The 121,896-nt window shown below is 44.7% G+C and overlaps 3 protein-coding genes across 10 annotated transcripts in view; 1 reads left to right on the top strand and 2 right to left on the bottom strand.

Annotated features, from left to right (window-relative positions):
- Positions 1-1,066: 1,066 nt before the first annotated feature.
- ZFAND4 (zinc finger AN1-type containing 4) lies at positions 1,067-39,722 on the bottom strand. Of its 5 annotated transcripts, none has more exons than XM_030571026.1 (10): positions 39,549-39,722; positions 38,671-38,970; positions 29,179-29,254; positions 29,011-29,078; positions 25,061-25,247; positions 11,874-12,021; positions 9,906-11,087; positions 9,222-9,276; positions 3,495-3,612; positions 1,067-1,966 (listed from the first exon to the last, which is right to left on the bottom strand). In XM_030571026.1, the coding sequence occupies exons 2-10, from the start codon at positions 38,852-38,854 to the stop codon at positions 1,831-1,833; spliced, it is 2,154 nt and encodes a 717-aa protein (XP_030426886.1). In that variant the 5' UTR covers positions 38,855-38,970; positions 39,549-39,722; the 3' UTR covers positions 1,067-1,830. The 5 variants fall into 5 exon arrangements, with proteins under 5 accessions (XP_030426886.1, XP_030426885.1, XP_030426888.1 ...); XM_030571025.1 differs by lacking the exon at positions 39,549-39,722 and adding an exon at positions 39,211-39,419; XM_030571028.1 differs by lacking the exon at positions 39,549-39,722 and adding an exon at positions 39,211-39,419 and having other exon boundaries at positions 3,495-3,609.
- A 7,526-nt stretch (positions 39,723-47,248) lies between these two features.
- On the bottom strand, positions 47,249-108,607 carry WASHC2C (WASH complex subunit 2C). Of its 4 annotated transcripts, XM_030571021.1 has the most exons (31): positions 108,465-108,607; positions 106,893-107,057; positions 97,424-97,489; positions 96,459-96,632; positions 95,658-95,751; positions 95,186-95,244; positions 94,157-94,210; positions 93,365-93,460; positions 92,423-92,510; positions 91,247-91,315; positions 90,445-90,557; positions 88,357-88,359; positions 87,011-87,083; positions 86,094-86,150; positions 84,406-84,567; positions 83,707-83,825; positions 81,700-81,792; positions 80,592-80,699; positions 78,368-78,484; positions 76,253-76,425; positions 72,566-72,677; positions 71,567-71,746; positions 68,122-68,310; positions 64,718-64,846; positions 64,418-64,513; positions 62,242-62,364; positions 58,855-58,917; positions 57,128-57,340; positions 52,896-53,501; positions 52,114-52,288; positions 47,249-47,751 (listed from the first exon to the last, which is right to left on the bottom strand). In XM_030571021.1, the coding sequence occupies exons 1-31, from the start codon at positions 108,555-108,557 to the stop codon at positions 47,612-47,614; spliced, it is 4,002 nt and encodes a 1,333-aa protein (XP_030426881.1). In that variant the 5' UTR covers positions 108,558-108,607; the 3' UTR covers positions 47,249-47,611. The 4 variants fall into 4 exon arrangements, with proteins under 4 accessions (XP_030426881.1, XP_030426882.1, XP_030426884.1 ...); XM_030571022.1 differs by lacking the exon at positions 88,357-88,359; XM_030571024.1 differs by lacking the exons at positions 78,368-78,484; positions 88,357-88,359 and having other exon boundaries at positions 87,011-87,085; positions 90,444-90,557.
- A 12,110-nt stretch (positions 108,608-120,717) lies between these two features.
- LOC115655458 (beta-microseminoprotein-like) overlaps positions 120,718-121,896 on the top strand; it is a 7,074-nt gene continuing 5,895 nt past the window's right edge. The window contains exon 1 of the mRNA XM_030570916.1: positions 120,718-120,766. Coding sequence (XP_030426776.1) covers positions 120,764-120,766 — 3 coding nt within the window. The 5' untranslated portion in view covers positions 120,718-120,763. The remainder of the gene's footprint in view (positions 120,767-121,896) is intronic.

Here is a 121,896-nt window from a genome sequence, read left to right as displayed (position 1 = left end):
GGGCATAGGAGGAGGTTCAGACACCTGTGCCCTATAAAAGAGGGCCTCGCTAGAGATCTTGTACTTGTTTTTCTTAAAACTTTCCAAGTTCCAAAGGGACTAGGCTAAACTTGGTTTCCCTAAGCTTTTGTTCTTAGTTTTGTTTATAAGGTTTTGATTTTAAATTTAAGGTAGTTTAGTAAACTCTAAGCTAGCTTCGATAGCTCTTGGCGCTAGCTTCTTCTAAGCTTTGCACCTCTCACTGAAGAATTGAGGAACCTGAACAGCCAGAGGCGAGGCTGGTCCTGTGTCTTTCACCACCAGGTTATCAAGGAATGGGGTGAGTATATTAACCAAAGCTTTGCAGCATATAATACCATATGTATCTTTTGAATAGCAGTAATACAAATGTAACTTTGTAACTGATTTTATTCTTTAATTACTACTTCATTTATCTTAATAAAAAGTCTTTAAGGCTATATCTGTCTCAGTATGAACTTCCTGTCCTTTGTCAATTCTGTGGAGCCTGATTCGGGACAAGAACCTTTTTATCTTCTGATCAGACAGACCAGCGAGCCTAAAACCCATACTATCCAAATTAATATTATTAACCTCCTAAAATCAGGCAACATCTAGTAGCATTGTGCCCCTCGGTACCAGACTGGGATGCTTTAATACTTAATGAGTAGAAGAAGAAATGGTTTCAGTAGGTGGTGCTCTAACACTACTTTCTGCAGCGCCTGTGTGTTCCTTGGCGGTCTCCCATACAAATACCAAACTGGCCCAGTGCGATGTTGGCATAAGGTTGTAAAGCCTGCCAACAATATTGCCTGGTGCCTTAAACATCTGCTGAAGTTTGGTAACACCTAGATTTGCTTGGTTTGACTGGCTTGTTTGCAAGAGAGAGACTTTCAATACGTTCAATTTTGGCCTAGCTATTCCCAATAAAGGGGAGTTTTACCACTGATTTCAATGAGAACAGAGTTAGCAATGCTGTAAGCTTCTGAGAACCCTCCCTTCCGTTCCAGCACCCTGTAAAATGTTAAAAATTAGTACTGAGTTTGTGATAAGCGCATGCAAACCAGAATAAAATTTAATATTTATTAGAATTTCTTCTGGTAACAGCACTCAACATCTTAACAAACCAAGTTGTGAAGTTTTAAAAAATCTAGGATTACAAAAAAAGTTAAAATAAGTTGTTCCTTGTATTTAATGGCAACAAAGGGAATTCTCTATTTAAAAAAACTGCCATATAAAGAGTAGTATTTTAAGAAATAGTGTGATTACCATGATATGTTATTTGCCGAATGGATACACAGTATATGAATGCCAAACTGAACGGAACAAAGTACTACACTCTTTGAAGCTCTGGACAGGTGGTTCGAAGTAAGGGGGAGACTTCCTAGTGAAATAACTTAAGATACCACACAATGGACAAAACACAAGGTAGAGTACAGAGACATTACATGACACCCTCATTACAGCACCCCCTCAAGTCTGGTTATACAGTAAATATGAAACTTAGTAAAGTGCATCTTTTAAAGACTTGTCTAGTGAAATAGCATTTTCAGATATAAAACACTTAACACAAGACGTGCAAGAACAGTTAAAATCATAGTGTAAGTTTTTAAAAACTACTTTTTAAACTTTTGATTCACTAAAGAATAAAGGTGTCAGCTACAGTAGTGTTCACATTATTCTTCAATCAGATGCATCCTCATGTGCTTTTGTTACTTGGCAAATCTTTAGATATGGAGCAGGGCAAAATAAATGCAGCCGAAGCAAATACTGCTTCTCTCAATGTAATACAATTCCGCCATGGCAGCACAGCCACATGCAGCACAACCATAGTTAGATTTTGGGAAGCTTTGGTGCACTAACGACGGGATTAGTTTCCTGCAAGAACCTCCGCCCCGTGCTCTTGTAATCGTAGGTGCAGGTGTGAGTCTCTGCATAACGATGAGTTGCACAGAAGTTGTTTCCACATCTGAAGAATGAAGAACACACAAAGTTAGGACTCACCTGCCAAGAGCCTGTTTCTCTAAGACACTCAGAAGGTGCCCTTTCCCTCCCCACCCCCCATTACTGGGTCACCACTGCAGCTCTCTTCCATGGGGAGTGTCATAAACAGATAGTTAAGGGTTAATGTCCCTTTTACATGTAAAGGGTTAAGAAGCTCAGTAAACCCGGCTGACATCTGACCAGAGGACCAATAGGGGGACAAGATACTTTCAAAGTTACAGCAAACAGGTAAAATCCTTCTAGCAAAAAGAAACATATACAAGTTGAGGAAACAAAAATAAGACTAACACGCCTTGCCTGGCTAATTACTTATAAGTTTGAAACACGAGAGACTGATTCAGAAAGATTTGGAGAGCCTGGATTGATGTCCCGTCCCTCTCAGTCCTGAGAGCGAACACCACCACCACAAAGAGCACAAACAAAAGACTTCTCTCCCCCCTCCTCCTTTCTTTTTTTGTGACATGCACCATTATCACCTTGGCCATATCTATTTAGCTTTGATTTACCATTGGATTAATGGTAAAATTTGAAAGGGAATAGTTTTAACACATTTTTCTTTCTTCCTCAGTATGTTTAGATCACACAAAACACAAACAAGGAGAGCCCAACCACCATTTTAAACTTTAGTGGTGCATCTTTCCGCACCTTTAGATTGTCTGACTTCATGAAAGCTAATTAAAAACAGAAGATAAATGGAAGAGTGTTCAGTGGCGACTGCTGTTTTACACAAAATAGAACCCATTTAAAAATAGTACGTTGCTGAATACAAAGTGATAAAAAGGTGTTGCAAGCTAATTGTTTTGGTTTACCCCAGGGTCGAATGTAACCCTAGAAGTCAGAGACACAAGGTGGGGAAGGCAATATCTTTTATTGGACCAACTTCTGATGGTGAGAGAAACAAGCTTTCGAGCTTACACAGAGCTCTTCAAGCGACCTGAAGAAGAACTCTGTGTAAGCTCAAAAGCTCATTCCTCTCCCCAACAGAAGCTGGTCCAATAAAAGATATTACCTCCCCAACTTGTCGCTCTAAATCCTGGAACTGGCACAACCATAACATCTATGCATACAACTTTGAAGTCAATGGCAGATTTACACAGAAGTACCAACCAAAGCAGTGTATTCTCCAAGTTGCTACAAATGTTCTTAAGTTTCTCTCACTGATGATGGAATCTTAGACAAGTTCTTCTCACACTAGTCTGTATTCTCCCTACCATCATGCTCTCTTGGCTACACCTAGTGACCCAAAGTCTTCTGTGAGCCCAGTTCTCTTGACTGCAAGGGCACAGGATGGGTACCCCGAGAACAGAGGATACAGTCTCTATTTGAACCTCATTTCTCATAGTTAAGTCATGAACAACTTTCTCAACTTGTTCTGAACACTAGTTGCCTTGTGGTATACCAAGCTTTAGAATTACTGTACTTTCCAGAACACACATGCCCTTTTGTCTGATCACAGCCACACATTTTAACCACTTGTTATACACTCAGCTTACCTGCATTCATAGCTGGTTGCCAATCCAGTTTTCTTGCCACAGAGAAAGCAGTGCTTTGTAGTTTTCTTTTTTGTTTGCATTGAACCATTCACAGGTGGGAGATGGGTTGCTTCACCTGCTTTCAAAGGTAAAACACGTAATGAACAGATTTTATAGTTACACTTGCTGTTGAACACTTGTATTTCAAGAGATGATATTCGACTAGTCCCACAGCCAGAGAACATATTTTGCCTTTACACAGCACCTTTCAAATGGGGCTCGCAGTCTGTTTTAAAAGCATCCATTAAGCCTCACAGCATCTTAGGAAAGTGGAGGTAGGCTATGGGTCCTGACATACAAGAGAGATTAAGCAACTGGTGTAAGTTCACACTAATGAAGGGCAGAACCAAGCAGTGCAGCTCCAATCCTGTCTCCCTGCTGCACTGTGTATGTTTTTATTTTGTGACTGGAACAGAATGCCTTGACCACTGGTGACTTTCCAGTGGAATCGGTGGACCTTTAGGATGTACCCAGTATATAGCATATGCAGCAGCAAGTAAACTCAGAGATGTTTGCCCTTTAAATATCATAACGTAACAGGTGTCTGGATATGTTAAGTTAACATTTTAAAGTTTTGCAGACATGTTACAAGGTAGCAGGAAAAGTAGGCATGAAATGACAAGATACTCATTTTCCTCTTCACCAGAGAGATCTGAACACTTTAGTCAGTCACCTTGTCCACACACACCTACTGTATGATGCCATGTGGCAAGTGATGGTTAGCAATCAGGAGAGGAAAATACCAGCCTATACAGAGGATTATAAATGCATTTCTACTGCATCCATCACCATCGTATCTGGATGCTCACAGCACAAGCCATCACATAAGTACTTTATGGACGTGACAGCTTAGTTTCTAATAGCCAGTCCTTTTCAGATGCAACCAGCAGTCGACTAAATTCAGTCCTAAACTAAGCTGACATATCTCCCAGTGTGTGAGTGGGCATTCTGCCTGCTTACACAAGGGCTGAGTTTGTCCCACTAAACCAATGGCTGCTTGGCATGGAAGACTTATTTCTAGATCTAGCTAGTTCACACTATCAGTTTTATCCTCTAAAACTGTGCTCAATTTACTGGGCTCCATTTTGGGGAGCCGGTTCTGTCCCCAGACACTTATCAGGGGGATTCGGTTAGCTCAGTTTGGGAATGATGTTGAGAGCAGTATACACCTCTACCCTGATATAATGTGGTCGTGGGGAGCCAAAAATCCCTACCACGTTATATGTGAAACGCTGTTATATCCGGCCACGAGGCGCCCCAGGCCCTTTAAATCTCCAGCGGAGCCCCGCTGCCACAGCCCCAGGGTAGCAGCAGCAGGGCTTCAGTGGTCATTTAAAAGGGCCAGGGGCTTCCCACACCAGCCGGAGCGCCAGACCCTTTAAAGCCCCCTGGAGCCCTGCTGTTACTGCGCTATACGCGAACCTGTGTTATATCTGTTAGAGGTGATAATACTAAGGGTTTATACAACAGGATGAGTTTAAAAATATTTTTCCTACTATGGACCATACAGATTCATAGACCCCAAGGCCAGAAGGGCCACTGTGATCATCTAGTCTGACCCCAATATAGCACGGGCCAGAGAACTGCCCCACAATAACTCTCCAAAAAAGAGACCGCCTCATGGACAAATGCCCTCCCATCTGCAATGAAATTATATCCTTGTTGCTTGTACAGCAGCTGGAAATGAGAGACGCCAACACCACTGACTAGTCAGCCCTCCATGGACCATCAGTTATTTGCGGAGTACAGTTTGGGAACTGCTGTTTTCACTAGTGGTTTGCTCTTTCCAAGGTGATTAACCTGACTGTCAAATTTACTGTAACATCAGCCACTGAAGAGTGAAGTCTGCGGCACAACACGCAGCAGACCATTAGCAATTCGTTTCTTAGGAAATTTCACAAGGCTCTGCACAGTGCAACACCAGCCTCTCCACTTCTCAGAGGTCTGGAACTGTTTGCAAGACATGCTGTTTGTTGGCATAAGAGTGGTTTTCAATTTTTTTTTCCATTTGCAGACCACTACAAAATTTCAAATGGAGGTGTGGATCCCTTTGGAAATCTGAGATAGTCCGTGAACCCCCAGGGCTCCACGGACCACAGGCTGAAAACCACTGGCATACCGTGCACCAGGCTAGACCCTCTGCTGGTATAAACTGGCATAAAATAGCTCTATTTAAGACAGTGTTGCTAGTTTATACCTCTGGAGAACCTGGTTCACCATGCTTTGCCACAAATGCTTGAAAAATAAATGCCTGGTAATAACTTTGACACTGCCAGTCTCTGATAAGACTGCTTAGATCTGATCTTCCAAGTGCATTTTATTTGATTATTCAAATGCTGCCACTTTGAACCACTTAAAATGCTTCAAAGCAGATGAAGGAGAACACTGTGTAGGAGCCTATTAAATATACCCAAGCAGTCTGCAAACAAGATTGTTTGCAGAGTTAAAAAGACAAACATACCAGAAGTCAAGCTATTTGGCAACCAATAATAGCTGGAGATTACAATACAGTACACACAGCTCATATGATGGATGTTCCGAGAGTAACAGAGTCAGCTAGTGTTCTCACAAAGTTATATGACCTACATGTACAAAGTCTACCATGTACTCTCCACTCCCAGCCCCAACTAAAGAAAATCGGATATATTTTATTTGTAAGGCCCTTCCAGTCAAATACATTGTTCTGGCACAGATAACAGCATCAAGAGTGGTGCCATAGAAAAGAACGAACAAGCTCTGACAGTGCAAGCGCCATGGCAAGCATGTATATACAGCCATGTAGTAAGTCCAGATGGAGGAGAAACCTTAATATACCACTTATTCTTATCAGCTGTACACGATCGAAGAGGAGAAGGGAAGAAAATAGTACAAAGTCCTACAAAATACTCAACCCCCAACTCACTTTTTGGAGTGGACTACACAAGCAATAGCTTCCTTGACTCTGGTGAGTACCATAATAGCGCACACGTACCCTCTTTGGGCTGGACACAGCTGGACATTAATGTAGCTTTGGATTAACCAACAACGCCACCAGCAGTGGAAGGAAGTCAGTGTCCACTGCCTCTGCCAATAGATTATCAACAGTTGTAACTGTGAAAGTCTTATGATTCCCTTTTGAGGAACATGATCTTCTAGTTGATTCATAACAAATATATTTTAACATCTTAGATCTTATTGCTCATCACATTTTCCAGCATTATGCTAGGTGGAGGAAAAGACTGTGGGACAACTGTGAAGGGTGTGAAGCAAAGGAGGAGAAGAGTTAATCATGCTCAACTGATTTCTTAACTCCTAAGTAAACAAAAGTCACTGATATTGTGAGTGAGTTCCTTGGACTTGCATGTAGGTTTAAGGATTGCCTGCAGGCTCTAAAAGTTAGAAAAACTAGAAATATTCTAACCAACTCCAACGCAGCAGTCTTAACTGCCTAAGATGTCTTGCCTGCACCAGGAACCTATGCAAGGCTTGAAGCCAGTAGAGGCCTTCCCAGACACCTGCTATTGAAAAATGTTTAAGACTTTTTAAAAGATGAATTTACTGAGCCAACACAAAAATTACTATTAAAGCTAGTCTGAAGATAAAATATCAGTGTGTTCATTTTCCTTGAATAAGGAATTAAATATAGCCAAGAAGCTTATCTCCAGGACTGTAAGAAAGAATAGTATTCATCACTAAAGGGCTTACTCCCCAACACAATCCCTAAGATGCATAAATGACTAAGGAAAAAGGTTCACAGAGACAAAAGATCTGGTGAGGTCTTATCAGGCCGTGTGCTGGAGCAATCACTCCTTAAAGCAACAGTAGCTAGTAGCAGTATCCTTCTACCTCTGTCCCTAACAAATAGCTAGACTTGTTTCAGATGGCAGAGCTACTTACACACACTGAACTAGACCAGGTGCACACTGTTCTTGTTCTCTAACAATGGAACTACACAAATTGTTCAGAGAAACATCTGTTTACATACAGCTGAGTTTTAATCACACACCAATGACCGTTTAACATTCAGATTATCAAAATATACTAATGTTCAAAATGGAACCAAAAAAAGAACATTACTCATGGGAACTTCTCCAGCGATAAATACTCCCCTTAAGGAATATCTAATGCGGTTTGATATCCAAATAAGACACTTGCAAGTTACAGTAACATTCTGAACACTAACGTTTTACTATGATACCTACAACTGTACTTGCATGTAAAAGACAGTATACACATGTAAAAGGTTCTGAATCATTTACAAGTACAGTGCATTAGAATTAGTCCTGCTCACTTGAGATTCTTTTGCAAGTGTTGATGCACACTTCATTTAGTGTTGTACTCTCAACTAAGCTATTGTTAAAACTATCTTTAGGCAAACACACATTATATAAATCACGGGCAGTGTCAAGTAGAAAGTAGGCTACAATTTAAATACAAAATACTGCAATAAACAAATCTTAATGAACGATGGTAAGAGGTTATGTTAAAACAAACAAAAAAAATGAGATAAAAGAAAGCAAACAGGCAATTTTTTTAAGACCAGGTCTAAACTACTAACTTACATTGGTTTAACCAGATCACTCAGGGGTGTGAAAAAGCCATACCCCATAGCAACATAGTTATACCAACCTAACCCCCAGTGTAGTCAGCATTATGCTTCTCCTGTCGACATGGCTACCACCTCTTGGGAAGGTGGATTAACTACGCCGACAGGAGAAGCTCTCCTGTCGGCATAGTACCGTCTTCACTGAAGCGCTTTAGTGGTGCCACTGCAATATTTTAAGTGTAGACCTGCCCTAAGAAAAGCGAGTTTTGGCAAAGAAAACATGGCAGCCAGGCATTAGGAAGCATACAGAAACAAGATGGCAGCAACAGGTAAGAGCTTATTTTATTAAATTAGAAATATAGATCAACATTTTCAAGCTTGGATCCCCAAAGTCAGGCATCTAAATCCATATCTAGGCATTAAACATGTGGCCTGATTTTCAGTAGGTACTGCACATTCATAGCTCCCCACTAACACAAGCAGTGTGATGTGTGCTCCAATGATAAACCAAACTCGAGGCCTTACCTGTAACCCTCAACTCCCACCCTGCACCTTCACCTGCTCCATGTTTCCTATTGCAAGGTCTTTCAGGACCCAGTCTTGTACACATAAGAGTAACTTCACTATGTGAGCAGTCCCACTGACTTTAATAGGCGCATAATTGTTTGCAGGATCAACCCTTTACATGATTAAACTCTTCAGTGCAAGAACGTGTATTTTTGTAGACGATACAGAACACCTGGCACTCAGTGAACAACAAAAATATGCAGCTAAACCACAGCTACAGTACCACCTCCACGTTCTTATATAGCACTGATGGAAAGTGCTTTAAAAAGGAGACCAGCATCATTACCCCCATTTTATAGATGGCGAAACAGACACAGAGAGGGACATGGCTTGCCCAAGGTTATCCAACAGGGCAATGACAGAGCGAGGAATACTCTCCTGGGTCCCAAATTCTACCCAAGGCCAGAATGAGATCCATGTATGAAAGCACAACTCAGAACATTCAGGTTTAATACCATTCTGTAAAAATCTAGTACAGAGAAAGTGTTTCAAAGCTCTATGCCCTACAAAGGTATAATTCTTGCTCTTTGCATGTTTGATAACTGGGAAGAGACCAACAGTCAACTTCAGCTCTTTAAACAAATCACATTACTTACCAACTCTTTTCCCTGTAGCTGCAACATTTCCATTCATTCCAAGCCCATGGCCAGACTAAAAACAAGAATATTTTAAGTGGAGTTACTGACAAATGGTAAACAAATAAAAGACTAAGCAATTTCATATCAGCTTGTCTGAAGCTCATGTTGTATCAGTCAATATATGTTATGAAGAGAGCTATGAGAAGTATTTTGTAATATGAAGTTCAAGTTAGCATGGAACAAACCTTGTTTAAAATACTGCGATTTAATAGTCTTTCCGTACTTTATACAGCATATTAGAAATGTGGTACAGCATATTAAAAGTCTGTGGTTAGGCACATACAGTGTCAGTTACAAAGTAGCCATTAAAATGGCTCACAATTAATGAATAGCTGAAGGAGCCAAATGACATTTCTTCACATACAGTATTTATCCAGCAGAGTTACAAGTAGTAAAGGAGTTTACATTCTGAACCAAAAGTACTTTAACATTACTGTAAATCTGTAGGAAAATTGCCTCTAGAAACCCATTAGCTAAACATGCAATCAAGGTGCCAAAGAAATCTAAAAAACAGTCTGCTTGAACTACTGATGGCGTGAGATGAGATTTATAGTCCCCGAGCTTGAAGAACAGTCATTTTTTGGCAGTCTTTACTAGAGATTATAGGAACACCCCAATTGTTCAGGAAATACTGGTACTTACTAGGAAGTATTCAGCAGCTTCATCTGGGGGAGAGGCTCTCCTAAAGCTTTCTTCCTGAAAATGCAGGAGGTTCGTAGGTAGTACAATACCAGAAGTCCGAAACCTGCCTGTCCCGCAGGAATTCTGTAAACTTTCCCTGCTTGTGCTTCGGGCCAGCGAAGCTAGAAATTCTAAGTTATTTACAGAACCCACAGGTTCTTTGGATGCCTTGTTTGCCACCTCTGTGATGTCCCTAGCCTCCATTTTAGAAATGATATCGGGTCTTTTGCCAGGTGAGTCTACCTTCACACCACGAAATCTTGTAGTCCTTGGAAAAGAGGAGTCTGCTATATTGCGGACCTCCAAAGATTGGAGCAGATTTGGGGAGGCAGCAGGTCTCAAGTTACCAACCTCAAAGCATTTGGGTTGTGTCTGTGGTTTCAGAGAACTGTGATGTGCCACTTGGGCTGAATACCGAAGAGGTGATAAGAGTGTGTTCTTCGGAGGACTTAGTTCACGAGCGTTGAGAAGTCCAGCCTCCATTGTTGTAGTGCTCAGGATTTTTGTAATGGGTTTGCTATGCTGTTCTACAGCCTTAGACTCGTCATCCCCATCAGACAGTCCAAGCTCTGGGTTTACCTTCCCTATTCCATATAATTCACTATACTGTTCAGCAGTGTTTGCTTCTGCTAACAAAGCAAAAGCATCCGTTTCAGGTAGAAACTTGTCTTCTGTTGCACACAGTTCTACGTTTGTTAGATGTGGATACAAGACAGGATCATCCTCATTTGTGGATGTCACATTTTCTAAAGCTTTTCCGGAATTTATAGGCAGCGATGGGACAGGGGGAAGGAAGTTATTTGTAGGTAGTTTTGCATTTTCTAGTTCAACACGAGATATTTTCGGTGGTAGTCGAATGCTATTAACTGACTGAGACCGGGAGGTGCTCTCCCAGTTGTCATCTTCCTTAAGAAAGTCACTAGTAATGGATGGCATTGTTCTACCAGCAGTGGCCAAAGTAGCCAAAGCTGAAAGTGCATTCTGGGAAGACTCCAAGGGATATGAATTCCCAGGAGGAGGTAGGCAGGACTGTCCAATGTGGGGGAGTACTCTTAAAAAACGATGACGAGCAGCTGCTGCCGAACTGCTAGATGGTCGAGGAGCCATAGGTGGACGAGGTTTCACCTTGACAGTCTTCTTAGGCTATTTCAAAGGGGAAAAAAGACATTAATTATGTTACAGTAGCATCTAGAGAATCCAACTGAGACTAGGTCCCCATTGTGCTAGGGGCTGTACATACACATAGCAAGAGATTGACCCTGCACAGAAGATAAAGGGGGCTGGGACACAGAGACTAAAGTGACTTACCTAAGTTCTACTGCAGAGGTGGGAACTGAACCCAGCCTAGTGCCTCAGTCTCTCGTTCATACTTTTTCTAATTAAAAAGACATCAGTACTTTTCAGCAGATAGTTATCTTGCTTACTGATTAAGAAAAGTGGGTGAGGTAATATCTTTTATTGGATCAACTTCTGTTGGTGGAAGGACAAGTTTTTAAGCTACACATTCTGTGTAGCTCAAAAGCTTGTCCAATCCCACCTCACCCACCTTGTGTGTGTCATATCCTGGGACTGACACCACTTGCTTACTGACTGTACTTATGAACACCATAGCATTACTACAAAACAGCAGAATTAAGTATTAAATAGCCTTATGTTAGTGAAGCATTGAAAGGTGAAAGAATCCATGATACAGCACTGAATTCTTTGAATGCTGAGGCAGTGGGTCCAGATTAAACTAATTATTTGCATAATTGAAGACCACTTGTGCCTCAGCCCACCACATAACAAAATGAATACCAAAAGAAATGCCCTTTATGTCTACATTATCCAAGAGCACAACCAGAATGTATTTAATCGGCACTCTAGAAAAACCTGCAATGGGAAGGCATGAACCGTTTTATGGTAGGGGTACCGAGATCACCACCTCACCTTTTTACTGAGATTCATGTTCTCCATCTTTGCCTTGAGCAGCTTCATTTTATTCATAGTAATCGAGTTCTCAATAATCTGTTGGCCAGAAGGAGATGCCTCTGTTTCTTCGTCATCATCTCCGTATAAGTTATAAACTGAACCACCACTGAAAAGAGAAAGAAAATAAAGCTTTTGTGTTTTCACACTCTAAAATCAAGGTACTTATCCAAAAACTATCAATGTAGTTACACACAAAACTAGAAAGACAAAGCCAGTAGTCCATCCATTGACAAAGCATTATATTAACTGTATGGAAGGATATCTCAAAAGTAATTTTCTTAGGTGAAAACAAGAATTCCTTAATGGGATGAAATGATAATTATGAGATTAGAATATAGCCAAGCTACTGGGTAATTATTATACTGTATGCGGTTGTTTTGCACCCACTGTATATTTTCCCCTAAGAGTCAACATCCAGTTCCATTAGTGTCTCCTGCTGGCATGGCTAAAGCTGTTAATTGTATGACTAACAGGCTGATCAGTTTTCCCATTAACCAGACACTGTCATGGATGGGAAGTCCACATTTCTATCCATCCCAAGGGGTGCTTTCACCATAAATGGAAATGGAAGGATCAACCATGTAGATTTGACATTCTGTGTCGTTTTTTTAAAATAAAAAACAAATAGGATCAGTTAGGGTTCTAAAGAATCTCATTTGGAAAAAGGAAACACTAACACCGCTAGACCTAACAAGAAAAAATACATCTAACATAACCTGCCAATCAACAGCACTGATCACTGGAAATAATGTAACATCACACCATCTTCTAAAATACATAGGTTTTAAATCTTATACCTATTTTTTTCATCTAGCAAGCATTTTATTAATACACTTCCAACACTTAACTGTGAAACATTGGGAACATTAAAAAGGTTATAGGGTTTGATTCATACAACTGTCTTCTCAAGTTTAACAGAAGTATTTTCTCTCCAAGAGAGACATGGAAAGAACTAACAGCCAGGAAGTAGTTATCACCAGTCAAACAGGTGTAATTATAACACAGCATGCCAAATTTTATATTTGCGTGAGCCAGATGTGTCTCAATCATATGATCACAAATTAAAGCTGTCATCTTCCATGGTTTACAGAGGCAGTCTGCTCCACTTAAATGAAGAACCAGTGTTTGTGCTGACTCTCTAGGCACAGATCAAGGACAGTTCTTGGAAGACTAGGTAGGCAAATCCTAAATTAGAATATGAGTAACAGTCATGTACTTCCTCACTAGAAACTGAACAGCTGTGCCTAGAGAGAAAGCAAACATTTTATACCTTTACTAGTAAAGATTCTGCATTAAAAAACCCTTCTAGACTCTCAACTTTGCAGATAATTAAAAAAAGTCACTTGTCTGTCTGTTTTTCACCTACAACTGTTCTAAGCAATGCCTATGATAACTATAACAAAAGAACTGAGAGCTCTCCCCCCCACACACTCATTTTACTCTGTGCAATTGACAGCATGTTTCTTTCACTTCTTTTCCTGTAGTAGGTTTTCCTGTTTGAACAGGTCTCACACCACCCACTCAGAAGGGGGGCATTTTTTTAAAAAAGAGAAAAGTGTATGGCAAACCACAAGTTGTGATGGGAATTTGGGGAGAGAAAGTACTTGAAACTACCTGTAAAGTAATTGTTTGAATGAGTGGATTTCAAGCAGACTGGGTCCTTTTAAGTATCAGTCTTCACAAGTTCCATGCTGTAAAACTCATCTTTATCTGAAATAGGAGATGAATAAGCCCCCAGTCCCATGGGCCCCAGGAGTGGAGCACGAGGGCTACACCAAGATTTTAGCAACTTTCCTCTTCAACATAAAGATAATGTAATTGCATTATTTGTTTACTGGTTAGCAGGTGCTATCTCTTACCTTTACTGTAAGATGGGATAAAATGGTCCAGAGGGACAGGCCACATAATCCAAACCAGTCCCAAGTAGCATCAATTGCTCCTGCTCTGTGAGTGAGTGTGACTGAGCTCTGCTCCCACTCTCAGACAAAGCGGGAAAGGCCGATCAAAGGAAGTGGACATGTCTGAGCCACTCACCACCAAGACTCACATGTATGTAACAAATGGAAGGAGGTGGTCCCTAAACTCTCTACCCCACAGTCAAGGGACAAAGAAAAGAAGCTGTCCCCCATGCCTTTCCAAGGCACCTGGCCTTTGTCCCAAAAGACAGCAGCTAAGGGGTAGCTGGAGTGTCTGTAAGGGTGCCATGGCCAAGCAGGAAACATCAATTTCCTGAATCACAAGATGCTCTACTGCTGACACCCAGCTGACAATGAACATTATGTTCTTAAGCATTTACTCGGCTGGCAAGCTGGAAAATGCTAATGTTCTAAGAGTTATTCTGAACCTTTTCACATCAAGCTCAACTGGAAGGAAAGCTTGATTTGTGTCCTCTCTCCCCTCCTCCACTCTCCCATGACCCACACAAAATCTGGCATCATGAACTTCCTGCTTGCTTACAGACTTTTTTTAAGTTGAATAAAGATTGGGCTGTGTTTAGGAAAAATGTCCTTGGCTAGTTTCTCCCAGGAAGTACTGGGGTTAAAACAGAGCAGGAAGAGGAGTATTTAGTTTGGTGCACCTAGCACAAGTAGGCCCTAACCTGGTTAGGTGCTCTGGGTGTTAAACAATAAAAATAAAAAACAAACTCACTTTTTAGGAACAGTGTTCATTTTTACTATTTTGATGCACTAATTTGGACCAATAGCCCTAACAAGGTGTCCTAGGAAAACCCATTCAGCATAATGTATTTCTCTGAAAATAAAGTATTTAGCTACACTCTGGTACATTCATATTTCAAAATCATACATTAGAATACCATGGTCTTAACTGACAGGGAAATTCAGACTGCTAATTTTTAAGAACAAGAATTAGAACACTTGGCAGATACTAGAAAGTATATAAACAGACAAATTTGAAAGACTACGTTCCTTCTTACAATCTCCTACCCTATGACATCTATAGACTTAGCCTTAAAATCTGATTTCCAAACAGAAAGGAAAGCGACAAGGGACTTAGAACCTTTCCCAAGTTAATATGCACCAAACTAGCAAAGGCAAAGTATCTAGAGATCATAGAAGCCAGATTGTTGGGCTCCACCCCTGCCCCAGATTCAATGTCTAGTGCTGCAGGCAGGTTGCAGCAAGCCAATAGATGATCAGTTGTTACTAGTTCTATCTCCTTACCTTCTTGTTTCAAAGTTCCACATGTGCTACTTACTGAAGCAGAGTGGTGTGCATGAAGGGCACAGTGACAGCTTTCTCCCCTTGCCCTCCCCTCATTACACATTTTTATCATCTCCTTCTATACAGCATACAGTAGTTTGGGAAAGCACACACTCAGCACTGCCTTTTGTTAAGTTTATATTCTTTACATTTACTCCTGGAGGAATTGTGCACCAAAAAATTAAAAATTCTGCAAATTTTAATCATGCCAGTTTCAATTATTTTGGTAATTTATTTCAAAATACCTGTCAGCAAGTATGTCTGTAACAACACAGACACAAAAATCCCCCCAGATGTAGAGTTAAAGAAACCACTGACAACCCAGTTCCTGCTTCTCAGCCCCCCCTTGCTCCCCCCCAACCCGGACACTCAAACACTTAAGCCCCCAGAAGCCAGCTCCAGGGCCCCTCTCCCAGCCCAGACACTCATACCAGCTACCCTTCTAGAGCCCAAGGATCCAGAGAAACAGTCTGATGCTGCATCTCAGGATTGTGTGGCGTTTCCTGCACACTGCCTCCTTCCTTAAGGGCGTGCAGGAAACTGCAGATGCTGGGAACTCTCAAGTTCCCTCCCCCTACCCCCAGCCGTATTGTCTATTTGCAAGCTGGGCTCTACCAGGTACAGTGGCCCCTAGTGGCAGCCAACATCTCTGCAGCCAACTTCTGGGGGCTGGGGGGAGAAGTGAGGTTTTTTTACCCATGAAAGCTCATGCCCAAATAAATCTGTTAAGTCTTTAAGGTGCCACCAGACTCCTCATTGTTTTTGTGGACACAGACTAATACGGCTACCCCCTGATACTTGACCCCTACATATTGTAATCATTATTCAATAATACATAGACCTTTAACTAGAGAATCCTAGGGAGTAAGGCCAAAGAATAAGCATATTAGTCATCATCTTTGTTATAGAAATAGAGTTTGGAATGCCTATTTAAAACAGTAACAGTCACAGTGCTGGGAACTTACTGACAAACTTTGTCTATACACAGCATTTGTACTGCTTTAAACTATACCAATACACTTAAATACGTACAGCCTCTCTAGTGCAGAAGCAGTTATACTGGTGTAAAAGTGCCTGTACTGGTATAGCTTACATCCTTACACTTGTACCAGTATAATTATTTTGGTACAATATCATGCCTCTAACCAACATAGTTAGCCTGGTACAAAAACTTGTGTGTGTGGACCAGGCCTTATGCAGATTAGAGTATCTTATAACTTAAGTTTTTAAGTTATACCCAAAACCGAAAATTGGTCTTTAAATTACTGTCAGCAATATTTTCCAGATAGTTTTTAGTGACAGAATCATCAAATGGTGACAAAAGGGTGTCTACGTGCTTGTAAAACTTCAATTCTATAGCAAAACAAGTTATTTTGCTGTAGATGTGTTATATTCTATGGTTCCTTTAAGTCTTCCCATAATATAAGCAAGTCTTGACTAGTAACTGAGCTTTGAGGCAAGAGTGGGGGACATTAAATAATATTCTTATAACAACATGCGTCTGGATACATGAAAATATCTTGGCAGCCAGCCAAGTGGATATATGTGGTATCAGATATACAACTCCCACCCTAGATTCAAAAAGCCATAGAGCTCTTATCTGGTGAGGTATAAACACAAAAGTTAGGATCTGTTTGCCATCATTACTTTTCAAAGCACCACTAAGTTTTAGGAATCTGCTTCTGGAGTCTGTAGCTTCTAGTAAGAAAAGGTCATTTTCATCTTAGTAACTCAAGAGATTCAATTTTTAACTGTTGGCTGAATCAATGGAGACTGATAGATTGGCTGGGGAAAAAAAAAGAAAATAAAGTTTAAACTCATTTAGAAAAAGATGGTTACCTTTGATAACTGTTGTTCTTCGAGATGTGTTGCTCATGTCCATTCCGTTGTAGGTGTGTGCGCTTGCCATGTGCGCCAGTGCTGGAAGTTTTTCCCTCAGCGGTATCCATATGGGACCAGCTCTGGTGCCCTCTAGAGCGGCATGCATACGCGCCAGTATAAGGAGCATTGCTGGCTCCCCCCTCCCTCAGTTCCTTCTTGCCGGGAACAAGGATGGGTCATGGAGGGGAAGGAGGGTGGGTCATGGAATGGACATGAGCAACACATCTCAAAGAGCAACAGTTACGAAAGGTAACCATCTTTTCTTCAAGTGCTTGGCTCATGTCCATTCCATTGTAGGTGACTCCCAAGCAGTGTCATCGAAGGCAGGTTCAGAGTTCAGGGATGTGTTGATTGCAATACAGCTCTGCCAAATCCAGCATCATCTCTGGCTTGCTGGGTGATGGCATAATGTGTCATGAATGTGTGTACTGAAGACCACATTGGGGTCCTGCAGATGTCCTGGATAGGGACGTGCGCCAAGAAGGCAGCGAAAGATGCCCGAGCCCTAGTCGAATGAGCCTTCACTATCAGTGGAGGCCCAACCTGCGCCATCTTTTAACAAGTATGGATGCAGGTGGTGATACAATTCAAAATCCTCTGAGGGGACTTTGGAAGGCCCTTCATCATGTCAGCTATCGTGATAAAGAGCTGAGTCAATCTGCAGAAGGGCTTAGTGCGCCCCAGGTAGACTGCCAGCGTGCGCCTGACATCTAGAGTGTGCAGCTACCTCTCCTCATTGGTCATCTGAGGCTTTGGACAGAACACTAAGAGGAAGATATCCTGGTTGACATAGAAGTGTGACACCACTTTTGGCAGGAAGGCTGGATGATGCCGCAGCTGGACCTTGTCCTTGTAGAATATCATGTATGGGGGCTCCGAAGTGATGGCTTTAATTTCGGAGACACGTCTCCCCAAGGTAACAACTACAAGGAATGCAGTCTTCCAAGATGAGTGGGAAAGGGAACAAGAAGCCACAGGCTTAAAGGGAAGACACGTGAGCCTAGAGAGGATCAGGTTGAAGTCCCATTGGGGAACCAGGTCCTGGACTGGTGAAGAGTCTTTCAAGGCCTTTCAGGAACCTGACTGACACCTCATGCAAGAACACCGATCTACCCTGGATGCAAGGATAGAAGGCCATTATGGCAGCCACATGCACCTTAACTGAAGAGAAGGTGAGACTCTAGTGCTTTAAGTGAAGCAAGTAATCCAGGATGGACTGCAGAGACAACTGGGTTGGGGAGATATTCTGCTCCAAAGCCCAGAAGGAAAAACACTTCCACTTTGCCAGGCAAGTTGCTCCAATGGAGGGCTTTCTGCTCTCCAAGAGAGCCTGCTGTAACTGACTACAGCAGGCTTGTTTCTCTGGATTCAGCCACACACTATCCAAGCTGTGAGGTGAAGAGATTCAGTTTGGGTGCAGGATTCTACCATGATCCTGTCAGAGCAGGGCTGGGAGGCTGGGAAGTGGCCATGGGGCTGCTACGGCCAGGTGACTGAGCATGCCAAACCAATGCTGGTAAGGCCATGCTGGGGCAATCATAATGAACTGTGCCTTGTCCCTTCTTGATCTTTAGGAGGGCTTTGCTGACTGTAACTGGCGGGGTTGTGTAAATCAGGTCTCCTGACTATTACAGAAGAAAGGCATTGGATATGTGAGCCTCTGCCGAGGCCTTGGAGAGAACAAAACTGATGACACTTTCTGTTCTTTCTGGTGGCAACCAGGTCCACTCAGGGAGCTCCCCATTTTTGGAAGAGCATTCTGACAACCTCTAAGTGAAGGGACCACTCGTGATGAGAGAACGACCTGCTGAGGTGATCCACCAGCATGTTCCAGACACCGGGGAGGTGTGAGGCTTCCAAGTGGATTGCATGCCGGATGCAGAAGTCCTACAGATGGAGGGCCTCCTGGCACGAGCTGACAATCAAGCTCCCCTCTGCCTGTTGACACAGAACATGGAGGCTGTGTTGTCCGTCAACACCTGCACCGCCGGGATGGAAGACACTGCAGCCAGGCAGATGGCTCTGAGCTCCCTAATGTTTATATGCAACGCAAGCTCCTTTCAAGACCATAACCTTTGAGTCCGCAGCGTACCAAGGTGCGCTCCCCAACCGAGGTCAGATGCATCTGAAATTAGGGAGACGGTGGTTGCAGGCTTGCGAACAGTACACCTTCCATCACCTGAATCAGATCGTACCACCACTGCAGAGAGGTAAGTATCCACGAAGGGCTCATGATGACCTTGTCTAGGTAATGTCTGGCCAGGGAGTGGACCGATGCCAGCCACATCTGGAGGGGACACACCCTGAGTCTCGCAAGTCAGACAATGAATGTGCATTCTGCCATGTGCCCCAAGAGTCTAAGACAGACCCGGGCCGTGGTGAGAGGGTGTGCATTGACGCTGGCAATCATATCTGACATTGCCTTGAACCTGGCCTCTGGCAGGAACGCTCTGGCTCGGGTAGAATCAAGCACCACTCCGATAAACTCTTATCTGTTGGACCAGGATCAATGCTGATTTTTGTTCATTTATCAACAGGCTCATAGTTTGACAAGTGGCTCACAATGTCTTGACATAGCGCTGGACCTGGACCCTGGTGCAGCCCTTGATGAGCCAGTAATTGATGTATGGATAGATCTGGATACCCCGACATCTGAGGTAGGCCGCCGCCACCGACATGCATTTAGTAAACACCCTTGGCACCGTTGTTGGGCCAAAAAGGAGCACTGCGAATTCATAGTGGGCGGTCCCAACTACGAAATGTAGGAACCATGTGTGTCCGTGAAATATCAATGTGTGAAAGTAAGTGTTTGTCAGATCGAGTCTCCTGGATGCAGGGAAGGAATGCTGGAGGCCAAGAAGACCATGCAGAACGTCAACTTCCTGAGATACTGGTTGTGGCTCCGCAGGTCAAGGATAGGGCGTAAACCCCCCTTGGCTTTTAGGATAAAAAAAAATAGTGGAGTAAAACCCTTTTCCTCTCAAGTGCAGAGGGACTTCCTCCACAGCTCCCACCCGCAAAAGGCCCTGTACCTCCTGAGTGAGCAGATGCTCATGAGAAGGGTCCCTAAAGAGGGACGGGGAGGTAGGGTGGAATAAAAATAAACCAGAGGGTATATCCCCCTGCTGCTGTGCTGAGGATCCACTGGTCCAATGTTACAGAGGCACAGGCAGGGAGGAAAGGGGACAAACTGTTGGAAAACAACAGGGGAGCAGGATCCAGGACACAGGCTGGAATGCTGCCCTCAAGCGCACCCTCAAAATGCCTGCTTGTTACCCGGTTGGTTACGAGTGGAGCTTGAGTGAGCAGAGGATGCTGGCGCTTATAGCCCTTGCCTTTCTTGCAGAAGGGCTCCGAGCGAGGTCGGCTCCTGAACCTGTGGGGCTGTTGCAGCTTAAACTGCTTCCTCACCAGCCCCAGCATGCGAGGGCCCAGGTAGCGCAAGGTAGCCCTAAAGTTTTTCAGGCCATGTAATTTACTGCCTGTCTGTTCCGAAAACAGTGCCAGGCCATCAAATGGGAAGTCCTGGATGAACCTCCATCGACAGACCCGATGACTGCAACCAGAATGCCCGCCTTATAGAAATGGCCAAACCCACAGTCTGGGCTGCAGAGTCTGTCGTAACTGAGGCTGCTTGGAGGGCTGCCCTGGCCACAGCTCTCCCCTCATCGAGGATAGCCAGGAATTCCTTCCTGGGTTCCTCTGACAGCAAATCCATAAACGTGGGCATGGACTGCCAAATATAAAATCGTAACAGCCAAGTAAGGCCTGATGGTTGACTACTCTCAGCTGGAGACTGGACATAGAATAAATTTTGCTACCAAAGTGTAGCAGGGTGGTGCCCTGCTCCTGCCCTGAAGGGGTGAAAACAGCCTAGGAGAGGGCTGTGGCTAGGGCAAGAAGCCTGGGCTGATTGGAGAAAGTAGGCTCAGCTGGGGCCATGCCCCAATCAGGCCCAGCTGGTCCCTATAAGAGGCTGCGAGCCACAAGCCCAAGCAGTCTCCCTCTGCCTGTAGAAGGAGAAGGGCCTGGCTGCAGGGAGCTAGAGACAAAGTACCTCAATGGAGCAGGGCTGGGGACAGGCTGAGGAGCTGGGGAGCTCCAGCCTGGAAAGCCCCAGGCTGCGGCCTAGCATTGGGCTAAAGGTACTGGGGGTTGCAGAGGACAGCCCAGAGGTAGGGCAAGGCAGCAGGTCCAAACCCTCCTTGCCAGTGATAAGTAGGCTGATACTGCAGTCTGCCCCAGGGCATGAGGCTAGATGATGACTGGCAGTAGCCTTATACTGAGGTGAAGTGGGACTAGTGGGTGAGGGTTCCCCAGGGAGGGGAGACCCTAAGATTGAGGGGATTACTGCTAGGGAGCAGCACCCCAGGTACAAGGGCACTGGGGTCCAGAGGACAGGTGGATCACCAGCCTGCAGAGGGTGCTCCAGAGCTGTATTGAGCTAATTCCTGGAAGTCGCCAGCAGGAGGCATCGCAGGGGTGAGTCCGCTCGTCTACACAAAGAGAATTGAGCCTCTTTGCCTCCCTGTTCTTAGGCATCGATCCCAGTTGGCCCTGTCTAGCATGCTCATTGGCTGCTGACACAACCAGTGATCTTGGGGCAGGGTGAATATAAAGATACTCATACCCCTTTGCTGGGATCTAGTATTTTCTTTCTGCCCACTTGGAGACAGGGGGGAACGGGGGAGGCTGTCTGCCACAGGGCCTTAGTAATTTTCACCATACTCTTGTGCACCAGCAACGCCACCTTGGAGAGGGCTGCTGCCCTTAGCACATCAAACAGAGTCCAAGGGTTCTGCCAGTTCCTCAGCTTCCAGCCCCAGGTTTGAGGCAACCCTCTTCAAAAGCTCCTGGTAGGCCCAGTTATCACTTCATTGGGCGAAGATGAGGAGGCAGCAGGTCTGCCAACTGTGCCAATTCTGCTAGGAGAGCCTCGGCCAGGGCTGCCTGTCCCTAGGGAGCCTGCTCTGACTCTGCGTCCGAGTCGGGGTGGGCAGAAGACTTGATGACTGACTTTCAGATGCCCCCGAGACCGACCTATGCCCCTGCAACAAGCAGGGAAACCCCAGGGGTTCCATAGATGCCAGGGGTCGGGCCACTGACCCTGGGGCCATGCTGCCACTGGTGGCCCAGATGGGAATGCCAATGCCCTCGGCGAGTGGCCTTGGCCTACAGGCAGGGTCTCCTCCTTGCTGTCCAAGCCCAAAGAGGGAGAGACTTGTCTGGGGGATGAGTGCAGTACTGAGGCCGCCTACCTGCCCTGATTCCATCAGCTCTGGCCATGGACCTCCATCAAGGACCTGTACAGGGGCGATGGCTCTCGGTGTTGCAACTTTGAGGACCAGCCACAGTGTTTGGTGGATTGGCAACGGTACCCCAATTGACGCCTCATGTTTCTCGGGAGCAAGAAGACCGATGTGTCAGAGACTGTCGACATGCCCACAGTGAACCGTATCGGTGATGGGGCTCCAGGGACCAGAATCTCAACCCTCTGGAACGGTGCCATAAGCTGGGAGAGTGGCTCAGGCACTCCCAGCACCAGGGCTCTGGAGACTGGTGCCATGCGTCTGCGTCAGACCATTCGTGATCAACACCTAGAACCTGAGAAATGGTGCCTAAAGTCTGGGGACCAACGCCGTGAACTCTGGCAGATAAGCCCCTCGGCTTTTTTGCTTTTTAGCTGGGACTAGGGATGGGGATCGGCGCCGGTTGCTGCCAGTGGTGCACTCTGCACTTAGGCTACAGTGCTTGGAGCAGAATCTGATCTCATCAGTTCCGAGGCCGGTGCGAGGGCTGACTCCATAAGGAGCGCTTGGAGACGAATGTTCTACTCCTTTTTGGTCCGCGGCCTTAAGTTCTTGCAAATCCAACCCTTGTCACTCACGTGGGTTTCCCCTAAGCATTTCAAGCAACTTCTATGGGAATCATTGATTGGCATGGGGGTTTTGCAACAGTCACAAGGTTTGAAGCCCAAGGACCGGGGCATGCCTGTCCCTAGGCTGAGTCCCGTACGGGACTAATTAACTGTTTCTAATTTAACAGTAAGGGAACTATTAACTATACAACTTTAAATAACTATATACAACAAATTAGGAAATCTTGCTGAAGCACTGTCACTGGTGGTAAGGAACTTAGGGAATGGGGAGCCGGTGGTATCCCTTATACCGGCGCATATGCCCGCCAGTCCAGAGGGTGCCAGAGTTGGTGCCCTACGGACACCACTGAAGGAAAAAGTCCTGGCACCGGTGCATAGGGCAAGTACACACACCTACAATGGAATGGACGTGAGTAAGCACTCGAAGAGCCACCCTTGATTTTGCCAACCGACATGCAATCACAAATGGAAGCAAGACAGCTGAACTTTTAACTCAGCTACCAGAAGATTTTAAAGAACTGAAAGTGTTTTACTAACAGATTCCTAAATTCTCTGATACTATTAAGTTTGAACAAAAATTATGATTTTGTCATTATGTATTACACTGGCTTAGTGCATGTCATATCTCGAGTTGCTGGCCTCTGCACTGGTAGCAGCCTACTACTGAATGTCAGCTAATAGTTAATTTTCCAGTTAAGGTGATAGGGACCATCAGCACCAAAGCTACAAGTCTCTAAGTTCTATCACAGCTGGCCACCTGTAATGGATCTGATGCATTAACAGCTTTCATCTAAATAAAGCCTATGACTATAGCTGTCAACAGTACTATTTCAATACTGATCATTTCAGCAAAAAGTCCAGCTGTTTGGGAACCGAAGGCAAAACTTGTGTAGAAGTCAGATCCTACCCATGACTATGACTTCACTGCAGGATAGGTAAAGAAGAAAAGTTTGGGCTGTGAGAACAAATGTTTATAAAACTACACATGCAACTTTATATGGGGGGTGGGGGTGGGAAAGTACTGAAGCAATACTTCTTTTGTATGTTTCCAAGTTCACTCTCATCAGAGATGGAAATTCTAGATTGCTCTCAGAGGCCAAGTCAGCTTTGTTTCACTTTGTATTGAGAGAGAGAATATTAGTCAGCATTACTGCATCCTCTGCAGCCTTGCTGCTTAGTTAGGGCATCCAACTTGAACACATTTAAACACTAACCACAGAACCAGAGAGTTAGAAGGGACCACAAGGGTTATCTAGTCTTATCCCCTGCGAAGACGCAGGATTCATTGTGTCTAAACAATGCAAGACAGACAGCTATCCATCATCCTTTTGAAAACCCCCAGTGAAGGAGCTCCAACAACCTCCCTAGGCAGTCTGTTCCATTGTCTTACTGTTCTTACAGTCAGGAAGCTTTTCCTGAAATTTAACCTAAATCTACTTTGTTGTAGTTTGAACCCACTGCCTCTTGTCCTGCCCTCTGTGTCAAGAGAAAACAACTTTTATCCATCTTTTTATGGCAGCCTTTCAAATACCTGAAGACTGCTATCATGTCCCTCCTTAGTCTCCTCTTTTTCAAACTGAACATACCCAGTTCCTTCAATCTTTGCTCATATGGCTTGCATTCCATCCCTTTGATCGTCTTTGTTGCTTGTGTCTGGATCCTTTCCAGTTTCTCCACGTTCTTTCTATACACCGGTGACCAAAATTGGACACAGTACTCCAGCTGAGGCCTAACCAGCACCAAGTAGAGCGGTACTGTCTGCCACAGCATCGCATTGCTGACTCATGTTGAAGTTGTGATCCACCACAACTCCCGGATCCTCTTCTCAGCAGTGCTTCTGTCAAGCCAGTTATCCTCCACTCAGTGTTTTGTGCATTTGGTTTTAATTCCCAAAGTGTAGCACCTTACCTTTGTTTAATTTTAATTTGCTGTCTACAGCTCAGTTCTCCAATTTATCAAGATCCCTTAGAATTTTAGCTTTATCTTTCAAAGTGCCTGCAACTCCACCCCACTCCAGCTTTGTCTCATCTGCAAATTTGATCAGTAATAGTAATGCTTGTGGCAGTCTAATATTCTTTGGACACAAGTTAAGGAATAACAGCTAAAAAGTTGTACAGCTTTCCCCACTCTGAAACCAGACATGGAAATCAAAACCCACTTTTTACCTTAAAGATTCAGATAATGGTGTTAAAGTGCCATCCCCCCTGTCTACAACACGGAAGAAATTCAACTGATCTCCTTCCCGGTACACCAAAAAGGTAACTTGTTTGTTGGATGGCCCCTTCTCCCAGACCTCATCTCGACTGGGGTCCATGTATTCAGCCATTTCCCTAATAGGGTCTTCCACAGGAACTATAGGAGAAAACAGAATGAAAAACAGTCTATTTCAACTTTCAAGTCTACTCCTTCAAAGAGGCTGAGGTAGAACACCTCAACCTGCATACTGTGTTTAAAGAAATCTACAGTGATGGTTTGAAAATGTCACTGATGGAACAGTCTTCAGGAAGAAAACAGTAATCTGCACAACTTGAAATGTTCAACAAAATATTTTTTCAGTCAGCACTCAAACATAAAACACCTTCATAGATGGAACCACAGGGAGTTCAAACTACAAGTCATTTGTGGGAGTGCATTCAAGAGTCTGAAGCACTCTAGTACCTAGCTCAAGTTCCCACATCTCCCCCTGCTAGGTTTATATCTCCACCCTCTAGGGGACTTCAATGACTGCTGGCAGTTAGCCCAGAGGAGCCAATGGAGCCTCCCTGAGTTGACAAGTCTAAATACTGACAGCTATGAGCCTCTAGCTATCTGAGATAGGGTTTTATCACCCAGCTTCACAAGCACCTACATTCCTCCTGTCAGAGACATTAAAATCCACATCACAACTACCTTGCAGACACTCACTGCTCTTTTAAAAGGAAATTATAGTCCCAGGGAGTCCAGTAGCACCTGCTACAACAACATTTAGGAAAGCTATCGCATGAATGCTTTGACCACATCATTGTGTGCATCTGGGGACAGCTTAGAGGTAGGGTTATTTTTAAAGCTCAGGTGCCAGAAACAGTTGACTGGAATGGTACAAAGCACAACCTAAAAATGAAGGTGTTTGATATTATATCCTGTTCATCTGTCTGACTCTCCTGCCCTTTCCATTAGTAGCCCCTCCCTTTGTTGACTCTCTTATTGAAGGAGACCCCACATCACCAGCAGCAGCTCCAAACAGAATTCCACATATGGGAAAGGATGGAATGAGATAAATGAGCAGACTATGAGATCCTGCGTAGTTATTGAAGATCTGGCATCAGACCCTGCCTCTTCCTATCTGCCTACAACAGCAGAAGAGAGAAGTCCCGCACACACCGGTGGCTTTGGACAGAAAGCACACCTCTTCCCCAGCACTGCAGTACATGCATAGGAGATGGGGAGCAGGACACAAAAGGGAAAGGCAGACCAAACACAGAAGGGCCTTTAGATGTCCAAGGACAGGATAGAAAGACAAAGGAGAAACAAAGTTAGCTGATTAAGGGTGGAGAATTCTACTAACTAGATTTATAAGTAAAATAAATTAACTAGAACCAATACCTAGACAGACTGATAGGAAAACTTTACATATAAACTTCCCCCTAAAATACTTAAATCTCATTTGAAAAATGAGCAGAGGAGATACAAAGACCAATGAAATCAGACCCACTTTGGGGTTTTAAACCTTGATTAATTTTACCATTCTAAAATGAGGAAGAGTGAGGTTAGATTTGATTACTCTGAATTAGAGAAAATATGATTAGAGCAAGGAGCACCTTTAGAAATAAAGACTAATGTAATTCTCCTATGACAACAACCTACGAGCACTCAGTGAAAAGACTAGAGCAGAGTTTTGTAAAACAAGGCATTTTTACAGTTATGTATAGTAGATTGTACTTACAGTGACACTGCAATTGAGGTTTCATTATATGAAAGCTCTAAGTGTCAGGCAGATTTTTTTTAAATTGCTTTGAAAGTTGAACTCATTTAATCCTGATTAGATGTGAATCCCCTACATGATGTGTAGAGTTCTCTTCTACAGAGTGCTTTACAAGTGAAAATAGCAAAGGGATTTCCTCACTTTCAGCTTTCATGCCTCTGTGGGTTTTATCACATAACAATGCTTTACCTATCCCAGGCTAGGCTGCGGCCCCATCTGTATGTAGTAAGAAGCAAAACATGCGACAGGATGACATGCTTGGGTAACCACTACTACAGTTTAAGAGCTGCCGTTCACAGGGCACAGAGATTCTGAAGTCATAAGAGAATGTTTGGTGTGCTAATTCTCATGCTCAAACTACATTTCTCTTCGACCTCCAAGCTAATTCAGAATATTGCTGAAGGGGGGCGTTTGCAAAAAGACCTGGGTGTCCTTGTACATATGCTTTGTGAGCATGAACCATTTTTCAACCTTAAAACCCAGCTGTCATCTCTTTGGATGAGAGTCACCTAAAAATTGCATTGTCCAACTATGTTAGGTTCAAAAAGTTTGAAAATTAAAAGCAAAAACAAATCAGTCCAGGGGTCAGCAATGTGTCCGTGGTAAAAATTTTGAGGTCCGTGGTAAATTTTCAAAAATTTGAATGACTGAGTTACATAAAACCCCCTTCCTCATGTCCGTCACTATGTTCAGTAATTTTGTCAAGTGTCCATCGCACAACATAGTGGTGCCAATCCCTGAATCAGTCTATCGCATTTCTAGTTAAGAATCAGTATAGAGGCAGTTCTGTGCATGTATTTTCATCAGCATTCAAAGTGCAGTCCATTCATGAAACTATTTGAAGTCAGTAGCTTTACTGCCCTCCTCAAAACCCATTCTCAGCAACTAAAATTTATATCTGCCTTTTTGCTTCCCTTTTTGCTAGACTATTAAAAATTAAGACTAGTTTACGTGCAAACAGATGATGTGTTGGGTTATGTGAAATGCAGAAGCTGGCAAGGCCATGTGTTGCCAAAATTACTGCCCTCCTCTTTCCTTCATGACTAGGGACGCACTACAGAACTTCAGATTATTAGCCAAAGATGGACCTTATTAGGACGACTCCTCTAGAGTTCTGTGCTAATGTAACTCAGCCTGAAGAGTGGATAATAAAACAAAGGGTTAATTTATGTCAGGCTGAGGAAGAACTGCCACTGAAGTAAGCAACGAAGATAATAGAAACAATCAAATCTCAAAAGCACAATGACATGTTATGGGAGCCTTTGCTTCAATACATCTACACTCCAAATTGCTCTGGATTCCTGATTCTTCTCTTTCCCTTTTTGTTTTATTTTTTTCAAAAGGCATATTGACTTGAAATATAGCCAGTTTTATAAAGTGAGTTCGTAACATGTAGAACCCATGTCCCCAAGTTCAACAGACTATACACAAGTGTGCTAAATGAAAAAAAGTATAAGTAATGATCTTCTAATAACTTTATAAAACTAAGATTATTATTAGCAAACAACACCAGAAGATACAATTTTAGGCAAGCATGTTTTTTAAGATGTGTCCCTTTACCAACGCATAATATATTTTCACATTTCACATTACATAATTAGGACATGCAGAATTTATACATTCCAACAGAATGGTAACTTAGCCATGTTGGAGGAGATTTTTCAATGTTAGTTAGAAATCTGGGGATTTCAGTGGGCATCCAATTCCATAAGTCTCCTTTGGAAATCCCACCATAATGCGTACATATAATCTATGCCAACGTTTCCAGTTAAATTTATAGATTAATACTTTACTGTATCATTAAATTTATCCTGCAAGACATGCAGTTCAGGATATGTGAGGCAGCCACGTCAATAGTTTTACTGCAGTATTCACTTTTCAAAGTCTAATCCAACTTCACATCAAGAGTTTCCTTTAGGCTACTCTTAAAAACACAATGGCTCTTAAAAACACAAAATATGACAAATGAAAGATGAGTGAACACACCCTTACATATTCCTCAAAAATCTTCCAAATCCTTTACAATCAAAGTCCATTCAGCCAAAAAGCTTGACTAAAATACAATGGTCTACAGTTATGAGCATTTGTGTAAGTATCATTATTAAACTGTCTTGATTCTTCACATGAAACTGACACAAATAAACTTGTACCTACCTCTTCTAGTGTTAATAGGCCCACCTCGCATAGCCAGTACCAGCTTCAAAGTGCAACCTTCTGAAATGCTGTGAACAGTCAACAAAAAAAGGAAAAGTTTTGTAGTACTCTGTTTCCAACAGCAATAGTTATATTTGGAACAGCTGGTTTTAGTTTTCTTATACTCACTTGTAATCATTCAAGCAATAGTCATCCTCCAACTCCACATTATTCCAAATTAAGTGCTGCTGAGAGACAGGAATACCTTCAAAAAGACAACATTAAAAGTCAGTCAATTAGTATAACGTCACTGTAGAATCTTCTTCAGAGAGGCTAAAAGCTGTGTGAGTTTTCCAGCCACACCACTTGCCAGACATTAGGCACGCATTTAAATACATTGCAAGGGCTGTAACTTAGACTAAAGAGCTAACACCCAGAGTTAGGGTTTGTCTACACTGTAAGCTGAGGTATATTGCAACTCAGGAAGGCACACTCATACTAGCATAGCTTAAGCTAGAGCAAAGGTGGCCTTACTCAAGGGCTTCCCTAATTCTGCTCCTCAACACTGCTTCTGTGATATTTCAGTCATCCAGTTCCTACCCCCTGAATCTTGTGCACACATTTTGGGTAGATCTATATTTATGGCAGTGTGCAGCGTACAGACACTGAATGCCCTGCTGCTTACACCCTTCCTAGCTATGTAGCCAGTGAGGTATTGCTTAGGTGAGTACAGACATGCCAGAACCCTAGGGTATACACACTACATGGCTTTCTACACATCCAAGCACAGTGCCTCCCTCATCTTCACTTTTAGCAGTGTAGTATCCCGCTACCTCCTTGCCACCAGAGCCTTTCCCCACCACAGTGAAAGGCTCCAGCGCCAGGGAAAAGCAGTGGGGTCCCTGCTGCTCAAGCCTTTCTCAACTGCCTCCTGCCAGAGCCTTTCACTGCCTTGTATAGCAACATGCCATAGTGTGGACACAGCCTGCCCTTCACTGCTGTGTGTAAGAGCACGTATCCTTCATGCTGCCACCAGTGTAGACAAGGTCTTTGAGCCTTGGCAGCAAGTTAGAATAAGGCTTCTGGCTCTGACCAGTTAGGGATACAAAAACTTGTCTGTCAGATCATCCCTTACCTTAGATAATGGCCAATGGCTCAACTTCAGTGTTTTAGATAAAGATGCCCACCCATGGCAGCCCTAGTTAGACCAGGCTTCACCAGTTTATAGTGTTTTTACTTTTGTGTCTGCTAAATCTGAAGTTTCAGATTCCGGTGCAGGATCCACAGCTGTGCAAAATTTGCACTGCAAACGCTCTCAGGTCTGTTTTTTAAATTAAGAAACACTTTACTAGTCTTATGTCTGGTAAAGCTTGTTATTAAACCACACCAACATTTTAGGACAAAATTTGACATGACAGCGTATTATTAAAAGGAAACATGGCTGAAATGCTGAGAAGCAGCAGTGTACATGAAGTCTGTGTTTTGCACTGGAAATTACAGGAAGTCATATGTTTCACTTGCTGGCTAACTTTGTTTTCCCTCCATGTGTCTGGATAACTCACTTATGGCTTGACACTCATTTAAAGCAAACTGTGCAGAGTTCAGTAATGACCCTTTATACCTTCCTAAAAGGTGACAGTTTCCAGTCTTGATTTCTTGGGTAGACTCACAACCAGACGCAAGTTTGAAAGGAAAAATATTTGTAATCGGCAAGTTATTTAAGACTGAGAGGTAGCTAGCCAAAGGCACAAAATCACAGTTAGCATGTCGGTCTGCTGGGTCTTTGAAAATTAACGAAGTGTCAGATGGAAGCAATTCTGTCCAAATGACCCACACAAAGTACAGTACATCTTAAGACTTCGTTAAAAACATTCTACAAATATTTTAAGTGGAATGAAACTAAACTTCTACCCCGCTATAACGCTGTCCCCAGGAGCCAAAGAAATCTTACTGCATTATAGGTGAAACTGTGTTATATCAAACTTGCTTTGATTCGCTGGAGCACAGCCCCGTCCCCCTGGAACACTGCTTTACCGTGTTATATCCGAATTCGTGTTATATCAGGTCGTGTTATATTAGGGTAGTGGCGTATATGGAAACTACATACTGCCTGCCTGCAGGAGAAGTGTAAACACTAACCTTCACGCTGAGGCACAAAGGTCATGGCACTAGACGCAAAAAACTAGTACTCTCTAATGCACGCAAATACCTCCAAAAACCCAACAGTGGAGTATCCTTAGCTTTTGCATCTGTGTTGCTCCTATACATATTCCTTTCCTAGTGGCCTAGTAAGGTGGAAACATAAAAAATTATATCCATTTTATGGTTTGCGCTCCTCCTGGCACTAGTAAGATTCCTCCACAGGACAATTAACACACTGAGAAAGGGTTACTTGGTTTCATGAATACATTCAGATAAGAATTCATGATGTTTCTCTAAATGGCTCTTCCTAGCCAAACACTAAAATTACATGTAGTATGTACACTTCCCTTCATCCTCTGAAATAATGAAAATTGAGTTGTACTGTGACAGAAGAAATATGGAAGAGGATGCTGTTCTTGCATACAGCTGACAGAGTAAAAAGAGAGATGTAATTTACTCCTTGGCAGGATCATCAGGATGAGGCTCTGTTTGAAAATATGTGATACTGCAACTTTAGACTATAATTTAAGTTCATTATAAATTATAAACACTTTTTAAATGCTACTACTGGGAGAGTCTTTTTTAATTTTACAGAACTGCTATAAGCAAACCACAAAACACTGAAAGTTAAGATCCTTATTCTGCAAACACTTAAGCAGGTACTTACTAATTTTAGTCACATGGTCAGTCCGACTTCAGTGGGACCACTAAAAGTTAAGCAACTACATGAATGTTTGCAGGATCAGGGGCTAAAATTGTATTTAATAAAATATTCTCTATGGCATAAAATCTCTTATTCAATTTTGTTTTCTGCTAACAATGTAATGTTACTTAGACCTTAACAGTTATTGTGACTTTTTTGCACACAGACCAAAAAGGTAGCAAAACGGGCCTATGAGTGGAATTTTCAAAAACATCTAAAAATGTAGAAACACAAGGGTCATGGACTTCAAACTGTAAATCCGGATGGAAGACTATATATGGGTTGGTGAAATATTTCAGCTTTCTTCACTTGAGGCAGTTCAATGTACTGTATAGGAAGGTGATACTGATTACCAATACAGCATGGTCTATTTGTTTATCAATTTGGTGTCTCAGTTTATAATGGTCGGGCTGTTAATCAGGACATGGACTTGGTTTCTGTCAGCATACAGCAACATTTTAAGTGTGAAACTTTTTAATAGGAAAGAAATAGTAAAATCTGAAATTCTACTTGCAAGTAGGAAGCTATAAAACATTCAGTTTTAGCAATTTAAGACTACAGAATGGGAAATAAAGAACGAGCAGCATGTAAATGAGTAAAAATAATTTTTTCAATTGATGATTTTAATTCATCCTGCTTAATAGTCAAATTCAGCCCTCAGTTTCAGCCATGGGAACATGATGAGTGTGCGTGTTCATCAATGAAGGTAGATGTGTGTCAGACTCATTATGACCATAAAGAGGAATAATGGAGGGTCACTGTACATAAGCGTCCCCAATCTTTTTAGATCTGGATGGATGAGAAGTTACTAAATGACTAGTAACATGAACTTTCTAATGATTAGCTTTCTTATATATAATAGGGTATTTTGCAATTTAAAACAGATAGAAGCACAATGTTCATAACAAGCTGACAAAAAGTAGCACGTTTGCCAGGTACAGGCAATTTGTGGAAAACAGATCTTTTCCTTGCTATATATTTTTGGCCTACAAAAATATCACCAAACAAAAAACTTTATATTATATTGTCGCTCACATAACGTTTGTTCTTAATTGCTTAATCCTAACATTTCAAATATTTGAAGCAGATCATAAGTTAGTTTCTATTGACCTTTGAATACTTAGTATGAAGGATAACAGAAAAATACAACTCCTGCATTTAACAGTGAAGAGCAATTTTGCTTTGATGGTGATAAAAGCCTCAAATATTTTATAGTTCGTAAGAGCCATTTCTATGCAGCGTCAGTAAAACAACAGATACTAAATACACCAAATTACTCCTGGTAATTCTAATGTCTATATGCTCAATGCTCTATTTACTTGTGTATTCTAATACTCAAAAGTGAGGGTACAGAATAGTGTAATACAATATGAGTTATTTGTAATGTTTGCTTGATAACCTAGAGTAAACTAAGTCAACTGAAAGACACAGTAAGTGACTGAGGAAACAACTGGCATCAAATATGTATGAGATCCAGTTATGACACCACAGGAACCCAAACTCACCACCTCCACAGATCTCGTTATGAAACACTGCACAATGTCTGTGGTAAATTGCAGCAAAATACAACTTCCATAACTTTGTTTTTAAAGTGATCTTGCCCAGGTGTGTGTAATTTTAACACTACATTGTTTAAGAGCAGGAAGAATGCTTATCAACATTAATCAAATGCCTTGTAAGATCTGTCTAGTATTTTGAAAAATATAAGATGCAAAATATTATGATACAGCAGAATGGTTTGGAACAGTAAGGACAGATCAGGGTAAGACAAATACTAGTAAAACTGGGCTGGGCAGAGATGTCACATTTCCATGAGCAGTTATACACTTAAAAAAAAAAGTGACAAAATGACAAAGGGTTCCATATATCATCTGGATAGCAACAAGATGGGTTTTTTCTAGCTGCCACCCCTGTAAACTCACCCAGCAAACTGAAAGTCAAGCTGACTTTACTGGTTTCTGCATCACCAAGATAAACTGTGAGGGAAGAATTTGGCCCATAGATTTACAACCCTTGCACAGTAAGGCTGCACAGTATATCTGAGGAAAGACTCTGGCCCTCAAATTGGAATTTAGTCAACAATTATGTTTGATGCACATATGAAACTAGAATCAAGCTCTCAAAATCATGGCACTGCAGTCAACACACCTAGCAAGAGCTGAGAACACAATAGAGTATGAACAGGACACAGAAGAGCCAGATGGTATGTTCACTGTTGCTACAGGGCCCACTGCATAGTTCTGAAGCAGCACTCACATTTTGAAGCAACTGGCAATTTTTTAAAAATAAATTATCAGCTACAGGAAATGTCTCCATCAGGTTATGAGAGGGGTCACTTTTATCCGTTCAACATTAGAAGCTACCAACACATCTTTCTTTACTTCAGCCACACAAAAAGGCATGAAATGACAGTAGTGCTGTGCACATTTGAAATCTGACAAAGAGTCACATATGAAGGAGAAACCTTCGCATGATACAGCAACAAATGTCTTTTTTCAGCTAACTATTTAATAATTGTCATATTTAAAATCTGCAGCATGAGCAAAAGCAAACGCAAAAGCAAGTTGGCAAAAACCAGTGAGTCTTCTGTAGTAAAATGTTTTCAACTTAACAGTTCTGGTTACACAGTCTTTATTGTCTGAATTTGTCATGGGTTTGTCTGTCTTGAAGGGGGGATTTCCAATTACTTTGATAAACTAATAGATCATTTGTTACAAAATGTTCTTTTGCAACAAATGATCTAACTTAATCCTAGGGAGTCAGACACGTTTCTTCATTCTTCTTAATGGAGAAGGATGCTTCTTGGTGGAGGATGCTGAAAAGAAAATTATACTGTCTGCAATAACAGAAGCACAGACACTCACTTTTATGCTGTTTCCTATAAATCCTACATTTAAAATGCAAATAAATTAGTATCCATTTCTGTAGGTTCATATACAAGGTGTCCTTTTGCAGGATTGTAGTTTATCTTCTATGAGGAGACAAATCTGCATACAGACTCAGAATATAAAACTAGCAATGATCATGAGGATCACACAGAGCCCCCTCATCCTATGAAGCATATGGCCCTGCTACTGGGCAGTTCTAATCAGCACCGAGCAAGTAGGGCTCAGCTATGTCTCAAGGTTGCATCAGCTTAGCTGGCCAACTGGAGCTCGGGGGGGAGGGGTGATAGCAAATTCAGGTCTTTTCTCCTTCCAAATATCTACTGTCATTCCAAGCGACAACCTGCTCTGCAAGAGTTAGGGGAGCAATCCAGGTCCTCTCCCCAACTCTCTGCCCTCAAAAGAAGGGGGCATAATTTACATTTCTATACGGAACACTATCATTTTCTCCCCTCTTGGAGCCAGCCTGTCAGACACAGCCCCTGAAGTTCAATCCCATTCTGTCTCAGTACATCTTCCAGGTTTCCTTAGTGTACCTGCTTTAACATGCCAGAAACATCTCCACCACCACACAACATGTGGATCAGGGAACAGGTTTGTATTTAGTATTGTAACTAAATAGTCTGTTCCTTTTTTTTTCTTTTTTTTTTAATTCCACCTTGCATTTTATCACCCCAAATATTCATCTGACGGTCAATCATATATTTACGAAACCCTCCCCTAGGTAGGACTTCTTCCAGCAGATAGTCATTGTAGGATATTAATTGTCTTTTTAACATTTACTGTTCCTGACTGAAGATGTTGACCCTATCTACCCTGGAGAAATTTTTCCAAAAAATGCAAGCCAATTTTAAACCCTCTTACAGCAAGAGGCGCAGACAAGATTCCAGTAACCAGAACTACTTTCTACAGCTGATATAAACCCCAGCGTAGGCAGTACCACCATTTGCACTGGTGGAACATGCCTCTGCAAGAAACCAGAGTAAGCTGCAGAGTTCAATCCACTCCCACTGCTTGCTTTTCAACTGAAATCAATTCTGTGACATCACAATAGGTTGCTGTTAAAGTAACTACCAGTTGGTTATGACTAAGTGGTAAGGAATAGGACTGATGCTGTTTACATGTAATGCACTTGTGATACAGATTATGAAGGAGAACTGGAGGAAACATATTTCTAAAAAGAATATTCATAAAAGGTAGAAACAAAAAAAAATCGTGATCTCAAATCTAAAAACAGGAAAAATTGTTCTGTATTCTGCCTTAATGAAAGACAACTATGGGCTGAGGGGTGACTTCACAAATGAAAAAGGTTCACTTGCGGGGCCATTAGAGAGACTTGGGTAGGAATCACTCTCAGTCCAACAGCAACAGAAGAGATAACCAATTATTCCAGTCTCCTCAGTGTGTTTTTAGTAAAAATTCATATTTACGATTTCATTGTACTGCAGTCCAAAATCTTACCACTTTATGATCATTTTGCTTACATTAGTCTTGATCTACATCTACAGAGTGATTATCACATTCATGATCAATCAATATGCCGTTTACATACCCTAGCATACTACCTTAATATACAATTCCTGCAGGAAGTGAAACTGATGCAGTGGACGTTGCTGCTGATAGTAGTCCTATTCTGAGGAAGATTGACTAGGACAGCATTTAAAATCTTATGCCACTGCTATCAGAGACAAATGAGGCTCTCTTTCACTACAGCATCTCCAAAGTCTCATTCAATGGAACTGTTCTGGGTGAAGCAAGAATCCAGGTTGCCAACGCCTTGAAGATAATCAAGTGTGTTTTGCTAGGACAAGTTTGAATCTTTGCATATAAGTTTGCTGTGACTTCCATGGGACAGATTGCATGCATGGAAACAGATCTGTGGCTGAAAGGCATGACCACCACATCAGCTCTGGTCGAGCTTCAAGCAGTTACACACACAATAAGGATTTAGATGTGCTACAGGAACTCTGGGCTCTTACCTGTTATCAAAGTTTACCTGTGCTCTTCATACATGGTAAAATCAGCAGAGAAGTGTTGGGGATGTTCTTGGTGAGATATCCAGCTTTCTTAAAGCAGACATCAACTATTTCCACGTCCCTAAACCTGCCCAAGAAGGTCAGACTATGAAATAGGAAGTAGGAAGGTGGCTTTGGCAGTATTTGAAATATTCATATTTACTTGGTCCCCATCTGTCTGTTTTCAGGCCTGGTTACAATGTAGGCAATGCACTGGTGTCTCTTGATAATACAGCAACAGACAATAGAATAGTTTTCTTTGCTAGTTTTTAATTCTGCGAGCAGCATTTGTTATAGCTGACCATTGTTGAGTGCAGATCTTATAAGGGAGCTGTTAACATTCTGTATTCCCCTCACAGAAATCCCAGATTCTGTATTTCCTTCTCAGAGATCCTGACCTACACAATAGTATGGAGTAATTACTTGCCTGTAACTTACATTTACAGTGTAAGATGGAATGTTTCACCATGGCATTCTGTTTATATGTACAAGCTGATCAACTGCAAGTCAGGAAAAATTGCCTATCTGTCCCTACACAGCACAATGGGGAGGATCTTGGGGTCTTTTAGCCACACTATGGAACACCAAGCCATACAAGTGATTTTCAGAGATGAGCATTGGTGGACTTCTGTCTCTTCCACATTTTTGTGGAATGTATTTATCAGTAATTTAAAGCCTGTGCAATCAGACCCATTATTCAGGAATGTCAAGCACTTTACCACTCTGAGAAATGCAACTCATAAATCATAAAGTTCTAGTAAGTGGTACTATTTGTAACTATAACACAACCCTTAGTGATAATCAAATTCTCATTGTGATCTTCCCATAAGTTAGATATGCCTAGCATAATATGCCTATTCACTAGCCTCCCCTTTTCCTCTTGAAGCAGCTCTCCTGTTCCTGTGCATTAAAGCAACTGACTCCTGTCCCCCAAATCCTTTAACTCACTTGATATGGTTAGCATTCTGCCACACATATTTACTCTCCACCACCATACTCAGCCAGGATGGGGGGGAACAAACAACATAAGAACCTCTCCCTCCACTCACCATATCCCCACAGCCTCCACAAGATGTTAAAGAATTTATGAAGTCTAATTAAGGCCCTACCTACATGAAGGAAATTCACATCTGTATAGCTACACTGGTGTAGTTACACTGGTAAAAACTCTTAATGTAGACATGCTACACTGGCACAAAAGGGGGCTCACAGTAGCACAGCTGACTTTAGTACTGGTGCAAATTCTTCTGTATACCATTGCTACGCAGTCTACGTTAGTAGTTACACAGTGCAAAGCCACTGATTTAGTTGCACCAGTGCAAAGTTTCACGGAGGGAGATTTAACCCTTAGAGTTAGGCCTCCTGGGAGCGGGGCCATACTTCACATGATGCTTTAGATCTAATAGTTAACAATTAGTCCCCATTCATTGAATAAAGTTTTTACATACTGTACAATAAGATCAATATAAAAGGCATTTTAAAACTTCAACACATGCAGCAACTTTGTCACTTAAAAAAAAAAAAGCAGAGTCCAACTCCTGACTATATCTAGAAACAGTCAGTGGTTTATAGGCAAGACAAATATGTGAACCAAAAAGTTGTGTCTAAGATAATCCTCTGACACAGTGAATACTATCTCCAAAAAAGGAGAAATTGTCAAAAGTTTTACTAGTGATAAAACTGTGTCCTTATAATACCTTAGCAGGATGTACAAAAACAAGGAGGAATAAATTACAAGAAATGTCAGAAGTCTCTTTAAAGCAGAGGTTACTAAACCATTGGCTACAAACTAATTTATGGATGGACAGCATCACCCAATTACATTAATTCCCTAGCTTGATCTTCAGCACAACTATAATTAAGGGTCATTTGCAAGTTGATTTTTTCTTTAAAATGATATACAATGTGCTGGCTTTATAAAGAAGAGAAACAGTACCTTCCAACCTTTGAATTTTAGCTTTCACAGAAATCACTGTTTCAAAGGGAGCCACTCGCAGCTCAAAGCACGTTCCTGTAAGTGTCTCAATGAAGAGCTCCATAGTTTCATAAAAAGGAAGTTTGTAATGAAACTGTCCCACGTTATCATCATTGAAGAAAGGAGGTTCTTTCTTGTTGGCCATTACAAAGGATTTACAAATTCCTTGTGTAAAGATTAGTTTGGAAACGTCGCAGACAACTGTGTTCCAGCTTTGAAAACTGGTAACGCGTTTTGCTGTTCATGTTTCAAATGCTGAACCTAAGGAGAACACAAGGGCAGTTTTAGCAACGGCAGGATGCGCTCTTTGACAAACAAATCGCTCGCTGTTGACTTTTAAACACAAGGAATCATTAAATAAAACGGTGATTAACCCCACAACGCAGACCGCCAAGCGGTGAGAAAGACGTGTGACAAACACTGCTAATTTAGCAGCAGCACCGGGGATAAAGCTCTAGCTCCAGGAGAGAGACAGGGTCACAGCCCCTCCAAGAGGTGTACCTAGCACGTGCCTAGGAAGCGCCAATCCCCCGGGTGCCAGTGTTGACCCCTGCCCCAGCTGAGGAGGGCGGTGCTCGCTCCGCGCACGCGGAACCCCGAGCAGGCTCCTGGCAGCAGGGCGAGATCCTGCCTTGATGGGCGCCCGGACAGATCGTCTCCTGGGCCCCGTGGGCAGGGCCGGGCAGCGAGAGGCGCCTGCAAACAAAGGAGAGAGCGATCGCTGCCGGGGCAGGGGCGCTGCGCAGGGCCCGGGGCCGCCCGGCAGCGAGCACCCCGCCCCCGGGGCCGCTGTCCTGGCGGGGCGGGCCCCGGTGGGGGAGGGGGACTTGGGGTCTCACCTGCCGCCGCCGCCGCCGGGCCCGCGCAGGAGAGGAGCGTCAGGCCCCGCCCACCGCTCCTCACGGGAACCCGCCGCCGGCCCTGGGCGCCCTCATGGAGGAGCCGCCACCGGGAGAAGGGGAAGACAGGGAGGGGGAACCACCCCCTCCGCCAGCTCCCTAAGCCGCCGCCGCCGCGCCTACCTATCCTTTGTGACATCCCCTCCCTCCTCACTCCCACTGACCAATAAGGCGGCCGTTTTTACAACAGCTGCCCAATCAGCTCGCCGCAGGGGCGGTGCTTCTGTAACCAGCAAGGGCGGATGTCCGCCAGGCCTTAGCGCTTCCTCCTATCTGCTTGTTGTGGTCGTTACGGGGGGAGGGAGGGGAAGGAAGAGTAGGACCCGGATGCAGCCCCTCCATCGCGAAGTTATCACGTGATGCCGTTCTAGTTTGGCAACCCCATGCGGCTGATGGGAAATGTAGTTTCAATGGTGCCAGGCTGCGTCCAGGGGGTCATTATAAGAGAAATTAACCCCTTCCACCTCTCTGCCCCCTCCTACACACACAGTCCTTCTGCACGTAGTAATTAAGCAATGCCCATCGCCAGCTGTTCAGGCAGAGGACCCTTTGTCATCAGCCCCTGCTTCATAGGAGAACAGATACCAGCTGTAACCATGCTACTATAGGCTACTGAACCCTTAGACACAGGCAAACAAAAAATATACGTGATTTACCCAAAAAAAAAAAAAAAAAAAAAAGGTTTGGCTCTTCAGTGTTTCAAGCTCTTCTTCAAAAGCATGAAAGACTGAGATGGGAGGTGCTGGGGATTGTTTTATTTCAGGCCAAAGACATACTCTTTAATCATTAGGAGTAGAAAGGACCTTGAGAAGTCATCTAGTCCAGGCCCCCCTGAACTCATAGCAAAACTAAGTATTAGCTTTCATAGGCCACCCAACACCAGGACCTAGGGCTTTAAGAAAAGCATACAAACATAAATAACAAAGAAAAGGCATGGTGGTGCTATTAGAGCAGCTTTGGGTTGCATTTCATAAATAGAGAGTATGTAGATCTTGGAAACAGCACTGGTCTGTCAAGGGCCTCTCATCCCCTCTGATTGTAGAATCTACTTTCTCCTGTCTTTTAGTAGAGCATTATACTGAGCTATCATCATTAACCACAGAACAGGTGGAGCACAAAACCACTGCCCAAGCTTTCCCAGATTTGGCTTTGCTAATGACGTTTGACTGTGAGCTAGACATATGCCATACAGGATTAAAAGGAAAGTTCTTGCCTGATGACCACCTCCATGCCTTGGCCTCTCTTCTAGTACTACTAAGAGGAATAATTAATGCTCTGGGAGAAGAGTGGGTTTTGTGTTGCATAAGCCTTGCTTCATAGGAACTGGACCGGGACCCTCTCAAATTCACTTCACACATGCTTGAACAGGTAGTAGCAACAACTTTCAACCAGTGGTAAATTGAATTCTACTTAGCCTGGGACAATCTGTAGTCTGTAACCAACTCAGCTGGCTACATCTAGGAGTTCCAGCTCCCTACTGTACACAATGGTAGCTTTTAACTTGTCTAAAGATAAGAACGTGCCATTTATTGCAAAATGGTTAACAGCAAAGTTCAAAAGTTAGTGCTTTTTAGAGAAAGAGATAACATGAGCTTAACTCATACTACACTTCTGTTTGAAAATGTTGATTCATAAGACCAGCACATAAAGCAAGTAAAACCAGATGTAGTTTGGTAGCTGAGGGGTAAAGCAGGGGGTAATACACAACACCAAATATAAAAAGGGGAGGGTAATTTTTCTTTGGGAGGTGGTTGAGGGGGAAAGATAATCCCACTTCTCAGCTCTTGGGTTTCTAAAGGCCAAGATTTTCATGTGACCAGTGAGCTTGGTTACCCAACTGGAGACACTTGACAGGAGCTTGAGTTTTAGAAAGTATGGGCCACCTAAAAAGCTAGAGACTTTTGAAATGTGCCTCAGGATGAATACCCACAGCCCAAGTCACTTCTGAAAAATCAGGGTCCAACTACGCAACAAAACACTGATGTGCTATTGAGGAAAGCATGGGGTGTAAGAGCATTAGCGATTGGAAGAAATAGGTAAGGGGGCTCCATTATATGTTTGGTATATAGGAAACTGAGAGGCAAATAGGAGATGCATTTAGAGAAGGAAGCCCGGTCTGGGCTCTTGCAGACGTGGGTGGCCTCTACATCACAACAGGGGTTTGTCTTGTCTCCATCTCACTCAGAACAGAGAATACCCTTATTTTGACCCCCAATGTTTGTTTGGAGAAGCAGACAAATACCCACTCATGGGGATCTTACCCATGTAGGAAGAATGAAAAATCCCCAAGCAACATGGTCCTGTAACAGGAATCATGGCTGCTCACACCCCCAGGGGAATGAAAACTAGCATAAGCAAGAGGAAAATTGGGTCCCCGAAGTGTGACACAGGTGCTGTCTATTGATATTTTACAAAGCATGTTACATACATGGCTATATAAATGTAGCACACTACATGTACTTAAGTTTTACAAAATATTTATCCACAAGTCACAAACTCTTAGCAAACTATTCAAAGAAGGTGGATCTAGCTTATAATGTCTGTTAAAACCAGACATTTTGGAACTGGAAATTAACAGCCTTAAAATAAATTAAATGCAAGGTCAGCTATAACTCTGAGGCCCCTGATACAGTGGCCTAGGCCTAGCACTGCCGAACCAGGTCGGTTTTCAGTTCATCTCACCCCCAGGAGAGCCTAAAAACAAAGATTGGTTTCTTGGCAGCACAGTTCACCAAAAGAACAAGGCAGGTATAGTTAGCATCTGTTAAGAAGCCAACTGCTTCACTTTTTAAAAGGTGATTAGTTTAGTTTTTAAATTATGCACAAGTCAAAATCACTGTAGCTCTCTGGCTTTACACCCAGTTAATATGCATGCCTGAATTACACATTATTTCTCACCAGCATAGATTGATAAATATCCTCTTATACCCTATTTGGAAGGCTGTAAACTGAGGATTTAAATAGGCCATGGACCCTGGATACTATCCTTCCCAGGATCCGTTTGCAGGCGCTAAATGACTATCAGTTAATGGTATTACAAATTCAAGGTTAATATCAGGAGAGTTAACTTAGGCTGAGCCCAAGAGTAAACCAGAGCTGAGACAAAAGTCTGTAAATGCTACTCTAGCCACTCCACAATCATAGTAATTAAAGTTAAAACAGCACCACACATGCTAGTCAAGACAAACCCTTAAAGGGGGGGATATCCAGGGGCAAGGCAGATTAGCAAAGGAGTGGGGTGGAAACTGCCCCTGTCCCATGGAGCAAGTGAGGCCTTTCATCTGTAGGGCTACCAATCCTTCACTTGCAATTGAATAAGCTCTTGGGGGCAGGGATGTCTTGTTCCGTGCTTGTACACCACCTAGCACAACAGGGCCCTGGCCCATCACTTGCACTATTGTGATGCTGAGAAAATGTTTCTGTAATACCAAAAGATTATGATATGAATAGCTGAGAGGAAGAGGAGGAGGAGGAAAAAAAACACTCTATTTCCTGAAACCCCTTTAAAGCCTTTATAATGCAAGGGAAGGGAATAAAAGGTAGAACTCCAACCATTGTCAGATCTCTCTTTCGGCAGGTCGGATGTGGGCAATTCCCCTGAACCCTATGAGGACACGTTCCATAAGACATTCATACTGTATTATGGCACAGACATCAGAGAGACAGCGCTAGCTCAGTTTTAAAACCTGCTCAATGAGGACGCCCACATTCTGCTCTCTACACATTTCAAGCTGTCACTATTATTCTTGTTAATGGAGCTGTTGTCAAGGTAACAAGCACAACTCTTCAACGTTTGCACTGTAGCTTCCCCCTCAGTCATACCCCTGCTGTTGCTGACTCCTGACCTCTAGCCACATTCTAAGTGTTAGTATCAGCCATGCAAATTCAAGGGCTGGGTGGGATAGAAAGCAGCTATCCCAAAATTAGTGACAGCCACTGTCCAAGTTACAAGCTACAGGAAAGCTGAGCATCTATCACAAGAATCACTCTCGCAGGGATGTTTACTGAGTGATTGCTCAGAGCATTTCTTCCTACGCTGACAGCTAAGGCAGAACAAGAAGTATTTTGAGTCTGAAATGGATGCAAATCAGAAAGCACATTTCATTGTTTCAGAATAAGAGAACAAAAACAGGTTTTTACTAATAGACTGTAGGCAGGATTTGACACTCACCCAGCTCACAAATGAAACCTTCCACATTATATCGACAAACACACACCCCTACCTTGCTCTTCTAGCACACACTAGTGCTTTGGGTTCCGTTGTCAAAGCAGAATACACTATATTGCGCTGCATCATTGGGCATACATAGATCTATTGGCTTCCTTTCTAGAGGCACTATCAACTCGTTTAGGTCCAAAAGCATTGGTTCAGAGGGGAAGGGAATTATTTTACAAACCTAAGGTGATTACAGCTTTTTAACTGTTCCGCCGCAGGCTTGGAAACCCAGATACACCAGTATTGTGTTGGGGCTGGAGAACTGGAAAGAGTGAAATGCCTGGTCATTTTCAATCTGTCTAGGTAGTTCTACGGCACCCACTCCTGTAGTGGGGGAGTGCTTATTAACATTAACGGATTCGTGGTCAACACTTCCATGAGTTAGGGGAGTATTAGAGTGGGAACTGAGCTGGCAAGAGTAAGGGCCTCACCCACAATTCACTGACATCAATGGGAGTCTTTTCATTGAATTCCAGCTTTTGGATCATAAGTCAAATAAAAAATCCAGGGCAGAGCAAGAATCTGAACGATCCTTCAAAAGCAAAAAATGTACCTATTTTAAGTCATGCCAGTGACCATGGAAAATTTTAGTTACATCTGGATGCACATCTCTGGTGCCTCAGAGATAATGGAATCATTTCACACTTGCTCAGCTTTACAGATTATGAATGTTCCCAGACTAGCCTGGGAAGGCTAGAGCACTGATTTACTATTTTATTCATGGGACTGTTTTTATGCCAACAACTCTAGCACAATCCTACTTTCTAGTTAGCGGTAGTGCTCCCTAGGTTCTATTATCCTGTGTGTTGGTAGAAACATGACAGCATTGTGATGCTGTGCCAACTCCACACGAAGGGCTGCACAGCAATGAAGCAAGAACAGCATGCAGCAGAATGCCATTCCATCACTTCCCAATGAACCTAGATAGGCTGAGCCTGTAGCTGCATTCTGCCACAAGAGCTCAGAGGCAAAATGACCCAAGCATTATTATTTAGAGTGCCCTGCATAACTGTGGACCTGTATATGGCACAACAACAGATGTCTGCATTCAGGAGCTCTGAAATTTTAAATGGATCTTAGATTGTCATTCAGCATCCAAGTTTACCATGAATACTGCTAACTATTTCACTGCTGATCATTTAAGCATAAAACTCCAGCCAGACTGGAATCATGGGCGCAGCTGGATCATAACGCCTTTCCCTCCCCCTGCTACCCTGATCTTTAGTGATACTGGAAAGGATAAGTGAGAGAAGTTATCATACCCCTGCTTAAGGGAGTCAGCTGAACTCTGACATAAGCAAGTTGTGACCATTCGAAGTTTTGAGGTGGCATCTGCTTCAGATTTAGAGTGTTCTTCGAGTCCACGTGCTGAAGCAGGCTGTGCTCTAGACTAGATCACTTACAAATTGACAAAAATTTCAGAAGACGTTTTAGAATGTCAAGCTTGGTGAGGAGTGCAAAATTCGCACAAGTTCAGTATCAATTCCCACAGGATAACAAGAGAGCTAACTGGTGGCCTACCCTTTCCAGCTTCAGATCTAAATGAAGCCTTGACTACACTGCATCTCTTTCTCTTAACATCCAGCAGCATCCTGCTGGCAGAAGTGGATTTTTACACCCCTGTGGCACGCAGACTGTAGGAGTGTGATGGAAACTAAGTTACTGACTCATTGACATTGCCATGGGGCTGCTTAGCAGATAGGCATTGAGTCACTCAGGATTAGATGGTTACACGCCTGGGCCCTTCTTAAAGCACAGCAAACCCAGAGACATTTAGGGGAGGAATGCTCAGAAAGCAGAAACATCCCTTGTTTTCCTCTTTCCTCCTTACTTTTGAAATAAGCCACCCCCATTCTCCCCTCCCGATTGCCCCAAGTTCTGCTTTCCAATGGCATTACCTCTACTGTAAGGTTTTCAACTGATGTAGTGCTTTTTGATGCAATAGCTATACATTAAAAGAATCAGAGGTGTAGCCGTGTTAGTCTGAATCTGTAAAAGCAGCAAAGAGTCCTGTGGCACATTATAGACTGACAGACATATTGGAGCATGAGCTTTTGTGGGTGAATACCCACTTCGCTGGATGCAACGAAGTGGGTATTCACCCACGAAAGCTCATGCTCCAATATGTCTGTCAGTCTATAATGTGCCACAGGACTCTCTGCTGCTTTTACATTAAAAGAATACTAAGGTTGCAAAGTCAAGCACTTGAAAGTTGGGAAACAGAGAATGGAATTAGTGCCTCCCTCTTCTCCACAGTGCCCAGGCGCGAGCACAGGGCGCAAGGAGACTCTTTGTTCTCAGTTTTGGTGCCCAGCAGCCTGGCAACTCCACGAGCCAAGAGGAATAATTGCAGGGAAAGTCCTGCTCAATCCCTGCAGCCTGGAGATGGAGCATGCTCAGTCACTGTGGTGATGGCACAGTAATAGGCATGGGGAGCAGGATACTACCTGCACTGCTCTCGCCCGCCACAGGCACTACCCGCTGTTCCCATTGGCTGGGAACCAGCCAATGGAAGTGTGGAGCCAGTGTTCGGGGTGGGGGCAGCATGTGGAGCCCCATGGGCCCCCCGCCTAGGAGCTGGACCTTCCAGGGCACAGCGTGGAGCCAGGACAGATAGGGACTAACCTGCCTTAGCGCCGCAGCACCACAGACCAGATCTTTAACAGTCCAGTCAGCGGTGCTGACCGGAGCTGCCAGTGTCCCTTTTCAACCTGGTCTTCTGGTCGAAAACCAGACCCCCATCAGAGGTTCTAGAGATTCTCAGTGATTCCAAACATTATGCCTGGTAGGTGGGACACAGTTTATACCACTGATTAGGTGTGCTAAGTGACATACAATAAAACACAGTTGTTACCAGGTAATACATTTAGGGCCTGACCCCTGAGAGGTGCTCAGAATCCTAACTTCAGTGGGAACAGCAAGTGCTCAACATCTCTCAGGTTCCTGAATAATTTCTGGGCTCTCCAATTACTTTCATTCTTTGCTAACAGTAAATGGGCTTTAACAGAGGGGGGGGGAAAAACAGTCCCACAAGGTAAGGATACTCTGCACATTGCCACAGCACTAAAGGACCTTGTTCCTCCTCCCACCAATACCAATGGAAACTTTGCCTCAGTCCAATATTTCTCAGCAGCTTGGATAAAGTCCTGGGCAAAAATCTGTTCTCCATTCCTTTAGTTCTCACTTGGAATCCTCTCCTCCGGGAGGATTTATCTATTAAGCACTGACAACATGCTCCAATCTGTGAGAGACAAGAGATAAAGCTGCTCCCTGATGGGAGGAACTGACACGAACTTACAGGATGCACCCAGCAGACAGACTGCTGACCCAATGAGACGTGGCGTTGGTTTTCCCCATTTTGAGATCTGGAGGCAGAGGCTGCTAGCAAACAGCAGAGCAGAAAGCAAGACACGCACAGCTGGACTTGGTTTAGCAGGCACCATTTACTATTTCACAATATCAGTGATTTTTTCTATAGATCTGTTCAAAAAAAGAACTTACACTTTGTATAATAGATTACATTATCACAGGTATTGCACAAGCTATGTCATCTGGGCAGCACTGAAACAGGACTGCAGAAAGTTACGATTGGAGAGTCTTTTTACAGTGTTAGGCATGATTAGACCCAGTGCAGGGAAGAGATACTAACCATGTAAAGTGGGGAGCCAGTCATTCGAACGTCCATGGTCATCAGATTCTCTACTCAAAGAGAGCTGACATAAGAGTACTAGTACTGGTCAGGATAACCTCGCAGAGAGGGCCCTCTCTCTGCAACACCCACCATTGTCTACTGGCCTCCAAAGGCATTCAGTGGGTCATCAAATGTACTTGATGCCTTGCTTTCAGATTTCGATTCAGAGGCTGTCTGAGAGGATCGGCCTTTGGGGGTGGACGTCTTGGTTTGGCTGCTAGAGGAGAAGATATCATCTAGAGAAAGAGAAATACAGTGATTAAAAAGGAGAGAAGCTGCTGCCAGACGCAAGACATTACACAGAAAAATCCTCAGCATGTAGTAGTTATTGCCAAGGACACTTTGCTGATAAACACTTTCCTGCTGCTTGTGACATGAAAACGTATTTGTGAGGACATATGGGGAAGCTTTTAGCTGTGGGTTTTTACCAGGTATAGTCAATGAGAGGGGAACGAAAGAAATTCTGACACTTGGCATTTATGCCAGCCAGAGATCTCAAAGCACTGAACAAGCACCAAGTGAAGCCTCACAATGCTGAGTTACGCGTTATAGCCATTTCACAGATGAATAAATCACTTAACTTCTCTGCAGCTCACCCAGCAGCACCATACAGGAAGCCAGTGGCAGAACTGGGAGCAGACTTAGAGACTCATCCGGTCCTGTGCTTTAGAACCATTAAGTCATACTTCCCGTCTACAGATTTGCCCTTTGGAGAATGTATTATTCATGCATGCACACCCATGAGTTCTACTGATTAACACGTTTCATCGCCTAAGTGCTGTACAAACATTCACATTCCCCTGGCCCACTAAGGCATTCCTGTGGCTGGCAGTCTGGGAATACCCAGGTTCAAAGAATTATGAGATTTTTTGCTAAAACAAACTGCAAAAGTTGCCAGCATTGTTACCCAAGTGAGCTGGGGAAGACGTACATGTGGAGGGAACTTTTACTACTGTCGCTGGCACTGCTGGCTCTGCAAATCAGATACCTTAAAGCAGTAGTGTAAAGCGGAGAGCGTGGCTCACCTGGGATCAGAACAAGGATGGATTTAGAAATGCATTTAGTGGCATATACTGATCACAGGCACAATGGGAAAGTGTTGGGAAACATTCTCAAAGTTAGAAGAGAGAGGTTTAACAAGTCCAGTTTCTTTCACAGATGCTGTTGCGCTCATTCACATGCAAGGCAGTGAAACTCATGGGGCCATTAATACTTTAGTATGAGTTTTAGTTTCTTCTGTTGCAGTGACCTTAAACAATAGACCAGAGCCAGTCCTCTCTGCCCCCCACAGGGTGGGGTGTCCCATTTGGGCAGCGGCAGCAATAGATAACTTCAAAGCTCAGTAGGGTTCACCACAGGTGGTTGCTGATTTGGGAGCTGTACTGAAGGGGTGGGATGGACTTGGCCCAAATGTGTTCGGGGGGAGGGAAGAGAAGAAATGCTGAGAAGTAGCTGGGAGGAAAAAAAAAAAAAAAAAAAAAAAAAAGAATGCTGAATGATGGTGGGCCAGAAAGGTCAATTATGGGTTAATAAAAAGGTTATACACAGCTAGGGCTTGGGAGGTTTCTGTTGGTTTGATGGACGTTTTCTGCATCCTCTCTTATGCATTGGTGTAGTAAGCTAGCATCTGTTTACAAATCTGGCACCAACTCAGTGAGTATATATTAATCCAGTTGCACACAGAGCACCTGTGGAACCACATGACCAAGCCCCTCATCGGGGCTCTGAATGCTGAAGGTTAGGGACACGTGGGCCAGAGATCAGAGGTGGACTCCAACTACGTGCCACTCTGCCTGTGTGAGGAGTCTATTCTCGCTGCCCTCCCCCTCCGCTGCACATGGTCACTGCTGTGATCATAGGGATACACAGCTTTAATCCAGGATAGAATTTCAGTACAAGAGGGCAGTCTAGAAAGGCAGCAGTACGGAGTAAATCCCAAGTGGCAGCCCTCCAAAACAAGCCATGCAAGCGATTAGCTTCATAGTCATTCAGGGTCCTCCTGGCTTCCACGGGAAGTGTAGTGGGTGCTGAGGGGAATGAAGTTATAGCCTTAGCTTACAACACAGGGACTAAAAGAAGGGGAGGAGGGAGCCTGTTCTCTGACAGGGAAAGCAGTATTACTTGCAGAGGAATGCTCAGTTCCCCAGGAGGCAGCATCCTAAACACAGGTGGAGACAATGCCCAGAAGTTTTTGAGCAGTGAGAGAGGCACTATAATAATCAGAAGGATGGCTTTGACACAGTCAGGCTCCAGACACTCACAGGGAAAGACAGGGGTCTGCACCCCAAAGAATAAGCAACTGAATCAACTGGCTGTATATAATGGTATTGTGTGTAAATATAAGTCAAGTAAAATGCTGAACTTGGTGGTCATTGGAAAGGATGTATACAGGTTATGGTTCTGAACGTAAGTGAGTGTGTGTGTGTGTAGAACATGGTCATTGTAACAAAGGTTTAACTCCCCCCTCACTTCGCAGTTGTCGGGAAGCAGGCAGGCAGGCAGGCAGGGAGGGGCACCTCCCACGCTAGTGGCTTACACGAAACTCCCAGCATTGTACAACCCAGAGAGAGAAGGGCAGACCATGAAAGTAACAAAGCCATTGGAATGGAAACGAACAACTCAGTCTTGGAAAACTAAGGAAGGGGGGCGTTTCCCCTGCCCTGTGTAACCATGAATTGGCAGGCAGAAAGAAAAAGCCCCCTGCAAACCCTGTCAGAAGGGAAGGGGTTTGACGTGAAGGCTCTCCATGTAATGCAGAAGGTAAAGCGTGAGGTGGCATCATTATGTTCGTTGTCCATGCAACTTGCCTGCATTGCTTTATCTGACTAGTCCACCTTTGAATCTGTATTTTTTCTATTAAATGAGCTTTTTTTGTTTATTTTGAACCCCTAGCAGTTCTCTGTTGTGCAAACTGTGTGGCCTCAAGTGGACTGATAATTGGGGGCTAGTTTCACTCCTATGGGGGGGATGACAAACAAGAAAGGAAAAGTCTGAGTGGCTGGTAGTTAAGAACTTGGGGGGCAGTTCTGGGGAGCCTTGGGACCAGACAGGCTATTGTGGTCACCCTGCCAAGGAGTATAGGCTGTTGGAAGGCAGAGAGAGAGAGAGAGAGAGAGAGAGAGAGAGAGAGAGAGAGAGAGAGAGAGAGAGAGAGAGAGAGAGAGAGAGAGAGGATTATGCCTGTAGGCTGGCGACTGGTGGCAGGTCTCTGAGCCATAGCAGCCTAGCATGAAAGCAGCTGAAGTTTTAAGGCTGGTGGTGACAGAAGCCCCTTCTGGTCTGGGTAATCCCTAAAACATCACAGGGTTTATGAGGAGAGATTAAAGGAACTAAATATGTACATCTAGGCTAAGCAATGAATGAAAGTAGTGATGGGGCAGGGGATCATAATTAGTTTGCAAATACAATAAACTAGGAGTGATTGGGTGCAGGTGGAAAGAGAGCATTCCCAGCAGGAAAGGCTCAACAGGCAGTGACAGACTCTGGTAAAATACCCAGGTGGGCATTGCTACCAGCCCTTAGCTAAACAGCTAGGGAAGATGCTATGCCAGTCCTGTTCTGGGGCTGCCAGGCTGATCAAAGAAACTCAAGTGTCTTCCCTGGAGTCCTGCTGGTGCATTGAAGGCAGCACTACCTAACTTGGAGCACTGAGCAGCCGCCCCTGAATGAATCCTTCATCTGGAGGTGCTGTGCCCTTAAACCAACTGAGAATGGAAGGGACACAAGATTAGGGAGATGGTACATTAATTTACATGGCTATTTCTGACTTGTGCTCAAGGTGCCTCAGTGCCAGAAATGCCACTGCGAACAGTGAGGTTTAGTGCTGGAAACTGTAGGATAACTAGAGCTTGGTGTCAATTTTCAGACAAAATGATTTTTGGTCAGAAATTGTGAATTCATCTGAACTGAAACTGTTCGCTGGAAAACGCTCAGTTTGAACAAAATTTTCTGTTTGAAAAATGTTTGGAAACAGTTTTGAAATTGTCAAGACATCCTGGAATGAAAGTAGTTTTCCTTATCACATGCTTTCAGATTCATTCTGTCCGAATTTCTATTGACACATTTCATGAAAAGCTCTTGGGAAACCATGCTCAATAGTTAAAAATTAAGACTGGATTTTCAGAAGCACTCAGCACTAAGCTATCTCCACTCTCATTGGAGGCAACTGGAGTTTTACCATTGACATCAAAGGGAAGAGATGGACATCAGGGGTGATTGGTTTGAAAGTCCCACTCCAAGTACTTGCAGCCAGTTTATGCTATCCTCACTCACTGAATAGTACCATACACAGCAGAACTAGACCCCATTAAAATCAGTGGGAAGCATCTGTCAAGTGAGGCACTCCTCTGTGAAAGGAAAGCCAACACAAACTGGCCTCTAGTGTAAAATATTTAAGCCTGCTGAGCAGACACTTATAAAGATGGATATCTCTACACTGTAAATCCAGCATAGAGAGGATCTGTGTGGTGGTAGTGGTGGGAGGGGGACGGGGAGAAGGGGGGCGGGGGGGGTTCTAAAACCCATCCTCTGTCACTCGGAGATTTAACACACGGCCAAATCAAGATAAAGACAATCAAGTAATATCAAGAAGGCCTTACCCATATCATCATCAAATATGGATTTGGATTCCACCTTTTTCTTGGTCTTCTTTTCTTTTGGTTTTATGGTGAGATCCGCAAAAATGTCAGTGTTATCATCAAACAGGTTAGAATCCGGCACACTCTCTTTTGTTCTGTTCAGAGGTTTAATGGCTTCTGTTGCGAATATATCATCCTTGGAGCAAAGCATAAATTGAACCGCATCAGTACAGGACATAACTGAGCATTCGGGTTCAGCTACATGCAGCAGTAGATAGAGTTGGAAGTCCTGTAACTACCCTGGGCACTGCAACTCTATCAGGTTAGGATTAGGTCTCCAATTTGGCACAGAGATCTAGTCATTGCTGATACTGCACAGACCAGGTGCAGGACATGTAAGATCAAGGTTAAGGGGAACAGACAGGCCTAGGCAGGATGGGGGCCTAATTCCTGCATTACCATCAGCATTGTTGTGTAGCTCAGTTACTCCTGTCACATAGCAGCAGTCAGGTCACAGAGAGAGCTAACTATTCCCTTAGCAGGAAGAGAGCCAGGTCCTCAAACACACCCACTGTCTGTCCACATGCCATCCATTTTACCCTCTGCTCTGATAAGGAAGAGTGAGGTTCAGAGGACAGCATTTTCTACAGCTCAGCAGAGGACCAAGCCTTACTTGGCCCACACAGGCCCCATTCCTTCTGTGCTGAAGGCAGAATGATTTTGCCCTGGGCCCTAGTGATATATTTCCTCCCTTTCTATTCAAGGGAAAAAAAAAAAAAAAAAAACAATAAATCAGCCATTACCTCAAAGATATCTTGGGCTTTTGGGTCCAAGTCTTGCTGGGTGGTGGGTTTCAATCCCTTCTTCCTCACAGTTTTCTGACTAGTGAAGAGATCTTCATCCTCCAGGAAAGAGATGGGGCTGCTTTTCTTGGATGCTTTCTGCAGTATGGGCTGAAAGAGATCATTGCTGCCCTGATCATCCAGCACTGACAGAGCAGGTTTCTTCTCACCACCATTAAGGGGCTTGCTGGCCAAGATCTCTGGGGTTTTAGCTTTGGCTGCTGGCTTCGACATTGAATTTTTCACGAAGAGATAGTCGGACCCAAACAAGTCATCCTCTTGGCCTGTGCCTTTCCCAGAAGGGCTTCCGGCCATTCCAGGTGACAGGCTACCACCATCTGTTGGTGATGGCAGCTTAGCCACCAACATGTTTTCTGTGCTTCCCTTCACATTTGGCTCAGCAGTGCAGAGCTCCTTTGCATCCACTAATGCAGAGCCCTGTCTGGGGACCGGCAGCTGCGGCTCCTCTGTGCTGTTCAGCTCCTCGTTCTCGCTGGACTCTTGAGCAGCTAGCCGCCGGGCTGTCCTGGAGGGAGGCCTTCGTTTGCTTGTCACCTTGATCCTGCTCTGTGAGAAGAGGGAGATCAGGTTGTGTTAAGGGCTTGAAGGGGGGCATGCACTTGACAGGGACCCCGCTCTCCTCATGTTCTAGCTTTCCATGTTTTATTCTAGCACATGATGGGGACCCAATGACCTCCCAAAATCTAATCCCAGCTCTGAGAAGGCTTTTGTAGTTTTTTGTTACATGAACATTTAATTAACATTAAGGAAAATTTAATATTAGAGCCACCACACTCTGCAAACTTTCAGATTGCCTCAGCGCCCACTGTAAGGTAGATCGGCAACACAAGAAACCCGAGGCAGGCAGATAAAGCAGGGTGCTCAGATCACAGAGCGAGTCAATGACAGAATACAGAATAAAACTCAGGGCTCCTGACCCTCAACCTTGTGCCATAACAGTATTAACAATCGCAAAAAAAACACCTGCATCGAGATCAATGAACAACTCAAGTCCACTGGCTGCTGTTCAAACTATCAATCCTTTGAGACAGGCTATTTAGTTCAGTGCAGAGAGCTTTCCTTGACAGTTCTTGCTTAATTAGCATTAGTCACATTACACAAGCAAAATTAACACAAGTGAAGTGTTGGTATGAAGGTTCTTTATTGGCTTGGGTTACAATCCTGCAGCAGTCTCGCAGTAGGATTTTGACAGAACCAAGAAAAAAAAAAACAGTATTTTGTTTTTTTTTAAAAGAACATAACGGCCTTACTGGTCAGACAAAAGGCCCATCTAGACCAGTGTCCTGTCTTCTGACAGTAGCCAATGCCAGGTGTCCAGAGGGAATGAACAGACCAGGTAATCATCAAGTGACCCATCCCCTGTCACCCATTCCCAGCTTCTGGTAAACAGAAGCTAGGGACACCATCCCTGCCCATCCTGGCTAATAACCACTGATGGACCTATCCTCCATGAATTTATCTAGTTCTTTTTGAACTCTGCTATAGTCTTGGCCTTCACAACATCCTCTGGCAAGGAGTTCCACAGGTTGACTGTGCGTTGTGTGAAGAAATACTTCCTTTTGTTTTAAACCTGCTGCCTATTAATTTCATTTGGTGACTTCTAGTTCTTGTGTTATGAGGAGTAAATAACACGTCCTTATTTACTTTCTCTACATCAGTCAAGCTTTTATAGACCTCTATCATATCTCCCCTTAGTTGTCTCTTTTCCAAGCTGACAAGTCCCAGTGTTATTAATTTCTCCTTATACGGAAGCTGTTCCAGACTCCTAATTTTTGTTGCCCTTTTCTGAACCTTTTCCAATTCCAATATATCTTTTTTGAGATGGGGCGACCACATCTGCATGCAGTATTCAAGATTTATATAGAGGCAATATGATATTTTCTGTCTTTTTATCTGTCCTTTTCCTAATGATTCCCAACATTCTGTTAGCTTTTTTGACTGCTGCCACACACTGAACACATGTTTTCAGAGAACTATCCACAATGACTCCAAGATCTCTTTCTTGAGTAGTTATAGCTAATTTAGACTATCTTATATGTATAGTTGGGATTATGTTTTCCTATGTGCATTACTTTGCATTTATCAGCACTGACTTTCATCTGCCATTTTGTTGTCCAGTCCCTCCTACTTATTTCAGATTTTATTAGTCATATGATCTAACACCTGAACACAGATTTGTCTATTTTAGCTGATCTTTTGAATTTCGTTTATTTGAAGTACAGCCTCCTGCAGTTCACCCTGCTGCTGCAAAAACCTGAAGGCTTTATTCTAGTCCCTGTAGTACCGTGTACAGGCAGGGAGATTTTGCAGAGCTGGGGGGGAGGTAAGGGTGGGCACCGACATTCTCCATGTTACTGAGCGCTATCCTGAGCGGAAAGCAGAGTCACACAGGTTTGCTGTGCCTTCAGGGTGGGGGGTTCTGTATCTGTGAGAGGAACACAGTAGTTATATGTCTATCATGGGACATAGGTCTGTGTATTAACAAGGGTGTGTTTGGAGAGTAGTGATCCCACGTGGATGGGAGACGCACTTCAAGAGAAACAGCAGAACTAAAATTCATTTGAAAATTTAACACCATTAATTTGGGCTTGAATAGGGACTGGGAGTGGCTGGCTCATTACAGAGGCTTTGCCTCTCCTGGAATTGACACCTCCTCATCTATTATTGGGAGTGGACTGCATCCACCCTGATTGAATTGGCCCTGTCAACACTGGTTCTCCACGGGTGAGGTAACTCCCTTCTCTTCATGTGTCATTATATAATGCCTGAATCTGGAACTTGCACTCCATGCATCTGAAGTAGCAAGGTTTTTTTTACACACACAAGCTTATGCCCAAATAAATCTGTTAGTCTTTAAGGTGCCACCGGGCTCCTTGTTGACTTTAAGACTGATCCCTGGGGAGGGGGGTAGTTTGAAAAGGGAGGGAGAATGCTGGGACAGTTGATTTGATTCAGCCTTTTGGGGCAAAGAACAGGGGTGTATTACTTTAGGACTGTTTTATATCTTAGGGAATTTAAGATTAACCTAGAATTAAAGGCTCCAAGAAGCAACAATACTGGGTAAAATAGCACAAAGGGATAAATGAAGAACATTTCACAGTGTGCTCTCTCGTACATCTATCGCAGATCGGTGTGGGAAGAAATGAGTGTGGAGGTTCCCCATCCTAAAGAGAAGTCTGAGGTTGTGCAGCCCATCCTCTGTGGCTAGACTCAGGTGCTACAACCTTTCCCCTTTACAGATCATGCTGCTTATAGCATTAGAGAAGGGTTTTCACAGCACAGTGCATGTGGCACTGGAAATAAGGATTCCTGCAAGGCAATGGATTAGTGCTAATTCGTAAACTCCACAACCCACCAGTACTAAGGGGTCATATCATCCATTATTATAGCAACATCTGCTGAGTCCTTGTGGCTTCCTCCTGCTTCTTGTCTACTAATGATCAGTCTAATTATGATAGAAAAATCAATGTTACGACCCTCAATTATCTTGTTCAAGTCACTTCTATTGAAAACAAGAGATTTATGATCCATAAACCCCCACACTGAAATTCTAGTTGCTCGGTTCAATTCCATTTAAAGATCCATTAAACCCTTAAGTACAATATGGCATTTACAGTCAATAAAATAACAGCATGAATGGAAAACCAACTACTCAGGAGGGAAAGAGCGGTCATTTCAGAGCAGCAACTTCCCCCTCTCAACCCAGAGTGGATTTATTGCTCAGGCAGGAATCAAGAGTGAATGCCCTGGAGAACGATGTTCTTTATCCACAGAACAGGGACATAAAGAACCAGTTCTTTATGCACTGAAAGCAGCATCACTGGTTTCTTCTGTAGCCCTTAAGGTTTTTCGTGGAGAGATGCCTCTATAAGGATTAGAATGGAGTTGTCTCTCAACTAGATTTGACAGAGGGTTATGCTGAAGTACAGCTGCTATCCTTCTGTGGCCTAAACAGTGTTGTCTTGTTAGAGGAGGAAAATCTTCTACTTCTGTAGACCCCAACTGAGCAAACCACCCCTACATGCAGCAAAGTACTTAAGGCACAGGCCATAAAACCCAGATTTTTAAGATCACATAACCACTGCTCAAAACACACAGTTCTCTACTGAATTTTGATATCAATTTGACTCATTCACTCTGAAAGCACCTTAGAACCTAAGCACAGAGATTACCTTATTAGCATTGTGCAAGATATCCACTTGCATGGGATGATCAAAGCTCACACCAGCCTCCTCACTGTTTCCTGCAGCAGAAAAGGTTTCAGCACTTCTTATACCATCTGGCTTGTGCAAGGGAGTCTCCAAATTTGGCAATGCAGGCTTCACACTGGAGATCTTAGGAACTGCACTGGGTAGTAAGGCTGCTGGGTTAATAGCTAAATTAGCCTAAAAAACCATGAACAAAATTGCATTAGTGTTTCTGTAGAGACAGATGTGTACCAAAGAAACAGCATGGTCTAGTGGGTAGGACACTAGGCTAAGACTCAGGAGTTTGGGTTCTATTCTAGCTCTGTCACTGATCTTGTCCAAGTCACTTCACCCTTCTGTGCCTCCCTTTCTGCACCTTCATTTATCCTTTACCTGTCTCACTCGGTTTTCACAGAGCTTAACGTAATGGGGCTCTGAAAAGATGCTACTGTAATACTGAATTACAAGCAATTCATGGCCAACTGTCCAACAAGTTTCTGTACATGCTTGAGAAAAGCAGTGCTGAAGTTACAGTAAGTTAGGGAACAGTCCCCCTCAATTCAGATGAAAAATTACAGATACCGCTGCCCAGAATCAGCCTCCATACTGAACACAAGAAAAAAAGCATTAAACATGCAGTATATAGAAAGCAACAATTGAAAATCAACTGCGTCTGGAAAGAAGCCTGAGGGCTTGTCTACATCAGAAAGTTGCAGCGCTGGTGAGGGAGTTACAGCGCTGCAACTTAGGAGGTGTACACATCTGCAGGGCACCACCAGCGCTGCAACTCCATGTTTGCAGCGCTGGCCGTACTCCCGTTTTGTCTCAGGTGTAGAGGATCCAGCGCTGGTGATCCAGCGCTGGTAATCAAGTATAGACACTTACCAGCGCTTTTCTTGACCTCCGTGGAATAAGCAGGTATCCCAGCATACCTGAGGAAGCCTCTGGTAATCAAACTGGTCTCCTTCCCCAGCTTGCTCTCGCGTTCCCCGAACCCCGAGCAAGCAGGTCTCCTTCCCTGCGGTTTGCTGGGTGGTTCGGGGAACGCGAGAGCAAACCGCGGCGAAGCTGGTCTCCTTTCCCGGTTTGCTCTCACGTTCCCCGAACAAGCAGGTCTCCTTCCCTGCGGTTTGCAGAGTGGTTCGGGGAACGCGAGAGCAAACCGCGGTGAAGCTGGTCTCCTTTCCCGGTTTGCTCTCTCGTTCCCCGAACCCCCGAGCAAGCAGGTCTCCTTCCCTGCGGTTTGCAGAGGGGTTCGGGGAACGAGAGAGCAAACCGCGGCGAAGCTGGTCTCCTTTCCCGGTTTGCTCTCTCGTTCCCCGAACCCCCGAGCAAGCAGGTCTCCTTCCCTGCGGTTTGCAGGGGGGTTCAGGGAACGCGAGAGCAAACCGCGGCGAAGCTGGTCTCCTTTCCCGGTTTGCTCTCGTGTTCCCCGAACCCCCCTTGAAGCCGCCCAACAGCGCTGCAGTGTGGCCACATCTAACACCACTTGCAGCGCTGGTTGCTGTAAGTGTGGCCACTCTGCAGCGCTGGCCCTATACAGCTGTACTAATACAGCTGTAACAACCAGCGCTGCAAAATTTTAGATGTAGACATGGCCTGAGAAGATGAAGTAAAGAGGAGTTTTTAAAAAAATAAAGTGCCATTAGTGAGGCAGGGAAGATTTTTTTTCTTTGAAAGAGACAGAGTCAAAATGCCAATAAAATAATTACTTGTAGTTTTCCAATCCGAGACGAGGGCTCTTTGGTTTTAATGAGAGCAGGACCTGTGGATTTCTGCACAAAATTACACTGGATTAAAAATCAGCTGGATAAATGAGATAAAAATCTTCACGCTGATTGGAGCCTGCATTTTAACATATCTAGAGGGAAGAAGCTAGTTCTGGTCCCTCCGACTACTCAGCAAGAGCTGGAGAGGTGACCTTGTAATGAATACTTGGTTCTCAGCATAGCGCTTTTCATTCCGAAAGCCCACACAGTTAACCCTTAACTTCATCTCCCTGCGGCCCCCGCAGGCAGGCAGCTATTGCCATGTCTTGTCCTGGTCCCCGAGGCCAAACAGCACCGAACTCCTGCTTACATACCTGATCTGATCTCCTTTCACTTCCTCCCACATGGCATCTTGTCACGCCAGTGCTGCCAACCACGTTACTGTCTTCATCTTCTCTTTGAGCCAAGGGGATCTCTCTTTCCCTGCTGCCCAGTATGCATGGAACACTCAAGTCTGACAGTCTAGGCTTCCCCCTCCTCATTCAATTCCCTCCCCAAAACTCACTGCTGCCAAGCAGCAAAGGAAAGGATGGGTACCCATTTAAAAGGAGCCAGGCCATCAAGGTATGTACATGATGTACACATAACTGCATCAACTTTTTGTCACCACCTTTTCCCTCCTCCCTACATCTGTTGATGACCCACTCATGTACTGTCAAGTCAAGAGGATTGCTCTCTAGGGCAGGGGCTATGTGTTTGATTACAAGGAACCTAGCACAATTGAAGGTGCCTGAAAAAAGACCCCACCGGCTTTCTTCATTGCATTTCCATTGTCACATTGCTGCTGTCAAAGCCTCAAGTCCCTCTTCATCCTCACAACACTCAGTTTTGCCCAGCAATGCAAAGCTGCTTTATAATTTTTAGATTCCATTTTATGCTAGCTCATGCTCAAATCCGTCCGCTGTTTCCTATGCCATCCCCCTTGCAGACAATTAGATCTTTAAACAACTAAAATCAGAATATATCAGTGTACCCAATTTTGACATCGTCAGTAAGCTGAGCCACCAGGAGGCACAAGGAAACTCTAGATCACTAATATTCAAGCTGAAAAACAACAGAGCTAAAAGGACACCCAAAACACTTCAGTTCAAGCCATTTTCTTGTTCCACTTACTTCAACTCTAAAAAGTGAGTTGACAGCTTGAGGATATCTTTGGACCAATATAGCTAGAACAACACTGCATACAGCTTGAGAATAGGCCTGTTCATGTCAAATTGTGAACTTCAAATCGTACACACCGTTCGTGACTGTAACCTCCATTACGAATGCAGGGCAGCGGGCCTTGATGCTCCTTGGACAGACTGTGTTGGAGAAGCTGTGACAGAGCAATTAAGGGCCATCAACACAGAATGGCTCTTGCTCACTAGAACATTGGGTTTTCTCCAGTAGGGACAATGACTCAACAACACTCTCCAAAGGCTGACTAGGGACTAGAGCCTAAACCTACACCCAGCCTGCAGCACATTGAGAAACAGGGGACAGATTTTAATAAAGGGGTGCTTTCTCTATGTAAGGGAGGCCAGACAGCAGCAGAAGCAAGGCCACCAAGAAGAGCTGTCTGGCCCAAGAACTTGGCCGAAACTCACAACTCACAAGAGTGGTGACATCGGACTGAAGGCAATTCCCCTCAGGAGTGTGTTGCTTTCTATAGATCCTTAACATTTGTTTGCTTTTGTAAGAGCGAAAATACCCCTTTGTTAAGCCCATGAGCCCTGCTTTACTGCCATGTGGCCCCTGAAAGGGTAACCAGGTAACTAGAGTTGCCACAGCCAGGGGGACTCTTCGGAATGGAGAAGGGGACATGTTTAAGTAACTGGTGGTTCAGGAGGGCCAGGGCACTGGTTTCGGGGTCTAAAGGGAGCCAGACTGTGCGATGCTACTGCCCAAGAAGGGTGTCAACACGGGATGTGTCCCTAGAGTGCTCCCAAGAGACCCAGAGCTAGAAAACAGCAACCGGTCCGACGGGGCTTAGAAGCATCTGGGATCCAGCAGTTCGGTCTCCTCAGGCTGGCATCTGTCCAGAGACCAGGACGGGCCAGTTTACAGGGCCAGAAAAATGTGCATTTCTCAGGGCTTGTCTACACTACAAAATTAAAATCAAACTTACATCAATATATAGTCACCACAGTAATTAAAGCGGTGATTCACATCCACGCTCATGCCTTCTGTTGGGAGTGAGCATTCTTAATAGCAGCACTTCCAGCGATTGAAGTGTGGCACTGACAGCAGCAGCCCAGCTGCCCCGGTGCTGACAGGTTGGCAGGTTGGGCTATTAGCACTGGGGTCGAGGGGGGCCCCCAGTGTGAGCCCAGTGCCTGGCTGACAGCTTGGGCTGTCAGCACTGGGGCTACTGGGATGGGACTCCAGCTGTCAGCCCCAATCAGGCAATGTAAGTAACTCAGTGTCTACAGGGACACTGCATCACCCTCACTACACCGACAAAAACGTTACACCTCTCATGGGAAGTGATGTCGGCATAGCAGGGGACTTACTCTGGCGGAAGCAGCATTGTAGTCTAGACACTGACATGATTAGGTTGACATAAGGTGCCTTGCATTGGCCTAACCCTGTAGTGTAGACCAGGCCTCGGCGTCTCCACATCAGGGGTGCTCAAATTACAAGTAAAAAGATGGGCTCTCTAACTGCCAGCCCTGCAAACTCAGCCGAGCCTCCTCCATCTAGTTACAAGATGCTACGGCTGGAATCTAATTGATAATTCAGTTGAGGCACAAGCCAGAACACAATCCAGCTGCCTCTCCCAGAGCTGCGTTGGCTCTGCAGGGCCAACAGGAGTAGGAGTCTTATTAGCGAACAATAAAATTCAGGACAGGGTGCTGAACATGGGAGGGGATGTGGGGACAGGGGGAAGGATGCAGGTGTCATTAGGTAAGAAAGTTTCTTCTAACCCTAACCAAATATTAAAGCTCATGTCCATGAGAGAAACAGATTTTTTTTAAGAGGATGCAAGCAGGAGGGGAAGGTCAATAAATCTTCATTTTTCACTAAATCATTGTCAGTGGGCCCAATTCTCCATTGCCCTGCGCCTGGTGTATTCATATAGCCCAGGGCTAAGCGGGTGTAATACGCTACTGTTCTGATTCAACAGCTTTTTAAACCCAGTGAAAGAGAATGCCTCAATGTTTTAGGAAAGGAAACTGCTGTTCTAGTTTTCCCAACTACAATATTAAATGTAATCTTATGAGTTACAGCAAGTCATGCTGCTATGCCACGGATGAGGCAAAGAGTTAGTCTCCATGATCAGTTTTCACAACAAAACCAACAAACCCTCTTCTGCTTGCTTTGTTTAAACCATTGAACTTAGATGCTTACCTCAGTGGTTTCTGGTTTAGGTACCTCATCTTGTTTGGCACTCGGTATATTCTCCAGACCCTTAATGCTCTCCAGAGAAGGGCCAGAGCTGTCCTTTTTCACTACTGTTTTCTTTTCTGCTTTCTGAAATTAGAAAAAATTTTTAAAATGAGTCTGCAAAAATATTTTACGTCATAATTTTCTTTTATGGGCAGGTAAAAGACTATAGTCTTGTGCACACTGTATGCCTTCCTGTACCTTCTGAATTCTAATCAATCAATCTCTTCTAGCTTGACAAAAAGTTAACTCCTAACATGACATAAATCCCTCACATAAGGCAACAGAAGGAAGGGCTTTAAATACGCACACCCTCGCTGAAGACTGGCTCTTCGCTTGATTTTAAAAAGAGTTAATTATGTGCCAAATGCTCATAATTTTGGTAAACCCGATCCTAGGTGTGATTATTAGTTCAGTGTACCCTTTTCCAAATTAGTCTGCCAACATTATATCACTTGAAAATGGATCGAGATGTAAAGTAAGATTAAAGTTAAAGAAAAATAGGTTCAGTATATTTTAAAGCCTAAGAATTCTTAAAGTTAGCAAATGCACTCAGAACTGCTAAGAGTTTAACAGAGACCATCCAGAACCCTGCTTGTCTGCTCTTGCTCATGCTGTAGACCATACCATCCCTGACTGGTCCCTAAATGTTGTGCCTGGAGTTTGTCATTAAAACTAACTTAAGGCCTTATATTAAGCCAATCTGCAAAAGGTTTCCAAGGATATTATTTGTGGGTGAGGAGAGTTCTTCTGAGTCATGCACAAAGGGAACTACTGGCAAGTTATACTAGCAAGTGCATCTCTAAGGTCCAAGCAGGTAACAAGGATTGGATCTCTGGACTGAGGGAACTAAGGTCTGGAACAGAGAAGTCCTACAGGGAAAATCCGAGACACAGTAATGATTGCGGAGGAAGCTTGGGGAAGGTTTATAATTGACTGTTAATGGAGTTGTCCATAAATCAACCAGGTAAATAAGAGCTCTACACAGTGTGGATTCTTCAGAGAAAGGGGCGGGGGGAGAATGGAAACTCACCCACTAACACACAATTAATTTGCTAGTTGAATATACAGAAGTCAAAGAGTGTGAAGGGTAATCATAGAACTGTAGGACTGAAAGAGCTCATATAGCTCATTCCCTCCTCTTCCCTCAAAGTCATCTTATCATTAAAGATTGTTAGCTCAACCATAACATCTCCTTGTGCATGTTTTATATAACTACAGATTCTCTGTGTATACACACACACACAAACACACACACACACACACACCTGTAGAACAATAGTGTTAGTATTTTTAAATACACCATAATTAATTGTGAGGAAGATGGGAAGGGAGGGATTGTTAGACTCCTTGTTCTTCTGAATTTCTAGGTCAAAGAAGTCTAGTCAGTTCCAGATTTGATTTTTATTAGTTTCCCCAACAAAAGTCAGTTGCTTTAGGAAAAAAAATAAGTTCTAACCATAGCACAGTAATTCAAAATAGTTCACAGGCTGTTTTATGGCAAGTGCGGTTCTAGGATGAAAAGTGACTAAGTGGCGGCATTGTGGGCGTCCATGTTTATGAACTCTACTTTTCATATCAAGTGGGCTCGGCTTATTAAACCACCTTGTGAACGGTCACCTGTGCAAACTCGCCCGGGAATCAAGAAGCAAGACTGGAGTTCTTGCCATCTCACACAGTGTCACCTTTGTAAAGGTTCTACAGAACAAGTCAGGACCTTAGTGAACCAAGGGCAACTCTACTGCCCCAATGATTTTGCACAACTCTGACCAGTTGAAACAGCCAGTTTCATTGATGATGCACAAGGAGAAACAGAGTGCAACTCATTCTCCTGTAGCTTTGCTGACTCAGCAGAAGTAAAACAGAAAACAAAACCAAAAAACCATACCCTCCAAAAAAAACCCAAGCAATAAAAAAAACATACATTTGTCACTAAAATCAGCTGATGTGAACCTGAATACACACAGGGAACAGGTCTGTTGACCAAGCTTCCACTAACTGAAGAGAGTCACTTTAACAAGTTTCTATTCTAAACACAACTGATTTCACTTAGAAATCTATGTCCCTTCCCCCCCCCCCCCCCCGCACACCTTTTTTCTACATCTTTTAAAGAAGTCATTTACAATAAAAAGGCAAGTACCGGAGGCTTTGCTTTAGCAATACTGAAGAGATCATCCTCATCATCATCTCCAAAGAGCCCCCCTGCAGATGACAGCTTCACACGGAGTTTTGCAGACTGAAATAAATACAGAATGCCACCTAGGTCAAAGCCACATTTCTAGCTGCTGATTACTGCATCCACATTTACTCTGTTCTCTCTTGTGGTCAGCGACCTTATCCAGAACACTGGAGTAAGGGACATCAGAGCAACATTACAATTTGTACATTTCAAAACAATCCATTTTTAAATAACAGGTTGAGAACAGGGCTTTGAACTCACCCCTGATTTCTTGGACCTGGCAAAGAGATCAACATCAGGATCATTGTCTTTCTGTAACTTATGACTGAAGAGAAGTTCCTCATCCTGAAACACTCCAGTGCTTTTGGAATGAGAGCTCTTCTCAGCAGGCTGAGGGAAGGGGAGAAAAACCCCCACACACAGTTACAAAATCCACTAACAGTTTGTTCCCCATGTCACACTCATACACTAATGAAGTGGGATTGCAAGCCAGGCTGGTCTTTATACACACAGGCACAGTTGTACAGTTTAACTAATCAAATCAAATTAACTGAACTAAGCCCCCTGCAGCACACAATTCAACAAAAAGATTTAACCCTGGCTTAGATATAAGTGTTCACACAGAGGTTTGTATTAGTTTAATTAAACTGATTTAAGCACCAGTTTAACAATACAACTCACCTATTTAACACAAGCCCTCAGCAACGGGAAGTCTAACAGATGTCAATTCTGGTAGTCACTTATTGATGTAAAACAGACCTGGAGACTGGGCTCCAGAAGGCAGATTCAGACACCAACATGAACACACCCACTGCAAATTACTGCAGCGACACTGAGCGTAAAGCATGGAGCAATTCATAGTTGGAAAAACTGTCTAACTCTAGGGGAAGTTAAGCTCTGGAACAGGCTTCCAAGGAGGCTGTGGAAGCCCCAATCACTGGAGGTTGTTAAGAATGGGCTGGACAAACGCCTGTCAGGGATGTTCTAGGTTTACTTGGTTCTGGCTCAGCGCAGGGGGCTGGACTCGATGACTCCGCAACGTTCCTCCAGCCCTACAATTCTACAGTCATTGGGCCAGAGAAACCCAGTGTAAATTCCTCTGTAGTCCAGTGGTTAGGGCACTCACCTATGATATGGGAGACCCAAGGTTAAATCCCCGCTCCAGTGACTATTCAGTAATTTATTTATAGTTAGGGTCCTTCATTTTCTGTTATTTTATTTTTCCCCAGGAATTTAATCCATGTTTTATTGCAACAGCAACAAAAGCAAGTGAAAAAAAAAATCAGTGAAAAATTAATTTTTCTGGGTAAATATTGGTTTTATTTTAGTAGACTGAAGGATAGGGGAAAAAACAGATTAATGCTTTGACTAATGTAATTTAATGTGGTTTGCTGCAGAATTAAAACAGAACTCAAAACACAATGCCACCTCTGAGTTTAACACTCTCTCTCTAATCCTCAGATAAAACTTTTCATTTGAACAAACAATTTACTGTTGTAGACTTAGAACTATTAGCCTATACTTACATTTAATAATTGAGCCACACCACGTGCAGCACATACATTCAACTCCATCCTTTTCTCCTGTTTGTTTTTTTTAAACTTTTGAATACTCCATGTTCTAAAATATATACAGATTTTCATTTTCTTTCCATTTTAGTGTGTTAGATCTTTAAACCATCATCTGCTAACAGCTTGAAATGTGTACACGAGATTCATCAGTACATTCAGATGCGCGTGCACTTCAGAGCTTGCATGAACACCTGTTGGTTTCTTGTGTGCATCTTCTAGATTAATACATAGCCTTACTTCAATAGGCAACTTTGCATACACACACACAGACTTATGTATTATCGTAATACATAACTCATGGAATGTATTGTATCTTCCTAATAAAACAAGTTTCTTTTTTTAACATATTTGAATGATTCAAAAGTAGGGTGAACACTGGAAAAACATGAATACTTTTTGTAAAACCAGGGATTTTTCGGTAAAAATCAGTTTAAACTGAAAATGAAGGGCCTTATTTACAGTTGAGTTTGTTTATTTATATAAGTTTCTCTATAGGAGAGATGCAAGATCCCCACATCAGAATATCCCATAGTTTACGGCATTCTCCTGCCCGGGGAGAGACCCAAATTCAAATTCCTTCTTCACATCAGAAAGAGGAGAATTAAAATTAAAAATTAAATTAAATAATTGGAGATATACCAATCTCCTAGAACTGGAAGGGAACTTGAAAGGTCATTGAGTCCAGCTCCCTGCCTTCACTAGCAGGACCAAGTACTGATTTTTGCCCCAGATCCTTAAGTGGCCCCCTCAAGGACTGAACTCAAAACCCTGGGTTTAGCAGGCCAATGCTCAAACCACTGAGCTATCCCTCCCGCCCAATTGAACCTGGGCCTCCCACATGCTAGCTCGCAACCCTAACCACTGCGCTATAGCTCATAACCAAGACCTGCCACCACACCTTGTTTCTTGAATCCTTTGCTTGCTTTTCTCAAGCTGCCTGAAAGCCTAAACATTTTTAGTGTTAAAACAAAACCAAATTTCCACCCAACTTTTCAAAACTGCCAGTGAACTGAAAAAAAAAATCTATTATGTGTCTCAGTCTACTGGAGAGTACATCAAGTACCTCACAATATATCTGGTGTACTTGGGATGCCCCACAGCAGGAATCCTCAGGCCCTCAGCCACCTGGTTTCAACAGGTGGGGGCTGGAGGCAGAGTTTTTTCCATCAGTTCTGCCCATCCCATCCAACTCAGACTTTTTAGCATGTTGGGGCCCACTGCATTCAAATGAATGAAGTTGTTCACAAGTTCTCCTAATTGTAGTTCTGTATTAAAAAACTATTAGTACATGCACACACAGTGCACCGGGTCCAGCCTTGCAGACCCTGGCAATGTAACGTGAGGAATGCTGCAGTGTCTGCTTGAAAGCGGCAGCGGTAAGATGGGCTGATTCAGGGTATCAGCAGGCCAGCCTTGCCTTGGCAGAGCTCCTATAGTGCCCCGGCAGAAAAGAACTCTGTGCTCTCCTGCCCCTCGGTGCAACACCCGTCAGAGTGTAGTGGTGGAGATACCAGGTCGGGCTCACTGGCACAGAGGTGTGAGTTACAGTACTTTGTCCTGGGAAGGCATAACGGGTTCTCAGGGTTCACATACCACTTATATACGGGTTGCTCGGAGCTAAGCTCCCCTTTCAGAATGGGAAATGGCTCCTGTTAGATCCACCTGCTCAGATGTGAGGAGGGGAGGGAGTGGTGAAGGGAGATATCAGAAGCACCTCTGCATTCCCAGCCCCTCCCACCACAGCAATCTCAGGATCTGAGCTCTGGTCCTATGTGCCAGGCCAACCCCAGGCAGCCTTGTTTAAAGTAACTGTTTAAATTTCAGGTAGCACACACGCACGCACACACACCCCATCCCCTAGAAACACACTGCAGAGTTAGAGCTAGATACAGTGAGCTTGATTACAGAAGAGAGCTCCAGAGGAACAGGCAGCCAAGTAAAGCTGGTTTCAGACAGGATCGGGAAGCGCTGATGAAGCAGAAACACAGAACGGCTGTTCTAGACAGCAGGTGAGACAAAGGAGCAGGAACACTGCAAGGAGAGGGGGTTAGAGGGAGACAGGCAAGCCAGGGAGCCAGTTTGCTCTTTGCTCACCTTCCTTACTTCTTTCTGCTCAATCTTACTGATGTCTTGAACTTCCATTTTCTCCTCTTCCTCCTCTTCAAACAAGCTCAGCACATTCTTAGCCCTGATTTTGGCTTCTTTCTCCAGCAATGGTGGAGAGGCCGTGAACAGATCCAAATTACTGATAGGCCCCAAAGACGATGCCACGAAAGGATCCAACTGTAAAAACAAAAAACAGAGACTGGAATTTGGTGCTAGTTTGCTGGATTATCTTGGTTTGGATGTTTGACGTGTCCAGAACTCTGGGATCCAGTAACATGGCAAACAGCTAAATGCACCCACCCTTCCCAGGCAGATAAAAAGGAGTGCCATATGCATTACTTGAGGGCCTCACAGATCTGATGGCCCTCCTGCAGAAGAGCACAGGTTTGCGTCAGTACCCTGCACCCTAGTCCTGTTGTTCAGCATGTTGTGCATCAGGGTTTGTTTGGAGTTTTTTTAGGCTGGCTGCTTCTGCTCCCCTACAGAGATGGCTGTTTGTCAATAGCTATGCTGCTACTTTATTAAATCATTTGGGATCCTCCCAAGCGGAAAGCACTATATGATTGTTAGATATGCTCAGAGTAGTTTTCTACGAGCACATAATGTTGCTAACAAACTAAGTACCTAGAAAGTCATTGCCCAATAATTCCCACAACATTAATTGAACTGGGAGTTGGCCTACATTTGGCTGATCCTTTCCAACATTACACTTGAGACAATCTCAGTTAGCAAATATTGCTGCCAAAAGCAGAAACTCATGGTTTTAGCAGGTCTATAGTCCCATGGACACATTAGAGTGATGCATGTAAATAGGATGTTTCAATAGCATCACAACAGTTCCTGGGTTTATTGCAAAGTGTGTGTGCGCGCATGCGCATTCACGCACACACACTAAGGCAGCTCATCCAGTTCACATTTGGAAAGGAATACTGCACCTGTGAGTCTGATGTTTCGCATGCTGAGGCATTTCTCTGCATGACCCATTGGAAACATTTTTAAAAACAGCAATTATTCAGTTTGCCATTTTGGTCCAAGCATGATTTTGGTGGCCAACAAATTTTGAAAGAGGGCGACTACTGCTAAGCATGGAACATCTAGAGCAGGCTGCTTTATGAGTTGTGCGGGCGAGGATCCCCCCCCAAAACACATCCTCCGCCCCAGCGCCGCCCAGCCCCAAGGAAACAACCCCTCCTTCCCCAGCAACACCCTGCCAAACAGCTGTGGGCCGCAAAGGAAGGTTAAGGGGTTGGGTTGGGATGGGGTGGGGGAGAAGAGGGTTTGGGACTTTATTAAGAATTTTTCAATTAAAGCAAATGATCATTTTAATTTTATGAATCATGGAAAAATGAACAATACCTGTTCCGTTGAAAGAAAACATTTGTACTTTTCATAATTACCTTGCAAATTTAATGAGGGATCCCCCCATGAACTAAGGGGAGGGGAAAAGGGAGACAGTCTGAAGGGATTTTCTGGGGCTATGAATTAAGGAGAGGGGAAAGGGGGGCAGTGTGAAGGGATTGGATGTGACTGTCCAACACACAAACACAGGGGCCGCAGGGAGCCTAGGGGCAGGGCAGTTGATGGGGCTGGGGAGGGGCAAGGTCCCTGGACCAAGGAAGAGGGCAGCAGTCGGGGTAGGGCAGGTGCATACACACACAATTTCCTGGCTGCTCACAGACAGTTCAACACCCCCAACCCCTAAATCACTACAGAGGCCACCCTGGGACCAACCAGCGCAGTAGCTGCCCCACCCCCAACCGAAGAGGGGCTGGGGGGGGTCTCAGCCCAGTCCCACCCCCACCTAGGCTGGCGGCTCCTCCTCTCGCTTGGCACTTACCGGCTCTGCCTCATGCTCGGTGCTTTCCACCTCAGCGGGCCCCAGAAACAACGCACTCACTGTACGCCAGGCAAGGGGAGCGGGAGACGGAGACACGTGCAGTTCTGGCTGTTAGGGCGGCGCATGCACATGGGGCTGTGAGGTGGGCCCCCCATGCCCCTCAGCAGCCCCACTCCGCCACTTGCCCGCAGGCTGCACAGTGAGCTCACGTGGGCCACATGTTGTGCAGACCAGAATTAGAGGCTGTTAAACATAAGAATGGCCGTACTGGGTCAGCCCCATCCTGGCTAATAGCCATTAATGGAATTAACCTCCATGAATTTATCCAGTTCTCTTTTAAACCCTGTTATAGTCTTAGCCTTCACAACCTCCTCAGGCAAGGAGTTCCACAAGTTGACTGTGCGCTATGTGAAGAAAAACTTCCTTTTATTTGTTTTAAACCTGATGACTATTAATTTCATTTGGTGGCCCCTAGTTCTTATATTATGGGAACACGTAAATAACTTTTCCTTATTCATTTTTTTCACATTACTCATGATTTTTTATACCTCTATCATATCCCCTCTTGGTCTCTTTTCCAAGCTGAAAAGTCCTAGCCTCTTTAATCTCTCCTCATATGGGACTCGTTCCAAACCCCTTCTCTGAACCTTTTCTAATGCCAGTATATCTTTTTTGAGATGAGGAGACCACATCTATATGCAGTATTCAAGATGTGGACGTCCCATGGATTTATATAAGGATAATAAGGTATTCCCTACCTTATTCTCTATCCCCTTTTTAATGATTCATAACATCCTGTTTGCTTTTTTGACTGCCGCTGCACACTGCGTAGACATCTTCAGAGAACTATCCACAATACTCCAAGATTTTTTCCTGATTAGTTGTAGCTAAATTAGCCCCCTATTATATTGTATGTATAGTTGGGGTTATTTTTTCCAATGTGCATTACTTTATATTATCCACATTAAATTGCATTTGCCATTTTGTTGCCCAATCACTTAGTTTTGAGAGATCTTTTAGAAGTTCTTCACAGTCTGCTTTGGTCTTAACTATCTTGAGCAGTTCAGTATCATCTGCAAATTTTGCCACCTCACTTTTTACCCCTTTCTCCAGATCATGTATGAATAAATTGAATAGGATTGGTCCTAGGACTCACCCTTGGGGAACACCACTACTTACCCCTCTCCATTTTGAAAATTTACCATTTATTCCTACCCTTTGTTCCTTGTCTTTTAATCAGTTCTCAACCCATGAAAGGATCTTCCCTCTTATCCCATGACAGCTTAATTTACATAAGGGCCTTTGGTGAGGGATCTTGTCAAAGGCTTTCTGGAAATCTAAGTACACTATGTCCACTGGATCCCCTTTGTCCACATGTTTGTTGATCCCCTCAAAGAACTCTTAATAGATTAGTAAGACATGATTTCCCTTTACAGAAACCATGTTGACTTTTGCCCAACAATTTATGTTCTTCTATGTGTCTGACAATTTTATTCTTTACGATTGTTTCAACCAACTGGTCAATTCTACAAAATGCACTGTTAAAGAGATTAAAAGAACATTTGCCAAATCTCTAACTAAAAAAGTAGCCCTTACCTTTTCCTTTTTCTGCTGCCCTGCAACCTCTGTTCCTCCAGTCACAGGAACTGCTCTATGCTCCTCTGAATGTCCTGACTTCTCTTCTACCAGTTCAGTCTTTGATGTGTCCAGCAAATCCTCCTTTTTCTTCTCTTCATCAAATAATGAAGGTGGCGCCTGAGGCATTTTTGCTTTTTCCTGGGAAATGAAAGGATGTTACTACTCACACACGGAGATCTGGCACATAAGCGCACAGATGGATACATATAAAAGGTCTATCTATGAGGGAGTGGGGTCTCTGGCCCACATGGGACAGCAGATAGGTAAACAGGGCTTCTCTTGTTCCCAGTGGCTCAACAGATGGGAGAAGCCTGTGGTCCACACATGGCAAGTGGGCTTGTGAAAAGGAGAGGTGTAGGGGCTATTATGTGGCAGGCCACAGTAGATTCTATGGTAGATACTCAGAGCAGTGTTTTGGGGTTGGCACTACAGATATGATGGCATTGGGTGGCAGAGTGTTTATTACTACAATCAGCACACTGGTCTAGGATAAATAGGAACCTGGCTGATATCAGAAACCCTATGGGGGGGGGGGTGAGGGGCGGGAGAATTATAGCCACAAGTGTAGAATCAGAGTTTGGCGGGTCTGACACAGGGGAAAATCCTGCACCTATTGAAGTCAATGGAAACTCTGCCACTGATTTCAATAGGACCAGGATTTCCATTCCTAGGACCATACTCAAAACCCTTCAGTAATACTCAGAGCACAGTCTGAGCAGGCCCAACCCCAGCTCCAGCCAAGGCAGCACTCAGACTCTATTTCAGAGTATCATTTTAACCTAATGAAGCCAAGTAGTTTTAAGCCCAAAATTCCAACCACCTTAATCCTACTATAAATTTGTTGGAACTCATCTAACCTAAAGGCCCTAGTTAATGTGTTATGAGAAAGCCTGCCTTGCTACAACAATGCCATTCAGTAAATCATCTGTATTGAAGTTAAGCAGGAAAAGGAGGTACCGCTGTGGTTTTAGCTGCTGAAGGAACACGTGTCGGCTGGGAGCTGAAGAACGGTCCTCCGTTAACAGCATCTTCTTCAAACAGAAGAGAAGCCTTCTGGTGCTTCCTCTGACTGCAGAGAGAAATCCATGCACGGCAGACATGTTTAACTGGTCAAATGGTATCGTTTAGACTGTCCTCTTTAAGGACATGGTATAGAAGAACAGAAATTCTGAACAAAGTATGATCAGGGCCAGGTTCTCTCTAAGCTACAGAGGCCCAGGACTGCTGCTCCAGTCTGGCAGGAGACCTTGCCTCCAGCCTCAGTCCATACTAGGATATGAGAGTGCCAGAGCAGGTTGCTTCCATTGCTTACCTCACTAGCACTGGAGTCTCATCTCTCACCTCTTTATGTGAAGGTGACACATACACCCTTTCCCACTCCCTGCATCCATCTTGCCTATTTAGCCTGTAAGCATTTGGGGCAGAGGCTGTCTACTATTCAGTGCACAGCGCCAAGCACAACAGGGCCCCAGTCTTGGTTGGCCCTTAGGCACTACTGTAATAAATGCGATTAACATAACAAGCAAAGCAGCATCACTTCTGGAGTGGAACTCAGGTGGGATTTTGTGGCCTCCAACATGACATCCGCCCCTCACTTGAGTTGAAGTACATGTGGCAGGACTATGTGGGGGAAAGAGGCCCAAGATGCTACGCAGTAGAGGGTGAACTTCAGGAATAAATTTCATATACGCTTCTGAAAAACACTGAACAAAAACCTTAATTCAGCATGATCGCTGGGACTTTGCTTTTGTATTTGCAAAAAGAATAAATCACTTTGAAATATTGAAGAGGGTTCAGAGAAGAGCCACAAGAATTCTTAAAGGATTAGACAACTTCTTACAGTGTTTGAGCTCTTTGAGTCTATATAGCTTAACAAAAAAAAAAGATTAAGGGGGGACTTGATTACAGTCTATAAGTACCTATATGGAGATCAAATATTTAATAATGGGTTCTTCAATCTAGCAGAGGACGGTCTAACATGATCCAACAGCTGGAAGTTGAAGCTAGACAAATTCTGACCAGAAATAAGGGGTACATTTTTGACAGTGAGGATAATTCAGCATGGGCACTACTTACCATGGGTTGTAGTGGATTCTCCATCACTGACAATTTTTAAATCAAGGCTGAATGTTTTTCTATAAAAAGATCTGCTCTAGGAATTATTTTGGGGAAGTTCTAGGACCAGTGCTACCCAGCAAGTCAGACTAGATGATTGCAACAGTACCTTCTGGCCTTGGAATCTATGATTTTGTCTCATAAGAACATGGGGTTCTCTCCACTCGGGCATTACAGCTAGTCTAATAACTCAATATGACCTTAGTCCTGTCCACAAATCCATCCTGGATTCTGCAAATCCATTTGTCACTCCTAAGCATTAGCAGCACAGTTTATACACTATCACGGTGTTCATAAGATGTCACTGACTATGCTATTTCTGCTGTGTAAATTAGTCATCTGGTGTGCAAGTCAGTCACCTGAGTCACTTGATGTCAATTCCGCTTCCTGATTGGATGACTGCAACTTTTGAAACAGGAGGAGAATTATGTACTCACTGTGCATCTCGAACAATGCACTTTTCTTAGACCCTTTCAGATGATTAGATTTTTAGCCTAAAATATGAAGTTTTCAAAATCCAAATACTTTCATAAGTAAAGTGGTAGCAAGCTGGATATTCCTCAAAATAACCACCCTGCCCCATGAAGCAACAGCACGTCTAAGGCTGCACTTCTGTTCATGAAGATATTTACACAAAATTAATAGATCAGTGCAAAAATTAGCAGCAAGAAGATTGACCTCCATCCATTTAACCAAACCCAGAGATCCCACCTGTCCTACTAGACCCAACACTCCATAACAACCTGACATTTCAATGATTTCCCCCCACCATCAATCTCAGCCTGGATCAGTCCACACAAGAGGCCCACTTCCTAGACACTACAGGGCTAATAAGCGATGATCACATAACCACCACCCTATACTGGAAACCTACTGACTGCTATACTTACCTACATGCCTCCTGCTTTCATCCAGACCACAATCACACGATTCGTTGTCTACAGCCAAGCTCTACAATACAACTACATTTGCTCCCATCCCTCAAACAAACACCTACAAATCTCTATCAAGTATTTTTAAAACTGCAATACCCACCTGCTGAAGTAAAGAAACAGATTGACAGAGCCAGAAGAGTACCCAGAAGTCACCTACTACAGGACAGACCCAACGAAGAAAAGTAACAGAACGTCACTAGCCACCACCTACAGCCCCCAACTAAAACCTCTCCAGCGTACCATCAAGGATCTATAATCTATCCTCAAGGACAATCCCTCACTCTCTCAAATCTTAGGATACAGGCCAGTCCTCACTTATAGACAGCCCCGCAACCTGAAGCAAACACTCAACAACTACACACCACACAACAAAAACACCAACCTAGGAACCAAACCCTGCTACAAACTCCGGTGCCAACTCTGTCCACATATCTATTCAAGGGACACCATCACAGGACCTAACCACATCAGCCACACCATCCAGGGCTCGTTCACCTGCACATCTACCAATGTGATATATGCCATCATCATGTGCCAGCAATGCCCCTCTGCCATGTACACTGGCCAAACTGGACAGTCTCTACACAAAAGAATAAATGGACACAAATCTGACACCAGGAATTATAACATTCAAAAACCAGTAGAATACTTCAATCTCCCTGGTCACTCAATAACAGACCAGAATTGGCAATTCTTCAACAAAAAACTTCAAAAACAGACTCCAACATGAAGCTGCAGAACTAGAATTAATTTTCAGACTGGATACCATCAGATTAGGCCTGAATAAAGATGGAGTGTGGTTGGGTCATTACAAAACCTAAACTTAATTTCCCCACTATTAATTTTTTCCTACTGTTACTCACACCTTGCCATCAACTATCTGTAATGGGCTACTTTCTTACCACTTCAAAAAGTTATTTTTCCTCCCTTGGTATCCTGCTATTAATTGATTTGTCTCATCAGACTGACCTCACACTTAGTAAAGCAACCTCCATCCTTTCATGTATTTATACCTGCTCCTGTATTTTTCTCTTCATGCATCCCATGAAGTGGGTTCTAGCCCACAAAAGCGTATACCCAAATAAATTTGTTAGTCTCTAAGATGCCACAAGGACTCCTCGTTGTTTTAATCTGAGAACAGGTGAGCTTTGTTTTGTGCCCTGCAGGCAAACCGATCTCAGCTATTTTGGTCCCAAGGGAGGATGGGGAGCTCCAGAGTCAAGAGTAATGAGAATGCCCTGTCAGCAGCCCTCTACCTTTAAAGAGGTTTCTCCAGCTTAAATGCCTATGGTGATCCCAGCTGTGACAACACCACAGGGTGAAAGGAAACCAGGGTCTAAACCAACACCTTAATCTCCACCTGGAAATCAACATTCAGCTGGTTCAGTAGCATAACAGTGGAATAGCAGAAATGCACAGCAGAAAACAATGATTTTAAGATTACCTGACAGCATCTCAGCTTCCTGGGAAAATGGAGGCCTCGTTGTATTTCAGAAAGGGAATCCCATAATACCCTTGACAAACTATTGGAATGGGTAAGCCTGCTCCAAGAGATTGGAGAGAAATGTGCTGCTCTGCTGTCAAGTTCTCTCACCTGTCTTTAGTGATTGCAAATAAATCCTCCTCCTCCTCCTCTTCACCCTCCTCAAAGAGGCTAGTCTTTTTCACAATGTTAGCCGGACTGACTGCACTGACAGGTTTTGCAGGTTCCCCCTTTCGGCTGTCTTCGGAAATTGGTTTAGTCGGCTTGCTGATGTTCCAGTGGTCCTAAAAAAAAATATAGGAATTATTCTCTTACAAACCTATTTCCTCACCTCTTCTACCTGAGTCAGCATATTAGAATCAGCGCTTGTTCCTGTGAAGAGATGGGCTGTTCTTACATCTGTGCATTAAATACAAACACCAGTGCAACACCAGGCCAGAAAATGATATTATTACCCCCCACACTGTATAAGCTTTCAGGACATAGGCTTGGCTCCTATTTCACAGGTGTTAATGGAGCTGCAGGTGTAAATGAGTACTAGCATCCCTGAGATCTGCCCCGAAGCTGGTTTTGTGAGTGCATGTTATGCAGCCACAGAAGGGAGAAGCTTTCCGTTTTTGATAATTTGGCCCACAACATTTTGATGATTAGACAGTTAGAGGAGTGTGGAAACACACATTACGCAGTGTCCCAAGATAGTATCAATAACAATGCTGCCTCATTTCCTGACTTCTAACTGTAATATTAAGGCAGTTTTTCCTCTTGGGTTAACAAAATAATTGACCATGCTAATACAGTGTTAACTCTTAAATGGCTCAACTAGGGTTATGTTCATGCCTCAGTTGGAGGGGAATGTGCTGAGATGGGAAGAGAATGGTTAAATGTACGCCTTTGCTGTTTAAACTGGTCGGCTGAAGCCAGTTTTCTGAAAGGCTAGGTTAACAGAGCAATGGCATGCCTGTCTCTTTCTGCGACAAAGCTATTTCCATATCAACATTTTATCTAAGCGAGAAGTCAGAATTTGCCTTAATACGGAATACTGCAAATCCCAGAAATATTTTCTCTGTTTTCATGCTTACAGTATCTCTCTTTATCCCTTTATGTTACAAGTGGTCTGCAGATGGAAGATCACCGCATCCCTTTCCTACTTTATAATGTATTAAAAAATGACAGGCATTTTTTTCTTTTAAATTCGGCCTTGTTTTACTTTTACATTAGATATTCATGTCTCATCTACCTTAAAAAAAAAAAAAAAAACACAAACAAAAAAATCTACCACTATAGGTTACCTGGAAAGCCAGTAGTTTTATGATAGCCACTAAAGCAGCAGTGAAATACAACAGGGTTCAAAAAAAGAACTAGGTAAGTTCATGGAGGATAGGTCCATCAATGGCTATTAGCCAGGATGGGCAGGAATGGTGTCCCTAGCCTCTGTTTGCCAGAAGCTGGGAATGGGTGACAGGGGTGGATCACTTGATTATCTGTTCTGTTCATTCCCTCTTGGGCACTTGGCATTGGCCATTGTTGGAAGACAGAATACTGGGCTACATGGACCTTTGGTCTGAGCCAGTTTGACCATTCTTATGATTAATTAAGCAGGAATGTGAGTTTTAGTCACACAGTAAAGTTCCTTTTAAGTGGGTCATGCTGACACTTTGTTAACTCAAGTACCTGGCTGCAAATCTTGATTAAGGATTCAACACCCTCCAACTCGGATTAAGGGTTGAGAGAGCTCCCAAGACCTGTACCCGAGTCATCCAGCTAGCGCTTCCAACAGAGATGGGTCAAATCTTGTTTTCCAATTCCCCCATATTTCTAAATAAACCTTGACTACCCCAAAACTTTCAGGCCCTCTTTATACACATTAGTAATAAAGAAGTTCATGCTCTTTTTTCCTCTTTTGTAGGCCAGCTCTAAGTCACCCTTCTCAGCAGGAGGCTGCTGTGCCATTTTCTGTTAGACACGTATAGCCTACATCCAACAATTTTTTCCTGCCATAGTATCTCTGCCAGCCAGTCCCATGGTGCATGCTGCTAAAGAGAACATAGAGCTCCCCCAGCCCCACAGATATACAACAGCTGGAAGGAGCACTGTCCATAGACACAGCCCAGGCACCTAACAATCCACACTCAAGTGCAATGGAGTGAATGTTCTATTGAACATTTCATCTTTTGGAGAGCTGCAAGCCCAATATCCCCCTTTAAAATGCATCTTGTTCTACAGTACCTCCTCATCACTGCTGAACAACGAGCCAGAGGGTTTTTTGAGGAGCTCTGATTGTTTTGCTTTCTCCTGGGGTGGTTTTGACTGTTGCTTCTTAGCAGGTGCAGTACCAAACAGATCCTAAAAATATTAAAGCCAAGAAAGGTAACTTTGCCTGGTACTTGGTGTGCATCAGCACTCAGGTTCCTATCAACATCAGTTGAATGTAGCTCAGCCAAGAAACAGGTTAAGGAAATATAAATACTTCCACCAAAACCTATTCAAAAGGACAACAGCTTTAGATACCATGGAGCAAATAGTTCTTAGCCATGGCGTCCACAGATGTTTAGTAGAGAAGTTACAGACCAAAAGCCTGTAGGTATTAACACTTTCAACAACTTGACAAGCTTGGATAAGAACCCAGTCCCACAATGGAATCTGCTAGCAGGACTCATACCCAGTCTCTCTAAAGTCAATTTCCCATTGCAGGCTTTCGTTTTTATTCTGTACCTTCTGTTTCAGCTGGGGATTTCTGATTTGCAATGTGATTAAGAACTACGTCTACCAGGCTTTTAACCCTAGGATCTGAAAGGGATATTTTAAAGACCACACTCCCACTTTGAAAGAGAGGTTCTCTGACTGCAGCTTGCACATACGCTTTCCATCATTGTTTATTTTGCACTGTCAATTATTTTCTGTCCTCACATTGGTCACAGCCCTTGTCTCATCTACAGTAGCTGGCTTTGTAGCTGTAAATCACAAGTGCAAACAGGATTCAGGGCTTGTCTACACTACCACTGAAGGCCATGAAAATAATTTCATTCAAGGATGTGGAAAAGCCACCCCCCTGAGCGACGCAAGTCACATTGACTTAAAGCAGTGTCTAAACCACTCTCCCACCGACATAGCTTCCACCTCTCACTGAGGTGGAGTAATTATGCTGACAGGAGAGCGTTCTCCCATGGGCACAGCGCGTCTTCAGCAATGCACTACAGCTGCACTGATGTAGCATGGTAGTGTAGATTAGCCCTCAGGCACGTTAGACACCATGTCATCTTAGCCTTGTCATGCTAAAAGTGGTAGATCTGAGTGGGTGGTGAATTATGGCTATATGAAGTTTGCTTGGGTAGACAAGGTCAGTGAAGAGGACAGCAAGAAGGTGGTGTAAGATGGCAAGCATTACAATCAATAAGATCACATGGATACTCAGTTTAGGCATGTGCAAATCTTCCCGATTAGGATACTGTAACCCTCTGTCTATGGCAGAGATTTAGTATTTTCATTTCACAGAGCCTCATGAGATGGGACGTTTTTCTGACAGTCAAAAGATGTATTCATACTTATTATCAGAGAAAGAAAGAAACTACCCCCAGATCATTACCAGCTGATCCCCATCACCTCTCCGACTCTGGCCTCAGAGGAAATTTCTCCATCAAAGGGGACAGATATACTACTATATGTTGACCAGCTCATTACTGCAGTTCAAGTCTTCCCAGCCACAACTCATTGCTCAGCAGCTCTGCTGTAGCCTAGCAAACTGATACAAACAGCTGTCATCTCTGCAGACTAGGGATGGAGGAGGGACTCTTTTCAACAAGACAAGCAAGCAAAAAGACAAAGCATTGTTGCATCTGGGAAGCAAACCAGGATCCTGACCTGCAACAGTAGTGTGGCCTACTGCACACGTAAAAAGACACCTGGTGAACTCGGTACTTGTCCATGTGCAAGACTCTTATGAAGCGGGATCAAAACAGAATCCCTTAAAAGTTTTTGCAGTTGAACTCTGATTCCTGGTTAGAAACTTTGCAAAAACCCAAAATTAGGAATGTCCAGTAGAATGGCTTGCTAAGCAATGGGAACTTCTGCTAACAGTCCCAGATGGGAAGAGCTGGGAACTGGAGGCAGGGTGCTCTCAGAGGATGGCTCTGGAATTTGCATAAGTCACAGGCCTCCACAATCTGTTGACACCTCATCGCAGTCAGGTGATGATCATGGGGCAGGCTAGTTTACTCTGGGGACTGGGTGTCCAAAGATGGATTGCAAGCTCTTGAAAAGCAGAGGTGATGCTTCCCTGTGTGTTTGTACAGCACCTAGGATAGGGGCTTTTGGGCAGTACCACAAGGCACACTAAATTAAGAATACTGTGAACCTGTCCTTAGTTATTACCCACTTAACAGCTTTACCTTACTCACAGAGCCCAGAGAGTGGGCTACAAAAAAAGTGCAGCCAGTGCTGGGGAGGCACTTACCTCTTCATCCTCATAGTCAAAGAAGGAGAGTGGGGTTTTTGTGGCTGACTTGCTGGGTGGTAGAGATGTGCTCTTTGACTTCCCCGTTTGACTTGATGAAAACAAGTCCTGTTAGAACCAAACACAGTCACTTAGCAAGACAGTTTGAGATGAGAGAAACAGGATTTAAGAACTTGGAAAAACAATATGCACTTTGCATTTATTCAAAAAGAGAGACTGTTTGGTGTGCTACTGAAGAGGAGTAAGATGGCTGATTCTCACCACACTGAAACCAGAGGCCCACACTTTCACAGAAAAGGTCACTGATTTTGGGGCCCTACTGAATATACCTCCAGCCCATTCAGAAATATTGAGTGCATGCAACTTCTCCTGGGAACTCTCTGAAGCAGTTGCCAACTTTTACATGGTAAATAAGCACCCTTACTTTCACAATAAGCCAAAAATCAAGCTAATCTCATTTCAAAACAAGGCCAAAACAAGCCAATCTCTAAGAAACCCAACACTCAATGTGATTAGATCCCTCTGGCACGCAGTCTGGGCCTGCTGTGGGACCGCTGTGCATCCCGACTCTCTCTCGCCGCTGCTTGCCAGGAGCCGATCAAAAACAAAAACAAAAAAGAAGCAACAAGCTACAAGCCAAAAAACTAGCCAGCAAGCAGCCCACAAGCCAATTAAGCCAAAAAACAAGCCCAATTTCTGCTTTTTGTCACGGGATTGGCATGTCTGCTGTGAAGGCTCCAGGTCAGGAAGCAAGACGACAGGGACTGAAGAGCTCACATGACCCCTGTACATACTGAAGCAAATCCAAGGGTTGGATGCTCTCTCCTGCCTTTATACTTCCTTTAGCCTTCCATCTCACACTGCCGTGTGTGTGCAAAATAGAATTTTTAGAATTGGTGGAAAATGCTGGGAGAGGGACACTGCTCCTGCTGGAGAGTGTTTTTAGGGGGAACCACATACCAGAGATCCCATTCCTTGGAGATGAGCAACGATTTGAGACATCTCTCAACAGGAATGGGTTTTAGGTAACATGGCAGTAGAAATGCAGTCATGTTACGGTCCAGACCCCTTAGAATTCCATTTAGATCTAAGAGTATTTAGCACTTACTTCAGAATCTTCTTCATCAGAGAATAGGCCTCTTTGGTTTTTGGGAAGTATGTCAGATAAAGACTTGGAGTCCTCAGTGGAAGACGGCTGACTCTTCAAAACAAGAACACATCAGCAACTATTTAAATCAATGCAAACAGCACACTTTACATTCTTCTTTGGTAGCTCTGCTGGTAGCTGGCCTGCTAAGTGTCCCAACTGTTGAAAAAGGACGGCTAAAACCTAGGAAATTCTGATCCAAACACTAGAGAATCCAACACCCACGTAGTTTTGAAGACAGATCTTTCTGCAGAGCATCAGCTGCATGAGGACGATTTTAAGTGTTGGCCATAGATTTTTTTTTTTTGCATATAACTCCCATTGACTTCAACAAGAGGCACTTACAGGGATTCCATGGCACTGCTTGGCTATATTTTCCTGGATAAGCCCCTGTAGCGACAATAGAGATGAACTAGCCAATGGGAGAGTACTATAACCCTAAGTTAATAAGTACATCTCTACCCCAATATAATGTGGTCTGATATAAAGCAAATTCAGATATACCTTGGTAAAGCGGCGCTCCGGGGGACTGGGCTACTTTACATCGTTATAGCCGAATTCATGTTACCATAAGCGGCTCCTCTGCATGGCCCCAATCCCCGTTACTTGCTGCGGCCCTGCCCCGGGCCCCCTGCCCCAAGCTCACCTCCGTTCCACCTCCTCCCACGCACCGCAGCTCTGCTTCTCCCCACTCTTTCCCAGGCTTGCCGTGCCAATCAGCTGTTTTGCACGGCAAGCCTGGGAGGGAGGAGAAGCGGAGCTGAGTGGCATGCTTGTGGGAGGCGGCAGCGGAGCAGAGGTGAGCTGGGGCAGAAGGCAGTTCCTCTGCACCCCCCCGTTACTTGCTGTGGCCCCCCTGCCCCAGCTCACCTCTGTCTCTGCCTCCTCCCATGAGCGCGTCACTCAGCTCCGCTTCTCCTCCCTCCCAGGCTTGCCACGCAAAACAGCTGATTGGCGCGACAAGCCTGCAAGGGAGGGAGGGAAGTGGAGCTGGTGCTGTAGCATGCTCATGGGAAGAGATGGAGCGGAGGTGAGCTGGGGCGGGTGGGGGCCCAGGGAGGGCAGCAAGTAACGAGGGGGGGCACAGAGGAACCGCTTCCCACTCCAGCTCATCTCCGCCTCCTCCCCGAGCGCGCTACCGCCGCTCTGCTCCCCGCTCCCCCCCTTCCAGGCTCGCCAGGCCAAACAGCTGATTGGCGTGGCAAGCCTGATTGGGGGGGGGGGGGCGAGAGGGGAAGAAGCTGGAGCAGTAAAAGTGATTCCTCTCCCTACCCCGATGTAACGTGGTCTCACCTACAATACAGTGAGATCTTTTGGCTCCCGAGGATCGCATTATATTGGGGTAGAGGTGTACCAAGTATGAAACATTTCACCAGAAGTTTACCCTTTTAAATAAACATTTAAGTCAAATCCTGCTAAATTTCTAAACAAAACATTGTTTAGAAACAAAAACAAAAAACAAAAACAAAAAAATGTTGAAATGAACCATTTTGACTTTTGAAAATTTATTTAAAAAAGTATTAGCCAAGCTTGACCCGAATTCATGAATTGCTTCCGTCAACCTGAAACTGCACTTTTCAGCAAATAAACTAGTTGGCCAGGAAATTCCTCCCAGCTCTACTTCACAGCCAGTTTCTGCCAGCTGCTACAGAGCAAGAAGAGGAACAAGAGAGGCACATAACAGAGACAATCAACTCCAGCCTTAGTAAGGCTCCCAGAGACCAACCTTGCAGCACAGGAAACCTCTGGCAGGAATTCCAGAATGACAAAGAGCTGCAGAAGGCATACAGGCAACCCCCAGAGCTGGCTGGGGAGGAATCTGGAAACTAGGCATCACATTCATAGAGATAAAACATATTCCTGTTATTCTGTGGGATAGACTCTAGCAGAGTTAGAGCCAGAGTGGCCTAACTATTCCTCTAAGCTTAGTTCTTTGTGCACAATGGAAAAATCCACTTCTAACGTTACCTTTTTCCCTCCCATGGATTCTTTACGCACTTCAGCTGCCTTACTGACAGCTGCAGGAACTTCAGCCTTTTTCTTGAATAAGTCACCATCATCGTCAAAGAAATCAGCAGTGGATTTGACTTTGTTCAAAAAAAAAAAAAAATACACATTTATATTGGGGAATGCTTTCTGTTGGAAGAGACCAGCTACCACTGAGAGGTTGTGACATTCTAGAAGGAGTACAGTCTTTTCTGTAGAGAGCAGAATGACAGCAATGAGCAACAGAAGTCTTTTTTTGATGGGGGTGGGTGGGTTGGTTGGGCTAGCTCACCAGGTGAAGAGTTAGTTGGGTACAAAGGTCATTAGCCAAAACGTCAATGGGTGCTGCAATTCTCCATCCTCCCCACACACCCTGAATGTGCACGCCCATCTAGACACACACAGCTCTTCTGAACTAAAACTAGATATCGCCCAACACTAAAAAGCCTCCCAGAAAAAAAAAACCAAAACCCTTAGGAAGAGTGAATGGCCAACAGCTGCCAAGAAAGATCAGACACATCACTGATGGAATGTTCAGAGGAATCAGATACAGATAAGACAGTGGAATAGCAGAGGCGGAAACACCACCAGGTGCCGGGGGGGGCAGTGTATTTCATGACCCGCAGGTTCCCACTGGCCCTAGTTTCTATGACCTTTTATAGTTTTCCGAACACACTTTACCCGATTTCAAATGTTTGTTAGTTGGTTCCACAAAAAAGTCGTCGTCGTCAAACAGACTGACTTTCCCAGGCTGTTTTGGGCCTTTGTCTGTGCTCTGCTCCATGGGCATCTTGTTTTCTTTCTCCATGAGAACAGAGGTGGAACTAAACACGTCATTCCCACCTGCAAGTCAGAATATTCAATAACGTGACTGAGCTCTTAAACTTTGTAGTCAGTGTTATTTAGCCAGTGATTTTTGAACAGTGATTAAATTCATAGAAGTCACGATCTACTTGCACAATTCCTGAATAGGAAGAGAGGACTAAATTTATCACCTCAGCTGCTTGCAACAGACAGTCTAGCCAGCTCCAGTACTGACAAAGTGTGCACTTGCCCCAGAAGAGCAAGATGGCATCTGACCTAACCCTGTGCCAAAGCCATCCCTGGTGCATTAGTGAAAAGGTATGAGGGAATTCTGAGCTCATCTAGCCAGTCTTAGAACTAGCCAATATGGCCTGATATAGGAAGAAATATATCCAATATATAAAAATATAAGACTTTGGTGCAAACATGTTACCTCAGTTTGCTTTTGTTACTACACTTAAAAATGTGCAATATGCTGTGCAGTTCAAAACTAAAGATACTTCCAGAAGCTCTTCCCCACACAGAGCAGCTTCCTGAGAGAAACTAAGGGGGGCAGGGAGTTCTGTAACTATTTCTTCTCTTTTTGATCATGGGGGAAACAACAATTTTAATCACCTCCTTCAAAACAAACTTAACATGCTAGCATGAAGAAATGGCACAATACTGTAAAGATCTAGCCAATTTTTTAAATGCAGCTCAGACTACTGTTTGAAAGAGGAATAGGACTGAACTGTATCCATGCAATATCCGCCTTTATGCATTCAGTATATGAATCACTCATAGAAATAGACTCTTAAAAATAAAGCTATCCAAGATTATGCTAGTTTAGAAATGATAATTCCAACTTCACTGATATTCATGCTTTCTAGAATGCCCCCCACAGAAGCTTTATAATTGCACAGAACACAGTGAAATTCAGGCCTAGCATGTTCACAATTCATATGTTTGATTCTGAACATCCAATAGCAGTGTTGCATTTTGATCATTTTTTTCTTTAAAACCAGTGTACAGTAAAAGCTGTGTTATCCAACATATTGGGGAAATGGGGGGGTGCGGGTAAGCAAAAAAATTCCAGTCAATTAAGACGGAGTGAGTGAGTTGAGGGGAAGGGGGGGCACACACGGGGCACGGCAGGTGGTGCAGGGTGCCGAATCCAGGCAGCCCTCACCTCATGCGCCTCCCTGCAAGCTGCAACATGTCCCTGCTGCTCCTTGGCAGGTGTGTGGCTAGGCAGCTCTGTGCGCTGCACCACCCGCACAACTCCCATTGGCCATGGTTCCCAGCCAATGGGAGCTGCGGAGCCAACACTTGGGGCAGCATGCAGAGCCACTAGCCATGCCTCCACCTAGGAGCAGCAGGGACATGTTGCCGCTTCCGGAGAGCCATGCGGAGCCACGTAGGGAGCCTGCCGGCCTCGCACCAACTGGACTTTCAATAAAAATAAGAAATGTCAGCTTTATAGAGCTTTCTGGTTGGTAGAGTGCTGGATAACAGCCTTTGTCGTGTGTTTTAAAGCAAGAGATCTGTTCCCTGCATGAAGCAGGTCACTGTCAGTTGAACCATACCTGGGAAAAGAGAGACTGCGCCTGCAGGAACTTTCCGTAAAGCCTTTGTTGATGGCTCTGAAATTATGGGAAGTACAAGACAATCACTTATAGATGCAAACATTTTGTACAATTAACGCCCCAAACACTGCAGTATAAGAAACATGACAATTGTACTGAGCTCTCTCGTTTCTGTTCAGGAGCCCAAATGTCTTCAAATCAATGTGCTTTCGACACATTCTCTGAATTTCTTTGGTGGTTTTTCCTCAACAAAGTGAATGCAGATGTTCCTTCCATGCTGCAAAACATGCCCATGAAACTAAAAAGCCATGAATAAAAAGAATTCCAAGAGCTTGTGTCCACGTTATACATCATTTAAAAATCCCCTCTGTGCCCCCAAAACAATGGCTATCACTTAGGAGCCTAAGGTGCATTTGAAAATTTAGCCTTTGGAGAAAGATGACTTCAGTAGGAGCAGCTGGGCACACAGCACTTTTCAGAGTCAGAGGGATCATTTTTGAATTTAGAAGCTTAAATTTAGGTATAAACGTTTTCAAAAAGACATTTGGTCATATACAGCCCCTGCTGCAAATTACTTCATACTGAAAAGCATTTGACTGCATCAAGCCCCTAGTGGGAATGCCTCCCATCCAGCAACCTGATGGGGGCCATAAACTATAAAAAGTTACGGTGGAGAAACATCTAGCTTTTTAAAATAAAAAAAAAATGTGAATATTTCCCCACTGAGAACAGAAAACCATATATTCTGTTGAGAATTTAGCACAGTTAACCACTAGCTTCTTTTCTAGCTTATTAGTTTGCTATTTATCTAGTTTGGTTCAGATCACCCTTTGAGAGAGACAATTACCAACCACAGAGAATCTAGACACCTATAGCGCAGCTGGAGACGTGTGCTACTTGTACAAATCAGTTCTTACCATCATTTATTGGGGCTCGCAGCTCTTTTTCTTTCGAGTCTTCCCCTCTTGGTGCTTCAGCAAAAAGATCGCTCTGATTGAAGACAAAGACGTACAACAGAAGAGAGCATGAGAACTTGATCCACTGATTGCAAAGATACAGATTTGGGACAACAGACAATGGAGAAGAAGTTGAAATGTGTGTATTTCTGCATGTTTCCATTTTTGTTCTGGGTTAGGAAAAATTCTACCCCTGTGCTTCACTTCCTGCTCTAAGGGCTTGGCCACTCAAACTTGCAATAATTTAGTTAAGCCAGTGTAAACTTTTATGGACACTTATTTTAGTATAAGAGTAGCTTTATTCAGTTTAAATTAAACCTGGTCCCAACCAATTTACACTATACCAATAAAGAGCCACTCCTATACCAACGTATACATCCACACAGGCTTGCAATGGTTTTAACAGTAGAACCTGAGAGTTACGAACATCTTGGAAATGGAGGTTGTAAATCTGAAATGTTTGTAATTTTGAACAAAGTGTTGTGATTCTTTCAAAACTTTACAATCAAACTTTGACTTAATACAGCTTTGAAACTTTACTCTGCAGAAGAAAAATGCTGCATGTAACCATCTTAATTTAAATGAAACAAGCACAGAAACAGTTTCTTTACCTTGTCAAGTTTTTTTTTTTTAAACTTTCCCTTTTTAGTAATTTACATTTAACAGTACTATACTCGCTTTTTTTTTTAGGGGGGGCATGTCTCTGCTGCTGCCTGATTGCATACTTGTGGTTCCAACCTACTCACAATTCTTTTCAGCCTGACTTGTGATTTGTTTGTTTGGGTTGGCAGTAGTGGACTTTCCTCAGTCAGAGCTGTCTGTCTAGTATAGGGGTAGGAAACCTATGGCACGGCAGGCGAGCTGATTTTCAGTGGCACTCACACTGCCCGGGTCCTGGATACCGATCCAGGGGGCCCTGCATTTTAAATTTAATTTTAAATCAAGCTTCTTAAACATTTTAAAAACTTTATTTACTTTACATACAATAGCTTAGTTATATATTATAGACTTATAGAAAGACCTTCTATAAAAAGGTTAAAATTTATTCCTGGCACATGAAATCTTCAATCAGAATGCATAAATGAAGACTCGGCACACCACTTCTGAAAGGTTGCTGACCCCCTGCTTTAGGTTATCCCTATGCAGCTTTTTCACACAGACATGCCGTAAGAGGGACCGGTGCAAGATAGGAGCATAGCATGAATCTCTTGAGTTTCAGACCAGGACAAAAGGAAGTGTTAACATCACTGGTCATAGTATGCAGTGTGACAGATGTAGATTATTGGCATTTAAAGACCATGTGAAACCCCCTGCTCCCCAAAAGTACATGTGACAATTCAAAAGAACAGCTGACTACTACAAATCCCTTTCACATCTACATATGGTTCCCTTGGCTAGAGACATGCCAAACCCACATAGCTCCGGCTAGATTACCAGAAGCTAGGACAGTGACTGCATGGAACTAGGTTCATTCTTACACATGTTTAGCTGAAGAGAACTTGAAATTGTGCTCCTCAAACAGTAAACACAGGTTCCAATTGCCCTATGCTGATCACTCAAACGAGAACTTTGAAAATCTCACCCTAGGTACCCAAGGATCCTAAGAGCTGGGCATCACTGTAACTCAGAAGGTGTCGAGAATCCAACTCTCCTTGGCACCCCCCAAAATATCCCAGCCCTAGTGTACAAGAGGGATTTGGGCACAGTGGTTTGAAAACAGGCTCGAGGAATGGGTTACCTAGGGAGGTGGTGGAATCTCCTTCCTTAGGAGGTTTTTTAGGTCAGGCTTGACAAAGCCCTGGCTGGGATGATTTAGTTGGGAATTGGTCCTGCTTTGAGCAGGGGGTTGGACTAGATGACCTCCTGAGGTCCCTTCCAACCCTGATATTCTATGATTCTGGGATTCATTTTCCTACTAAGCTTTACGGAGGATGTGTCTATATTGAAAAAGGAAACATTTAATAAAAACTATAATAAATGAGAGCTTAGTTATTTTATCCAAATCTGTGTTGATAAAACCCAAATCTACAATCCTGTAATTAAAAGAAAAATCAATTACTGCTGCTTAGAGTGGAAATATATTTTTAGTGCTTTAAAACAGATGAAGGCAGAGTTGGGGTGGGAGGATAGATATTTATAATAAAGAGGCTCCCTGTTCTGTTGAAAAATATCCAATAAGTATCAGAATCTTTCTGTGATCTCTGACACCCACTCCAGGATAAGTCTGCTCTACAAGTTGCTAGATAGCAAAGTTTTGTCCTCAGGGAACATCTGAATCATGAGTGCACTGTTAATCCATACTTCTATCTTATGTCTCATTGGTCATGACTAGTAACTCAAAAGCCTGTTTGAGAAGCCGTGCGGGTATAACCACAAAAGCCAACAGTTGCTGCTCTAAGTCAGGCAGCTGACTCTACTTCATAACACAGTTATTTTTCTTATTTACCTCCTGATTCTTATATCTTATTAGAAATACAAGTGTTTCTTTTCACAATACCAACATTTTTCTGCATAGAACTGAGGCATGTATAAATGGGGGAAGGGGGGAGAGAAGGGACAGTTTACTTACATCTCTCTGTAAATCAATTTCTCTCTCTCACACACACACACACACACACACACACACAGTTTTCAGGGCAGTGCAGGTACCCAGGAGTTGTACAATCAAAGGTTAACAGGACCAAGGGGTGAACCAAGAGTCTAAGATGAGTCAGGGAGGTTATTAAACATCAGTTTTAGGTCTACATAGCTGGCCTTCCATTAAAAAAAAAATAAATAAAAATAAATAAAAAAAAAAAATCACACAGCACTTCACAAGCTATGTATATACTGCACTGTTGCAATATGGCTACCTTTGGGGGTAGGGGTGGCAGAGCAGTTATTGACAGCATTCCTGCATGTTAATGGTGCAAAGTGAGTGAGAGGGATATTTAGCCCAAAGACCCCAGGGTCAAATCTGCTATCCTCTGAAGAGAGGCACATGATTTTCAGCATCAATGTGGACCTGCCTTTAAAAGGTCTTTACTATGCACAGGTGTTTTCAGTTAACTGCACTTTCCTTGATTTATCTACCTCAAAAAGAAGAAGGTCTGAGTCAACTCAGCTGGGAGCTGAACCTGTGAATCCAAGGACTCTATTTCCAATGTGCTTTTTGGAACGTCAAGTCATCCCCTTGTTGCTTTTTATAGAAGCTCCACTACTGGAGAAAGGGCATCATGCAGAGAGGAACAAAATGCAGAACCTCACTCAAGCATTACGTTTGTGGATCAAGCCGGAAAGATGTTGTGGCAAGTTAGAGAGTTCCTGTCTCCTCACCTTCGTACAGCATCAATTCCTTTTTTAGGGAGATATCTGTGCAGGAATTCACATGTCCCTCTACCCCACCAGTAACTAACCTCGTCATCGTCAAAGAGTCCCATCCCACCACTGAAAAGGCCACCCTTCGAACCAAATGGCGAGAAGTCCTCATCAGTCAGCTTGGGAGGTTTGAAGATGTCATCCTCATCATCTAGAAACACAGCACACGCATACTGCAAGAGAGCTGTTAACTGGGCCCATTCCTCTGCATTCTCAGGAAGGGAAACACGGAGAAGGGGCCAAATAACTACACATGCTCCATGGTAACAACCCTGTTTTGATTTTATAGATGCACACAGAACAATCAGCTTTGTCTACTCTATAGAAGTTCTGACATCACACGCGTATCACTGCTGCAACTAAGAATGAGATCTATAGCAACTGGACCACACCAAGTAAGATCATGTGTGAGCAAGGAACTTCCTCTACACCCATTTCTACTCTTGCTTGGTGCAGACATGAACACAGGCTACTTTACTGGGGGGAGGGATAGCTCAGTGGTTTGAGCATTAGCCTGCTAAGCCCAGGGTTGTGAGTTCAATTCTTAAGGAGGCCATTTAGGGATCTAGGGGGGGGAAAAAAAAAACAAACCCCACCTATCAGGGACAGTACTTGGTCCTGCTAGTGAAGGCAGGGGACTGGACTCTATGACCTTTCAAGGTCCCTTCCAGCTCTGAGATATACACATATACACACACTGCCCATAATATAAAATGAAGGATGCTAATTGATATAGTGCAGAAGTGGGATTTCTGGAATATATCACTTTATCCAGAAGATCTGACCCCCCACCCCCCAAATTTGGAAGCAGAAGTTACAGAGCAGAGGAAGAAGCCCTACCATCTGATGGAACTCTAACTTCCTTCTTTTCTTTCACAGTCTTCTTTGTTTTGATTTCTGCTGATGGGGCTTGAAGAAAAGATGAAGAGGTCATTAAAAAGAGAGTCTCTTTACTCTTGTGATTTATTACCTGAGGCCAGTATACTATAAATGCATTTTAAAACATAATAGGGTCAGAACAAGAGCCTATTTGTATATTTTTCCTACATTGCACAGCTTCCTGAAGTAACCCTGCAAACAAGTTTTATGCCCATTGTTCAACTGAACATTTTCTGAGGTTGAGGTGAATAGAAAAGCTTTTTTTTTTTAATTACAGTAGCACTTAGAAACTTCATATATCAGGGCCCCATCATGTCAGGCACATTACAGATTAAATATTTTAATTTAAAAATATTTGATGGTGGTATATGTGGAAGATTCCTCTATTTATTTTCATAAACAAGAACATTTTGCAAATTAAGCATGAAACGGATCAATCTAGTTCGACTGTTCAAGCTGAGCAAAGTAGGGGGAAAAAACAACAGGTGGTCTAAATGGTCAAGAGTAAATAAGAGGCAAAAATCTTTCACACTCGTAGTCTATGGTGGGACTAACACCAGCAGCAAGAAATGTTTCTTAGAGTACAAGTGATACTGACAGGTTAGCTTTTATTTAAAAGCCTGAATATACTAAACCAGTAGGATATTTTGTTTCTCACTCTTAGAACAGCCACAAAGGGAACAGGCTAGTGGCCAGCATTTCCCCCTAAGTCAGATTAAACAGCCAAACAGTGTGCATACACCAAGGCGCAATTTTACACCATGCAGAGAGCAGACTAGGCGAGAATCTCCTTCCTGACCTGCAGGAAAGTGGAGAAGTGATTAGCCTCTTCCTGAATGGAGGATTCTACTGATTCTCCCTACAAATTCCCACCTGACATTCATACCTACCCCTGGCCAGAACCGCTTTAGGATCCCATTGTCATATGTTGTGTTATTAGAACATCATTGTCTGCATCACTTACTTGTCTTGATTGCAAGAGGACAGATGCATGTTATTTGCTTTCATGTAAAAAGTATTCACATCTGCGAATACGTATTCACATCTGCAAATGTCATCGCACTATTACAAAGAACTCCTCAAACAGCCTCAAGATCCTAGCACTTTCCCATAGGCATGTACTAAAGAGTAGCTTACAGGACTGCTCTTCATCCTGTTTGCTAGGCACATCCCCTTTGATCCGGGCCACCAGCTCATCTGCAAACGACGTTGGTCTTTTCTTTTTCTGAGGGTGCAACAAGGAGAAGGAAGAGAATACTGTATTCCTTTCAGCAAAATCCTATTTTATGTCTCAAGGAGTGTTTGGCTCACCCCTTACTGGCAGAGATAAGAACATTTCCCAAGGGGACAGCTTAGCAGCTCAAGCAACAGGTTTGTCGTAAACACAGGTCCAGGTGCCAGCAGAATTAATCAGCCCTCCATATACCTGAGGCTAATCCACAGAGTTTCAACCCCATAATTGCATGGGATAGGAAGGGGGTTCAGATCAGACCCTTATGGAAGAGAGCTCACGTCCTAGGACTGTGTGTAAGAGGAAGGGTTTTGTCCCAACATTCTGGGCTAATCATTTCCCTTCCCCTATTGGCTGCCATGCTCCACACCAGAGATAGCACTGCTTCGATAGGGCTATATGCCGATGGTTTGCGAAGCACTTTGGAATCCTGCAGGACAGAAAATTTAAAACTTGCATAACACTATCAGGTAATTTAATGGGTCACAACAGGCAAGAACACAAGCTATTTCCCACTTGTCTTCAAAATTCTTAAAGCAGCCACCTTGTTTCTGGGCAGTCCCCGGAATAAGAGACAGACAACATTTGCATGGATGAGCGCAATAAGCTACTTTGCACAGCTTCAGAGGCTGCTCGGGAGCCAATGTGGGTCTCTGGCATCCCAAGAGGTATCATGAACAGGCAATAATGCTAGAAAGGAGCCTTAACAGTCTCTGCAACACCCCGTGCCAGAGAACTCTTAGCAATCACTGGGCTTGCTCATTTCCTCACACTGATAGTATTGCAGTTCCTTCACACCTGCAAGAGGGAATCATGCCCCATTCCCACTGGCAGCAGTTATCCCTTACCGGCCTTGTGTTTTCTTTTAAGTTCTCTTCCTCCTCTTTTTCAGAGTCACCGAAGAGGTCACACCCATCCTCCTCATCACTCACCAATGTCCTTTTCTGAGAAGCAACAACACAAGTCATTGTTGTCTGCTACAGCTAGAAAAAGAAAGGCCAGCAGACTGAACTGAATTTGCTTACAGGTACATTCAATTAGTTTTAGGGGTATGATTTTTTTGGGGGTGGGGATGACAGGGAAGAAAATGTCCTAAGCCCCAAGTTATGTTGCATATTCTCCTTGGCTCAGCACTAACAGACAATTCTGACGAAAGAGAAGAGAGATGATGAGGAATCTGATCATTAGGACAGTATCCTCACCATTACACATACACCCCTCCCACCTCTGTTTCTACCTTCCAGCTTCCCTTCTGCCCCATCTACATTGCCTTTTCTGTTTTATCTGAGACATTGTACATTTCTGAAGGTTTGGACTTTAACTTCAAGTGGGCTTTACTTCTTTTTTTAAAGCATTCACCCACACCCTATCCCACCCTCAAGCCAAGGACCATCGGGCCCAAAAACATGCTGAGCACACAAACAAGATATCTGAAAGATGACATGATTCACGTTTTAACCTAGCCTTTGATCTCCTCTCCCTTGAATCTCCACTGTCTACAGCACATAGATCCTTCTGGCCTGAGAATCAATGTGACTAATGTGATCATCTAGTTTGGCCTGTAGAACGCAGCCAAAGAAAAGCACCCAATCTTGATTTAAAAAATCAGACAGCCTTCTGTTCCATTCCACAATACTTGCCCTTATTGGCTTTTGGTTGTCCTCACTTGGGTTTCCAAATTCATCATCCGATTCCTAGAATGCAAAAGCAATTTGATACACAAACACATAACATGACTGTGTGCATTGTCTAAGTTAGAATGCTTTAAAATTCCATGTCCGCAGCAGTTCTGACCACCAAAACAGCCTACTGCACCTATTCGGCTTGCTTTCTGTCACTGAACCCAGCAGTCTAGTAACTAGTCACTACAGACCATGACTGATGCACAAGAGTTTTTAAAGCTTTGTTTTCAGAAAGGTGTTCAACATTTTAATAGGAGTTTTAGTCTGGCTCAAAAGGAAAGCACAAGTCTTACAAAATGCAGAAAGCAAAAGACTTTTCAGGAGCAGTGGAGAGCACGCGTCCACTAATTAGCACACAGCTGGTGCATGTAATGTACACATTACAGACATAGCTTGTCAGATGCAAAAAAGACTGATACACTAAGTGTATAAAACCACAAGTTATGGTTCACCATAATCAGTGGAGCCAAGCAGGTTTACAGAGTAAGCAGTGAATGGGGTTTCTGTTGTTCATCTTCTGTCACCATACTGGATCATTGCATATATCTGCAGCACGTGGGCAGCCACAGGAAAATCTAATTTCAACAATAATTGGCTGAAATATTTTCAGTCTAATCAAATATGCATTGCTCAATACAGGCAGCAAAAGTAGAATTAGTGTCTCTTTATTGCTCTACTGAAAAGATTTTGTTTGAGGAAAAATTACCACACAAGAACAGCAATGTGAAATATTTGTATCACAGTTAAAATATACAATTTAAAAGAGATTTAACCCTTTAGTGATGTTGAGTGGAAAATATTCTAAATAATGAGGCCATCATATAATCAAGAAGCCCAAGTGTTTATGCAAAAAATTATTTGTATCATCATAGCACCTAGGAGCTCCAGTCATGGCCCAGAACCCCACTATGCCAGGCAATGTACAAACAGAACAAAAATAGCTCCTGTCCCAACAAGCTTAAACAGCCAGTTACCTTCCCCTCTTACCTCTTCATCTTTTTCTTCACTGTCAATTACACTCCCACGATCACTGTCTACTGACCCTTCTGTTCAAAAATGACAAACAGAAAAGAGAGCTCAGTTCAGACAGCACAGTGATACATGCAGCTATCCAGCCTTCAGAACACAGACATCTAGCCTACAGCATCGTAAATGGAGAATTAAACACTGTGTAAAGAGATTGGTTTGAAAAGCACAGGTTATGATAATTCCCCCATTCCATGCACAGAAGCGTCAGATCTCGTAAGCACTGAGCACTCAGTCACATTAAGCTTGGCCAGTTCACTATTACATTTAGCTCTTAGCAGGTACCCGATATGGTGCATGCATGCCCCCCTTAGTGCACCTGTCATCAAAATCACCAACACACAACATAATCAGAGCCATTCACTTCAACGTGAGCCATAAGCAATAAGCCAGGAACTAATTACCAACAAACAAGACCATCGCCCGCACAAACCTTCACTAGAGAAATCCCCCAGCCCAACATCATCGCGTTCCATGAACAGCTGGGAGCCAATTAAATAAGGTAAAGGCCGATCAATATAGAGATCCTGTAAAGAGACAAAGAGGGTTGGGTTTTTGTTTACACCTCTATACCACAGAGAAGACACTTTACAGTTCCTATTTCAAAACAATACCACACCGTTTTTTTAAAAAACTTAACACTGTGCAGACTATTAGTCACTATATTTTATTCCCCAAATGGTTTTAGGTTCCAAATCAGGTGTTGAATAATGCTCATGAAGACTGGACGAACAGAAGTATTAGGTTGGAGTCCTGGGTCCAGGATTGACAGTTAGGACTGTTATTTGTTGGTCCAATGGAGATCGTGGTCTGTATCAATTAAACTGTCTCCGAACCGCATAAAGGGACAAAAAAGAGTTCACATTCATTAAGACCCCCTCCCCACACAAAAATTGAACATGCCCCTTCCCAAACCCATCAATATGAACTACCCCCTTGTACTTCAACATGCACCAGAAAACCCACAGAAAAGGGCACAGGGCCTTTTTCAACACACTCTTCACAAAAACTACTATCTGGTTGGCTCTAAGACACAGGAGCTAGCTACCCAAATCCAGATAGCTCAGCAAGGGGCGCTGCTGCCCACCACTTCAGCCCCAATCAACGGGCCTAATTCTGATGCAACTTGTATCAGTTTTACACCAGCATAACCAACTTGGCTGGTATTGCTCCCCACTTACACTGGTATACAAGACTCAAGCCCAATGCTCCTCATAAAGGCAGGTTTCTTTACCTTTGGCTCCAGTATTAGTTCTACCCTTTCATTAGTTTCTTCCTCTTCAGAATCTGAATCGCCTGCTTTGATGTCCAGCTTCTCAAATGCACTGTCCAGCACTTGCAACCCATAGTTCACCGCTTCCTGGATTTTAGGAATCAAATCTGCTTCTTTTTGTTCCCGGGTTTTCTCCTTTAAATAATAGAAACACCGTATTAGTATTTCGTTTTAGTCAAAGTCATTTTCACTGTCAAACGTAATTGTAGGAGGTTAGCTCCAAATCAGCATAATGAGTCCACTCTCAATACAGCTACCTTCAGATCTCCTGGTGGGATAGAGGTATGGTTTCCACCTCTGATGGTAGAGGTCATGGGTTCAACTATGCCATAGCAGTGAGACTGAAAATTGCTGTCTCTCAACAGAGCTATTTCACTATAGTTAAAATGACAAAGTCCCCTAGGTAAGCTTCAAATGGATAGAATTGAATACATCTGTTCATCGGAAATTAAATTCCATTTTACCAAACCCAAAATACAATAGATATTTTAGTTTCCAAGTGCATTTAATTACCAAATGAAGAAAAGACTTCCCGGCTTTGCACCATTACAGGATTCCAGACACAATCCTGTTTCTAGTCACAACTCCAGGATCTGGGAAGAGTATTTAGCCCGCTGCCCCTTTTGCTACAATTACGTGTTGCACTTAGAAAACTAGAATTTAAGCTTGGCTATTGGACACAAGATACTGGGCTAGAAGTTACAATACACCAGTCATCCTCAAGAGTGCTCCTGAGTTCTTAGGGTTGTGAGACTCAAGTCACCCAACAGGTGGACTTGCAAGAGTAAACAAAATTCAGCATCTAAGTTGCAAGTGCTTGAGAGTAAAAAAACAAAAATAAAAAAAAAACCCAAAACTTGTGTCTACTTCTGTGTTTTCCACAGCTCCAAACACACTGTCATCACTCGTAATATAAGTAATCTAACCTGTTCTGCTTTGTCTCCTGCTTCAGTTTTGGGAATAGGTTCTTCCACTTCTTCATCATATACTCTCTATGGATTCAAGAGAATTGATTCAAATTAATATAACATTCTGCTGTAAGTGGTGAAAAAACAGGTACTGTCCATGAGGTATAGAAAAATTCATTAACATATTGACTCTCTAGTCCCACTACATTCCCATGAAACAGAAACAATATGATCATTTGTATCAGAGATTCAGCATGATGCTATTTTAGAACAGTAATGCATTTATTTAAAAACAACATGTATTAATTTAGCATTAGAAGATTGGGCATTTTTTCTACAGTTTAATAGAAACTATTTTGTACTTCTTTAGTACCTTTCATAGGAGAATTGCAAAACAATTTTATGAATAGGATTGGGCGTTTGTTCTAAAAATAACTGGTCAATTGACAGATCAAATATCACAAATGGTTAAATATTTTAAAGTACAAATTTATTAGAACAGTAACAAATGAAAAGAGAGTTACCTTTTCCATAACTGGCGTTCTTCAAGATGTGTTGCTCATGTCTATTCCACAGTAGATGTGTGTGCTCGTCATGTGCACCGGTGCCGGAAGTTTTTCCCCTAGCAGTACCCATAGGGGAGCGCCTCAGTGACCCCTAGAGTGGTGACTCCATGGCATGGTATAAGGGGCACTGCACGTGCCCCCCCCCACCTCAGTTCCTTCTTGCCAGACAACTCCAACAGAGGGGAAGGAGGGCAGGATGTGGAATAGGCATGAGCAACACATCTCGAAGAACACCAGTTACAGAAAAGGTAACTGTCTTTTCTTCTTCGAGCGATTGCTCATGTGTATTCCACAATAGGTGATTCCAAGCTATATCTGTTGGAGATGGGTAGTTCACAAATTCGAGACAGAGCACAGCCCTGCTGAACCCGGCATTCTCCCTGGTTTGGGAGACGATCGCATAATGCGAGGTGAAAATGTGAACCGAAGACCATGTAGCAGCCCTACAAATGTCCTGGATGGGGACATGGGCCAAAAAGGAAGCCAAGGCCTGCACTTGAGTCAAGTAAGCCTTCACAATTGGTGGCGGAGGGATTCCTACCACGTCATAACAGGTATGGTTGTGCAAGGTGATCCAGTTGGAGAGCCACTGAGTGGAGATTGGCCGACCTCTCATGCACTCGGCCACGGCGATGAACAGTTGCAAAGACTTTCTGAATGGCTTAGTCCGTTCCAGATAGAAAGCCAGAGCCCATCTCACATCCAGCGTGTGGAGGTGGCGCTCCTCACTGGAAGCATGGGGCTTGGGGCAAAGGACCAGCAGAAAAATGTCCTGACCCATGTGATAGGCAGAGACCACCTTCATGAGGAACCAAGGGTGTGGGTGGAGCTGGACCATATTTTTATGAAACACTGTGTATGGGAGATCGGAAGTCAGGGCTCGGAGTTCTGAGACCCATCTTGCCGACGCGATTGCAACCAGGAAGGCCACCTTCCACAAGAGGTGTGACCAGGAGCATGTGGCTAGCAGCTCAAACAGGGGCCCCCGTTAGATGGGCCAACACCAGGTTTAGGCCCCACTGTGGGACCGGAGGCCTAACATACAGGAAAAGATGATCCAAGCCCTTAAGGAATCAGCCAGTCATAGCATGGGAGAATACCGTATGACCCAGCACCAATGGACGGAAGGCTGATTTGACTGACGAGGGCACCAGGCCCTGGGCTCTAAGGTGAAGGAGGTACTCCAAAATAAGGTGGATCGAGCTGGCCACCAGGGAAATGCCCCACTCATCCACCCATCTGGAAAACCGAGACCACTTTGCCAAGTAGGAACAGCGTGTGGAGGGCCACCTACTTTTTAGGAAGACGCGCTGAACTCCTTCCGAGCATGTCCCTTCCTCCCTACCTAACCATTGAGCAGCCATGCTGCGAAGTGGAGTGCTTCTAGGTTGGGGTGGAGGCAGCAGCCCTGGGAGAGCAGGTCCGGGCAGGATGGCAACAGCCATGACAGGGTAACTGCCAGGCCTGTGAGGGTCCCATAGCAGCCATACCGGGGCAATCAGAAGGACCCAGGCCTTGTCCGACTTTATCTTTTCCAGGACCTTGCCAATCAGCAGGAACAGGGTAAAGGCATAGAGAAACTGGCTTGACCAGGACAGGAGGAAGGCATCAGCGATAGTGCCCCATCCAAGCCCCTCCCCCGGAGCAGAGCCGGAGACAGTGATGGTTCTGCTGAGCTGTGAACAGGTCCACCTGGAGAGTTCCCCACACTTGGAAAAGTCTGTGCACCATCTCTGGGTGGAGGGACCACTCATGCTGAGAGAAGAAGTCTCTGCTCAAGCGATCCACCTGCGCATTCTGGGCACCCGGTAGATGGAAGGCCTGTAGGAAGATGTCGTGGGCTATACAAAAGTCCCACAGCTTGAGGGCTTTGCAGCAGAGGATCAGGCCCCACCTCGCCTGCTGATATAGAACATCAAGGCCATGTTGTCAGTGAGGACTCTGACCACGCAGCCCTCCAGGTGCGAGCGGAAGGCCATGCACACCAGTCTTACCACCCTTAGCTCCTTGATGTTTATGTGCAGGGTCAGATCCTGAGCCGACCACAGATTTTGGGTCTGAACGTTCACCACATGGACCCCCGACATCCCAGGTCCTATGCGATGGACACTAGTTCCAGCGACAGGGCTCTACCCCTGAAAGGAACCCCCTGGAGCATGTTTCTTGGGGAGGACCACAACCGAAGGGAAGTGATCACTGGCTCAGGCACCATGAGGACTTTGTCCATCCTGTCTCTGACCTGGGAGAACTCTGAGGCCAACCAGAGCTGGAGGGGCTTCATCTCGAGTCTGGTGTGACAGACCACATCTGTGCACACCGACATGTGACCCAAGAGCTGGAGGCACACTCTTGCTGTTGTCACCGGAAACCTTGTGACCACATCGATGAGCCCCTTCATGGTCTCGAACCTGTCCGGTGGGAGGGAGGCTCTGGCCAATGAGGCATCCTGGACCGCCCCAATAAACTCTATGCGGTGTACCAGGACTAACGTAGACTTGGTGTTGTCTACCAACAGGCCCAAAGTGATGCACATGGACAGAAGGAGCACCACGTGATCCTGCACCTGCAACCAGGAGCTCTCTTTGACCAACCAGTCATCCAGACAGGGGAAGATCTGGACCCCCTGGCGCCTGAGGTAGGTCGCCACCACCAACATATATTTCGTGAATACCCTGGGGGAAGTGGACAGGCGAAACAGGAGGACCGTAAATTGCTAGTGTTCCTGCCTCACCGTGAAATGGAGGAAGCGTCTGTGCCCCTCGAATATATGAATGTGGAAGTATGTGTCCTGCAAATCGAGGGCAGCGTACCAGTCCCCGGGATCCAGGGAGAGGATTATGGAGGCAAGGGAGACCATGCGGAACTTGAACTTCACCACGTACTGGTTCAGGCCTCGCAGGTCCAAGTGGGCCTGATCCCGCCTTTGGCCTTCAGGATAAGGAAACAGCGTGAGTAGTACCCCCTGCCTTTGAACTCCCCCGGTACAGTTTCCACCACCTCTAGGCCCAGGAGCCACCCCACCTCCTGCTGGAGCAGAGCATTGTGTGAGGAGTCCCTCAGAGACGATGGGACGGGGTGGTTGGGTGAGGAGGAAGTAAACTGGAGGGTGTAGCCCTGGGAGATGGTGTTGAGGACCCATCCGTCTGAGGTCAGCCACAACCACTCTGGGAGGAAAGCACACAACCAATTAGAGAAGGGAAGCTTTAAGGAGGGTGGATCCCTGATGAGAACTAGCAGCGTGCCCCGGGGCATTCCGTCAAAACTACCTCTTCCCTTTGCTTACTCTTGGAGGACCCAGGCTGGGGGGCAGACCGAGATTGCCTCTGTGGGCACCTCTGATAGTCCCGCAACTTCTTATAAGAGGTCTCGTATTTTGACTGGGTGGCCTGAGCGCGAGTTTGCTGCGGCTTGAACTTAGGTTTAGCTGGAGCCGGAACACAGAGACCCAGAGTCTGGAAAGTTGTGTGGGACTCTTTCAGGTCATGAAGCTTTGTATCTGTTTGTTCTGCAAACAGAGCTTTGCTGTCAAACAGACAGTCCTGCAGGAAGGTCTGCGCCTCTGTGGACAGCCCAGAGAGCAGGAGCCATGACACCCTTCTTCTGGACACTGTGGAGGCCATGGACGGTGCGGCAATATCTACTGCATCCAAAGCTGCCTGCAGGGTTGCCCTGGCAACTGCTGTGCCCTGCTCCACCAGAGCTTTGAACTCCTTCCTGTTGCGCTCCTGGAGGGAGTCATCGAACTTGGGCAGGGAGCCCCATAGATTGAACTCATACCAGCCCAGGAGAGCCTGGTGGTTTGCCATCCGTAACTAGAACCTCGAGGACTAATACATTTTTCTTCCAAATGAGTCCAGCCTCCTTGAATCTTTATTTTTCGGGGTAGGGGCTGGTTGGGCCTGCTGTTCCCTGTGGCTGACCGACTCGACCACCAGACAGTTAGGAGCAGGGTGGGTATAAGTATTCATGCCCCTTGGTCGGTACAAAATACTTGCGTTCCGTTCTCTTAGAGATGCGGGCCAATGAGGCCAGAGTTTGCCACAAGTCATTTGAAATTTTTGCCACTCCTTCATGAACAGGCAAGGCCATCCTGCTCAGTGCTAAGGAGGACAGCATGTTAAACAGGAAGTCCGAAGGCTCCTCCATCTCCTCTCCTTGGAGGTGGAGGCTTGATGCCACTCTTCTTAAGAGTTCTTTGTGGGCCCTAAAGTCCTCCTGTGGGACAGAGGGGGGGAAGGGCTATAAATCGCTTAATTCGAGGAGCGTGAGGAGGCTGGTGCAGTACTTTGGGTGTCCACCAGCACTGGAGGGTCCACCACCTGATCAGTCTCCAGGCATGGTGCCGAGGATGTACGTCCCACCGACTCCTTCCTTGGAGGTCTGGAAAGGGAGGCGATGGTCCTTCTGAGGCCACCGAGTGAGCCTCCACTGGGGGCTGTATCAGGGGCCACAGTGCCCAGTGCCACTGCACCTGCTGTGGCACCAGCGGAGCCAGATGTTCAGCCTAGCTCACCGATGAACAACTATGAAGGGAGGCTGTGCTGAACTGTGACCTGCTGCTGTCCCTGGAGCAGGAGGAGCAGCACCACCAGGAGCAATGCTGACCACAGGACTATAATCCTGATATGGAGGACTGGTACCGTTGGTAACAGCTGCTCTGCGATCGGCTCCGCTGGGCGGGCCCACAACAGTGAGATACCTGCAATCGACGCCCGGTGCTGTGGAGGCGATGCCGTGGCGGGGTCCTGGAGTGTGATCCTGAAAGGGAACAACATCAATGTTCATGCCGTGACCAGATGTGATAACCCCTCTGAGACAAAGACCTTTGGCATCGTCTGCCTCGGTCCCGTCAGTGTTTGCTTCTCGAGGCGGAGCAGTGCAGAGAGTCTTGGTCAGATGGAACCCAATCAGACAGCCTGGTGGGCATTGAGGGCGATCCATGTGGACTTTGCCCTGAACAGTTGCTGGGTGGTGAACAGCATTAGAAATGTTCCCTCGACTAAGATCACTACCGAGCCGGGGTGACTGCAGAGATCCCAGCAGCAGCTTGCCTCTGGAGCGAGGGGCAGACATTGGTGGTGCTCCTGGTACTGGCATGGACATAACATCCCAGGCCACCTGCAGGGCCTCCAGTGTGGAGGGCATCCAGACATCCGGAGAGGCCTGCTTTGAATGGGCCGGGCTACTCCACTCGACGTGCGTCGGAGGCCTAGAGGCCGGTGGGTATCGAGGACTGCCTGACATAGGTCTAGCCTTTGTCCCGGGTTTACTCCAGTGCCGTGGCGAAGAAGGCCTCTTCCTAGCCTTCTTAGCATGCCCTGTGGACGGGGAGCGATGCCAACTAGTCGTTGGCGCTGAAGGGTCACCGTGCACCAACACCGTGGTGCTCGGTGCCGACTCGGAGCGGCGCGCCCATGCTGGAGTCAGCGCCAACTCCATCGCAATAGCCCTGAGCCTAATGTCCCTTTCTCTCTTGGTCCGAGGCTTAAACGACTTGCAAATCTTGCAGCAGTCGCTGAGATGGGTTCTGCCAAACAGTGCAGATAGTCCGCATGCAGATCACCCGGCTGCTTTAGCTAAACTAAATTACCTAACTACTAGTACCATACACTGAATGAACAAGCAGTTTGGGGGATGAGCTACAGCAAACTTGGAACAGAGCCGTTCCGAAACACCTTCACTGGCAGCAAGAAGGAACTGAGGGTGGGGGGAGCGCGCAGTGCCCCTTATACCGCACCATGGAAAAAACTTCCAACACCGATGCATGTGGCAAGCATGCACACCTACTGTGGAATAGACATGAGCAATCCCTTGAAGAAGAATAAGACTTTATGGTCTCCAATAGGCTTAGCCTTATATACTTATGCCTAATTACAAAAAACAAAGTTCCATAACTGATTTACTTTAACTCAGAAAAATGCAAAACAGAGTAAGGTGAAGTTCTAAAAACAGGAATGATTGTTAATACTTTTTTTAAGCAATGTCAGCTTAGCATTTAAATGTGAACTGATTCAAGACTGAACAGTTACAAAAGAAAATTAACTTAAATCTTCTCTGTGTTGGGAAAGAAATTTTAATAACTGAACCCTCCTGTCCCTTGCCCACTCTCTTCTGAATTAATTTCTGCATGTTTGTGTAGTTGTTCTACATTGTAAATTCTTCGGGCAAAGACTGTCTGAGTTTATTGAATGTGCTTTGTAAGCCACCAGGTGCATTGATGGCCCAGTATACAAGTAAAGATATAAATCTAAAGACAATGTTTGTTCTAGAAGATTTCAGCCAATCAAGATGCTCAACTTCAATTAGTTCACCTTTTCCCCCCCAAATAAGTGGCATTAGCATGTAGTAAACTGAACGATCAAGACATCTAAAATAGGCTTGCCACCTGTTGGCACCATGATGCAATCAAAAAGGTAGGCAGATGCCTACATCAGGACACTTGCTGGAATACATGACCATGGTCAAATAAAGGATGGTCAACTGACCATCTTGCCAAACCTAGCTATGAATATCAGGTAAGACGTTAAACTGATTCACAGATTAGTAACTGAAGCACAGAAAAGTTTAGGCCAAAGGTATTAGAAGCAGCCCCAATTCAGAGTACTTCAATTTTTGGGCAACCAACTTGAGACAATTTGGACCAGATTTTCAAAAACATTGAGCACCTATGATATCTTTTAAAATGTCTTACACAGCAGCATTATGATGCAGCACAACACAGCTAGGTATCACAGTATCTAAAGATACCAAGGGCCTGAGTCTCCACTGCCTTGTCCTTGTACAAAGGCCCTTACAGGAATAAAGTATCTCTGCTTTATGAAAGCCAAGCATAATCAGAGTACAATGTTGATCAAGGCAAAATATCTGCCAGTGTGCAGAACACTTCAGAATGTCTACAGAAATTAAAGCCATTCATTGCTATAGCATTATTCACTAAGTAGTTAAGTAGTAGTTTAGTGTGTAACACCAACATTTTTCACATCCAACTTCTTACTGTACTGAAACACTGATGTTCACATATGCGAGCACCAATACTGTCATTCTGTCACGGCAAATACTTTGTTCTAATAAGGAGCAATAGCTACAGACAATTGTCTTCAAACCATCAGCTCTGATATTTTACGGCACCTGCTTCTACTATACTATAACAAAGACATTACAATTGTGCAGAGCTTCCAACATAACCTGTGAAGTCACCCAAGGTGTGATTACTACAGCTGCAGTACTTGCAAAGGTGCTGCAGGCCTATCATACAGAATTCACTAAGCAACTCCACAGCCTGTTCTCCGCAAGGTGGATAAGACTGTTTTATTTACATTCATTTTGAAGGTTAGAGCCTTTTCCTCTTCCCCTCTCAGATGCTGCCTTCTAACCTGCCCCTCATGGCCCATAAGCCCCTACAAACACACACCCAGAGCCTCCCGGAGTCCTTAAGGTGGGGGAAGTCCCTGAGATCATAGACACGAGCCTCTGCCCTCCCTCCCACCATGAGCCCCTATATACACAACCCATCCCCTGTCGGGAGCCCCTGCTTCCCACACCCTTACCCCTCACTGCCAGTGAGCCTTGGGTCCCTGATGCGAAGAGAATCATAAGCCCCAGCCATGCTGAGGACCTGGCACACCAAGGCCCAGCATGCCTGAGCAGTACCTGGATGCCATGCTAGCAGCACTCCTACTATGTGACCTGCAAGCCCAATGTTACATGGCTGCCGGCGCTGGTACTGCCATGCATGCATGCAAGCTGAGAGCTGCAGTGTGCCAGGGTTTTGATTCTCCCTTTCCCCCTCTCACCCCCCACCCACCACTTTAGCAACACTTGCTTACATTTTCTACTCCCCTCCCCCTTTTTCCAAAGGTCTCATAACACACACACCCCCACCAGTACAGGGTGCTCTCTCATGATCCCCCTGGGATTCATGACACAGTTTGGGAAACACAGGTTTAGCAGAACCAAATACATATATGAACACTGTCCCTATTAACAGTGTATCAAGAAATACAGTCAGATAGGTCAGTGGTTCTTAACCCTTACTGCAGCCTGCACCCTTTTGGTTCTCAAAAATATGTTCTTGCAACCCTTATCAAAAATCATTGAAGCAGGTTAGTTCTTTAAACCTAGATATATCATAACTATAGAATGAAAGAGAGAATTATACATTTATTTTAATTTTGCAGTTAAAATTTAATGGAATAATCGTTAAATGTATAATGTTAATACATAGGTTTGAAGAAACAAAGTAGTTGTACTTACATGCCTGTGCTTAATTTGTGTTTTCGATGATTTCCTTCTAAAAAAATCTGGCATTTCTCGATTCCTCAGAAAGGGCATCTCGCACCCCAAGGGGGTGCGTGCACACCAGGTTAAGAACCACTGAGATAGGTGATCATCTCAAAAAACTCTACATTGCTTTTCAAATCAGACTGTGGAAGTCTCTAAGATTACCAAAGTCTCCTTATAAGACATTTACAACTGGACTGAACAAGATACTAAAAATATACTGTGAAGAACAATCAGATATGGGCTATCTCAGCCACTCTCAACAGACAGGGGCTGTGACCCAGAAGTAGATTACAAGGAGATGCTCCTTATGTCAGACTTCAGGCAGCTGAGACTGAAAAACCAAAAGAAATTCCCTGGTTGCTAAAGCCCAGAAAGCACCAGGGCAAGGGAGGGAAGGTGCTGTTCACAGTAGTGTAAAGAATCCAGAACGATGAACTTCTCTAAATTATGCCAGAAATATTAGGCAAGTGACTTCTGAACAGACAATCATCAGAAACAATACATCATTTTACCAATAGTTATAGGATTGCCAAACAAAAATGAACAAACAATAGAGATCCAGGAGAAATGCTCTCTATTTTAACATACTCCAAATTATATCACTTGCTTCTAAGCCTGTTAGATCCTGGGGCACTCACATTTTCAATGAACTGTGTGTTGGACAACATAAGAAAGTCATTGAAGACATTACGTAGGCGACAGTCTGTGGCTTTTGTTTCATGAATCAGTCCATCTACTTGCTTTTTAATTTCATGCGTCCTGGAGATGGTCTGCTGGGAAAACTCTTGCAGAAAATGCAGAAGCTATTTACAAAACACATAAGAGAATGGTGTTTAATTTCAAATAGTTTTAGCCACAATAAAAAGGCCAGGGCTATTCATTCAAGTGAATTAAAAAACAGGAAAGTGACAAAATAAAGATTTTTTAGACTGGAGAACTCCTGACTGAGATTACTAAAACTCTAAATGTTCTTGTGATTCCTGCCCACCCCACATTATTTTGGTAGTGTTTTTTGTTTGTTTTTTTTTGCAGTTCACACAGGGCCAGTTCATAAAACAAGAGAGAGTATTAAAATAGCAGAAACCACCTCTGATTTGCTGAGGAGTTGGATTTAAAGTGGCATCACATCCCACTCTTTTCTCCATGGCCCCCTCACCCTGGCACTAGTCACACTATGATTCCATGAGGACTTGATGTGACACGGGGAAGTGAGGGAATGCCCAGGATGGCAGTTGTCCACAGTACCATTCGGGGTGTGCTGGCAACCAGAGAAATTTCTGAAGGTAATTAACGCTGAACCTGTCACTATTGGTACATGTGCTGAACAGGTGGGAGGGGCAGAAAGTCACAGAGGGGACTAGGGTGAGTAGGGTGAATGGGGAGATGGGAAATTCTAGAGCTGTCAGGACATCCGTGGGTTACCCCCTCCCCAATCCACAGGGAAGGTGGCCCTCAGTTTGGAGAGCGAGACCAGTTTCATTTTCTGTTTGTACTTCCAGAGGGGGGGAGAGAGTTCCCAGCTCTTGGGCAGTAGCACCCTAGTGCCATACTTGGGTTTCTAGTCTGCAGGGAGAGGTCCGAATATTCAAGAATCCACACAGCATAGGAGGAACAAACCCCTCATTAGAGCCAGCTGCCCAAAGAGTCCCACTACCAGCTTGTATATGACCCCCCCAGACCCATGAGCCCACCCCTAATTTTGCAGCTAGCTTTGGGGAACACAGCTAGCTCAGCCTTTGGGCCCTGCCCTCACCACAAGCACCCCACTACTTCCAGCTGCCAAGACCCTCCCGAGTGCACCCACTAGACTGGGGTACAGGCTGCCTGAGGACAGCCCCCTTCATGGGGGGCCAACAAGAAACGGCCAGGCCCCCACTGTGGGGCGATGAGAAACACCTGGGGAACGGCCCCCTGGTGCGGCCGCAGCACAGGGAGAGGGAAGTGGGTGCCAGGAAAAGCTAAACAGGGCCCAGAGGCTGAGAGTGAGTCCAACTGGGGAATCACCTCCCACACAACCCCCCCATAGTCACCTCCCTCCGCCAGCCCCATCACCTGCACCTCCCCCATAGGCCCCTTCATCAGCCCCCCGCAGCTCCCTTCACCTGCCCCGCCACCCCCCCCCCTTGATCCCCGCCGCCAGCCCCCCAACACCCCTTTTCCGGCCCCCCGGGAGCCGCGTCCATGGCCCCGAGCCGCCGCCCAATGCTCACCCCGGCATCCGCGGCCAGCGACCAGCTCTGGCTGCCCTTGCGGATCTCGTCGAGGGCCCAGGCCCGCTCCCAGACCGGCTCCGCGCGCTCCATGGCAGAGCCCGACCAGCACCTGCACCCCGCCCCTATCAGCCCGGCCGGCCGTCAGCTTAAACCCGATCATGTGACCCGCCCCACCACGTGGCCCAGCTGCAGCCGCCATGTCTGGATACTGGATGGACGCGCTTCAACTCAGCCCCGCCCCCGGGCTCACTGACCCCGCCCCTCCCCCGCCGAGCTCACTGATCCGCCTTCTTCGTCACGGGCCCCGCCCCCGGGCTCACTTGACACCGCCCCCCGCAGCAGGCACCCACCTACTCATCCACTGGGGATCACTCACCACCGCCCCATGCATTGGGGCTCATGCTCGTTCACTCCTGTATGTACCCTCCCCTCCAATAGGGGCAGAGCTGGCTCCAGCTTTTCTGCCACCCCAAAATAAAAACAAACAAAAAACAAAGCAACAAAAAAAAGACGAGCTGCGGCACTTTAGTCGCAGCTCAATCGCTCCACGGTGGGGACTCCCTCTCTGCCTCTTCAGCGGCAATTTGGCGGCAGCTCAAAGACTGAGAGACCGAATTTCCACCGAAGACCCAGACGTCCCACCCCGATACCGGACAGAGTGTTGCCCCTTTGAATTGGCCACCCCAAACACCTGCTTGCTACGCTGGTACCTGGAGCTGGCCCTGCATTGCCGCTTATCCACTCCAGACCCTCCATGGCTGATTCTCCCCCTTCCACCCCAAGGGATCACAGTCCCCCTCCCACACTCACCCTACCCGCCCTGCCACTGGGGTTCATCCACCACCTGCATTCATCTCCCACCAGAACTCTTTCAGCTGGCATGTCCCAGCCCCTTAGGGTTGCCAACTTTCTAGTCACACAAAATGGAACACCCTAGCCCCACCCCTTCCCTGATCCCCACTCACTACATTCCCTCTCACTCCTTGGCTCGCTCTCCCCCACTCTCACTGGGCTGGGGCAGGAAGTTGGCATGTGGGAGGGGGGGTCTAACTGAGGGTGCAGGCTCTGGAGTGGGGCGAGAAATGAGGGGTTTGGGATGCACAAGGGGGTTCCAGGCTGGGGCCGAGGGATTCATAGTGCGGGAGGGGGCTCCAGGCTGGGGAAGGGGGTTGAGATGTGGGAGGCAGAGGTGAAAGTAAGGCAGTACAGTCCAGTACAGCGTACCAGAGCCCCGGGCCCTTTAATTCATTGCAGGAGACCTGCCGTCGCTACCTGCAGCGGCTGGAGCCCTAGGTTATTTAAAGCGCCGCCCAAGTCTGGCTGCCGGAGCCCAGCAGTAGCGGCAACAGGGCTCTGCTGGTGATTTAAAGGGCCTGGAGCTCTGCTGCGGTAGCGGCGGCCTGGGCCCTTTAAATCGCCCCTTCAGCTGGTAGCTCCAAGGGTGATCTAAAAAGGCCCTGGGGCTCCCAGCTGGAGCCCTGAGGCCTTTAAATCTTGATTTAAAGGCCCCGCCTGTTTCAGTTGCGGCCATGCCTCCTCCAGTTGAGGCCACACCCCTGCTCAGGACTGTGGCGTACCAATAAGTCCTTTAAATTACTTTCACCCCTGGTGGGAGAACTGTGGGCTGGGGGTGCTGGCTCTGGGGTGGGGCTGTGGATGAGGGGCCTAGGGTGCAGAAAGGGGCTCCAGGCTGGGGGTGGGGCTGAGGGATTTCAAGTGCAGAAGGCAGCTGCAGGGTGAGGGAGGCTGTTAGGGTGCAGGAGGGGGCTCTGGCGTGGGGTCAGGGATGAGGGGTTTAGGGTGCAGGAGGGTGCTCTGGGTTTGGGAGGAGCTCAGGGCTAGGGCAGGGGGTTGGGGCTCAGAGTTGGGGCATGGGCTTACTTCAGGTGGCTCCCTGTCAGCAGCACAGCGGGGGACTAAGGCAGGCTGCCTGTTTGTCCTAGCATCGTGCTGTGCATGCCCCAGAACCAGCCAGCAGGTCCTGGTCCTAGGCAGGGGGCCAGGAAGTTCCAAATGCCACTCTCGCCCATAGGCACCGCCCCCCATCTCCCATTGGCCAGGAACCGGGCAATGGGAGTGCAGAACCGGTGCTCAGGGCAGGGGCAGCACCAGCACCAATGCCTGTTTCTAGAGTGCAGCGCGGTGCCAGCCAGGACAGGTTGGGATTAGCTTGCCATAGCGCCGCAGCACTGCAGACCGAACTTTTAATGGCCCGGTCGGTTTTGCTGACCGGAGCCCCTGGGGTCCCTTTTCGACCAGGTGTTCTGGGTGAAAACCAGACACCTGGTCACTCTACAGCCCCTCCAGGCCTCTCTCATCCCACTAGAGGGACACAGAGGCAGCAGGGAGGCCAGGCAACAGCTGGGTGTTCAGGCGGATTCAGCAGCTAGCGGTGTTGTTAATGGCAGGGGGAGCCAGAGCCCAATTTAGCAGGGAAGTGCACAAAATCCTAGAGGACAGGCCTGTTTGCTGTCCTGCAGTCTGTTGTTCCCACCTTATCCCCAGGCCAGGATGGTCCTCTGCAGCATACAGAATGTATGGCCTACCCCAAAACCCCCTGAAGTCACAGGAAAGAAAGGTTTCAGAGTAGCAGTCATGTTAGTCTGTATCCGCAAAAAGAACAGGAGTACTTGTGGCACCTTAGAGTCTAACAAATTTATTTCAGCATAAGCTTTTGTGGGCTACAGCTCACTGCTTACATTGATCCTCATGGTCTTTGCATCAGTCAATAGCTGGAAGCTGCACTAGACTCATGTCCTGTGTGATCCAGCCTCTGGGTGGGGATGTTTAACACACATTGAACAAGATGATCCCATTTCATTCCAAGACTCCAAGCCTGGAAACACTTATTAGCCAACAGCGTACTCATGTCCCTCCACTTAGAGATCTGCTGGGCTTCCTTACAGCTTTAAGTTCTGAGAAACCAAGGAGACTGAGGGCTTGTCTGCACCACACAGCTTTTAGTGACAATCAGCATGTGTAAACACTCTTTGTTGGTACTTTGTCAACAATTTTGCGGACAAAATACTTCCAGCCCCGCGAGCGGCGTTAGCTTTGTCGGTAGGAGAGCACCATGCAGCTTTCAGTGACAATCAGCATGTGAGCTCTGAGAAACTGAGGAGACTCAACATGGAGATTCTTGGCTGCTTTGCCTGCCATAGAACTGCAACTATTTAGAAAACAGCCAACAGAAGTGCTCAGTACCTAGACTAGAATTAGGGCCAGAGGTTCCTAAACACTCAGCTCCCATTTAGGGACCAAAATTAATGGCCAGATCTATAAAGTAGCTCAGCATTGATACCAGTCAGCTCTGTGTTCTTGGGGAAGCAGGGCGCAGTATCCAGCCTATCTTGACTCATGAAAGACACACCCCTCCCCACCAGTCTCTGCTTGAACCAAACTGATCAGAGAAAAGGCTTGCAGAGAGCACATACCTAGACCCCTCCTGACAAGGGTGACAAGATTAAGGCATCTCCATTAGCATACAGAATGGAGAACAGAGAACCGCAAGAACTCTGGGACCAGAGGAGCAGCGAAGCACTGCATCATGGGGGACACCTGCTCCAGATGTTAATGAATCTATTAACACACCCAGCTAAGCAGTTATCAGACCAATTCTAGTAATGAATCCTGGACTGATATCCAAAATACTGAAGCAGCCTAACTGCATTGTGAGCTCCCTGGAAGAAAACACCACCCATAGCCAAAAATGATCCGCTCCTATCATCTAGCCTAAAGAAAATCCGTGAGTCAGCAGTTTACCCATAAACAAATCAAGTGTTCTCCCTTGAACCATTATTGTTTCTCTACAAAAATCCCTACTTATGTTCAAGTAAGTGTTCTGATGCATGGACCCAAACTCTGTATCAGTTCCACTGGGACTCTGTCTCCTGACTGATTGTGCTGGGGGCTCTGCCTGTCTCCAGCACTCAGGACCCTGACCTACCCCCATCACCTGGGAACCCCGACCAGTTCAAGCCTCATGGAGTGGGTGAGATCTCTCTCTCTCTCTCTCTGTTTTCGTTTCTACCTCAGGTATTAACTTTTAATAATGTAACTGTTATGTTTGTTTAGCCCTCCTTGTGTAGTTATCATTATTATTCAATAAATAACTTTTATGGTTATGCTTCTCTCTCTCTCAACTTTACTCTTTTGTGTTTCTAGTTTCCCCATTTACTCTGCTTCTTCTACCTAAGCTTAAGATCCCTGTGGCGCCCAAAAATACGGTGGGGTTTGCTCATCAAGTGGATTACTACCAGTACAATTGTAATGTGAAAGTGGGGATAGGGACGTGCTGAACCTGTGGCATATAAGGGTGACAGCTTGAAAGTGCTGTTTGGCCCAGCCTATTGAGCCCAGGGGCACATAAGGGGAGGCAGCTTGAAAATGCTGATTGACCTGGTCAGCTCAGTCGTGTACGTATGTATGTGTGTGTGTGTGCACGCGTGCCCAGCCTTGGGGAACCTAGGTCCTGCAGGATAGCTCTATTGGGAGGGGACTTGTAGAAGGGAAAAGTAGAGCTCCATATGAAAACACGTGACACAAGCAGTACATTGATAGAATTACAGAACCCCCCCCCCCCCAAGAGTAACCCTAATAAATGAGCATACTCCAAAGTAACAGGCAAATCTGGTAACAGCATACAGATCTCTTCTGAAAATCTCGCTTAGGTGTGCTGGCTGTTGTATTAATTTAGATGGAATAAAGGGGCCCAAAGCATCAAGGTCTTAACATGACCCAAAATTGTCCAACATTAAATAGTGTTAAACAAGTTTCAGGGTTTGGCATACATGGCAAATGCACCTTGAAAAATCTTTTAAACTTTTTCTTACAGATACAGAAAAGAAGGATAAATAGTTAAAGCATTTGGAATGTAAAGAGTTACATAAAGGCTTTCATTTTAACAACATCCCTTGTTCTCTTTCCATTTAGCTGGAGAAAGATTTTATACAGAACATTTCCTTGTTTGACAGTCTTTTAGGTGGTAAAAACTGTCCTTCATGGGAATTGAGAAGAAGTTAGTTGAGATGGACTGGAGTTGCGGCTGTTAAAATCTGATCCTGCTTCCTTTAAGATGAACCCACACAAAATGGGAGGGGAAAGAACAGCAAAGACAGAAAATGCAGCTTCTGACTCTGGTGTTGACTCTCAGTGCTGGAGAAATGTGGGACACAGCACACTGACTTATCACCCTTCCAAGACCTGGCAAACTTGTACCAGCGCCCAGCTGTTTAGGACATACCTTTTAGTTGCCTCTTTCTGGTTACAGTCTCACAGCAGTGTTGTAATGTGTACAGTTTTAGTCAGCTAAGCCAGACTTTTACTAAACAGAAGGAAAAAGAACCCACTGGGGGAAGCATGGGTGTATAGCTAATGTCTCAAATCCCTGCCAGTGTTCAGGATTCAGTGGAGGTGATGGTGTCACCTGGGTCTCTCTCTTTCTCCCAGTCTGGTCAGGACATCTCTCACAATCAGGATAAAGACGGTCCGTGGTCCCAAGAGGCAGTGGGGGTGGCAACCATAAAGTTATACTCACTTCCTCCCCTTTTGTGTTTCAGTCAGCCAGGTTTATGGTAGCCAGCCTGCTCCCCAGAGCCTTTCTTATAGGACCCCAAAGGTAGTGATGGGTAGAATAGCCCATCCTCTCATTATTTTGTCCATTGGTTAGGCCTAATTTCTGACACACTAATTTTGACTTCTGATCTCATGCTGTTCTTGTTTGCTAGGCATGATCTTAACACAGTCCTTGAATTACCTTTTCTGTTTAAAATAGTTCAGTCTTTCTGACTCCTTCATACAGCTTTTCTTAAGCAATTTTATATAACCCGTCAGTGTGACAACTTCTGAACTTTCACTCACATTTTACAGTTGAGCTTACAAGAAGGGTACATTTGTAGGCCCAGTTACCAGAGCACAGCCCTTCCCACCCAGAACAAACCTTCCCCAGCACTAAGCACTCAGAGAGAGAAAACACACTCGGCTGAATGGCAGAGAGGTGCAATTCTACAGCAGCAGTGTCCACACTCTCCCTTGGAAGGTGCACATCTGTTCAGGGTTACCAAGTTTCTACTTGCAGAAAACTGAACACCCTTTGCTCTGCCCCAGCTCTGCTACCCCACCCCTTCCCTAAGGCCCTGCCCCTTCTCCAAAGCCCCACTCCCCCCGTTCTCTCCATTCTCTGTCCCTCTACCGCTCACTCCTCCCACCCTCATTCACTTGCTTATTTTAACTGAGCTGGCTCAAGGCGTTAGAGTATTGAAGGGGGTGAGGGCTCCGGCTGAGGGTGCAGGCTCCAGGTGGGGCCAGATATGAGGGGTTCAGGGTGCAGGAGGAGGATTCAGATTGAGGCAGTGGCTTGAGATGCAGGAGGAGGTGAGGGCTCCATCTGGGGTTGCAGGATCTAGGGTGGGGCCAGGGATGAAGGATTTGGGCTGCAGGAGGAGGCTCCGGGCTGGGACTGATGAGTTCGGAGGGGGATCAGGGCTCGGGCAGGGGGTTGGGATGTGGGGGGGGGCAGGGATGCAGGTTCCAGGCAGTGCTTACCACAGGCGGCTCCCAGAAGCAGTGGCATGTCCCCCCTCTGGTTCCTATGTGGAGGCGTGGCCAGGCAAATCTGTGCACTGCCCTATCGGTATGTCCGGTGCGGACCAGAGCCACCTGGGTAACTTTTCAACCGTGTGTTCCAATCAAAAACAGGACATCTGACAACCCTACATCTGTTTCCAGAGATGTTGACTCTTTCCTTTACATTCCTTACTGCTCTGCCTGTGTGCTGCACCTCCATTTGATTAACCCAATCCTGCAGTTGCTGGAACAAGCATATGAATAACTAGGGAGAATGATCAAGAAAACACTCAGGATTTCAAACATGCATTTCAAGGACCCTATGCCATACAAGAGACAAGATTCAAGTGCAGCAGGAGAAGATCCATGAACTAGTTGTGGTGGGTATGCTGCACAACATTGTGCATCAATGGAACATGGTGCCTAGATATGAAGACGTTCAGTGCCATATAAATATTATTACTAATACATTAAATAGCCCAAATCCTCATGTCCTTGCTCAGCTTTTACATAATCCTTTAATCAGGGAAACTTCCCATTGATTTCAATAGGGGTTAGACCCGAGTGAGGATTTGATTCAGTAAAATAATACATAATAGCAATAATAACAATCTTCACCACTTGGACTCTAGCAGGGACTTCAGAATTTTTGACACCAATTTAGCATATGTTGACTTTTTTTCTTTATTTCTATTTCTTGTGCTTTCAGAAATAATTCCTTCCAAGTGGCCACTGAACACAAAACAAACACACCACCACTCCTCCTAGATGCTAATGTAGCACACGTATCTTTGATTATGGGTGAACTGACAGGAAAGGAAATGTGAGTCACATCTTCTATTCTTTCAGTTATTAACTGAGGCACTTAAGACTAATAAGGTCAATTTGCAGTAGCCGGAATTCTATCTAGGAGGTTGTTTACAGCAGTGCCACCAAAGGTCTTGTGAGAAAACCAAAGGCCCTTAGAGATCTGTCTTTCATCTGTCATCTAAGTGCCAGGCATTTCTGAGACTCTGAATGTATTTAAACAAATACCTCAGAGAAACTTCCAGGTGCCCCAGTGTTGATTTCACTGGGATTACTCACACTCTTGAAGTCGTTTTCTGGACTGAGGCCATAGGAACTTCTAAGTGCAAAGTGACACCTAATGTACCAATGTCACTTTGGCGCTAAACTTGAACCTCAATAGAACAAAGATTTTGTATAGACTGTTAATAGAGCAGAGAATCAATAAACTACTGAGAGAAAACTATCAGTCCAAGCTAGTTTGCATAGTGGGGTGGAAAATTGTTTCACAATAATGCTTTGTGCAAATAAGAATGTAAAGCCAGACAGGTGTGTTTGATTTAAGATCATTCTCATGGGCTTTCAGTGCTCTCCATGCTCTCCAGCCTTAAGTAATGGAGCAGGCTGTCTCTGGTAAATTCAGTTAATCTTCATGCTCACTCAGTATGGCCTCGAGCGAATAACCTCTATGTCAGTAAACCCCTGCACCTGCAGAGAGCCTCACTGACTTCAGTATAGGATTAGGGCCTATATTTGTTATGTGCTTTGTGACGGGCTGCATCACAGAAATCCCCCTGGGAACTGCCAACTGGTGTGCCAAGACTACTTCTGCCCCTGCTTTCCTGCCCTGCCAACTCAGGACTCCAGCACCCTGTCTTGCTGAGCCAGACACGCCTGTCGGCTCCAACAAAGACCCAGGGTCTGAATTAGGTGCCCCAAAGCTGCAGACTTAACTGAAAGCAGCTTACAGAAGTGTTCCTGTCTTTAACACTCAGATGCCCAACTCCCAATGGGGTCTAAACCCAAATAAATCCGTTTTATCCTGTATAAAGCTTATACAGGGTAAACTCAAAAATTGTTCACCCTCTATAACACTGATAGAGAGATATGCACAGCTGTTTACCCCCTCTTCCCCCCAAAGTATTAACACATACTCTGGGATAATTAATAAGTAAAAAGTGATTTTATTTCATACAGAAAGTAGGATTGAAGTGGTTCCAAGTAGTAACAGACAGAACAAAGTGAATTACCAAGTAAAATAGAACATGCAAGTCTATGTTTAGAAACTGAATACAAATAAAACCTCACCATTTCTAATAAGCTTCCTTTTACAGATTAGTCTCCTGCTACCCTGGATCCAGCAATCACTCCCTCCCTCTGTAGTTACTGTCCTTTGTTTCAGTTTCTTTCAGGTATCCTTGGGGGTGGAGCAGGGCTGCCCAGAGGATTCAGGGGGCCTGGGGCAAAGCAAATTCAGGGGCCCTTTCCATAAAAAAAAGTTGCATTCCTATAGAATACTATATTCTTGTGGGGGCCCCGTGTGGGGCCCGGGGCCTGGGACAAATTGCTCCACTTGCCCCCACCCCACCCTGGGGTGGAGAGGCTCTTTCTTTAGCCAGCTGAAGGTGGAGAGGCTCTCTCTTTAGCCAGCTGAAGACAAAATGGAGGGGTCTCCCAGGGGTTTAAGTAGACTTTCTCTTGTGGGTGGAGACCCCCTTCTCTCTCCTATGCAAAGTCCAGCTCCAAGATGGAGTTTTGGAGTCACACGCGCCAGTCACATGTCCATTCATGACTGAGTTTCTTACCAGCCAAGCAACATTCCTGGGAAAGCCCCGATGTGGATTGGCATCTTTAAGCTCATTGTTGGCTTAAGTGGTTCTTGACTGGGCATTTAATTTGCACATTCCTTTCTCAATAGAAATCAAGCAAGTATACAGCCAATATTCCTAATTTCAAGTACAAAAATTATACATGCATACAAACAGGAGGAATGTATTCAGTAGATCATAACCTTTAAATAGATATGTTACATGGCATATGTAACATAAATCATACTCTAGTTATGTCATATATACATTCAGAAGCATATTTCATACAGCCTTGTGGGGGGCACCATCACATACTTTGTTCCTGAACAACAGCGTCATCCCTTTGCTATGTAGCTGCAGATTTGGGGGCCTTGCTGGTTGTTTTCCAGTGGAGAAGAATTCAGCCTTGTCCACCCCTGGATATGCTTTTTAAAATACCTGACGCTTGGTGCAATCTGGTTCACTCTGAAGGCACAAAGTGTAAACATTTGCTAATACAGTAAGCCAACTTCATGTCCACTGAAGGGAACAGCAGAGCTTTTGAAACATTTCCTCTACCCACCATTCCCCTATTTGTGGACAGAACTTTCAGAAGGTCAGCACAAAGGCCTCTTTCTGTTTTATTTAAGACTGTGTTTTCTTTTACATTTGTCTGTTGCATCATGCAAAAAGAAGGGATAACACGGACTATCACCCATTGGTCTAATATCCTGTTTATCAGAGAAGAATTCAAAATTATGTAAGTTGGGTTTTTTAATATGACCTACGTGTCATGGACAGGCAGATTTTGATTAGACATTATCAATTAAAAATGCCCCCCTGTATTAGGACTCATTAAACTCATCACTGTTCCTTATATGCCCAGATGATTGCAGGAAAAATAGTTTTCAATGGCAACTGACAGACCAGTCTATTTCCTTTTAAGTTTGTATAACACACTTTCCGGGCTATTAAGGACCCTCAAGGAATCTAAATCCTATAGTACATATTCCGCTTGTCCTGCTTTCTAGTGGAAGATTTTAAAATGATCATTACCACCAAGACTCTTACCCAGCTGATGTCCACTTTGTTGAATCACCATTGCCTCCTGAACTATAAAACTGTGTTGGCTCTGTCTGCTCTAGAGCACAAGTACCCACATCAGTGTAAAACCATAGGCTTATGGAACAAAACCTGGCCTGGAATCTCTTGAATCTAGAGTAAAATAAGAGTTATACATTTTAAAAGAATCTGTAAACGTGAATATCAGATTAATACTTTGTCACAGAAGCTAACACTGCATGGTATGGGAAATAATACATTGCACTTCTACCACAGCTCAATCATTAATTAAACCTCACAACACCCCTGAAAGGTATGTAAGTAATTGTAAGTAAGGGATTTGCCCAAGGTCACTCGGAAAGTCAATGTCAGAGCTAGGAAAGGTCCCATGTACTCTCCCTTAATTCATCAGCAAACTTTGGAACAAGAAACTACTGGCAATGATACCTCCTCTGAAATCTCTAGGACCCGTGACACATAGCTGTGGGACTGTAAAGCATTGCCATTCTTCTGAGCATAATGTCTGCTCCCCCTTTTGTAAGCAATCATGCCTAGAAGACTATCCAAAAAGGCTTGATTGCCTTTGTTAGTGCAGACCCAGAGAGCATGTGTGAGTGACACAACTTTTACAAACCGGCTGGCCAGCGCTGACATTCTTGGTTTGCAACTGGAGCTTTCCTTCTCCTGCATGGATGTCCTGCTATGGCTGGGGAGTCTCACCTACTTGACAGAGATACAAAGAGATGAAGTGACTTGCCCAAGCAAGGTCCACAGCAGAGTAAGGGACAGATCCCAGGTCTTCTGAATCTCAGTTCTGCACCCTTGCCCTTGAATCATGCTGCTTCCCCACCACCCCAAAAAGCGTGTAATATGTACTTATCATGGGAAGATACTGGGCCAAGATGGCTGCCAGTTCAGGTTTTAAATTTATTTACGCCTTAATCCAGCAAAGCACTCAAGTATGTATTAAGCACATGGTGTAGTTTTAATTGAGACAACAGAACTACTCATATGCTTAAAGCTAAGTTTGTACTTCAGGACTTTACTGGGGCAGGGCCCTAGGGCAGGGGTGGGAAAACTAAGGTCTACAGGCCAGATCCAGCCTGTTAAGGCTTTGGATCCGGCCCACAGGATTGCCACCCCCGGGGCTAAGGCTAAGGGAACCGTGGCCGATGGGAGCTGCAGCGGGCTGTGTCTGCAGGCGAGGGCAGCATGTGGAGCCCTCTGCACCCCTCCCCCAGGGTCCGCAGGGATGTGGTGCTGGCCACTTCTGGGAGTGGCGCGGGGCCAGGGCAGGCAGGGAGCCTGCATTAGCCTCACTGCGAGCTGCTGACACTCTGGAGCCGCTCAAGGTAAGCAGTTCCGGGCCGGAGCCTGCACTCCTCCTGCATGCAGCATCCCAAACCCCTGCCCTCAGCCCCCTGCCACACCTCACACCCCTCCTGCACCCCAGCCCCCTGCCCTGAGACCCCTGCTGCACCCCTCCTGCACCCTAACCCCCTTCCCTGAGACCCCTGCTACACCCCACACCTCTTCTGCACCCCAACCCCCTGCCCTGAGCCCCCTCCTGCACTCTGCACTGCCTCCTGCACCCCAATCCCCTGCCCTGAGCTACCTCATATACCCTGCACGGCTCCTGCACCCCAATCCCTTGGCCTGAGGCCCTTTCTGCACACTGTATACCCTCCCAGACCCCGCACTCCCTCCAACACCTCAATCTCCTGCCCCAGACCTACATTCATAGTCCTGCATGCAGTTTCCCCACCCAAGTGTGGCCCAAGGGCCAAAAAGTTTGCCCACCCCTGCCCTAGGGGCTGATCCAAAAACTGCTGAAGTCATTGGGAATCTTTCCATTGATTTCAGTGGACTTTGGATTGGCTCCCTTATCTACTAGAGTCAACGTTTCCCCTTCCAACTGACCTAGACTTCAGTCATACCCACTGATGTGATTTCTGAGCAAATATTTGAGTTATTTACATACATTCAAATTTCTCAGCATTAGGCATTGCAAAAAACGTGTTCTTATTTGGTTTATAAATCTGCCAAAAATACAAGTACTCACAGGCTGTGTGATCTCCAGCAGGGAAAGTTTTCACAATGGTAAGTCAGAGTGTGCATCTCATGCTTTAAAAGGATGCAGTCTATATTCCTATTTTACTTTATTTTAGTTACTCTTTGGGCTAGTGACAGCTGCCCAACTATGCACGTATCTGATTTACATCCATTTTAAAGAATACCTGGAGGGTCCATAAAGAGAATGAAAGGTTGAGGGTAATTTTATGAGAATACCAATGAACATTTGCTAGGTGGTGCTTGTCTATATTACTCACAGGGCTGAACCTCTTCTTTCGGTGGTGAGAGAAATGGTCATTGTAAAAGCACCTCTGACTCTAAAGCCATTCAGAATTGCACTGTTCTAATTGACCTAAAAGGGCTGATTTCAAGTTGCCTCCTGGGAGTTTAGTCCATTTCAAAATGGAGCATATTTTACTCTGGCACATAGGAATAGCCAGTTTGGATCAAATCAATGGACCATCTACTTCAACATCCTGACTCTGACAGTGACCAGTACTAGCTGCTTCAGAGGAAGGTGCAAGAACAACAGATATGGACAATTATGGAATAACCTGCCCATAGGGGAAGCATCTTCTCAAGCTCATTAATTAGTGACCGACTTATGCTCTACATCGTGATGGCTTATATCCCAGATACATGTCTAACTTTGTTAGTGTAACTCCAAATATTTTTATTATTCATGTCAGCGTCTAATCCTTTATAGAATCTGACTAAATGTTTTGCCTCAAGGTGTTGTGGCAATGAGGTCTACTGTAATTATTCATGGTGTAAACATATTCTCTTTATAATCAGTTTTAAATTTGTTGCTTTTCTAATTAATCCTGTGATCCCTAGCGCTTGTATTATGAAAGGGCAAAGAGGAGCACTTGATTTCATTTCCCTACATCATTTCTCATTTTACATAACTTTCTCATCCCATTTTCTCTCCTCTAAACTAAATAGTCCTTATCTTTTCTCCCCCCGCATATGGAAGCCTTTCCATGTTTTTATCAATCCTCCTTTCCCTGAGCTTTTTCTATCTTTGCTATACTATTTTGGAGGCAGCATGACCAGAACTGCACAGTATTAAAGGTGGGGAGGTATTTTAATTTATGTAACAGCATTAATATTGTCAGAATTATTTTCTATCTATTACTTTATGGAACCTAATATCT

This window comes from Gopherus evgoodei, chromosome 7 (genome assembly GCF_007399415.2).
Source record: "Gopherus evgoodei ecotype Sinaloan lineage chromosome 7, rGopEvg1_v1.p, whole genome shotgun sequence".
In the NCBI taxonomy this organism is placed as follows: Eukaryota; Metazoa; Chordata; order Testudines; family Testudinidae; genus Gopherus; species Gopherus evgoodei.
This window is presented reverse-complemented; position numbering and strand designations above follow the sequence as displayed.

Coding starts and splice junctions, on each gene's coding strand:
- ZFAND4 (XM_030571026.1), bottom strand. CDS start 38,854: ATGGCCAACAAGAAAGAACCTCCTTTCTTCAATGATGATAACGTGGGA. Junction 9,277..9,905: donor AAGCTGCTGAATACTTCCTA/GTAAGTACCAGT, acceptor TCTTGTTTTTAG/TCTGGCCATGGGCTTGGAAT. Junction 1,967..3,494: donor GCAACCAGCTATGAATGCAG/GTAAGCTGAGTG, acceptor TTCATTCTTCAG/ATGTGGAAACAACTTCTGTG.
- WASHC2C (XM_030571021.1), bottom strand. CDS start 108,557: ATGGAGCGCGCGGAGCCGGTCTGGGAGCGGGCCTGGGCCCTCGACGAG. Junction 90,558..91,246: donor AGTTAGAGTTCCATCAGATG/GTAGGGCTTCTT, acceptor CTGTGTTTCTAG/ATGATGAGGATGACATCTTC. Junction 68,311..71,566: donor GGCAGCAGAAAAAGGAAAAG/GTAAGGGCTACT, acceptor TTGTTTTTACAG/TTGGATCCTTTCGTGGCATC.